Genomic DNA, 116,783 nt, shown 5'->3' with positions numbered 1-116,783 from the left:
ATATGAAAAAAGAACAACCAGCAATGAAGTATTTAAGGGGAACTCTTTTACGTTAATTTGTTTCCTGGAATAAGGTTTTAATGAGATGGTTTCCATGTAGCGTTTTAGAGCAGTGTTGTAAATCACGTGTCAGGCAGGGCTCAGTGCAGTGCTGAATCCCTGCTGGGATCAACCTAATTGACAACGTCCTATTGATGTATGCTTTTAATGTGTTATTAAATATACCACCATACTATGCTTACACACAAAAAACATTCACTAAATTACAATTACTGACATTCAACGCTTTAGAGGACTTTCACGTTAATCTATAGAACCTACTGCAGTATTTATAAGACAAGCTCTAGTAACTTACTGACAGTGCCGAATAGCTGTAACCTATTATTAACAATAATGTGCAGTTCCTTCTTCAAATAATGAGTAGATATTAGAATATTAAAACCGGTCAGCTTAAAGCACCTTGAAGAGGATCCATCTGAATCTGAGCAATTGGAAGCCGCAGGTCCACATGTTAGAGTTAGAATTTATTTTTCAGAAAGGCATGCGTTTGTTTGTTTTCAAAGTGGTATAGATCCCTATGGGAAGTTTTCTGAAGGATCTAATTTAAAAACTTCCAGGAGTGTGTGTGCGTGTGTGTGTTTATACAAATCTGTATGGGGAAAAAACACCTTTTGATAAACTGAAATGGGAGACCTTGTCAAAAAGTGCCTTCATTACTTTAAAAAGAAAACAAGAAGCAGCAAGTTTATGACATTCACCCTGAATTTAAAAATCCGTCACTACGACACATATACGCTGTAAGTTTGAGATACAGACAGACTTCATATCTCCTCAGATTTCCATCTGCTAAAGTTTCCAGAATGATAAATCACATTTGTATCAGGACTAAAAAACATTTAAAAGAAAAAGGTTTTCCATACTGTATGGACATTGGTAGACCAGCCTCCTCTATATCTTAAAAATAAGCAGCATCTCCAAACGTTGATTCTGTGTTTACCACCAAACCAGACTGCTGAAAATCATGGCTTTATATTTCAGCACAAATGAAAACACACTTTTTTATTTCTTTCCCCAAATATGTAACTTCAATGTTTCCTTTGATCTTTAAAAACAACTCCTAATTTCATCACAAAGAACATTTAGTATGTGAGATAAACAGTAAGACAAAATGTATGTTGTGTTGTCTTATAAATACAGCAGTTGTATAGTAACATTATAGAGCAATAGCCTTTATCAATGTGTCTAATGATAATTCACACCATAAACAAGTGAAGGTCATTAAAATGAAACATTAACATAGCCCAGATATAAAATGCTGAGTCCCGCTCAGGGATGGATCACCAGTAAATGTCCCATACTGTAGCTCCAAACTTTTTGGTCCAAAAAGTTACCTGCACTGAAGCAATGTGGTATCTTTTAGCAGTCTGTCAGCAAGATTTTCCAAGATCATGTGACCTGCTCCTAGCAAAACTGGCAAGATAATTAGCAAACTAATTAGTTTGAACTTTCCAGATGTACTGTAAGGTCTTAAAAACAAAAGGCTGGTATTTTCTCATCAACAATAACGAGAAAGAGTAGCATAATCAGGTTTTATTAACTTTGCACACTGTGCTTCGAAAGTCTATATAGTTAAGTGTTTATATTTATAAAATCACCAGTTATAATAACACATATGGTCCCCATATTCTGCCTGATTAGCTTTTTTTAAACTTTAGCGGCACAGAAGGTCTAATGAAATGTGTTGGCTTTTGGTATCACTCTCCACAATAACAGCCAGCTATCTTATTAAACCTGGGGCGTAAATCGTCTGTCTGTATATTAACAACATCAACTGCTAACGGTTCCAAACATCTGGATCCAAGCTTGCAGACAAGGAGGGCTTAATGGTGTGCTTGCTTTGGGTTCAGTTCAGAGTCAGTTCTGCACAGAAATACAGCACAGGAGAGCCCATACCCTTCAGCCCATTTAGATATCATCCGAAGAGTATGCACACGAACAGAAAAATCACAATACAAAAGCATGCAAGTGTCTGGGAAGAGTGAGCGCATGAACCGAAAAATCACAATACAAAAGCATGCACGTGTCTGGGAAGAGTGAGCGCATGAACCGAAAAATCACAATACAAAAGTATGCAAGTGTCTGTGAAGAGTGAGCGCATGAGCCGAAAAATCACAATACAAAAGCATGCAAGTGTCTGTGAAGAGTGAGCGCATGAGCCGAAAAATCACAACAATACAAAAGCATGCAAGTGTCTGGGAAGAGTGAGAGCATGAACAGAAAAATCACAACAATACAAAAGCATGCAAGTGTCTAGTTCTATTTTCCTTGGAAGTTTCAAGTCCTTCAAAGACACTGCATTAATGAAGTGCCGCAGAATCAAGGTGGTTTCATGGAGTCCCTTGTTAAAATGCACAGCAGTAAATGTTACTAATGTTAACTGAGGAAGATGCTTGCTTATAGATTATATTCTCAACAACAGAAAGTAGATATCACCACATGTATTGGTTGTGCAATTTGATTACATTTCATGAAAGCAACTTCATTCCCAGTGGGTTTGTAAAGACATAAAATTGCATAATGATAAAACTGATCGCTACAATAAAGTGAAAGACGATACAGTCTACAAACTGGTTTTGTTCATAGGGTATGGCTAGCTTCAGTCATTTTTAAATCCTTCTGTGATCTATGTGCATCATAGCAGCTCAGAAACGTTGCAGGAAGCTCCTGGTGAGATGGTTCATGCTTTGCTGTTGAATGGGCAGTCGCTCTTCATTTAGTTAACTGACCCACCTCGAGCCCCTTCAACAGCCTAGCTCTGTGTAACTGATGTTTCATAACTGAACTGCCACAAGGGGAACAGTATACAAATATTTACCGGAATTGAGGCTAATAGTAGACAACTGCTGCCCCAGTTTTGAAAAAGTGACAAACAGTAGTCGATTATTGCATAACAAGGCCACTTTTTCAAACCAAGGGGAACAGTTTTCCACTATACTGCAGTCCGTACTGTTTTTTTTGAGCCTGTGCTGTCACAGGGCAATTGTAAATGAGACAGCTTCTGTAAATGAGACACAATGTCTCAGCGGGCCGTTATGTTAAAAAAAGGCATATTTCCCTTCCTCTTTTCTAAAGAAGGAAAGTTGTTTTTAGTTTGGGTGTTAACACCACACACTCATAAAGTCAACGCACCTGCAGATGGAACCAGACCTGGGGTTTCTTGCACAGAAATTCTCACTTTAATATCATACACCTTGAAGTGCATAGCTCTGTAAACACACAAACCTCAGAGCGCAACTGCTCCTTAATAATGTCAGGGAGGAAAGCGCACCATGTTTTACTTATTCCTTGAGAAGCCTGGCCACAGTATGCTATTAAGACTAATGGGAGCCCAGACGGGCAGCCCATGATGGCAGAGGATGAAAGAGGGATTTCATTTTTCAGCCTAGCATTTATTTGTAACAGCAACCACTTCTAGCGCTGATGGTGCGCAGCAGCAACAGCAGCTACTGATTGAAGACTGCAGCATTTCATAGCAGTGTGGTCTCCTGCTCTGAGAGCAGTCAGAGGATTTTTAGGTTGTGAGAACATTCTTGGACAGGGATGAAATAAGACTAATTTAATACTTTCAAATATGCAGAGACCTAACTCAGAACTGGCCCAATATGCTCCTCAGCCCATTGGAGCTGTGTAAGGGGACAGCACAACTGATCAGACAGCCTGTTTCCATGGCAACGGGAGAAAAAACAACAGTCCGCGAGAAACTGTCAACAACAAAACAAATGGTGTGACATGTACAATAAAACTACCCTGATGTAACTTAAGTGTGTTCCAAAAGCACCTTTTTTAAACTCCCTCTTGTGTCAGAGTGAGAGGGAATGAGTAGAATTCATCTAAAGTGAAAATGTGAAAACCTTCAGAGATGCGTCAGTTAATAAAACTTAAATTACCATTAGTTATTCTATTTTGTCGGTTAAGTTTGTACATCAAAATTTATACAAAGCAGACCACATTTAACAGCACATACAATCGCTCCACTCACAGATTGCACTTGCACAGTGCTCATTATTTTAGACAGCAGCACCTCCAGTTACGTTACTGATTTCAGAACACCTGATTTAGACGCAGAATAGACTCAGTTGTCCAAAGCACTACAATTTGTTCATGTATAATTGTTTGAAACTACAGAGATCTCTCAGAGGTATTGTAACTCTGGCACACAAAACAATAGAATCAAGAGGCCAGGTGTGCCACAAATTACAATACCAAAAGAGCACACAGCTTTGCCAACTTCTTTTTCAGCATAACATTAAATCGCAAGAAAAATACTATCTAATTAAAGAATAAGAACACCCAGGGGCATTGTGTAAGAGGATTGCCATTTCCTAAAGAATTGTGTAATTATGAAGTGAAGTGCACCTTAACATCTGTAACATTAGTCAACCAATGTGGCAGTGAAATGGTTCATTTGCCCTGGACAAAAGTACTTTTTTCACTTCAAAGAATGCATGTTATATAGTTAGGTGGTTGCCAAATGACCTGGATGCATTACCATGAGTTATTCCAGTGGAACTTCAGAATGCAATGATCACACACACACACACACACACACACACACACACACACACAGTGCCACGCAATGCAACTGGAGAACTCGAATGCCACGCACAAGTTCCTAAATGTTGGATACAATGAGCGTTTCTAAATAAAAATTTACAACAACAATGTGAGCGGACACACCAGCACCCTACAGCAGCACACACAGCAATACAGGGCTCTGTAATTCTGCATTAGCACCAATTCCTAAAGCATTTGAGACTGGTCAGCAAGCTTAACAAGCAGTTAACAATGTCAGAACACAGGATCCATAACAGGATTCATAATTCAATTAGTACGATGAAATGGGGCTTAGGGGGGACAGAATCCAGTGGAAAATGAGCCATGGAGAATGACAACCATTACATTGGCTGGGATTGCCACTCTGATTTCGGTTATTTAGCAACGTTTACTGGTCAAGGACGTTTTGAAATGAAGTAAACAACGTCAATGTAATACTCCACATTTCTTTAAATCGTTAGAGTGCCTGTATTTAAATCTGCGGCTAATCACAGCATTGGTTTTCTTTATATGCTGCTTCTGGAGTTTATCCGAAGTCCTAATTGTTCCCAGCGGGCGGCGCACAATTGGTCAAGTGCTGTCCGGCCAGGGTGTCCTCGGTTCACCGTGCACCAACGACCCCTGGCTATTTCAAATTGGGAGAAAAATTGGGGAAAAAACAATTGCCGATTACTTAAAAAAAAAAAAAAAAAAAAACCAATATATTTAGAAAAACATTTCTTGGTCTATTTTTTATTTTTTTTGTAATATAAAGTGATGGAGACTCGATATACAGAAAATACAGAAGTGATACATCTGCTTACTCCAGACTGACCTAATAAGTACTTCTAAGCTGCAGGATTTCACATAACAATATAATTGATCATGCAGTTGGTTTAAATCTCCATACAGTTCTTGCAAACTTCTTTGCCTTAACAATTAGCAATGTTTTTATCAGCAACATTTTACAGGAAACATCTGTAAGCGGGTGTTTCACGCATGGGCTTATTAACAACCACTTTACACTTTTTATATTTCACAGCCAAAAACATTACTGCTGAACTACAACATACAAGGTCAGAGGAAATCAATAACTATGAGGAGCTGTTTTTTGTGAAACGGTGAAAAGTCAATATCCTTGCTTTGAAAAGCGCCAAGGTTATTTATGTGTTAAAGCAAGATCTTTAATAGTACAGGATTCTTTTACAGGGACTCTTTCTTAAAAACAAAAGAGAATTTTAACAAAGGGCATTTCTGTGTTCATAACCATGGCAATTAAATAATTAAGGCAGCTTTTGGACAGAACTACTATAAATTGAGCAAGGCTGCCTCATATCCTCTTTTGATTGCCTGATAATTAGAAGCCTGTAAAAACCACAGAGTGGATTCAGCAAGACAAGTCAGAAACTGGCACACCAATACACACAGTCCCATAAACCCAGCAGGGAACGGAAACTTGCTTTTCCTTTTTCTCAAACATTTTCATTAGCGGCACTAGACCATTAAGCGAATGCTAATCAGCAGGCCAGTATTGACTGTGTCATTAGCAGCTTCTCAGGAGGGGGACGTGACTCATACTTCTTCAGCTTTTATTCTGCCTGATGAAATGGGCATCACCCAGCTGCACTGCCCCTCTGTCTTCCTTTTAACAGATTACCACACTGTCCAATCAGTTAAATGGTAACAAGACACACTCAATTAAAATAAATAAATACAACGAAACATAAATAAATAAAATTGAATTTTTTAGCTGTGTTGGTCCTTTAGAATGCTCGAATCCTAGAACGTTTTTTTATATAATTATCCAGGTCCCTGAGATCTTTTGTTCAAGTCCTAACATTTGTTCTAGTTCTATAATTGTGAAAATGTTGAAGATGTCGTGAAAATGAAAGCTGTCTGCTGACACTACTACTGACGTCGCCACCCAAGGGCTGTGATTAAGCTCTGCTGGAGGCTGCAAAGGAAATGTGTGAACCAAACCATCCTGATGAGCGGAAGTTGTACTGTGCTTGAACGTGTGTTCAAGTTTAACTCTTTCATCAGCACCACTCAAATCCATGTCATTCTCCTGGGTCTGCTCTGAGTGGGAGTGCCTGTGTCTAAACAACACTGCTACAAACAAACAAGGAACCTGCAGGACAGCTGTGCTGGAGACAGGTTTGCTTATAAATCACTCCTTTAAGTTTGCTCAGTTATGCAACTAAAACCATTGTTTGTGGGCTAAATTCTGGGCATGCTAACCTATGAGGCCTTCGATTTGTTAAACAGGGAAAATGAAAATCCAAGGAATCACACAAACTACGCATTCGAAAAGCATTACGAACGACTCTATTTCCCAGGTTATCATAGTGAAGCGTACATTTCAGGATTACTTGGTAGCTAGTTCAGGACACACCGAAGGGTTCGGGATTAATATTTCCCAGTTCACTAATAAATCCACTGCCTGTTTTAAAGTAACAATGCCTCAAAGTAATTGCTCATCAATGTGAAAGTGCTCTGTGTCATCGCATTGCAGCTTCTTATTCTTTATTAATATCTACTCGCTATCATATAGGCAGGGCTAGCACACCACAGGAAGAAATATTTAGTACAAACTGAAGGATGCATCACTCACAGGTATGTGAAAAACAACACACTATTTCTGAATGGACCTTATGAAAGCTATTCTTACTTTGTGTCTACATGTTTCCAGAATGCCTTGCACACTGTATGAACACCGGATCAGACTGGTAACTGGGGGGGCTAGTCTTTGTGTCTGCACATTTCCAGAATGCTGTGTATACTGTTTGAACACTGAATCAGACAGGTAACTGGGAGGGCGATCAGGAAACACAGGACGTGTAAAGTCTTACGACACATTGACAAAACTTGTTGCTTAGTGTTTGAACAACGACATAAGAACAGGTAACTGGGGGGGGGGGGGGGGGGGGGGGCTAGAGAGTGACGTCGCATGCATCTTTATTGTATATTTTACATATTTACAGTCCATACCCACATCGGCTGTTCATCATAAAGCAAGCATTTTATATTCTGCCTACTAATTTTACCCAAATCAAAATGTAAAAAAACCTTTCGCTTCCTTCCATGCAGCGAGTGTATGAACACTATTTTAAAACATCCTCTGTTATCTCCTGTGACCCAAAGGAAGCACGAATGGGGGCACTAAACAATATTTGTTTATTTATATCACAGACTGTTTGGTAGCTAGACTGATTTACAGGAAGGCTAAGTATGAAGCAAGGGCCTGCACAATGCATTTGCCAGCCTCTATTTATAAATGAATAGGCTGGCTGATGCAGCTGGATAAGAAGTGTTGACTGATAGAATAAAGGAAAGCTTTGTTATCCTTCAACAACTTAAAAACGCACAATTGTAGGTTCTAAGTGAAAACCAAGCCAAGTATAACGCTTGTGAAATGTGTGGCTGCTTTACTAAATGATCTGCAGCCAGGTAAAAGGGAGACGCAGGGAACTAAAAAGATGCTTTTCATCAGTCTGCTTTAAACGGTCTGCTTTACACATGCAGAGTTTCATACAAACCTGATTCCTACTTATTTTCAAGGAAATTCTTTAAACAGAAGTAGGTCACATCTACTATCTACTGAGCACAGCGCAGATAATGTTGTTCTCAGCGCAAGGCAATGGCTGCAGCTACCAGTGTGCTTCCATAACAGTGTATTTATACAACACTGAACCAAAGTCGGTTCTACCCCTATTTTTAGAAAGTTCACTACAGAAGATGGGACTGACTGTGGATGGAAATGCTTAATTTTAGGATACTGCGACTCACTTTGTGTGACTACAAATGAAAAATAAAACCATACCTGTAAAATAGCAAGTGCGCCACAGCGGTAACAAAGGAACAAAACCTTTGCAGCAAATTCAATTGTTAACACATACGACAACATCAAACCATGGAGAAATCGATAAACATGGCTAAGCATTGACCTGAACACACAAATGCAATACTAATATAGGATAGTCAATGTGGTATAGGTTTTCTGACCTTTTCATAATATGCTGTGTAAAACATGGAATTTCCTATTACCACAAGTACTGGTAATGTAAATGTTGGATGTTCACAATAACCAACACAAATAGCTGTTGTTTTCAAGCTGTTTAAAAGGTAGGATTTCAGCATGCCAGACCATGGCTCTTATAAGGTCACGTGAGACTGCCATCTAGGTCCAATTCCAGGTACTGCAATTTATCCTTTTACAATAATTGTTTGCTGCTTACAAGTGAGAACGAGGAGGGACTGCAAGAATATTATTCATAGTGATCAGAAATTCCCATACAAGACTGTGGTGTGGGCCAAACTGCGATAATGGATTGGAAGAGTTCCTCGCTAGACACAGCTGTTGTGTATGTGGAATGGGGTGTTCCACCATCTTCTCCAACTGGGACAAACAGAATGATAACTTACATAACGAAGTGTGAAATACAAGTCAAAGGAGAATTGTGCTAAGATTTTAGAAGCACAGAGAAGGGCTTAGCTACCCATAGGAAGAAATGGGATGATCTTTGATGACTGTTAAAAGAATGATGAGAGAGCACAAATGGAAGATCAATAAAAGTAACAGCACTGCATTAGCTGCTAAAGGGAGGTCATAGTGAAGGGAAACAAAACAAGGGCACCGATATGAGAGATCATGCTCCCTGACAAGTTTAGAAATTCATTTAAAATGTAGGTCACCAAGACAGATGCTCACTGTGGACTGATTGGAACACATCTCTGTGCATGTTTCATCAAATTGGGAAAGAGATACCTGTGGTTTACCCTTGAATCGCCTGAGCTATGGCAGGTCCTAGATTTGGATACAACAGAGAAGTTGTGCCGAGAAATTTCCCTACCAAATTGCAGAACAGCATTTCTTCCTGTCGCTGGAGCTATGCATCCCCACAGGGGGTAATAAAAGCCAAGGCTTTCCACAATCTGCTTCAATAAGCCCTGTGATCCTGATGGACAGCTTCCTACCACTGTTGCTTACAGATAAGGTGTAACTTATCTGGCGTCTGGAGACCTTTCCCCTGCCCTCTAGCTGTCTTCATAGATAGAAGATATTTGCTCCTTTCACTTCTGATCTTGACCTGCTAATTAGCCCTACAGGAGGCTGTGTGGTCCAGTGGTTAAAGAAACAGGCTTGTAACTAGGAGGTCCCCTGTTCAAATCCCAGCTCAGCCACTGACTCATTGTGTGACCCTGAGCAAGTGATGCATAGTTCACACACCTAGTCTTGTATCTTGTAAAGCGCTTTGTGATGGTGGTCCACTATGAAAGGTGCTATAAAAAGATTATTATTATAATTCAAATCTGCTGGTAATTGCACCTAATTGTTGTTCCTGTTTGACCTCTAACCTGTATTAACGTCTAAGATCAAGCCCTTGTCCATTTTAAGATTCTAGTTTCTAGTCTCCTGAAACCAAGTTCCAAGCCACAAAGGGTTTTGTGTTCCCTCAGATTAAGAACTCCCTTTAAATCACATCCCAGTGTGCGCTGGATTGGAATTGGATATTGTGCGCTTGCTAAAGCATGCTTGCAACTGTCAGTCTGTCAGCTGAGTTTTCTGTAGTTGAGGAGGAGTGTGCTGGCAAAAATACAACCAAAACTGAAACTTTAACACCAGAGGGGATTCTAGAGGAAGAATTCTCAGCTATGTCACCTTAGCGACCAGGACACTCTGCCTGAAACAGACACCAAAGACTTAAGCGTGCGTGCTGCACTTGTAACACTGCTGGTATGGAGCAGCATCCGGATATAAAGCCGAACTGGAATTTTTTAGAAAATGCTAACAAGGTTTGCCGTCCATACTTGCAAATAAAGATAGTCCAAATGCATATCACAGAGTTCTTCGCTGGAAACAATTTCTTACTATCTACTTACTACAATCTACTTACTTTTTATTACATTCATATATATTAATACATATTTTTTATTAGTGTATTGAGTGTCTTAATAAAGATTTTGAACCGCATACACGCTTGTTTGTTTTGATCACTGTACTGGTGATTGGGGGACATTTTGAATGTTAGGTTATTGTGTGGGAATTTATACCGTCCATCGCTTACTGCAGGTGATTCATATTAACACAAATGCACCCGTACTAAGAGGTGCCAACTGTACTTCTCCACTTGGATAGATTATTCAATCTAAATCTGTTTCCTAGCTGATTGTTCTTTGTTTAAGAATATGTGGACAGTCGCTTCCTTCTCTGGCTTGGTTTCAAAGCCATATCAACACCCCCCCCCCCCCCCCCCCCCCCCCCCCCCCCCCAAAGCGTTTTTTTTGACGACTTGAACTGAAGACTTGACACAGACCCATTACCAGTTTGCAATGGTAAAAGACGTGCAGTCAGAACTGCAGCGGGATATAAACGAGAAAGAAACACAAACAGCAAACAGACTAACAGCTTTTATATTGACATTCAGTTAAATAGTGCTTCAGATTTAGTGTAAAACTAGAATTCTTTTTTTGTTTATTTATGTATTTTTTAACCAAAATGTGCTTTATTTAATTTTAACAAAATGTGGAGGAGGTACCAAATATCCCGAAATATGTTAATTAGAAATAATCAATTACACAATTAAAACTCATTTGTGTTTCCAAATTAAAAGAAGGATGCAACAAAGGTATGGAGGCACAGGGTTTAGGTCCCAGTGGATAGCCCCTAACTGAATTGGGATATAGGGTTATTTTAATGTAGCCTCAAGACACTGTGAAAATACCAGGGCTCTAGTACAGTGGTTTTTGTCTCAGCCAGGACCATTTGTTTTAAAACACGAATTGCTTTCAGGTGCATATCACAGCACTAAAAGTACAGGCAGCCTCCAAGACATTTAAGTGTGTGTAGCATCAATGATAGTCCAGAGAGTTCAAAGGGGAAAGAGATAACTGGTTCCTCCAGAGGACTGGTGCACTGAGATGATTGCATGATTAAATTACCAGGCCCACAGGGTAACAATATTCTTTAAAGAAGCTGAAACATCAAAAAGTATATATAGTATTCAAAGTGCTGAAGAGAACTGCTGTGAAAATGACTCGTGGAATTTCCTTTTCTCAGACACATCATCAGTCCCAAGACACATAAAAGGGCCGTTGACCAAGGCAGGCTGAGAATAAGGTTTTACCAGCCACGACATAAAACAGGATTAGATGTTTTCATATCACGAATGCACACTAAAGAATCTGCCAGTGATGTCAGGAGACAAGCATGTTACAGCAACTTACACAGAATGCAGGGAAGTGTGCACTTTGATATGATCCAGGCAATAACAATACACGGGCAAGAGATAAATCAGATACCTAACGTCCTTGAAGACATGAATCTGATTACTATATCCAGAAAACAACACACTCAAACTGTGGCAACGGTCCCAAGGCTCTTATTGTATGCATAGCCTCACATCAATGCTAATCACCAATGGAGCTCGCAGCAGGCAGTTCCTGTAATGACTGTTACAGTGACCAGGAAGAAGGGTTAGAGAGCAGCCTTTACACTGCAAGGCAAGCAATTCCTCTAGAATGCGAGCCAGTCATTAAAGTATTCCTCTAGAACGCGAGTCAGTCATTAAAGTATTCCTCTAGAACGCGAGCCAGTCATTAAAGTATTCCTCTAGAACGCGAGTCAGTCATTAAAGTATTCCTCTAGAACGCGAGTCAGTCGTTAAAGTATTCCTCTAGAATGTGAGTCAGTCATTAAAGTATTCCTCTAGAATGTGAGCCAGTCATTAAAGTATTCCTCTAGAACGCAAGTCAGTCGTTAAAGTATTCCTCTAGAATGTGAGTCAGTCATTAAAGTATTCCTCTAGAAAGCAAGCCAGTCATTAAAGTATTCCTCTATAATGTGAGTCAGTCATTAAAGTATTCCTCTAGAATGCGAGTCAGTCATTAAAGTATTCCTCTAGAACGCAAGTCAGTCATTAAAGTATTCCTCTAGAACGCGAGTCAGTCATTAAAGTATTCCTCTAGAATGCAAGCCAGTCATTAAAGTATTCCTCTAGAACGCGAGTCAGTCATTAAAGTATTCCTCTAGAACGCAAGTCAGTCATTAAAGTATTCCTCTAGAAGGCGAGTCAGTCATTAAAGTATTCCTCTAGAATGCGAGTCAGTCATTAAGGTATTCCTCTAGAACGCGATTCAGTCATTAAAGTATTCCTCTAGAAGGCGAGTCAGACATTAAAGTAAAGTATTCCTCTAGAACGCAAGCCAGTCATTAAAGTATTCCTCTAGAACGCGAGTCAGTCATTAAAGTATTCCTCTAGAACGCAAGTCAGTCATTAAAGTATTCCTCTAGAAGGCGAGTCAGTCATTAAAGTATTCCTCTAGAACGCGAGTCAGTCATTAAAGTATTCCTCTAGAACGCGAGTCAGACATTAAATAATACCTCTAGAAGGCGAGTCAGTCATTAAAGTATCTTGGGCTCCTGACAATAATAAAGACAATATGGTACAAGCTGTAAAAATAACAGCTATAAGGATCTATCGTGGTACACTCACTTATGTCTAATGAAAGTTTAAACATTGCCCAGACATCAAATGTTTAGAATTGTGTCTAAATCTTTCAACATTGTGAAGCACAGATGTTGGCTTCAGTGTTTATACAGCTGTAATTATAGAGTGTATGGGTATTACTTGAATATTCACTGCTTCATAGTTTATGCCATATAACATTAGAGGTGCACACCTGAAAGTTTTATATACATTAATATTGTATATCAGACTGGTTAACAACATTGCAGATATGTAAAATGTTGAAACATGATTAATCTTAAAGTTTAAACTGCTAGGAAATCAAATGCCCCCAGTCTACTGTAAAGCTTGGATTCTTACAGTATTATTGCTAATGCAAAGGAAGGCAAGAGGAGAAAAGAGAACAGCTGAGAATCACCTGATGGTCTTCCACACGTCAAACCCGTCCAGGGGTTTAGTCACGTTGGTGGAGCCCCAGGCCAGCCCCACCAGGGTGGGCAGCCAGTTCGATGTGGATGAGCTCCCTGCTGGCCACGCCGCTCTGCCGTATTAAAGGGCTGGCGACGAAGCCCACCCCTCGCACTCCTCCTTCCCACAGGGACCACTTCCTGCCCTGCAGCGGTCAGTTCTTCCCTCCAGACAGCGTCTGCCCTCCATTATCTGTCAGGGAAGAGGTAACCTGGCTTTTTAAAATGCATCCTTCAGTGCAATCAGCCAATGTTATACTCTGTGCAGTAGTTAAATGGTTAAACCCGAACTGGACATTGTGTATACAGGCTGACCAGAGCCAGAACATTTAGATCATTAAAACAGGGCCAATGTAATGAACACATCCAATAGTGCACAGGACTAAACGAAGTATACCAGTAAACAAGAGTTCTAATAAAACAAGTGATTGTGTTAGTGAGGGTTTACAACAGAAACTACATTCAGTGCTTCCCAGCATACCGCTGATTTTATCATGCTTTGTCATCTTATATCCTGCTGGCTTGCATTTCTCTATAAAAAGACGATTTTTGCCAAGTGTACTAATTTGTCTTAGAGAGTAGAGCACCTCAGAATGAACTGGGTGAAGTAGTTCTGGCCATTTATTTATTTTTGGTTCTGGAATGTGATCAGTGCTTCAGATTAACACAGTTACAGCCATGATCAGTATGTATAATTAGCAATAGTGAGACCACATATATAATAAACATGAAAAAGTTGTGACCTTATCAGGACATGGACATATTTTAGGGGAGAAATGACAGGAGGTGAACAATAACTGTGAGGTGAAACTGCAGAGTGTGCAAGAAGACTCTGTGGTGAAACTGCAGTGTACTGGGAGACTACATGTCATGAGATATGTTATGTCATGCGATATGTCATGTCAAGCCATGATGTGTATTCTGGACACCAGATCCACTTACATCCACACTGACCACAATCTCAGTCCTGTGGGAGGAAAACAGCAATGAGGCAGCACCGTATTATTGCTGTTATGCACGGTTACATTCTTTTAGGACGTCTTTCTACATTTAGGAACGTCCAGATGCCTATTAACTCCTTAAAGAGCAACTTGGTTTGGGGATGAAGTATCGGAGTTCTCTAACTCATTTATTTTGAATAATGTTTAGATTCACTTTTTTTATCTCCCTGTTTCAATCCCCTCATTCTGGTGACTTTACTACAAGCCACAGGTAAAAATAAACAGCTTCCAGAAGCATGCGCTGTTTCTAAAAACCAAGCAGCAATGGCTGAGGTGCTGCATAACCAATGGGCACGGAACCAATTCCAAACTAAAGGTCACAGCTTCACTAATGCAGCTCTAGTATCAGCTTAAAACACTCGGATTCCTGTCATGAACAATCAGCTTTAAACATTGATGTTTTATCGGTAGTGGTGTTAGTGACAGTCTTACAGTGCAGTATAGTGGCATTCCACTGTGTTGGAAGTCAGCGAAAATGGGTAGCATCCAGTCTAGGGTGAGATTGACCACTGGCTTGTGATCTATACAAAGCACAACTTTTTGCATGCAACTTATACATTCAAGCAATTCTTTAATAGTCAATAGCATCTTTAAGAGACTTCTGCTTAGGTCAGTTAACCAAATATAATGATAGGGATGCCACTGTAATATTACTACGTGATACTAGTACTTAAGATGTATCGCATTTTAAATGTCTCCCTCAAATATGACTCAGATATGAGCAGTGAACAGATCTGAATTGTGTGCTGCTTTCAGCAGCGTGGTATTTCCTACATTACTGTCAGCATGGATAACACTGCTCACTGTACTTTATTGAACTCTGCTTAAAAGAGGCTCTCCTTGAGTAATACTGGCATTAAATAAACACTGGGGAGGTGCTCCCCATCCTGTCCTCCTCCCTTAGGATTAAAGATTGTTTTTTTAATGCAGATAGATCGTGGTGTGGACTAACAGTGTAGTATCTGTGCTAGTGTTAGATTTTCTTGGGTGGTCTTACAGTTGTTTTGCTATGAAAGACCTCACACATGGGAGGATCAGCACAGAATACAAGATGACAGAACACACTGCTTCAAGTCAAGATACCTCCTAGGAAATCAAGGCATGCCATCTTAGTTAGTTATTACAACCTCTTCCATTCTCAAACAGTACATTTGAGCTGTATGAAAGCCCCCAACCTGAAAATAATAAGCAAATGTCAGTTTACATTTGTGTTCCACATCTTTGGCTTAAAGTGAAAAAGGTTTTATTGGTATAATTACTGTATACAAGAAACCCATTATATATTTGTTGTGATCAAGTGCAAATGCTTGTTGGAAAGCTCACTCACAAGGCATAGATGTAGATTCTAGTTCTGAAATAAATGACTTATGGTATCAAAGCGTCAAGAAAGGATAAGAGCCTCTCAGCTGTTCATGTTTCTAATCAGTCCTTTTTATTTCATTAAATACTTGGAGCACATCTAGTTACTCTGTGGGTTCCAGGTCATAGACCTCTATTGAAATACTTTGTACTGAATGTAAAATGTCTTTTCAGCCAATCAGAGAGTACACAATCAAAATATAGGCAGTCTCATGCACCCACCTACGGCCAATCATATTTGTGCTATCATGTCACTTTCAGACATAGCGGAGGATGTAGCTCAACACACAGGGCACAGTTATTATGAATTTTAATATAATGCTGCCAATAGATACATTTGAGTCTCAGGCCTGACCTGCTTGTGTTGTTGGCAGGGCTATTAGTCTAGGTTCAATAGAGGATGGTAAAATCTTGTCTGCACCTTGTAGCAAAGCCATTTCAACCCTGGCATGCACTAAATATTGCTTTATATGAGCAAAAAATTGAATCCTCATATGAGATCATGAAATGCATTTGCGTCTTCCATATGTCCCCATATAAAAGAATAGGAGAGCGTTTTTTTTTCTTTTTTTTTAAATCAGGTTGCCATAGGAGGATCTTATGATGGCTACAGATATCCGTTACATGATATTTGTTACGCCATATCATTTATGTGATATCCATTTGGATAGACGATAAACTAACCCGTCCTGCTTTCAATCACCGTTTTATCAGCCGCTGGCAGCAAAATTAAACCAATCTGCTCAGTATATGCTTGATTTTTGAAATGTTGAGGCATTGGCTGATCACTCCTGAACTAACAGTGAACGTGTGCAGATGCATGTGTGCGATTTGACAGGCTGAAAGTGTGAAAGACTCCTTTCACTCAAGCAATGGCTATGAATGGAGGTGTTCCAACAGAAAATGACATAAGAAAACATCTGTAACAGCTGATATGAAAGAGCAAGCTGTCACTGGAGCAGATGGCACAGGCACACCAGGTATCCCTGGGGTCCTAAAGATCTACAACAAAGAATCCTTTTCACTGGCATTCGAAACCACAAAGGTCTGGTCAGGTAAGAAGCGAGGACTGGGTTAACAAAGAAGACAGATCTCATGTTATTGTTGAATTCCTCTGTCAGTCAGAACGCAGACAAAGCATCCCTGGGTTTGTAAGGGGGCTGAAATTCCGGATCATGAAATAAAAGGGGTGTGTGTAAAACAGCTGTATCTTTACAGTGTCCAGAGGTAAAACAATGTGGCACTGAATGGGTCGGCTGAACACCACTCGTGACGGAATCATAGAATACAGCTGTGTATCATTTAAATGTGTTGTCTGTGTCATTGATATGACCACAGGTTCACCCTTGAAGGTACACAAGGAACTGAGCAGTTGTTCAAACAGTTTCTTCTAAAAATATCTTTGAGAGTAACTTTAGATTAAGATTTGAACTTCTTTAGTCATTTCAGCTGGAGAGTGAAATTGTCCACACCCCTTCAACATTGCCTTTCCTGTCATTAACCAATAAGCTGCTTTCCCATAATGACTGACATGGTTTGCAGCCAGTGAGCTAGTGACACACTGCTGAAAGTAAGGTATGCAAGCTGTATTATGGTACCAGGTGTTATTTATAAATGTGAATGTTCAAAACCACACATGAGATCTGCAGAGTGTACGATAGGTAAAGGAGCGGTTTACTGGACAGCACCGATAATGTAACTTCACTAAGAAAATCAAAGAACACATCAGGACAATAACTCACAAGGTACTGTCTCTACCGCATGAACTTAAAAAGCTCAATATATCAGCCATGTGAGGCCAGCACTCGATGTCACAGTGTGGCAAAGTGGTGAATACGTGCAGGTGAGTGCAGTGCAGAGCAGATTAATCACACAGACGAATGATTCACAGGTGCAAGGGTGTTTATTAATGATTATAATGTCCAGAGCCTTATGGCAAAACCTGCAAACAATAACAACGATGGAAGTGGTACAGCGGCTTGTATCACTCCTGTTTGTAAAATCCCACAGGTCTGACTCACAACTAAAAGTCTTGTCTTTTCTCACCCACACAAAACACAAACACAGACACAGTTCCTACAGTGTGTGAATTAAGTGCTCGTGGTGCAAAGACAGTTCCAAAGTGAAAAGTGAGTGTTGATGTCCGGGTTTAATGCTGGCCTGCGGCTACAGCTCCAGATCGTGCGAGTACTCTTGAAGACAAACAAAACAAACAAACAGTGTTACAAGACAGACGAACACTCATGGTTTACTCACAAATGATGGGCTCCTTCTAGGTCATTGCTAACCATCTACAAAGGAGCAGATCACTGAAGCTACACCCCTCTATTTATACCCTCGGCCATGACCCCTAGGTTAACGAGCGCATCCGCTCCTCCAATCCTTGGATGCCACGCCATCTACCATCTGGGTCAGTGACCTTGGGTGCCGTAGCTCCGCCCCCTTCCTAAATGGCCGACTTCCACCTATCCTTCTTTCTAGTGCCCTCCCAGGTCGGGAAGGAGATCTAACACCAAGCGTCATTCGATCTCTGTCACACACAGTCACCAACACATTTAGGATGCTAGGCCATGTTTTCAAAGTGCCTCCTCTGGTCTTTAATTAAATCCTAGTTTTTGAAAGGAGAAAAAATAAATCATGTACATATTATACCATGAGAAACAAACACCTTCGGAATGCTTAAGAGAACTTAAATCAATCTTTATTTTATGTAGCGCCTTTTACAGTGGATCACCATCTAGTTTTCAAAAATGTAACTGGTGTTTCACCTCATTCATAAAATAGTGAATTACAGACCGGGGGAAATGCTTTGAAAATACGGCCCATAAAGTCCTTATCATTAGGCTGAAGTTTCCCAAGAAAGCAGCAGCTGTATATCTAGCAGTAATACAGCAATCCTGTTATCATTGCACCATCTGTTTCTTTCACACATTGTTCCAAAGCGATGCCATGCTCGTCTTCCCCAGGAGATCCCTCCCGGCACAGCAGTGCCAGACATGCATTTCAATTCTCAAGCATTAAACACAATCTCCAAAGCAAGACCGACAGCAAGGAAAACATGGTAATGGACCGGCGATCACTTAAACAGTTACTCTTTCTCACAAAAGATTTTAGCTTCAGCAGTCACAGGCCAATCCATGGGCTTCAATACCTTTCAGCATGTTGCTTTACACTCCTGTGAACTATAGAACATGCTTTTAAATCCTGGTGGGAGATTTAAAGCAATACCAGTCGGCACAAACGGTGCTGAACAGCTTTCTTTTCATGTTGTGTCTCTTTTTTCTGCTGCATCTTTTCATTTCTCACATCATAGTGATTCTTGGTTGCTGAAACCACCTCCTGCTGCTACAAATTTCTTTTAAGATATCAGTCTAGACTACTGTTGTCAGAGCACAGAACTAAAAACTAATGGATTTCGACTGAGTCCCAGCTCAACCACTGTGCAATCCTTATAGGGGAATGTGGCATGACAGTTGAGAGAGGCTTGGCTTATATAGTTCTATCACCAAATATTTTAGGAACTATATTGTCATTCCCGCTTAGGCGAAAGTTGCATTAGAATGCTGTATATAGTAAACATTATAAGGTGCTATGTTATCAAAATTGAAATAAAATAAATTGTTCATAGATGGCTGAATTAAAAAACATCATTGATCTGATTCAATCTTTATGTGTTTGGGTGCTGTGTAGCCCAACCGACTAGAATATTATGGTTCTTCGTATTTTTTATGGCCCTTTTGTTCTTGGACACGAATTGCAGTTTTCAGGAGGATGGAGAAGTCTTCCGGGCAGGCTCAGCATGCAAACAGGGATTCAGACTGCCCCAGTCCTGCTCCACTGCAGTGCTGAAAATCAATTGGAAATCAAATCGGAATTGAGGGGTGAAATTAAAGCAAGGATACAGATGTAGTGTTGAATCATTGGCATTGCTGGGCATCAATAGAGACATAGTGAGTATGTCTAAAGGTTAAAAGACCTCAGATCAGGGTATTTAAATACTCACTCAGACTGCTACTGTAGGTCTCGCACTTTTTGCATTTTCAGTGTCTGTACACAGCAGCTGACTTGTTTCAACTAAGAAAATATGTAGCTCCTCGATTCTTCTAAAGTAAATTTAAAAGGTTCATATCAAAAACAAAGATCTGCATCCAGGGTTATTTATTGCTTGTTATTTCATACAATAATAAAAAGTGATATGTAACTGATAGAAATTGCTTTTATATGAAATCTCCACCGGTACCCTGAACACACTACATATGGTATGAAAGATAGCATTCCTGTGTTCCACGTTGAACTGTAAATTCACCACTAGAGGGCATCAGTATGAAGAAACAGTCCTTTGCTGTGGGTAGCCCTTGGCTCTATGAGACCTCTTGTGGGGGAAAAAGTGTTTTTTCTTTACTAAAAATGATTACTTGAACATATTTATAAAGGCAACATTATTATTATTATTATTATTATTATTATTATTATTATTATTATTATTATTATTATAGTGTGTGGCAGGGCGAATCCCTGCCTGGAAGGAATGTGTTGAGGGTTGGCAGTGATAGGGTTCATTTCTGTCCCTGCCAGAAAAATATGTTGTGTGGCTGTGTTTGCAGAGGCACAGGTGTAATTATTTATTCTAATTGATTTATTTAATTTAATTTGTGTTACCTGCCTGGGATTAACAGGCAGGTATTTAAACAGGACAAAAACCTAACAGCACTGGCACTGGCTGCAGTGTTTCTGCTGGTTATGCTTTAAGATATGTTTATGTGCTTCCTATACAGTACTGTACAGTACTATACGAGCAGTAAACCTGGAACCAGCAGATTCTGGTGAAAAAATAAACATGTATTTATTTAAACTTAACCTTTAGCTGATCCTTACTTTCACAAAGACGGGCTGGTCAAGGGTAGCAGGGTGAGGGAATTCATAAATAACATGAAATGGTTCATTACAAACAAGAGCCAATCCAAAATGCACACCTGCTTGGTGAGGTTATATGCTATGATAATTGCTTCGATATGCTTAATGTTTTATTGTGCCATTTAAATTTTATGGGTCAATTTCTTTTGCCTTTGAGATACACTAATGGATTTAGGACGTTTCATAAAAAACAATATTCATTTTAAAACTCTATGACAGCTTGCCATGCATTTGGAGTTGGTTATGCACAGTTTGATGTGAGGAATTGGCCTTCGCACTGGAAACTGTTTCTGAATGCGCAAGACATAATTCTTCTCTTTGCTTTGACAAAACTCATAAATGTGCCTCCCCCTCTGGTTGTGTGTGTCCCAAGTGCCAGTTCCTTCCCTTGCTATGATTCACAAAGACAACCGCTGTGCTGGTAACAACCCCTCTCTTGTGAAAGAAAATGTTACTGCTGTAATGAGAAGGCTTACACACAGCTTCTGAGACAAAGCCACTGTAACCCTTTCATGTATGAAATATTGAAAATAACTGACAAAACTGTAGTTTTGGGACACAAGCATATTCTTCTTTACATTTTTTTATTGCATTGCTTGATATGGGGAAAAAAATGTCATCCTCATATGAGGCATCTTCCACATGTCTGACAGACAGATGTCAGCTGCAGCAATGACACTGCACCCCTTTGGGTTTCACCACTGCGTTCATAACACTGCAGCAGGAAACAGTTAAACTGAACTACAACACCAACTTGTGTAGCAAGACTAGGTTTCATAAACCAAAAGGGTGCAGGTCCTCCGCAACAGGTAGGTCACTTTTAATACCGAGTCCATTGGGTTGAATTAAAGAAGGGGAGGCCCAAGCGTCTCTCCAGCGACCCTCTGAGGGTCATATTAACCTCCCTCGGTACTGGGCAAAGCCTGCATGTGGTGGAAATGCAGAGCGATTGGCGCCGATGAAGGCCTCACGCTGGTGTGACTGCAGTATGTGTGGTCTACTTTCAAAACCGCATTACACATCACTGCACAAACCCTAAGCAACATGCTGAACTGCGCTTGGAAGATCCGGGATTATTGTGCTTCAAGACAATTGAGTTTGAAGGTACAGCTGCACCCCCTACAGATTGGAAGACCTTTTCACATGCTAAACAGACAGCTCTGCCTCTGTTTAGCTGTGACACTCTCTCCAGACACAAAGCAGATTAAGTTGCCAGCATCCTGTGAACATATCCCTGCTATTACCACAAACACACACAAACACACACACACACACACACACACACACACGCGCATACGCACACACGCAGTACTGAGTACGTAGATTTAAGCAATTGTTTTATAACGTGATTGCACAGCCTTCTCTTGGAAACCTACTTTTGATATTCAAATCTTACAGCATTGTTTTTCTTTTTTACTGTACAGATACATGAGGCACCCAGCTGTCCTGTGGGCTACATTGTCTTACTCTTTCAATTACTGTTTCAACAATATTGTAATGAATAGGCACTCAAATCAGTTACTAGTTATTAACAGTAGTCAACATTGCATATTGGCCAGGTTGACAACTACTTTTATACTGCATTGACTCCAGTATGAATACACTAATGGGACTGGAGAAGTGCTATGTTTGGTCATGCAACAGCTGAATGAGGGAATGTTAAGCGTTTCATGTTTCAGTGGTGTTTGTCCAGTGTCCCAACAGTAAAACATAATGCAAAAAACAACCTAGAGGAAACTGACACAGCACCTGTTGGGAATCCTGTCACATACTGTATAACACTTGTGCAACTGTGTTATCTGAATGAGCAGCCGTTCCATGCTTCCCCTCACAGCCCCTCAGCTCACCCAATGCATGACTACAAAGCATCTGGGGAAGTCTCATTTGTGCTTTTTAAGATCTGCGTAAACATCTACAGTATATATATTGTGCAGTGCCTGTACAGAAGACCAGCACAGTGTTGTCCCAGAGCCCACTGGTGTGCAGAGCCTCAGTGATGTTGCCCACAGCCTGGTCCATCGCAGGCACCATGCCAGCGTAGTGCCTCCTGTTCTCATCCTGGATGAAGCGGTAAGGCTCCAGGTAGCACTCGGGCTCCTGCAGGGGAGCATGGACAGCCTGCATTGCCATGTACAGGAACAGAGGCTGCACATGGACAAGCCACAGTAAGGAAGGGCCTGAGTTCTTATTCATTTCATTTTGGTAAAACATTAGTAACTGGTAAATCTCATAAAGGCATATCTCATTAATGAGAGGCAATAGCACAGGGGTGGCCAGCTTCCTTAGGGTCTTTAACTGCAATGTGCACCAGAATCAAACTGCAAGGCTTCTTTTGGGTGCTAAACTAATAAAATGTCATCAATCCAATCAGGGAGCACAAATCAAATGTACACTGTCTTACAATGTAGTGTATGGGAATCGAGTTTAACTACCACTAAACACTTTTCCATTTAATAACGTTTCAATGCAACTTAGAAATGGAAACTACTAAACGTGTCCAGACATTATTAAACTGATTTGTTGTTAATTGCCTACTTTCAGTACATTCTGTGTTGCTCACTGCTGCAAATGGGAATCACTGTTTCAATTGCACAATATCACATACTTTACTGTCGTTAGCTACATGTACGTGTTAACATGGAAGCCCCCAGCTTAGTGCAGATTTACCTTGTGAGGGTCGTGCTTGGCCACGAGTTCTGTGGCTCTCTCAGTGAAGACGTGTGTTGAGTACATGCGTGTAAATCCCGTGGCCACTTCCTCTCCGTCTCTGAGGTCTAAAGCACAGCGGGTCACATTGAGGGCAGCGATGAACACGCAGAGACAGCGAGAGAAGTAATCCTCACCTCCGGTTAGATAACCTGCAACCGGAGACCAAGAGCTGTCAACAGCCGAGCGAGGAACAGGCTCCTTGAGAGATGCTCTGCTGATAAAGCCTGGCTCTTTCAGCCAACACCACGCTGGCCTGCAAACCAGGAGATCCCACTTTCACTCTCAGTCGCTCTATTAGGGACGGTGGCTGCTTAGTGACACTACTTCCCAGCTATAGTGTGAGGATTAGAAAAAGCTGCATGAGTTTTTATGAATAAAACAGTTTGAAAATCATAAAACTGCTCTACTGTTTAAAAAAACAGCAGTCGACAACAAGTTCATCAACATTTGATTCATTTAAAAATAAAACCTTTTTTAAAAGCTCATGAGGTAAAGCTTTGTGAGGCAATGCCCTTACTACCAAAGTAGGTGTTGAACCCTCTGCGGATGGGAAGGCAGTGATTCTTGTACTCCACCATGTGTGTGGAGTAGCCAGCCCCCTTGAGCAGCTTCTCGTCCAGGGGAACGCAGTATGGCTGACAGGGCCTGATGATCTGGTGCTGCATGCCTGTGTGGATCTGTCAGTAAAGTGTAGGCAAGTCAGCAGGCGGCAGGAACGGTGTTTACTGACCAATCAGGTTGCGAGATCTCTTAAACCACAGTTTCATCAACATTCCAGTACATTTCTTCCAGTGCACAGACGTCATCCCGTGCATAGAGCGTAAGGCACAACAAACAAGCTTAAAAACAGAACCACTCCAATACAGTGCTGCTTTTTATCATTTTATTTTTGTTTTTTTGATTATATATATATATATATATATATATATATATATATATATATATATATATATATATATATATATATATATATATATAAGTTGTAGGACTACATGAATGAAATATGTGTGTACTTCATGTCAAAACAGTGTACAAAAAAAGTTAATATTAAATACAGCATTGTAGCGATCCTTGCAATTATGTTTTGTACTGTTTGCGTACTGTAATTACACTGTATTGTGTACCCCTTTCGCTCTGTAGTAAATGTAACCTGCAGGTGTGGTGCTGTCTGTGTCTCCCCTGTAATTGGCTGTGGTATGTCTGTGCCCATTGGTCCAGGTGAGCGGCTGAGGACCAATGGGATGTGGCTAAATCTCAAGTACCCGATTAACATAAAGGGGCGGGATTGTGTTATAAAAGGGCGCTGTGGCACCAGTCGTGTGTTGCAGTGCTGTGCTGTGCTCTAGAAAGCGGTCACAGCAGTAGTTTGTGAGTGGGTGCTAGAGATAGCATCTCGAAATGAAAGATTTTGAACTAATTTCAGTGTTGTCTCCCGTCTTCCCTGTCTGCCTGTGCAGAACGCTACAGTATGTAGAAAAGTGTTTATTAGCCATATGTTGTTCATCATGTACTGCTGTATACATATTTTGGCGGGTTAGTACATTGGTGTTCGCATTTGTGTTTCCTGCCTGTCCCATATAAAGACTAGATGAGAGCTGTTTTTATCCATCCCTACATGGGGTTGCAATGCATGTAGGGGTTAAGTTTTTTTTGCCAGGTATAATTATTTTTATTTATTTATTTAATAAATAAATAAAATTTATTTTTCTCTGTGGTCTGGATTTGAACCACGGAGAAAGGGGAATCCCCCCCACCCACCACCCATACAATGTCGCTATTTGGCCAGTAGGTGTCACTCATTACACAGGGTTGCAATTGACCACCCTCTGTTCATTACATCATTTTCCCTTTTATCTTATCAGAGTGGCTTTTACTGGAATACTTTTAGGGAAAACGGAAGTGTATTAATCATCAAGGTGTTGGGTCACCACATGATTGGACTGGACAACCAGCGTTAATTATTTATGTATGTATTTATTTATGGATTTGTAAAAAATACCTCCTGAATATTAATACGCAGCGTGATCTGTTTGCTGTGCATTTTTAATGACCTTACTTCGTGTTTTTGTGCAAAGTAACTGCATCGCAGTACACTGCTTAGCAAAGAGTAAACTTAAGGACGCCGAGCCTGCATCTAATCACGTGACTGCAGCTACGCTGTCAGCACTAACGATTGTACCGTACGCTCAATGAAACGCAGCCCTTCCGAGACGTACATTTAAGTTAACAAAGGGATAACACAACATCAGTTCACAATATAGTTAGAGTTTTATTTACCTGCGTTTATTCAGCTTTGCATTCAGTTTTATGTTTGCAATGTTAGATCTATGCAGCACCGGAGGATGAACCTTTAACTAACACTATTACCGCAGACAGGTAGCGTAGTTTGATTCTTACCTGGTGTATCTGCATGTCAAGAGTTGGCATCGGGACGGTGTACACAGTGGCTGCACGTAGTAGTTGTCAAAACGGACAACTTGAGCGGACAGTTTGTCCAGATTCGGAGTTTTAATTTCCGATCCGTGAAAACCCACATCATTCCACCCGTAGTCGCCTGCCAGAATGAAAACCACGTGAGGCGGCTTTGGTGTACCTTATTTTGATATGACAAGCAAACAGCAGTACAGTAAATGAAGCGCTAGCACCGTGAGTTTTGTTTCTCTGGCAGATTGCATACTGCTTTTGAGATGTGCTCTTCTTGAACTAAAACTGAACAAGGAAATCACTGCGTCCTCCACTGCTTCACTCATAAAGACACAGGCGTTCACAAACACTACCTGAGTGTGCGCGTAAAAAATACTAACCTAGTAGCACTGTCCAGAAGCACTGTGCATTCCTATGGGCTGTGAGCACCGCAGTATAATATTTTTTGCAACTTGTAAATGACTGCTGTGATGGGAGCAGGAGGCTTCTAGAAAGACATCGGCAAACAGCTGTAAAGGCACAAAGGAGCTCATACAAAACTCGAAAGTAAATTAGGTCTGCCGTCTGATCAAGCTGAATGCAAAAAGGCTAAACTACAGTATGGTAACAAATAATGTAAAAATCTAATAAGATTGAATTATTTGCTACAGCTGGGTCAGTGCAGAAGCTCTGAGAGTCTGTGTGTGTGTACATATATGTTTCTTATTTGTTTTTATATTTACGTTTAATAGTTGGTGGTTTGCAGGACGACCTTGAATATTGGTCATCATGACCATTTGAATCAGTTTCCATGGTGACCAAGAGCATCTTTTCCCACTGCAATAAACACAATCAAGAAAACAAAGGGCAGCTGATGGCAAAATAAGGCAGTACATTTTTAAAATTAGGTAATGTAGGTAATGCTCTGTCGGTTGAAATAAAACACAATCCAAGTATATGGAATAGTGGGGAAACTCAAGTTTAAAAGAAAAGTCATTGTTAATCAGAACCAGTTTCATATGCTATGTGTTTAAATAGGTTTTACAGATTAAGGTACATTAATAAATGTCTCAGTTGTGTGAGTATGTGACATGCATTCAGCAGATGTATTTTAATGCAATCATTTTTTGTTCAGAACTGAAAAATTACTGACTGCAATTTGAGAATTTATAGGAAACTGAAATGAGGTGCAACAGCAGCAGCTTCGAGCAAAAAGTTGGATCTGAAATAGTCCTCTCCAGCACATCACTGACCCATACCCAATTATCTTACCAGTCAGGAGCTGAGAGAGGAAACTAGTGCTGCTTCACTACCTCATCACAAGGTAACATGGGTTAAGAGCTTCTAGTGTAGAAGCTGTTGTACTGGTTAGCTCTTCTAGGGTAGAAGCTGTTGTACTGGTTAGCTCTTCTAGGGTTAGAAGCTGTTGTACTGGTTAGCTGTTGTACTGGTTAGCTCTTCTAGGGTAGAAGCTGTTGTACTTCTAGTGTAGAAGCTGTTGTACTGGTTAGCTGTTCTAGTGTAGAAGCTGTTGTACTGGTTAGAGCTAGTGTAGAAGCTGTTGTACTGGTTAGCTGTTCTAGTGTAGAAGCTGTTGTACTGGTTAGAGCTAGTGTAGAAGCTGTTGTACTGGTTAGCTGTTCTAGTGTAGAAGCTGTTGTACTGGTTAGAGCTAGTGTAGAAGCTGTTGTACTGGTTAGCTAGTGTAGAAGCTGTTGTACTGGTTAGAGCTAGTGTAGAAGCTGTTGTACTGGTTAGAGCTAGTGTAGAAGCTGTTGTACTGGTTAGCTGTTCTAGTGTAGAAGCTGTTGTACTGGTTAGAGTGTAGAAGCTAGGTGTAGAGAGCTGTTGTACTGGTTAGAGAAGCTGTTGTACTGGTTAGTAGAGTGTAGCTGTTGTACTGGTTAGAGCTAGTGTAGAAGCTGTTGTACTGGTTAGCGGTTCTAGTGTAGAAGCTGTTGTACTGGTTAGAGCTAGTGTAGAAGCTGTTGTACTGGTTAGCGCTAGTGTAGAAGCTGTTGTACTGGTTAGAGCTAGTGTAGAAGCTGTTGTACTGGTTAGAGCTAGTGTAGAAGCTGTTGTACTGGTTAGCTGTTCTAGTGTAGAAGCTGTTGTACTGGTTAGCTGTTCTAGTGTAGAAGCTGTTGTACTGGTTAGAGCTAGTGTAGAAGCTGTTGTACACTTCACTGATATGAGTTCCATTCCCTTTGAGGAGACTCGCTGCAACAAAGCACTCTTTCAGAATTAGCACTTCGTTCAAGTCCTGTACAAAACGGAAGACTGCAGAAATGTCTCCTTGAAGATATGACTTTGCATCACTTAGTTTAAATGCCAAATACATTTTCAATTCATCCAAACCTTTACACATTGAACACTAAATTCTGTACAGCTTTCTGCCTTCATGGTGAAACACACACAAACACACACGTTCATTTTGTAAATGAGACTGAACTGTGCATGGTCTATTACCGTAACTTCGCTTATCTTTCCAGCAATCATCTGTCCTGGAACCCTTTTTTGTTCCTCTACAAAAATGCTACTTTCTAGATCAGTAGCTAATTTCAAGGAAAGCCTAACTTACAACAGATAGGGTCCACTTTTTAATACTGATTTAAAAATGCAAAGCATCTTCAAATTATACAGTTAATTACATTCATGTGTGCTTGTTTCATTATGCAAAACAATTGATCTTAATTAGTTTCCTTCTCTCAGTGAAGGTCTGTATTTACAGTTCAAATCCTAACAATTGAAGGTGCATATCCAGCTTCTGACTGCCCTTCCCAGACTCTCATCACTAGCTATGCAGTGGCACTACAGACAAGAAGCCAAGCTAACACAAGGGCCACTGCAATGCTAGCTTTTTATTACTATGATATTGAAATAAAAAAACTATTGTTACCAATCCCCGTCTTACAGTGAGATTTTACTCATTGTGAAAATATTATTTTTCCATCTTTCCAATCCTGTGGACTCCCAGTGTGTAATATCATTCCTTCTTTTTGTTTAAAAGATGCTTCCTTTAAAAACCGCTCCCAGTTTCCAGTGTTGTGGAAACACATTGTTCCTTGTTGTTTTCCCCTGATAGACTCGTTCAGGCTGGAGACACACTAGTCTTCCCTCTCACTTGGTGGCCTTGCTCTTTTTCTGCAGGCGGGTTCTTGTGGGCTCTGTGAGTATCAGTGGCTCTTCTGTAATAGTTGCTTCATAGTTTTTGCCCAGAAGCTCAACCTCTAGCTTCTGGCCTATTGTATTGAGCTCTGTGGGGACGTAGGCAAAGGCCACACTCTGCTGACTGGAGTAGCTGTAGGCTCCAGAAGTCGTGTTACCAACAACCTGAAACGAGATGGACACTAAAGTTCAAATACTGGAAGATATGTAATAGAACACTGGAAGTGCAGCCCTGATGCAGCCTGTTTTGAAATACTTGAATGAGACATGATCTTCTGAATGTTTTATACAGTAAACACAGCAATCCTATGTATACATTACATACTGAGAAATATATACAGTACTGTGCAAAAGTTTTAGGCAGGTGTGAACAAATGCTGTAAAGTAAGAATGCTTTCAAAAATAGACATGTTAATAGATTATATTTCTCAATTAATTAAATGCAAAGTGAGTGAACAGAAGAAAAATCTAAAGCAAATCCATATTTGGTGTGACCACCCTTTGCCTTCAAAACAGCATCAATTCTTCTAGGTACACTTGCACAAAGTCGGGGATTTTGTAGGCATATAGTCAGGTGTATGATTAAACAATTATACCAAACAGGTGCTAATGATCCTCAATTCAATATGTAGGTTGAAACACAAAATCATTAGCTGAACAGAAACAGCTGTGTAGGAGGAATAAAACTGGGTGAGGAACAGCCAAACTGAGCTAACAAGGTGAGGTTGCTGAAGACAGTTTACTGTCAAAAGTCATGGCAAGACTGAGCACAGCAACAAGACACAAGGTAGTTATACTGCATCAGCAAGGTCTCTCCCAGGCAGATATTCAAGGCAGACAGGGGTTTCCAGATGTGCTGTCCAAGCTCTTTTGAAGAAGCACAAAGAAACGGGCAACGTTGAGGACCGTAGACGCAGTGGTCGATCAAGGAAACTTACTGCAGCAGATGACAGACACATCATGCTTACTTCCCTTTGCAATCGGAAGATGTCCAGCAATGCCATCAGCTCAGAATTGGCAGAAAACAGTGGGAACACCAGGGCTCGCAAAATTTTGGTAATGGTATTTGCCCTTCAGGCAGTCCATTGTCGACATTTGGTTGTCCAAAAAATGTCAAGTTGCCCATAATTAACCTATGGACTGTGATTTGTATAAAGTACACTGTTCTCAATATAGGAACAGTACCTCAGGGTATCTCACACACGTACATGGAAACATGTACATGGATTAAGGAGTGGTTAACGTGTAGAAAACAGAAAGTACTGATCAGAGGAGAAACCTCAAAATGGAGTGAAGTAACTAGTGGAGTACCACAGGGATCAGTATTAGATCCTCTGCTACTCCTAATCTACATTAATGACTTGGATTCTGGTATAGTAAAAGCAAGCAAATTTGCAGACAACACAAAAATAGGAGGAGTGGCAAACACTCTTGCAACAGCAAAGGTCATTCAAAATGATCTAGACAAGATTCAGAACTGGGCAGACACATGGCAAATGACATTTAATAGAGAAAAGTGTAAGGTACTGCATCCAGGCAATAAAAATGCCCATTATAAATATCATATGGGAGATACTTAAATTGAAGGAGGAATCTATGAAAAAAAGATCTAGCAGTTTATGTTGACTCAGAAATGTCTTCATCTAGACAATGTGGGGAAGCTATAAAATGTCTTCATCTAGACAATGTGGGGAAGCTATAAAAAAGAGAAACAAGATGCTGAGACATACATTGTGAAAAGGGTTGAATTTAAATCAAGGGAAATAATGTTAAAACTTTACGATGCATTAGTAAGACTTCACTTGAATATTGTGTTCAGTTCTGGTCACCTCACTACAAAAAGGATATTGCTGCTCTAGAAAGAGTGCAAAGAAGAGCGACCAGAATTATTCCAGGTTTATAAGGCATGTCATATGCAGACAGTCTAAAAGAACTGAATCCATTCAGTCTTGAACAAAGAAGACTACACATCAATCTTATTGAAGCATTCAAAATTCTAAAAGGTATTGACAATGTCGACCCAAGGGAATTTTTCGACCTGAAAAAAGAAACAATGACCAGGGGTCACAAATGGAGATTAGACAAAGGGGCATTCAGAACAGAAAATAGGAGGCACTTTTTTACACAGAGAATTGTGAGGGTCTGGAATCAACTCCCCAGTAATGTTGTTGAAGCTGACACCCTGGGATTCTTCAAGAAGCTGCTTGATGAGATTCTGGGATCAATAAGCTACTAACAACCAAATGAGCAAGATAGGCCGAATGGTCTCCTCTCGTTTGTAAACTTTCTTTTGTTCATATACTCTTTCAACATCAAAATTCCATACTTTTTCTAGATTTCCATTTGTTTTTACCAGACTTGTGTTTTAGTCAGTTTCTACTAGTTTTTTGATAGTTATCAACTTAGGCGGGCAGCCAAAGAGCATTATAGCTTTTTGATCCAGAGCAGAAGTTGCTCCTGGTTTTCTAGAAGTATTTGTCAGAATCTGGAGGTGCATATCTAGCAAGAGACAATGCAGGTATGCAAAAGAGGAGTAAGACACAATCTAAGAAATGTCCAATATTTGAGAACTATGTTGCACTATTTACAAAAAGAATATACAAAGTTGTATACTGCAAGTATACAGTACTTGTGCCAAAATAGAACAGAATAATAGTACCAATGGTATACTAAAACCAGACAATTTTGGCACAAGTGTACTTAAGTATACTATATGCAGTGTGTTACTTTTTTGTAATGGATGATATTGGACTCTGATCCAAACTTTTTTATACCTTCTGTTAAATTTTGAACACTACGGGTGGTGAAAATATTATTAAAATGTGCAAGTGTCGTTTATTAAGCATGTAAGTCAAATACTAAATACAGGAAGCACTGTTAACTTTGCAGCTGTGCTGAGCTACAGCGTTCTCAAGGATGACCTTTTAAACCCAACCACTGATGTCACAGTGCCCCTAATTCAGTTAAAAAACAACCCTGACCTTGCCATCGTGCCACACGGTTTCGTTCCCCTCTGGATCAACGTCATCGGTTTGCATGGTGAGATAGGCCAGCTTGCGAGACAACCCCTTTGCCTTGATATCCAGCAACGCCTGCTTCCCAATGAAATCTGCAGGCTGAGAAGAGGAACCCGCTATGAGCACGAGAGACTGCACTGTGGACCAGCAGCCTTCACACTGCCACCCGAATGTGAACACATTTAACCAACATTTAATGCACGCTGCCAAGGGGAATGACATTGAAATTCAAATAGTGTTCAAAAGGGAAACACAATCAATCAAAAATAACTATGGAAATGTTTTTTAAAATAGAACGGTAACCTGAGAGTCTACATCAGATCTGTGTGGATTAAAGTATTGAAAACACCAAGGTCTTTGCCCATTTCAAACAAAAACACTTCATGAAACATTACCCAAGCGGTGACCCAATTAAAAACAGCCTCCCCTATGTTAACAGCATAAAGAGATTAGCTGCAGCTTGTGAATGTTCTCTGGGAAAAAGCAATACTGCATACCAGATACAAGGCATAAGAGTCTTATCATTTATTCATTATTTTTAATTTTTTTACCTACAATTAAAACAAGAACCAAAACACTTAGTAAAAAAATAAAAGTAGCATAACTTGCATGATGTAAATATCCTGCGTCTCCCAATGTTCTTATAATAATTATTTATCATTAGTGCAACAACAATTCATGGGGAGGTTCACACTTGAATTGGAGGGAAGCCCATTACATTTTCAAGCACAGCACTAGGACATGCTTTATTGAGTGATCAGAGCAATTCCAATATGGTTTAAAGACAGATTGGTGCATAACAAAACAAGAAACAAAACAAACTATGGCAATGTTAAATAGCGAAAATGGACAGGTTTTGAATGGAGAAACGTACTGCAATCGATTTGGACTATTGTAAATTGAATACACAGCTGTCTCAGTTTATCAAGTAGGGATGGGGAAAGTGGTTTGGGGAAAGAACGTGCACAGCAGTTGGTTACGCTCCTCCACTCCCAAACCACACCCAATCTGAATATTCTGCCCTTCACTGCACTTCCTGCCACTGCCCGCTGTTCTTAACACTGATTGATTTTGGGAAATCGGTACAGGGAAGTCTGAGGGAAGTTAAGAGTCTGTTTCAGTACTACGCTGCAGTGAAGTTAGTTTGATCGATTTGCCCACAATGCTGCGAAGGGTATAAATATACTTTATTTAAAACCTTGTTCTTCATTCCCTTAAAGATTTTACTTACTTTGAAACTGCTATTGACAGACCTGGCCCCTGTGCTATACTGATATGGACTGTATCACACTCCCCTCACGCACTGTCAAATCAATTGCCAGTGTGCACCCACGGTATACACACATGTATTCAGGGGAATTTCAAGTGAAGTGGTTAAAATTAAAAGGTTTTTTGAACCACTGTTTCCCTGAACTGCTCATTTTTAAGAATGCGACAACCAGAAGTTATTCTCAAAGTGTTTAGCTGACTCAAAACCATCAGCAAATAATATATTAAATAGTGTTGTGTTTTTTAACAGAAACATATAACTTTATGCCTAAATCGTTTCTATATGGGCAGCTTAGTTTTGAAATGTTGGGAAAAAGATCCTACAGTGCCATCTGGTAGCATAAAATAGGAACAGCACAAAAAAATAAAGACTAAAAACCAAAAAAAAGATTAACAGAACCTGTTGAGTCAAGCAAAAGTAGTAATTAAACTATCACTAAAGTAAACATCTTATCAGAAAGACAGTAGTCTGCTTTTGAAAATGTCACACTGTCTCTGCCCTAAATCACAACCTAGCATCACAAGTCTTTGATCAGAATCTTGGCGATGTGTCTTTTCCCAACATGCACCTGGATGTTTACAAAAGTTGGTCTATTCCTCACTGCCCTGAATTCTGCTGGAAGGGAGTCTTGTGGTTTCACAGTTTTTAAACTAATACAGCCAAGGTTATGGGATTATCTGCCATGGCTCTTACTTTATGTACAGGAAACTTTTCAATAGACCAAAGATTTCTTCAGGAGGGCATTTACTTAGCAGACAACTTCTAACCCAAGCCTCCCAATCCACTGTGGTACCTTGTTTAACTTGATGAAGTAGTCTAAGCCAGCCTCCAGTGGGTTTGTGTCACAGTTCATCTGTAAAAACAAACAAACACAAAAATATTCAGAGAGCCACCAGCATCAACGTCACTACCAGACTATAATCAGCCACATTCTCAAAGCGGATTACTCCAAAATTGTGCATTGATATGAAAAAGCAATTCTAATACAAACAATAAAACAACTTAAAATTAAATGAATGAAACATCTGAGCTGTTTATTTGTAAAATAGTGAAATGTTTGGGAAAGCAGATGTGGGTATTCCTGACCTCCGCTCCCCATGCTCTGAAACCCTTCTCCATCCGCAGCGAGTTCATGGCATACGCTCCGAAGCTGTCAATCCCCTCCTCCTGCCCCGCCTCCATGACGGCTTGGAAAAGCGAGGCGGTGTGTTGCCGTTTGTGGTACAGCTCCCAGCCAAGTTCCCCTGACACACAAACCACACCACACCAAAGCATTAGAATGGGACATAAACGCACAGTGATGGTTCAAAGCTGCCAGTAAACCAACACTGTGCCTAAATCGCACGATGTGATTTAAAAGAGGTTCAAAGTATATATGTGCCAGGTATCGCAACCGGTACCTGTGTATGATATCCTGATTGCAGTCAGAGGAATGTCGGCGAGTGTGACCGATCGGCAGTGCAGGAATCTGAAGGAGGAGTTGCTCAGATCCTCATCTGTCAGCTTCTGGAGGACCTTGCGAGCGTTCGGCCCGGCCACGCCCAGCACTCCCATGTCATCAGTCACGTTAGTGATCTCCACACTGTACCTGCCTTCCACAGCCTCCTGCTCAATCCACCTGGGTCACACACAAAATCACACTGCATGGGCTCCTGTAATTACTGTGCAATATACACTGCAGGCACTAGGTGGCAACATGTGCCATTGCTCAGAGCTGCTTTTTGTGATGACGCCGGTATTGACATTTTTATTTTATTTTTTATTTACCTGGTGGAAGTTGTTTTATGTTTCTTCTAAAAAAAAAACACTTAATCATTATTTTAGTTATTCAGAGTAACATTCCATACCCCTTTAAAATACATTTTATGTCATTTAAAGAAACTGGGGCTATATGCCTCCTGTGTGTATTAACAGCTCAGACTGAATGTCACTAACAAGCAGGCCATCCAGTTTCTAAAAATCCCTACATGTTTGCAATTACACCACTGTATACAGTCATTGTTACTGCATGCTGCTGCATGCACACCTCACTGAAACAGCTGTATGAAACGCAATGCAGAATATACAGCAGGAACAAGGGTACATTTACCTTAGGTCATGGAGCTCTGACCCTGAGCCCGTGACCAGCATGAACTCCCCCGGAGAGAGCTGGGTCACAGTGACCTCCGCGTACACACGGCCTCTGGGGGTCAGCATGTGGCTGATGTTTGTTACACCTACCTGCAATGGAAACACAATCTGCTATGCTAAAGAGTAGAGTGCTCTTACCCGTGCTAACTACCACCTGAGGAATGCTGAGAATATTCTGTGCATGTCACCCAATAGCAATTCCATCCGGTTTATGGGTCATTCACCCACACAGACCAATACGTTCAGCCACACAGAAAAATACATCCAGATACACAGACTGATCCAAGTCTAATGTACTATGGCTGTATTAAGTGCTGTCTAATGCTTGGTTTCTTTGCATTATAATCTAGTGGTAAAATGCCTACGATGAATAGCGTGTACCTTTGGAATAACATTGGCAAAGAGGCGTTCCAGCAGCTTTGTGGAGTCCTTTCCTCTGATGATGAATTTCCCGAAAGGCGTCAGATCCATCACTCCCACCTTCTCCATCACCAACTTGCACTCCCGTCCGACTGGCTCAAACCAGTTTGTACGCCGGAAGCTGGGTCTACCCGTGAGGGAAGACAAATCACAATAATTCCACTTCATACTATTTAACTGTGATGGGTCGTTTGTGAGACAGCAAACTGGTTCATTCCAACCATGCAAGTAATAAACAATCTGCAAGAGTGGCCAGCATTGCTGTGTCCTCATGCACATACCACCTCCAAAAAGATACTCTATAAGTATGGGTTTGCCTTATTTGGACTATTTCTGCTCCTGAATACTGCAAGAACAAGCTGCTAGGCTTGTGATAAAGATCCAGACGGACCACAAATAAAACAGTCTCTAGATCCTTCTCATACTTTGGTCCCTTTAAGTGGACCAAGTCACCTCTGGTCTAACTAAGGAGACTGCTTCTCTAAAGAAATCAGGGGATGTAGGATAAAATAAACACTCTAACTGATGAGTAACAGCTCATGTTTGGTCTCAGCATGTGCTCATGTAACAGGGTATGTAAAACAGAACTTTCTCTCATGATCCGATACGTGATAACTTTTCTAACACACTGGAGAATGGCCGGACCTATACTCATGGCTTTGCTATTCATGTGTTCTTAGGCAATTGTCACACAATCTCCGTTTATCATTCTTCCTCCTGAACAAAGGATTCCTCTGCCATTCAGCCTTACATCCTTACAGAGATTCATGGCTCAAAAGTGTTTGAAATATTTGGAACACAATCCTGAACAGGAAGGCACCGGACTAGATTTTCAAAACTGGACGACGCTTGCATAGTTGCTGAAATGCACCTCCACTGTGAAATTAGAGTCATTTTCACAAGCTGAATGAGCCACTTAAATGCCTGAAATAAATACTGGCTGCTCATACTGCTGATTTTGCCAGAACGTTATTTTGTTTTTGTTTTTTAGAAGAAATATGTGCTCCATTTTGCAGTTAGTGAGGTCAGAGTGTGCTATTTAGTATGCTGTCTAGGTAGAGATGCCAAAAACACCCAGTGCTTTGGAGACAGAACACAACAATGTACAACATTTATATTTATGCAATGGGGCACTGGGAACTGCATACTTTATCAAAATGGTCTTTAAAAATGGTCCTTAAAGTTTTGTGAATAGGGCCCTATAATTCTAATCCCAGAATATAGTTTCTTAAAACAGGGACCCACCACCTTTCACAGTATCTCTTTGAGATAAACAAGAAGCATTAAAATGAAGTCAGTCAGGGTCAGTGCAAGTACACTTCATAAAAGGACAGAAAGGTGAAAGACACATGGTCTTTGCTGCACGCTACTACTGTTCTCAATAAAGAGCTAAAGTGAAGACGCATGGAACTGGTACAACCAGCAGCATGAAGTCAGACAGCTTGTCACGGACTTCCCGGGTGGTGATGTCAGACCAGGAAGTGTAGAACACAGAGTGGTATTTGAGTTTAATAACAAAATAAATGATTTAAAACAGAACAAAAACACTGATCCAAAACAAAACGGCACGATGGCCAAAACAGACAGACAAGGAACACACAAGTATCGAGCTAGTATAATTCCAGCTCGAATAGCAATTGCAAGTTATTATTTATATATTTTCTCTCTACCTCCTGACCCTCGTTCCGCCTCTGAACACACCAACCCCGTGTGCGTGAAAACAGACTCTTATGCAGCTGTACTGGGACTCGCTTGCTAATCAATCATTCCTTGAATCCCAGCACAGACTGCATGTGAACTAATTGTGCGCCACATAAAGAGCGTGGCCTGTCTTTCAGTACCTATGCCGATTTGTCTATAAAGCAATCCATCACAACCTATTGGAATATTGATATAAGTTGCGTGAGTGGCTCTTTTCTGATCGGCTATTGGAACACAATTCCTTTGAGAAACAAAAAACACTTACTTGTAACCGACATCATCTCCAGGTTTATAAAACCAGTGGGGCTGCTCCCACCCAGCATGGAATCCCATGGACGCTTTGGACTTCAGAGTTTCATAAATCCCACTCACTCTCTCTGTTGGTCTGCCTGCAAACCGCTCCTCTTTAGGAAACCCAACTAGTGAAAAGAAAGATATTTAACAGGTCGTCAATTCTGTCAGCAATTACTGCTTTAAACTGTACAGCGAGGGCGCAACCCAGTACCAAGATCAAAAATGACCCCCACAATGAAGACTGAAACTCATGTGCCAATCTGCTGTATTTGTGTTTACTGTGAGTCATGCCAGAAAGGAATACTATAAGCCAATGTAGGGGTGCCAATGCTACCACGACGCTGTATTGTTCCTTTTACAGTATGTGTAGCACAGTTCTCAGTTGGGGCTACAGAGTGGATGCAATGATTAGCTCACCGATGTTGTTAAACCCATAGGATTCTCTGGCTTTGGCAGCAGTGAATGCTGTTGAGGTCCATTTTCCATAGCGATTAGGATCAATCTCTATGAGGTCATAGGAAGGTTCTCCATTCATGATCCAGTCACTCAGGAACTTCCCCACACCGCCCGCATGGATGATACCATACCTAAAATCACAGACCGAAGTCACTCTCCACCAAGGGTTCCACTGGGAGTGTAAGAGTTTCAGTGGACGAAAGAGCATGTTTTACAATACAGTATTATTCAATTACAATTGGAATGACATGTCAAAGCCCTTACAACAAACAAATGAAACAAACTTTGGCTAAACCAGGCAAGGCAAACCTATATGACGTCTAGCAGAAGCTCTGAAAAAGAGCGGACAATGAAAGAACATTCTGAAGTGATGTACAGAAGAACTAACCTGTCGCAATGCTCAGCTATCTTGCATACAGGGCTCGCTGTGGACAGTATAGCTATTCTGAAAGGTGGGCTTTGTTTTGTATCTGCTGTGAGTTTATAGCTTCAGTTACTGTAGTTCTATCAGGTTAGTGTTGTCAAAGAGCATGGCTAGCTGTGAACAGTGTAGCTAGGCCCTGTGAAATACAGCAGCAATCATCACACACCAACACATCTACTGTAGGGTAACAACCAATCTACTTGGACTCAGATGGGCAAAGGCGATCACTGAAGCTTATATAGTAATAGGCTGTCAGCAGTGGTTATGTTTATTCTGATCTGTTAACTGTTCAGAGTCAACTAGTTAACTAGTCAGAGGAATGGTTGTTCATTTGATCTTAACGCTGTAGTAAGAACTTGTCTACAAAAGACGCACAAACTGTGTTTCCTACAGTGCTTTGTATACCTTTCACTCTGAAGTCTGTCCTACTTATTGAAGATGATAAGAGAGATCTATGTTAATCCCAATAATCCAATAGATGTGCAATCAAATAAAACCGAATAAAATAAATCTTCTTACTTCTTGTTTGTTTTTTCAAAGTACCCATTGCTTACGGGCTGCACTGACCGAGTCACAACAGTATTTCAATACTTTTCTTTGGGTAACTGGAGAAGCAATTGATTCCTTTTTCTAAAGACACCACTTACCCAAAGCCTATAGCCACCCAGTAATTCCTAACCCCTTGGTGTGGCCCCACCATGGGAAGCAGGTCAGGGGTGTAGGTAATTGGGCCTGACACCACATTTATGATGTCAGCATTCTTCAGCACAGGGACCATCTCCATAGCAGCTTCTACATGTTCCATGATTCTGTCCAAATCAGACTCAAACAGCTCCTTCCCAAAGCCTGCAAGAGCAACCAGCACACTGTCAGTCTGTACAGCCGGCTCTCGGGTGCACCAGTACTGTGCTGTGCACCTCTGCATTCATACTGATCTATTAACCCCTAAGGTACACAAGGAATTGACTGGCTTGATTAAATGGTTTGTTCTTAAAATGAATTTGAGAGTGAATCAACTATCACAAGGAGGAAACTGACAACTTGGATGACCAGATCCAATCTGTCGGTACATTTTAAACTCTGTTTCGTGCACCTCATTGCAAAAATTAAGGCAGTTTTCATCATTTTTATTTGTGGGACACATACGTCCATTGTATGTACCTTAAAGGGTTAATCCTATTTTTAGCCAGAATTTGGTCAAGAAGTGGCCATAAATGATAAAATGAAAAACAAACAACTTGAAAGTGTCCATGAAACAATTCTACTCCTTAGTCCAGTGACATGTGTGGAGGATATTTTTGTGAATATCAGAATCTGAGTCTTACTTTTCCACTTTTCCATGTTACTGATAGTAATATACTGATTTGATATTTACAGCTGTGGCAGGGGAGGAATGTCACAGACATAATAGCTACATTTAGTTTTTAAATTCTCTTCTGAATAAGGGATTGTTTCAACATTACCTACAAGTAATGTTGTTTACACAAAGGTAGAAACTTTGTTCTGTTCTTTCTTGTTACTTCTATGATGCACAAATCACACAAGCAATCATTAGCAGTTTATATGCATACCTGGCGGGACTCCGTCTGTTACCCAGGATTCCTGCAGCTTCATTTTCTCCTGCCTCTCGTAAGGTCCAAAGAGCAGGCCGTCTCGCTCCTGCCGCAGGTAGTACGACCCGTCCAGGTCCCGAATCACCGGCAGCTCTGTCTTCAGAGCCTTCACTTCGGGGACGGACGCTGTGACGACGTACTGGTGATGTACGGGAATGACAGGATGCTGAAACCCAACCAGCTTGCCCACTTCACGAGCCCAAAACCCTAAAGACAGAAAGCAATGAGACATCAACAAAGACTTCCAAAACCCTAACACAGAGAAACAGGGAGCAATACGAAATCAACGAGGACTTCCAAAATCCTAACAACACACGAGAGAGAGAGAGAGAGAGCAACGAGACATCAACAAGGACTTCCAGATTTAAAGTGAGTCTGACCTCACAGAAATAGTGAAACATATACCACTGGGACACCATTATAAACCTGCTAAAGCCCTTGAAGAACTATCAGGAAGCCACAGCACTGCTAGTATGGTCATTTGGTCCTTCAGAGGTCAGTGATTTAGAACAATACATATTCATTCCCAACAATAGAATGTCAAAAATATGAGCTTAATACCTGTTATTACTGTGGTATAATTCTACCAATGACTCATCCCATAGTTATAACTCCTGCTGTTTGCTTTTAAAACACTGGTAAAAACCTGTAGAGACCAGTTCTGAAACGGTGACCATTTGTCACAGCTGTTGGGCCATGTTGCTATTTCTGCCGAGCTGGATATGAAGTTTGCTCCATATCGATTTACGCTTTTCACCACTCTTGCCAACACATGATGACACCAGGTTGTAGACTTGTAATGAAACACAGTTTTGAGTCTTTCTCCTCCGTTGACAATATCTGAATTCCAGATCAGCTTGGGATTGAGTGAGCACAGGACCATGACCATGCACTAGCTGCTGAAAGTGTTTGAGCCCATGTTTAAAGAGGATCCCTGCTCTGGGTCTGTACTGCCAATTTTGAACATTGCAAGGGTTTCTGGTACATCTAGTGGTACACCCCCCATTCTTTACCATCGTCTCACTCTACTCACTTGCCCGTCCCAAGAAGAATCACTGCAGCCAAGAATGGGGGTCTGGACCATATTGTATGCAATTCATTAGTCCTCTTAATATTTGTTTCATTGGAAGACTCCATGCATTACAAAAACAACATTGCCATTGACACCAAGGACTGCAAGATGCAAGAAACTCATTTGGATCTTGAGGCTGGATGGATCCAGCATTGAGAATGTGAAGGTTCCCAGGCTGGGGTAGGGTTAATTTCTAAATGATTATTATTATTATTAAGATTGTTAGCACTATAAATACCCTCTTCACTTACCTCCTCAGTTGCGTTTCGATTTCATCGTACCCCACCACCTCCCCTTCTCCACCTTTCTTAAAAACTATTTCTATGTTTTATCAATGGTTGTCTCCACCTCGTCCATTTGGCCAGGCAGCGAGCCCTCAAATCAAATTAGGTTTGATGCCAAATGAAAGTGTCTATACAACACAATTCTCTCTAAAACTGCATACTCCACATTCTCCACAATAAATAGTAGTACTAAAACATTTTGTGATTGGTGTTTGTCCCGAACTACTGAAACATATACAGTGCCCTCCATAAGTATTGGGACAGTGAAGTCAAAATTGCTATTTGTGCTGTACACTCAAGCAATATGAAAATATGATTAAAAGTACAGAATGTCACCTTTCACTTCTGGCTGTTTCAGCACACATATGTTTTACCAACTAAGACAGAGTTCCACCCCCCCATTTTATGTGAGCATAAGTATTGGGACATTTGGCTCACAGGTGTTTCAAATTGATCAGGTGTTATTGCATTGATTGTTCACACATAAGAGCTGTGAATGTGTAGTCTCAGTTCTATCCTTTGCTTTTGCCTTTGGAGTCTGCTTTTGATGCCAGTAGGCATAATCCAACATGAAGGCTAGGGAGCCGTCTATGAAAGAAAAGCAAGCGATTTGAATGCTAAAAGAAAAGAGGAACTCAATTAGAACCATAGCACAAAAGTTGGGCGTAGCCAAATCAACAGTTTGGAATGTCCTGAAAATGAAAGAAACCACTGGTGCCTTGAGCAATCAGCAACGACCAGGTCAGCCAAGGAAAACAACAGCAGTTGATGACAGAACATTGACCAGAGCTGTGAAAAAAAAACCCTCAAACAAGTGTCAGTGAAATCACCAACAATGGAACAGAATGCTGGAGTGAAAGTGTCACAGTCTACTGTTTGCAGAAGACTTCGGCAGCAGAATTACAAAGGCTACACTGCAAGATGCAAACCTCTGATCAGCACCAAAAACAGAAAGGCCGAATTAAAATTTGCTAAAAAGTATAGAGATGAGCCAGTACAGTTTTGCAACAGAGTTTTATGGACAGATGAGATGAAGATTAACCTTTATCAAAGTGACGGGACGGCAAAAGTGTGGAGAAAAAAAGGGACTGCAGATGATTCAAAGAATATCACCTCATCTGTGAAGCTTGGCGGAGGTAGTGTCATGGCATGGGCATGCATGGCTACCTCTGGAACAGGCTCACTCATCTTATTGATGATGTAACGAACGATGGCAGCAGCAGAATGACTTCAGAAGTGTACGAAGCATCTTGGCTACCAGCGTACAAGGAAATGCCACCAGACTCATTGGCCAGTGCTTCACAATGCAACAGGACAATGACCCAAAACATACTGCCAACGCAACCAAGGAGTTTATACTTCTTATATTTGCTTTAAGTTGAATTGTCCCAATACTTATGCTCACATAAAATGGGGGGCTGGAACTCTAAAAGTGATGTTATTCTTAGTTGGTAAAACATGTATGTATTGAAAACAGCCAGAAATAAAAGGTGACATTCTGTACGTTTGCCTCATATTCTTTTACTCATATTTTCATATTGCTTGAGTGTACAGCAAAAATAGCAATTTTGACTTCACTGTCCCAATGCTTATGGAGGGCACTGCATAAAGATTAGCCTGGTTAAAGCAAGGAGAATATGTGTTTTGAACATCACGTTGGAAGGAAACTAAATGATTTACGGGTGTGAAGGAGCACAAACAACAAGGATTGAATTACATGAAATTTTACGTTTCCTATTATTGATTCCAATAATCAAAAGTTACACACATATCGCTTTATCATTATCATTAGACACAGTAATGTAGCACCTAGTTAATAACAGAAATTAAGCAGTGATCAATGACCTAATCCTCTGGAAGAAGCATGGGCACGGGATGGGCAGTCGTCAGGAGAGGTCTCTGGCAAGCGACCAGACCACTCTTACTTGCACCAGGTCAGTTGTGTTCATTTTATAGCCCCTTTCCCAGGCAATAAAACATTATCTCCCTGATAGCAGCATAAACTGCCCACTTAGCAGCAACACAGCTGCATTTCAGTCATAGTTCTGCCCTTATATTCTTTTCATGAACTCTTTCTTTACAACGTGCCAGTCACTTTAGTGCTTTCCTGATAACGCACTGGTGAGGACGAGGGCACAGCTGGAAACAGCTGTTCTTCTGAGACTGCAGCGTGCAACTTGAACCTGGGAAGGGTTGTGAACACGTTGACATCGAGCAGCCAAGACAGAAATAAAATGCATGAGCAGCCTAACTTAGCATTCCCTCTCCCCAACAGATTTATTCTACAGCTCCCCTTATATGGGCTGCACTCCTTTCATTCATATATAACTTTGGCAGTGTCCACTTATCAGTGCTTACACTTATTTTAGCTGTAGACAATATCTCCATTCATTTAAACTTAAATCCCTTTGAGCTAGCAAAAAGAAAAAAAAGTACTAACACTGCTTTCTCAGAGCCAATGAACAGCTTTTTGCACACTGCTAGTGTACAAATCCACTGACTGCCAAATTCAGTATCAGAAACCTGCTGCTGGAACTGTATCCAGGGACTACTAAAAAGTATATCACCTGCAGTCCTATATTAGCTCATATGGAGCACTACTAGCAGTAGACACTTCCACGTTACAAAATAGAATGCCGAAATGTTTCTGGAGTAGCCCTCTGTTGCAAATAATTCTCGTACTCAAAACAGCACCGATTACACTGGGCACAATGTTTTATTATTTTTACCAGGAAGTATCCCGTTATCTATTGCACAGTCCCTAAAACGCAAAGCAGCACAGTCTTTCTGCTTACTCTCCACTCCCACCCTGCGAAGATGACAGCTGCAGCCTTGCTTTCTTCTGAACCCAGTGCCTGCTGAGCCAGTGAAATAGCAAGCAAGTTCCTCTGGGTCATCTTACACCAGAGAAACAAGCAGCTCTTCTTGGGAGAACCCGCTGTGTAATGTGAACTGTGTATCTGAACTGTCTGGAGCACACAGCAGTGCATATGGGTTGGATTTTGTCAATCACTGGCTACATAAATGTTGCTGGTGTTTTAAGTTGTTATTGCAAACGTAGCTTTAACCACAGCAATGTCCCTGTATCATATAAATGGCAATAAGCGATCAAACAACTAGTCCAGTCAGGGATCTACTGTTTGAACTTGGTCACTGTGATGTTGCCCCTAAACTTGCCTCTCTTTGGTAAATATAGATAGTTCACTGATCCCTGAATGTTTTCAGTGAAGGAGGATGGGGTGGGATCAGACCTATAGCTAAAGAGGGTGCACATATCATGGCCAGTGCTTTAGTCAATATGACAGCTGAAATATATTGTTTGCTATCAGAAAAAAAAAGCTCCTAGGAAGTCCTTTTTTTCTTTAAGAAACTGGTTTGTTGCTCCTATATACTGAGAATATGGGATCATAGCTCCTGTTACTTTGTTTACGAGGCACCTTCACGTTTCAAGGTCTGCTCTGTGTCATTGAAAAATCCCTCAATGCAGCACATTTTGAAATCTTGTTACCTGGTGCGTCTTCAAGTGAGATGTCATTTTTACGTGAATGAACCTCAAATGGGCTCTTCATGAATCTGTCTGGGAATTCTAGCAAAAACTGGTTCAGGAAAGAAACTGTGGAGAAGGGCAATGCCCTCCTGAAACCTCCCATTCCAAAATCTACTGAGACTTTTACACATCATCACCAATCATGGAAATACGTTAGTATCACAGAACAGGTGCCGGCACCACAACACAACAGGAGCTCACCATGATCCACAACAACAGGAACCTTTCCTAACACTCACTGAAACCGGAAAGTACTGTTTAGCCCTCTGATTGGGTGTGACTCATCAATGCATCCAATCACAATGCAAGGAGCTTCCATCACCAGACCCATTAATCTTAGAGCGTATGTCACTGTTTAACAATGGAAACTCATCTGTGATAAAAAAAAAAAAGATAATAGAAATGTCTCAATAGACTCTATAGAAAGCAGCACAACCATTAACTCAATGTTTAATTTGTCAAGCAAACCAAGGACTATGTGACCTAGAAGGTTCTTGGGAGTTGTGTTGTTGAGGGATTGGATGATCAGGAGACACAGAAATGTACACTCTTGTACAGTAATCTGCCTGCAGAAGCACACGTTCACTGTGAGCAGGGAGGCGGGATTGAAACCATGGCCCCAGGTTGGCTGAAATGGATATTGTGGCAGACCAGGATTGGCTCCCGTTAGAATTAGGTCAAAAATTGATTTTCAACACAAAAACAGTGAGCTACTTGTATCTCTGTGTACTGATGAGTAACTAAGTACGTGACAAAAACTCCTTCACTTTAATGTTTTACAAAGCAGTACAAGGCTTATTTATTGCCAAACCATTTCACTCCTGCATGTTTTGTTAAAGTGAAATACATCAATAAAGTAAACAGCAAGTGAAGTAAATCATAGTGAAAGCACAGTAAAGCACCAGCAAGCAAGGATAATGTCAGACAAGTATGGAAAGAAAACTTTGGTACCATGGTAAAACAACACTAATATGCATATGCAAATTCCACTGTATTTAATGTATTATTTCATGTATTATGCACTTTCCACTGTATTTAATGTATTATGCTTTTTTTTTTTTTACTGTATATCATGTATTATGCATTTCTCTGTATTTAAAGTATTATGGATTTTCTTGTTGTTACAGTATCTTTTAAAGCTCTTTGTGATGGTGGTCCACTATTGGATAAGTCTCCACCCCCCTGAGTTAATACTTGGTGGAAGTCTGTGGGGATCTGTAAGTCTGTGGGGATATGTCTCTACCAACTTTGCACACCTAGATTTGGTAATATTTGACCATTGTTCTTTACAAAATTGTTCAAGCTCTGTCAAGTTCCTTGGGGAGCGTTGATGGACAGCAATCTTCAAGTAATGCCACAAATTTTCGACTGGATTTAGGTCAGGGTTCTGACTGGGCCACTCAAGGACATTTACCTTTTTGTTCCTTAGCCACTCCAGTGTAGCTTTGGCTGTGTGCTTGGTGAAAGGTGAACTTCCGTCCTAGTTTCAGCTTTCTTGCAGAGGGCAGCAGGTTTTCCTCAAGGACTTTTTTCTGTACTTTGCTCCATTCATTTTCCCTTCTATCCTGACAAGTGCCCCAGTCCCTGTCGATGAGAAACATCCCCATAACATGATGCTGCCACCACCATGCTTCACAGTAGGGGTGGTGTTTTTTGGGTAATGCGCTGTGTTGGGTTTGCGCCAAACATAACGCTTTGCATTTAGGCCAAAAAGTTCAATTTTAGTTTCATCAGACCACAAACTTTTTGCCACATGGCTACAGAATCTCCTGAGTGTTTTTTTGCGTACTTTAAATGGGATTCAAGGTGGGCTTTCTTGAGTAAAATTCAGGCCAGATTTGTGGAGTGCTTGGGATATTGTTGTCACATGCACACTTTGACCAGTCTTGGCCATAAAAGCTTGTAGCTCTTGCAAAGTTGCCATTGGCTTCTTGGTAGCCTCTCTGATCAGTCTCCTTCTTGCTCGGTCATCCAGTTTCAAGGGACGGCCTGATCTAGGCAGGGTCTTGGTGGTGCCATATACCTTCCACTTTAATAATTGTCTTGACTGTGCTCCAAGGGATATTCAAGGCCTTTGATATTTTCTTACATCCATCCTCTGATCTGTGCCTTTCAACAACTTTGTCCCAGAGTTCTTTTGAAAGCGCCTTGGTGCTCACGGTTGAGTCTTTGCTTTGAAATGCACTACCCAGCAGAAGGAACCTACAGGAACTGCTTAATTTATCCTGAAATCATTTGAATCTCTACAATTTAACACAGGTGGAGGTCACTTAACTTGGTGTGTGATTTTGAAGGCGATTGATTACACATGAGCTAATTTAGGATTGCTGTTACAAGGGGTGTGGACACTTATCCAACCAAGCTATTTCAGTTTTTATTTTTAATTAATTTTCTACAAATTTCTAGAATATTTTTTCACTTGAAAGTTGTGGGGCAGTATGTGTAGATAAAAAAAAAAAAAAAAGTATGCATTTTAATTCCAGGCTATAAGGCAACAAAAGGTGAAAATACTGAAAGGGGGTGTAGACCTTCTATAGGCACTGTATATGGTATGCCCCTCCAGCTCAAGAGTATGAAGCATAAAAAAGAAGGGGCTGGATTCTCAAAGCTATTTATTCCAAATCATCATTAGTACAATTCCTTCCGAAAGGGAAACCCACTAATTACAATTTTAAAACCTAATTAAAACAACAACAACAACAACACAGGATTGCTTACTCGATCCAAAATGAAACGTCCCTATTGTGTAATTCTGCTTAGTAACTTTGTGTTGTGTGTCTTTTTTCCTTTCTGAAAAAACATTGCACTTATGACATTATGTCAACAAACTAAAAGTCCCTGGGACAGTCAGCAACAAAGTCCACTAAACTGGTACAGACCAAAATTCACCTACAAAGAAGTGACACTGTTCAAAGTACAACGTTCTCATCGTGCAAGGGTCAGTCAGATGACATCTGCAAAGCAGGAACAGATGGCTGAGAGAACTAAGCACCCGCTCCACACTGCACCCATCCAAGAACAGGTGGAATCCAGGGTGAAGCATCTACTATCTCACATTACAACCAATCAAATTATTACTCATTTGCAATAGGTTCTCTACTGACAAACACGCTGAACAAAACATGTACTGCATCTGGGATGTTTATGCAAGTACACTCACTAAACAGAACCTTCAGAGATGAGTAATAATTGCACAAAACGCATGAAACACTAACCTGTAGCATTAACAATGCGGTTGGCTCTTATTGTCCCTTGTGGGGTTTCTACATCCCACTTCCCCTCAGCTGTGGGTGCGAGTCCAGTCACTGGGGCAGGGAAGTAGAGCTTGGCCCCATACTGCCTAGCTCCAGCTGCTAGCGCCATAGTCAGAGAGTAGGGATCAATGTGGCCATCTCCTGGGTTATAGAGCCCTGCCAGGACCTGTGCAATGCAGAGCGGTATTTTACATTTCAAATATATCTTCACTGCCTTAGCCTACCTGATTGCATCTCAGGTAATGCTAAAGCTTACCTTGTCCATGTTAAGCAGAGGGAAGAGTTCTTGTACTTTCTCAGGGCTAATCAGAGACTGGGGATTGGGGTGCCAGTGAGCGCGGCTCATCTGGTATTTCAGCTCATCCACTCTCTCTGGGGTGGAAGCAATGCGGATACTACCCGGCTGGTGAAACCCAACTGCCTGGAGAGATTCAAATGAGAAATGAATGACCAGGCAGCTAGGACAGCGAAACAAGCAGAGTCTTCATATTTACTAACAACATTAACAAATGTCTTTATTTTGATTTTTAAAAAAAAGTTAGGACAAGGAACGTCTAGTTTCATTGTAGTACTTTAATCAGATTTTAAAAGAATGCTTTTAGTAAACAAAAAAAATAATCAGCTTGAACATGCTGAGAAAGAATTCAAAATGAATCTACTTTGAATAAAAAACACAAAAATTAAAAAAGAAGAGTATGGTTATAAATGCAAAAACAGGACAATATTTATTTATGACATAACGTTTCCGGCCCAAGTGTCAACAGTAGAAGGTACAGCTGTGACAGAAACAAGCTGGTGTTTCAGAAACATTATTATTACCTGTCCTGTTTCTTCCTCCAGCTTCTCATACAGTTTAATGCTGTAGTAGTGAATTTTCTTCAGGTTAATCCCTGGGTGATAATATGCAGTTAAACCAGCCTGAGCAACAGAGACAATTGGATTTAATACATAATTACAGCATTAGAAAGAAGACACGCTATGACAATTTGTGAAATGTCCACCTATGTCCTCTTATCACAGAACTGACTCATTAATAGGTACACTAAGGTCACAATACAATACATATTACAATACAAAACTATGGCCCTGATGTGCTACTTTGTATAATGTGTAAAAAGACCAAATGATCAGTATTTAAAAGTGAAATGAGATTGGGGACCATGTATTCATAAGCCAACTATAAATCACAGTGGGTGCTTTAAGTAACTCAGCAGCCCGGAGTGGAAATTTCTCGGCACACTCAGATCACCGATAAAATCTGCTCTGTGGCTCTGAGCTGCTCAGAGGGAGTGGAACTAAGCATGCTGTCAAGTGGGTTCATTTACTGTGCGGCTCTGAGCAGCTCAGTTACATAAACACTCACGTACTTATCATTCAAAAATCATTATGGTACAGTACAAGAATCAAGATAGGAGAGTACAAGAACCATGATGGTACCGTGCAAGAGCCATGATGGTACCGTGCAAGAGCCATGATGGAAGAGTACAAGAACCATGATGCTAGAGTACAAGAACCATGATGGTGGAGTACAACCACCATGGTGGTCATACACACAGTATACAGGTATTACGATACAATATACCATTGTTACACCCCAACTTGTTAATGTGCCGCCATCTTTTTAATTGTAGTCCTTACAGCATATAGACAAGCCAGCTCCATACAAATTGTAATAATACTACTACAAGAGGGACTACTAAAATTAAAAGTTTAGGTATTTCTTAGTTTAGAAATATGATATTATTATTATTATTATTATTATTATTATTATTATTATTGAGTATTGCTACATATGTTACTAAATATGTTACTGCATACAGTATCCCATTGTATACACCATTGATAAACAGAAAACAAAAAGTAAATTCCATACAGCATGCCAGGTGGATCCAGCCGTGAGCTGGGACTTCTCCAGTAGCACCACATCCTTCATGCCAGCCTTGGCCAGGTGATAGGCTAGACTCACGCCCACACATCCTCCCCCAATGATCAGAGTCTCAGCAGAGTCCTTCCACCGCTTCTCAAGGGGGGTAGAGCCATTGGGATCACTGGTGACACAAATACTTTCCATTGGAAAAGGATCTAGACTATTTGCCCGGAGTGGGTAAACCCAGCCTTGTTTGACAGTAAAAAAGTTGTAACAATTCTAATTAAATTCTAAATTTTGTTTATGTACTAAACAAAATAACTGTTCAAGTTAACAGAGTCCTAAGGGAAATACAAAACTCAACTGATATCCAATTATGTTATGTTTCATGCAAATGAAGGGAGCCACATGGTGTTCAGAAACAGCCATGAGGGTGAAAGTTCAATTAGAACTGGGAAGAATTTGAAAATGTATCATTTTATGCTGCAATTTGTTAAAATTAAATATTCTCCACATTTTGAGGGTTATTCACATTGAATTGACACTGTTTTTACATTTGAGCTCTTCTGTTATGTATACATTACAACAGTGTATATTTTATTGAACTATACAGATATGTTCATCTCTTTTGAGTATGATAAAGTTTGATTGTGCGGACAGCATTCCCCCCAGGGTACTGCTGCACTGGCCATGTTATAGATTAAGTGTCCTCTCTGCTCATTTTTAATATAAAAATCATTACAGTAGGTACCCCTTGAGACACGCAGTTCATATAATATTGTGATGCCTGCTGCAACAATCTGTAGAAACATAAAACCATAGATATTCTGCATAAAAATATATAATTTCAAAACGTGGTCCTGTAGGCTTGTTGATTTTCCAATTTTACAGTGACAATACTGAACTTTGAAGGCTCAGTAAAGACAAACTATCAGGAGCAAGGATATCACAATTTGGGATTTATAGTTATCTAATAGGCGCAACAAATCTGGCAGGTTTGACCAAATTCAAATGATTCTGTCTTTAAGAAATTTAACTGCATGTAGTGTTCCATGGCTAAAATACAGCAAGTGTAGTAAAGTATAGTGGAACTATTTGATAACACATGGAATAAATCATGATAAAGTACAATAAATGCGCATTAAAACAGGAAAAAATTATAAACTAAGTCTATCCTTGTACAATTTTTTTATAAAGCATACATTAAGAAAATCTGGCTTCTGGATCAAACATTCATCGTCCATTTATTCATGGGTACATATTCAGTAATCGCTATAAACTATCAACATTTCACCTTGCATTTTTGCAATTTACGTAATCATTCTCTTAACGACCTGTACCTGGGAGTAACGCTGAAATATCTACCATTGGTGTAGACTTTAACATGTATTTGAAACCTAGCGTAACTGTATTATTGCTGGGAAACACTCACCCTTGCCCGGCTGCATATCTGGCGGGTGCTGTGCTGCTTAGTGACCGCTGGAGAACTCGGAACAGACTTGGGTACAAATACACATTTCTTCGTAGTTGGGAGCTAACTACACTTAAAACTCGTGACATGGTTAAAAGCCTAACAATTCACCAAACGATTCCACATACACTTATAGCCATGCTGAACTGTGAACTTCGACTGAAAACATTCACGAATAGTTTACAGAACCCACCCACCAAGTTCAGAAATAACCAATCACTGCCACGTTTGATTAATTAGTGAAGACACCAAGATCCAACGATAACGGATTTAAACAAATTAAACGTTTTTTTTGTTTTTTGTTTTTTTTCAATCATTGGGTTTAAGTAAAGTTGAATATAATAATAATAAATAATAATAATAATAATAATAATAATAATAATAATAATAATAATACATCATTTATAATAGAAATAAAGATCCCTATTAAAACAGCTTAGTTATTTAAAGAATATTTAACAAAATATGAAATGCCATTTTGTATATTTGTTTTTAAAGTCAACAATGTTTTTGTAAACAGGTTTAAACACATCAGTGAAGTTTTCTATATATTAGAAATAGTTTTCCGTGCACTTCTTGTATCCAGATGTTAATTACCAATCACACAGAAGTCTTCTGGTGACATCAGACCCGCCCACCATGCCCCTTGCAATATATAGAAGAGAAGCGGTTTGTTTTACAGTACAGCTAAATTAGGGCTTTGGGGTTGCAGCTGTCGAAGTGCTTCCAATTAACGCTTATCTTGGGAAGACATGGCACCTAAAAAGGTAAGTACAGTTTTAATGTTATGATTAGCATTGTCGCTGTCAGTTATGTGTCTAATTAACCAGTACCACGTACACATAGGTGATAATTCTACATTACAGGTCTACCGTGTAATAAAACCGTCAACCCCTAACATTAGCACCCGTCAAAGATCGTAAACTGAGCGGCTTTTGATTTGAGTGAATAAGGCAAAGTGGGGAGATAGTTTGCTAATGCTAAAGCTAATTTGTGGCTCATTTTTCAGGTGTAATACACATGTAATGTAATTAAACTATAAATTAATTGTATGTATTTGTATTTGGTACCAGTAACTTTTTAATGCAGTGTACATAAGGTACAAGGTTTACAGTAAACTACTCTACCAAAAATACTTTGCAAAGGGTTAAATAGTTATTCTTGTGCGTTTTTTATAGTTTCAGTGTAAATTGAAAAAAGCCCTTGAAATATGGCAACTGAAGAAAGTGCTAAGATGGTTCTTACTGTGAGGAAGTACCCAGACATGTTTGAACTGTGTAACGCTGTAACCTGCTGTAGCTGCACAGGGTGATTATTATGGTCTGTTTAATTTACAGTACTGCATCACAGTTGCTGCTTCCAGAGCGGTGCTAGGATTTCTTTGCAAGGATAGCAGTTGGAACTCTCTTTCAGTTTACACAATGGGATGCTGACCTTCTTCCATAACTGTGTATTCCAGGGGATTCTTGCACGTCTGGATGCAGGGGAAGTTGTTATTGGAGACGGGGGGTTTGTGTTTGCTCTGGAAAAGAGAGGTTATGTGAAAGCAGGGCCGTGGACCCCCGAGGCCGCAGTGGAGCACCCTGAAGCTAGTAAGACATCATGTTAATGTAATCTAGCGCAATATGAAATATTTTACACGTACTGATGGCTTGTAAAATGATACTCATTTTTGGTTTGCCTCTTGCTTTGCAGTCCGCCAGCTGCACCGAGAGTTCCTTAGATCTGGATCTGATGTGATGCAGACTTTCACATTCTATGCCAGTGATGATAAGCTGGAGAACAGGGGCAATTATGTGGCACAGAAGTTTTCGGTGAGAACTGTCACATTGCTGCTGTAGGTTTAGCTCAATAACCAGAGGCTGGTTATGTGTGCAGAACCAGTAATCTGGATGATTGCAAATACTTTACTGTGAATTTACTTTTTGCAGCAGGAGCATATTTTTTGTCAATTGAGGGGACAACACCATTAAACCACAATGATCAGTCTAAAAAAAAACAAAAAACATTCTGGATGAGGGTAGAAAAATAATTGTATGTATCGGTCACTGTCTGATCTGCAAATACATGCTGCAGTATATGTTCATTATCCATGGTAATGGAAAGTATGTGCTTACTGTAGCGTAATTGCATGTTTGCTGTATCTGGAGCATCTGAGCAGTGAAAGGTTATATCTTGTGAAGCAATATGTACATTTGATGGACAGTGCAGTCCATGTATTCATGGATGTAGGTTTCTCTTTTGAAACCTGTATTGTGGTGTTTTTGCTTTTTTTTTTTTTTTTTTTTTTTGCTCCCTTGGAAACTATTACAAAAAAGATGTCAGTAAAAACTACTTTAATTTCTTCCCAGGGCCAAAAAGTGAACGAGGCTGCTTGCGACATTGCCAGGGAGGTGGCTGATGAAGGAGATGCACTGGTGGCTGGAGGTGTGAGCCAGACCCCCTCTTACCTGAGCTGCAAGAGCGAGGCAGATGTGAAGGCCATTTTCAAGAAGCAACTGGACGTCTTTGTGAAAAAGAATGTGGACTTCATGATTGCTGAGGTGAGCCGGCACTCTAAAAGCATATCCCTCAATTCAGATAGTCTTGGAAGTGAAAGTTGAATTAACATGCTGTTTTTATAGGAGAAGCCTTTGTAAAATATTAATTGTTACCATAGTTAAAATGTAAGAGGACGCTAATTAATGGTCTGAATGTATAAAGATGCCAGACTGACATACTGAAGCACTTCTTGCAGCCTACTCTGCAGTACCAGATTGCCATCTGCAGAAAGGACCTGTATATTGAGAGTGATGATGTGGTGCTAAGCTGTACATTGTAGAGCACAAATGGCAGAATAACACACTTCAAAATGATATTCAGTTGTGATGTTGGAATACCATCATACTCACACCTACAGTACTATTTATAATGTCATATTTTAACCATAAAACAATGCTTAATTTGCTGTGTGTTTGTTTCATTGTTTAGTATTTTGAGCATGTAGAGGAGGCTGAGTGGGCAGTTCATGTTCTGAAGGGCAGTGGGAAGCCAGTTGCAGCCACTCTGTGCATTGGACCTACTGGAGACCTGAATGGAGTGTCTCCAGGGGACTGTGCCGTCAAGCTGGTCAAAGCTGGTAGGGTATACTGTTGGCCCACTCTTTGTGTATTTTGGCAGTGCTTTTTTGTTTTTCATAAGTTGCTACAATGGATTATTGCATTTCCATAAGACATAAAAATCGTGTTTTCATTTATTAAAACTTTGTCTTATGCAAAAAAAATGTTTTTTTATAAAAAAATAAAAATAATAATTTATATATACTATTGTTCTGCAAAATATCCTACAGTAAGTAAATATAATTTGACTGCTATAATATGTTGTCAGATCTTTGGTACATTATAATAATTTTTCATATGACAGATAAAATGAATAGGAGGAAGGAACATAACAGATTTTTGCACTGAACAAAATTCACCAACAGTTTTGTGACAAAGCTGGGTAGAAACAGACCTGGCTTAACGGTGCCTTGTTATTTTAGGGTAGTGGGTAGAGTGCTTGTGTGTGAGATACAGGGTAGCATTTGTGCCCAGTTACAGCCATAACTATAAACAGGGTGAATAAGTACAGTAGTGGGCTTTCCACACAGTGACCCTGAACTTGAACTGTGCCATGAACTTCAGACAGAATTCATCTTTTGTTCCTCCAGGGGCTCATATAGTTGGAATCAACTGCCATTTTGATCCGATGACCTGCTTGGAGACCATGAAGCTCATGAAGGCAGGCTTGGAAGCAGCGAAACTGAAAGCCCATCTAATGGTCCAGCCCCTTGCTTACCACACCCCTGACTGCAATCACCAGGGCTTCATTGACCTGCCAGAATTCCCCTTTGGTAAGAGACCTTGATAGGTGATGTCACAAAGGCTTTAATATCCATATTCCTATCCCTAACCTTAGCTTGACATCACTGTGACATTTTCACTGCTCAATATACAGATTCACTTTATTTCCTCTGGAAGGGCCGCTGTCCAGTACAAAACATAACAGACAGCATTCAGAGGCTACTTTAAGAAAATATATTGAAACTCTTTCTAAAGTAACAGCACATGGAGTTCCGAAAGCTCACAAAAAATAGCTCTTACAGGACGCTCTACGATTGCAATAAAGTGGTTGGAACAAATTATGGTGATTAGTGTGGGTTTTATTTAGTCAGTTTATGTACATCTCGAAAGGATTTAAATTCTAAAGATTACAGTGTTATAAACTATGGGGGTTCTATGTAGAACTTGCAATGTAGTTTAAATAAGCATAAGATATTAACTGAATGTTTGATCTTTGTGTGAGTAGGATTGGAACCAAGAGTCCTCACTAGATGGGACATGCACAAGTACGCCAGGGAGGCCTACAGTCTAGGAATCCGCTACATCGGTGGCTGCTGTGGGTTCGAGCCCTACCACATCAGAGCCGTCGCAGAGGAGTTGGCACCAGAGAGGGGCTTCCTCCCCAAGGCCTCAGAGAAACACGGCAGCTGGGGCAGCGGCCTGGAAATGCACACCAAGCCCTGGGTCAGAGCCAGGTATGGCACGAGGGCTCTTCTGTTAATGTACTGCATAGATCTTTACGTGTGAAGTTGCATTCAGAGAATACCAACTCAATCCACCTCTCCTTTCCTTTCCAAGGGCTCGCCGGGATTACTGGGAGAAACTGGCCCCTGCTTCTGGCCGGCCGTTTTGCTCTTCCATGTCTCATCCAGACAGCTGGGGGGTGACCAAAGGACATGCAGATCTGGTGCAACAGAAAGAAGCAACATCTGAGCAGCAGCTGAAGGACCTGTTCCAGAAGCAGAAGGAAAACACCAGCCGCTGAGCGTCGTAATGCAGAGGGGTGGGCTGTACAGCAGCCGCTGAGCATCGTAACGCAGAGGGGTGGGCTGTACAGCAGCCGCTGAGTGTCGTAATGCAGAGGGGTGGGCTTTCCAGGGATTAGGGGTTTGGCAGGGGAATGACGCCAAACCACCCCCCGCCCCCCATCCCCATTCCCATTTCAGCGTTCCGATATTAAGCATTGACTGCTGACTGATTTTATGTTTTTAATTGTTGGACCATTCAATTGAACCCAAATGTAATACATTTGGTTACATTAAAGAATCTCAATTGTCGTGTTCTTTATTTAATTGCAATATTAGTTGTGGTTGAGGAGGTTTACTGAGCGCTTGTGGTTTGCAAGAAGTGGACAAGAACTTCAAATAGATGTAATTTAAGCACCTAATTTTATTAAACAAAAAAAACCCAAACAAAATCTGAAACTTTTTTGCAGTTTGAAACGCATTAATATATACCTGTCTAGTCTAGGCTCCTCCCCTGGCAACACCATCCCCAGGAAAATCATATATCTATGTGTGTGTGTGTGTGTGTGTGTGTGTGTGTGTGTGTGTGTGTGTGTGTGTGTGTATATATATATTTATATATATATAAATATATAAATATTTATGTGATATACATTGTAAAACATGTATATTTAGTATGTATAGTCATACCATTGGGGAACGTAACTTGTAAATTTGTATTTGTAAGCGTGGACAATCTAATTATGAAACCTTTAAACTTTGATTTACTTTGCTGGTTTACTAAGAGTGTTTTCTTTTGCTGAACCCACACAGACCAACACCACCAGTATTTTATTTTCACATGAAATGAAATCACGAGTCCATTATATTCAAATGTTCAGTGTCCTATTTTGTGGCAGTAATGTTTTTACTTAGTGAGGGAGGAGGGTATCGACCCCGTCACAGTGGTATTTGTTATAATGGATGTTGATGTGTGACTTATATCATCATCCGTTCGGAGGTGAAACTATGAAATACAAAGTCAAGTAGACCAGTGTTGTAGCTAAGTGCTCGTGTATGCTGTGGGCTTTTTGGTGCAGAGCCCAAAAACAAAGTCTGTTAAGATTTCAATCAGTTTCATTCTTTATCCCAGTAACATGAACAGAAACCTCACCCTCACTTTAAACTGATACCACAAGAGTGTCTAGGAAACTTATTCACATATTATTTACAGAATGACAAATACATTTGTCACTTCATTTTAGGTCCTCACGGTATTGATGTTAAACTTATTGTTACATCTAAGTGTGTTGATGCAGATGTTTGGAAGCACAGATCACTCTTCTGTTTTGTCTAATCATTTTTTAATCAATAGGTGACATTTCCTGCTAATAGGATTGGATACCTGCAATGAAGCAGTGATTCCAAATAATTTACATTCTGGCCCTACTTCTATCCTTAAACGGAAGCTATTTATAGAAAGGCCTGGTCTAATCACACAGCTAAACTCTGGAGTTATTGAAAGTAATTGAAGAAGTTAATGGATTCAATAAACTTTCATGTTCATTGAACTATTCTGGACAGTTAGAAAGAGCATTCATTAAGTAACACCCTGCGTCCCCTATAGCAATGTTAAAGATGAATCACTGGCCGCATGGCCAGCTTGACTATGCTAGGGAAATGACACAGAAAGCAGTGAAACCAGGCAGGTAATAACAGCAGGTAAGAGGCTGACTATGGTGCAGTTTGGCCCTGCACTGCATAATAAAGGACAGAACCGCATATCTTGTCAAACTTGTAAAGTAACATGACTTTTCAGCAGCCCCGCACTCCAGAATCTTCATTAAAAGGAAATGAACTGTGCTCCCTTGTGGTGAACAACATGAACTACCATGCTCAGTGGTTAACTGTTTTTGCCATACTGTGCTGGTCATGTTGCTGATGTTTGAGGAAGGCACTATATGAAAAGAATGTTTTAATGTATTTGTTGCAGCCATTAAACTTATAGTTTTTACATATCATGTGGATGTTTAAAAAATCCACAGGGACCATTGGTTAGTGTATTTGTGACATCTAATATAGTCTTAAGAATCATAGCATACAGTCTATCAACATCTTACCAGTACTGTGAATGGATCGTGTTTTTTATATTTACATAGCTGCAATGGTGTAAATAGACATGACTTGGCAATCCTCATTGTCGTACAGAACAAGTATAAACTATTGGCATCTGTGTCTGTGGTTAAGAATACCCAGGAGTAGGGCAGCTTGTTCATTTTTGTGGTATTGATTAAAGGCACTAGCACATGCCTACGAATCACTTTATTGGGTTATTGAACAAATTCAGTACCACATCACTGGACAACACCAAAACCCAGGCAATATAACTATAATTGGACAGGCTGTGGTCAGTCCCATTAAGAAAGTGGTCATTTTATAAGAGTAACCATTATTATGGATTTTTTAATTTTTTTTTATATTGACAGTCCATCATCCGTGACTCACGGTGACTGCATGTTAAAAGGAGAAAGTGGCCTCGACCATCTGCACGAGTGTTATTTTCTCTTGTTCTGCTCAACCTTTCACCCATTGTTTACATTACAATTTATTCTGATGTTTTTCCAGTGTTGTAGACTCATGGTTATGTGAGTGGTTGTCCAGAGAAAGGTAGCTATTAATCATGATAAAGACCCTGAAGGAATCATTTGACTGGTAAGAGTTACAGTAATTTTCCAATCAGTGGATAAATCTGTGCTGATTTCAAATCAGAATTACCCACCTTGGCTCAAGCAAGAGGATCCCAGGAATTGTGTTTACCATTTTGACTAGCTGCAACAGACTTGCTGTCTTGGATCTTTCATGCTTGGGAAAATGGCACCAACTGTGTTGAAACAAGTTGGTACAATACATAGTTAATTGTGTGCTTGCATGCCTGTGACTAATTTCACCAGTTATTACTGCGCTTTGACCAATTATTATAAAACAACACAAGTGTTTGTTGTAAACCTGTTGGGCTTTCATATGTAAACCGTGTGTACCAGTAAAACCAGTAAACATGTGTTTCAATTCACTGGCTGCAGTTCATATATAATTTTTTTGGAATATATTTTAAATACATCATATCAAAGTGGCTAATACATATGTCAGATATTCAAGATGAAGTTTTCATAGTGGAAAGTTTGTGTTTTCTATGTGAACTACAACTTTAAATCGACATTAAAACCTTCAGATCCGCGATAGTCATTGTGCAACCCGCAAAATAAAACCTACATGTAAGATTAGACTTAAGGTCAATCTTGACTGATTCCCAGCCTCAGTGTTCTGAATAAGCATATGAATGTAGAAAGTGGATTAAACTGTTTGGGTGATGTAAAAAACTGAAGTTTGTCAACAAATGATTGTATGCACGTTCAGTTAATTGATGGGTTCTTAATTCAAGATAATCAAATAATATTATTTTTAATTAACTGATTTTTTTTTTTGTCTTTTATTAATTCGAAATGTAATTAATTACTTGTTGTCCAAAATTCTTCCCCCGACTCATCCAATAGTCTGGAGCTGCATTCCAGTTGATGAAACTCAGGACCTATGCAACGTGTTTGCTTTCACCTGGAATTGTCTCTTTTTTTGCATTCAGCTCTTGTTTTGAATTTTCTAACAAAATTCATTTTTGCAAATGAAATATGAACGCATGATTGCTAGTGTTTGGCATTGTTCTGTATTAAGAGTCGAAAATGTTGACTAGAATCCAAAAGGGGGTTTCATGTCATAAGTCATGGCACTTGAAACATGAGTAGGACAAAAAATTGAAAACACCTCCAGTGTGTAGCACACACTTTTTAAAGTAACTATTGACTGATTTGTTTAAGGTGTATCTAACACACATACAAAACCAATGCACCTCTTTTGGGACAGGAAAACAAAATGTGATGGAGGCTGTGGTTGAGTGGCTTGCGGGCAAGACAGACAACAGAGGCAAAAAGCACAAACACAGGAACAAAATAACAGTTTAAACAAAAAAAAAAACCTTACACACTAAACTCTTCAAAATAAACAAAACAGTACCCAAGCCTCACTATCAGGGTACCTTACTCTGTTCCACTCTTTTTTCTCTGCTCCAAGCACTCACCTACACAACCATCAAACTGTCATTCATTTGTTCCTTTGATAGGGTGTGGCCAGGGGTAGATTGACAATTAATCATTCAATTTCCTTCTGGCCACATTCCACACTTTTCCAACCATACCTCAACCACTCAATTAAACAATTAAACACAATTTCCATCACCAGACAACCACACACATGTGCACCCATGCTCGGCACACACCCTCCATCTGCTTTACCATAAGGGCTGATAGAATGTACTCAGTTGGAAGGTATTATTTCTGTATTAGAGAACAAATACTGATGTTTCATCTGGAAGAGTTTACTTCATTTCAATGGCCAGACTGTAGCTGTAGAACCCTTAAACTCCTTGCTTGTACTATGCAAGGCAACACTTCCTGTTTCAGACGCACTCAACGCACAATGTCTAGCTTCTCTTTAGTACATTAATGGGGTTCACAAGAAGTAGTATTAAACCAGAGAGCAGTTTAAGCTCTCTTCAAAAATGCTCAGTGAAGTTATAGATCGAGAACTGTTTTTGACAAAGAAGAAACGTTTTTCAGTAATAAATATACATTACTGTATGAATTCCAGGGTATCATGGAGTGTTGTTATTGGAGGGGGCGGGGGTGTTTGCTCTAGAAAAGAGAGGTTATTTGAAAGCAGGGCCATGGACCCCGAGCCCACAGTTTGTAAATTGTGAGTGAGGGCATAATTGAAAATAAAGAACAAGGGCAGGGGTGGGGTCAATCCACATGAGAGAGCAAAGACAAGACAAAGGTAATATGTTTGATTGAACAGAAAGAAACAAGACTGTGATCAGCTGTTTCATGAATCTGTTATTGACCTCTTATGTCAATGTTATATGTTATATGTTATTAACTACCAATTTAAATGACAATTAATTCCCAGGGTTAGGTGGAAGTCGGCCATCTAGAAAAGGGGCGGAGCTACGGTACACTAAATCATCAACCGGAAGGGAAGCGATGTGGCAGCCGTGGATTGGAGGAGCGGTTGAAATCGTTAACCAAGGCCCTGTAGCGAGGTGATCTGTTCCTATGCTATGGTTAATGCTGAACCGGAAGGAGAACCGTATTGTCTATTATGAGTGTTTTGTTTGTTTTGTATTTTACTTATTTGTTGTTTAGACTTATAACACGATCCGGAGCTGTCGCTACAGACACAAAACTCGGACAACATTGCACTTGTGTTACGTTTAATTGTATTTGCACCACGAGCACTACAACACTCACTGTGGACTGGTGACCGTGTTTGTATATTGTGTGTGTACTAGTTCAAGATCTGGAGGGCAGTGGGAAGCCAGTTGCAGCCACTCTGTGCATTGGACCTACTGAAGACCTGAATGGAGTGTCTCCAGGGGACTGTGCCGTTAAGCTGGTCAAAGCTTGTAAGCGTCAACACACAAACTGGAGATCATGCCTTGAATCACACTAGAAGTGTTGATTCTGTGGTTGTAGATCAAAGTGGGAAATGAACACATCCAGAATAAAATAGGGTGTCTAAAAAACGTCACACATTTTCATACATTATCTGCCCACAGCCTCGGAGAAGCACGGCAGCTGGGGCATGGCCTGGAAATGCACACCAAGACCTGGTTCAGAGCCAGGATTGGGCACAAGGGCTCTTCAATAAATTCAGATCTTGGTTTCAATTTTCCACATCTCACTGTCACAACTATTGAACGGTTCTAAAAGAAATGAGATTGTGTGCATTCTGTAGTCAGCCTATCAAAAGATAAAAGCACTTGCTGTGCGCCTCTTTCCTGGACTGCCAATATTAGTACATAGTGGAATGAAAGATGTTAAACCGAAGCTGAACACATATGAATAACAGATTCTGCACTGAGCCCAAGTCTGATTGCATGGAAACTGCCTCAGGGTCTGGTAGAAATTCAGCTCCTCTTCATGTAACCTCATTGCTGCACTCGTTCTGGTTCTGCAGTTGGGTATTAATATCAGCTAAACACTAGATTTATTTTTCTTTCCTTTTTTTTCTCACTGAAACTAGTGGGAGAAATTGCCACCTGTTACTGGCCGGCCTTATTTCTCCTTCAATGGCTCAGATTCAGACAGACCACTAAAGATGACAGCATTACTCAAGATCTGACGCAACATAAAAAGGCAACAACAGCTTGAACAACTCCTGCTTCCATTTCTGTTGTTATATATAAAGCACTCTGAAAGTCTGATTTCAATTTCTTATAGCTAAAATAACTTTAATTACTTAATTTTGTTACTGTGCTGAGGTTTGTCAAAGCAAATCTGTTTACCTGTTAATACCTGTCAAAATTCTATACCAACAGAAATATTTTATGCAACTGATCTGATCTGATCATCCTTGAATCAATAAATGATTTTATCTGGTAGTGTACTGTCTGTCTAGAATGTGCTGAATACCTGGAGTAACAAAGACAATGATTGCAAAGACATTATTACATTCTTGAAACCTGCTGGATACACAAGCCCTGTTTAGTGCATGGTTATAAATGAAGGGTAACTTGAAATACTTCCGCAATAAGACATTCCTTAATATTTTCAAAAGCAAGTAAATGGTGCCGCCTTGTGGTGATCAACATTCACTACCATACAAATTCATTTTATTTCTTGTAACTGGCTCTGTTACCCCTTGGAATTTTAGAAATGGATAGTGGGTAACACTGTATAACCTGTACTATTATTATCAACCCCACTGGGGATGCATAACCCTGGCAGAGAGGCTATAGCTGAAGTAGGGATAGGTATGTCCCAATGTCTAAGCGTACATGTTTCACACTAGAGTTTTGCACATCCAGTAACTAGAGACATGCTTTCCCAGTTGTGGTGACACTTAGCAGAGCTTGCCATACTCGCCTGGTGTTCTCTCTGCCTCGCTTCTCCCACGCTACTCCACTGCTCCACTCACTCCACTGGCTCCTGATCACTGCTTGCATCCAGTTCAAGACTCTTGTACTTGCCTACCGATGCCTTGCCCAGGCTGCACCCAGCAGACCCTCATCTCTCCCTACACCCCGAACCGACATCTCCACTCTGCCTGCAATAGAAGACTGCCTGTACCTCTACACTCCACTGCCTCCAGAGCCCGCTCCCGCTCCATCTCCACCCTCGCCCAGCAGTGGTGGAATGACTTTCCTATGGATGTCAGGACTGCCCAGTCCCTGACCACCTTCCGACGCCTCCTCAATACACACCTCTTCAGACAACACCTGGAAAACTCAACTCTTCCCTTCTGGATAATACAGCACTCTGCCTTTAATGCTCTTTAACTTGCACTTATCTGCAATTTAATTTACTGTATTTAATCCTGCATTGAACCCAATCTGTAGTATCTTGTATTTCGCTTGCTCTCGTATCTAACCCTGATGTAACTATCAACACTGTTATCTGCTCTTGAACTGTATTGTGTTTTATATTTGCTCTTATTAGGACTGAAGTCATTGTATTTTGTATCGTGCTCTTAATTGTACTGTGATTCTTGATATGTATTTTTTGTATACAACTGTAAATCGCCCTGGGTAAGTACGTCTGCTAAGAAATAATAATAATAATAATAATAATAATAATAATAATAATAATAATAATAATAATAATAATAATAATTATTGTTATTATTATCTTGGGGTGTATGGATGCTGTCTGTCTGTCTCTGTGACAAGGCAAAGGACCCTGACCCTTTAGATTCCCCATGTAAATGGTGCTCCTTTCTCTTACACAGAATTGTGCCAGTTTCAGTTTTTCCTGTTTTCTGCAGGCTTCTGTGGCTTAACTGACAAATAAATCCCCTAAGTTCCACATGCAAACATCCCAGTGTGAGAAGGTTAAATGTGCCATGCTACACTGAACAAAAATATAAATGCAACATGCAACAATTTCAAAGATTTTACTGAGTTACAGTTTATATAAGGAAATCCATTTCATTAGGCCCTAATCTATGTATCCAGCTCTGTGTTTACAGGATGCTGGAGACACCCGCCCAAGGCTTCTAAGAAATTAAAGAGAAAAATACCCCTAGAGTCTGCGAGAGCAGGGGCGGAAGATGACTCAACGTTGGACAACACGGTTAACGACATAGGAACAGAAACGGATATGAGTATGGAGAGTACTTCACAAAAGAATAGTTCAAGATCTGCAGTTAGCAAAGACATGGAACTCCAGGTTTGTGTCTGCGGCTGGAGCAAGGCGACAACGGTCAGGGGTTTGAAGATTCATCAAGGGAGAATGAAATGCTTGAGGGAGAAAGGACAAGGGCCTCGCATTGATCAGTACTTCTTACGAAGTCAGTCAAATCAGTCGAATGAAATCCAGCGACAGGAAGCAAACCACAGTTCGCAGGATATCAGCACCCCTGTCATAGACGTGAGGAGGACTTGCATGGACACAGTTAGTGATGAACCTAATGATCCTTGTGAACCCGATCAGACAAACCAGCATTAGAGAGAAAAGAACCTCAACGGGCACAAGCCTGGAGTTAAATGGCCAAGAGCTTGTGAAAAAACTGCGTGGGACACAGTAAATACAGATCTCTGCTTTGCATTGGAAAGGTTAAGTGGAACAGTTGAAAAGAAGCTGGATAAATTTGGGGACATCATCTACGCATATGGAAGTGAGAGGTTTGGAGTTGAAAAAAGGAAGGAAAAGTACAAACTATTCCTGGAAAGTCTAGACGGCAGCAGGAGATTGAACGCTTAGTTAGAGAAAGGAGACAGCTGAGGAAGCAATGGAGAAGAGCAGAACAAAGTCAGAAGGAGGGACTCAATCTCTTACAAAGGGTCATAAAAGATAAGCTTGCAGCATTGTGCAGAGCTGAGCACCTACGGAAACGCTACAAAAAGAAGGAGCGTGCGAGAGCTAACTTTTATAAAGACCCATTCAAATTTGTAAAGAAGTTATTCACCAGTGAGAAGAATGGCACACTAAAAGCATCTAAGTTTGAGCTGGAGAGATATTTGGAGGAAACACATACAGATTCAAAAAGGCAGGAGCCTATGTCAATTTAGTGAAATTTAGTGAAAGCCTACTTTGGAGATTTGCAATTTAGTTTTTCAACTTCAGAATTCAGCACTACATGGCAATGCCTAGAGGTTGGAATAATGGTGGGATGCACCATTTTTCCACTGGCTTTTACCATGGCAATGGAAATAATCATTAGGGCATCAAATGGGTAGTAGAAGGAGAGCGCTTGGCTTCTGGAATGCGACTACCACCAATTCGAGCATACATGGATGACATGACAACCATGACTACAACAGTAGCCTGCACTAATCGATTATTGGGCAAATTAACCAATAACATTGAATGGGCACGAATGCAATTCAAGCCCACTAAATCAAGACGCATCTCTATAATTAAAGGAAAGTAGTAGATAAAACATTCTTCATTAATGGTGAGACAATACCAACAGTCTCTGAGAAGCCAGTGAAGAGTCTTGGGAGATGGTACGACGGGGATCTAAAGGACACAGTTCATGTGGGAGAAGTTAGACAACAAGCAGTGGAAGGGTTGAAGAGCATAGACAGCTGCGCTCTACCAGGCAAACTAAAACTCTGGTGCTTTCAGTGTGGTCTACTAACGAGGTTGCTGTGGCCACTGACTGTGTACCAGGTTTCTTTGACAACAGTAGAGAAGCGGGAAGCTTTAATCAGTTCATACATCAGGAAATGGTTGGGAGTTCCACGCTGCCTCAGCAGAGTGGGATTTTATGGTAAAGGAATACTGCAGCTACCAGTCTCCGCTCTAACCGTGGAATTTAAGTGTGCCAAGGTCAGACTGGAAATAACATTAGTAGAGTCACGCAACAAATGCGTAAGGGAGGCAGCAACTGTGTTGAAAACTGGAAGAAAGTGGGCGGCAAAGAAAGCTGTGGAAGATGCAAAGGCTGCCCTTCGAATTGGTGATATCATGGGGCAAGTTCAGCATGGAAGAGGGGGTCTTGGTCTCAGTTCAGCTCCTCCTACATGGCACAAGGCAGCCCCAGCTCAAAGGAGGAAGCTGGTAGTCAATGAGGTGCAATAAGCAGGAGGAGAGGATGAGGTGTATAAAGGCCATTTCCCAGGCCAAGCAGGGAGAATGGATGAGATGGGAGAGTGTGGAACAATGCAAGATTGGCTGGCAAGACCTATGGTCAATGGAACACAGCAGGATCAGTTTCCTCATCAGGTCAACATATGATGTTCTCCCATCACCACAGAACCTAAATCTCTGGGTAGGAGAGGATCCCTCATGTCCTTTCTGCAACATTAAGGCACATTTTGACAGGACGTAAGGTGGCTCTTAGGCAAGGTCGATTTACTTGGCACCATGACCAGGTGCTGCGATGTTTGGCCTTAGCAATGGAAGACAAGCGTAACCTGACCAATAAGTTGCCACCTGTTCCATCAAAACATTACACACAAAAGACAACATTCCTCCGCCCAGGACAGCAACCACCAAGAAAAGGTGTTAAAACCAATCCTCGCTCATGACAACTGGAAGCTGCTAGAGACTGAAAAATGCTGGCAGATGTTGGTCAACGGCTTATTTTTCCACCTGAGATTGCCACCACTAACCTTCGACCAGATATTGTCTTGTGGTCTGGATCAGCACGCCTTGTTCACCTGGTAGAGTTAACAGTGCCATGGGAGGATGCTGTAGATGAGGCGTACGAGAGGAAGAAACTGCGGTATGCTCAACTAGCCACTGAAGCGGAACAGCGAGGATGGAGAGTCCGGGTTTACCCAGTGGAAGTGGGTTGTCTAGGATTTGTGGTACACTCTACAACCCGGTTTCTCAGAGACGTCGGATTCAGTGGCCAAGAGTTGCGTCGCACAGTGAAGAACTTATCTGAAGCAGCAGAGAGGAGCAGCAACTGGCTGTGGTTGAGACGGAAAGATTCTGGCTGGGGATCTCAAGCACAATAGAAAGAAAGAAACGCTGATGTACAGGTAAGTAAGCTGGGCTGAGTTGAGTGGGGGATGGAGGGGGGTGATGCTGGGACGCCAGAATCACCGTCAAGCCCTCTTGAGGTGTTGTGGGCTAGTCGACGAAACACTGAGGATGGAAGGTGCCCACTTGAAGTCCCCAGAGATGTACCCTACTTAGCTCAATCCAGATGGTTGTCATGCTGATGCGCTGGGGAGGCCGCACTGTGGTTGATCCCCGGAGCCAGCATCGCAGCCGTTGTGTGTGCTGATGCGCCAGGGAGGCAAATAAGCTGATCCCTGGAGCTAGCATTACAATTCAGCCATTAACACCAGACAGAAGGATATCTACATCATTATATGGAAGGAAATGCAAATGGATGGAGACACATATGGATCACATTAGTTTACTGTAAAGCTACGTCTTAGTTGGTGCTTATCTTGGCGAGACCGAGTTCAGATCAGGATGAAGTTTTAACATCTACTCTCGTGTAATGGAAATCATGGATTTCACATGACTGGAAATACAGATATGCATCTGTTGGTCACAGATACCTTAAAAAAAAGGTAGGGGCGTGGATCAGAAAACCAGTCAGTATCTGGTGTGACAACCATTTGCCTCGTGCAGTGCGACACATCTCCTTCGCATAGATTTGATCAGGCTGTTGACTGTGACCTGTGGAATGTTGTCCCACTCCTCTTCAATGGCTGTGCGGAGTTGCTGGATATTGGTGGGAACTGGAACACGCTGTCGTACACGTCGATCCAGAGCATCCCAAACATGCTCAATGGGTGGCATGTCTAGTGAGTATTCAGGCTATGGAAAAACTGGGACATTTTCAGCTTCCAGGAATTGTGTACAGATCCTTGCGACATGGGGCTGTGTATTATCATGCTGAAACATGAGGTGATGGCGGCGGATGAATGGCACGACAATGGTCCACAGGATCTTGTCACAGTATCTCTGTGCATTCAAATTGCCATCAATAAAATGCAAATGTGTTCGTTGTCTGTAGGTTATGCCTGCCTATACCACAACTCCACCGCTACCATGGGGCACTCTGTTCACAACGTTGACATCAGCAAACCGTTCGCCCACATGATGCCATACACGCTGTCTTCCATCTACCTGGTATAATTGAAACCATGTTTCGTCCATGAAAAGCATACTTCTCCAGAGTGCCAGTGGCCATTGAAGGTGAGCATTTGCCCACTGAAGTCTGTTACGACGCCAAACTGCAGTCAGGTCATGACTCTGGTGAGGACGACGAGCATGCAGATGAGCTTCCCTGAGACGGTTTCTGACAGTTTGTGCAGAACTTCTTCGGTTGATGCAAACCCACAGTTTCATCAGCTGTCTGAGTGGCTGGTCTCAGACGATCCCGCAGGTGAAGAAGCTGGATGTGGAGGTCTTGGGCTGGCGTGGTTACACGTGGTCTGCGGTTGTGAGGCCGGTTGGACGTACTGCCAAATTCTCTAAAACGACGTTGGAGGCGGCTTATGGTAGAGTAATGAACATTCAATTCTCTGGCAACAGCTCTGGTGGACATTCCTGCAGTCAGCATGCCAATTGCATGCTCCCTCAAAACTTGAGACATCTGTGGCTTTATGTTGTGTGACAAAACTGCACATTTTAGAGCGGCCTTTTATTGTCCCCAGCACAAGGTGCACCTGTGTAATGAACATGCTGTTTAATCATGCCACACCTGTCAGGTGGATGGATTATCTTGGCAAAGGAGAAATGCTCACTAACAGGGATGTAAACAAATTTGTGCACAAAATTTGAGAGAAATAATCTTTTTGTGTGTGTGGAAAATTTCCGGGATCTTTTATTTCAGCTCAAGAAACATGGGACCCACACTTTACATGTTGCGTTTATATTTTTGTTCAGTGCAAATTACCATGTAGCGGTCCTTTAAGGGACTTAATTGGTTAATTGCTAAACTAGCATGGTTGGAATGCTAGTTTTTAATCTATAAAAGCCATGTGCTAGAGCACAATGGAGAGATCTGAAGAGCCTAAACAGGAAAGCACTGTCTGACCCCTTCAAAGGGCATACTGTGTGCTGGTTTGCTTATTGGGCTATATCGTGTTCCCTTTGGTTTTCACTGAAGAGATCAAGGACTACAGCACAGCAGTCTAGCCATTACTTGTTATTGTTTTAGTGTGTGTTCTCCTTGCCTGATCACAGCAATGCAAGGACAACAGCACCTAGAAAAGTTGTATTTTTTATTTTTTATTTTTGTAAATACTGTTTGTGACTTCTCTTAACCACACTTTAATGATTATTATTTTATTATTATTATTATTATTATTATTATTATATATATAATAATAATAATAATAATAATAATAATAATAATAATAATAATAATAATAATAATAATAATAATAATAATAATTGTATTTTTAGTGCCTTTGCTGCTTCTTTGTTTGGTTTAGGACTGGCCTGGGCAGCTGCCTTACCAACAAAAAACCTGTCCCTGGTTCACTGAACATGTAGATGGTTTCTGAACTCTTGCTATTATTAGTATGGCCTGCAAAGAGCTCACATAGTATATCTAGAAAAGCGCTTCCTCAAGTGTGATCATTTGCTTTGACCATTCAAGTTATTGTGAGAATCTGGGGGTACATGGAGCCACCTGTCTATATGACAAACTCGTGCACTATTGATGTACAGCAGGTCATGAATGACGCTCTACTTTTTTTCTTCATTAAAGAATGGGATTATGCATGGACGTCTTCATGCCTCCGTCACACTATTCACTTTGCACCAATCTTCACCAAACTTGTATCATACGCCCCTAGCACATAAATGTTTCTGATGGAATTTGATAAATATTTTGTATTCGGGTAATGTGCGATTATGAGGAGCTGGTTCATTTTCCTGATGGTTCTAATTTAGTGTTTACAGCTGTGATGGGAGATCAATGTTACTGGTATGCTTGCTGTGATTATTCCTCATGAGGTTTTCATCATAATAGAACATATGAACATACGAAAGTTTACAAACGAGAGGAGGTCATTCGGACCATCTTGCTCGTTTGGTTGTTAGTAGCTTATTGATGCCAGAATTTCATCAAGCAGCTTCTTAAAGGATCCCAGGTTGTCAACATCACTGGGGAGTTGGTTCCAGATTCCCACGATTCTCTGTGTAAAAAAGTGCCTCCTATTTTCTGTTCTGAATGCCCCTTTATCTAATCTCCACTTGTGATCCCTGGTCCCTGTTTCTTTTTTCAGGTAGAAAAAGTCCCTTGGCTCAATATTGTCAATACTTTAGTGAATAGAAAATCCTTACAAATTGACTCGCAGTTTTACTGCAGTAGTACAGCATTCAAATCAATTGCACTGCAGAATCACTAGCTCTATACTGCATTGACAGCTTCTAAATGGCACGCACTTGTACTGCAGCAGCTCCGTTATACACAGCAGTGTTGAAGTCAGGAAGAACTGAAGGGATGCCAGAGGAGCTGTTATCTTGTAATTTGCCGTTTCATTTCTGATGCTTTTGTGAAAATATGCAAAGAATGCCAGGAGATACTAAAAATTAAAGTAGATTTGTACCTAGCCCTTGGCACTCTTCCAGATCTTGTTATAGAAAGAAGTTCATTCATAAGAACTGTATCACAGGATAAAGGGTTGAGCTGAGTCACATATCTAAGACCAGCCTCAGATACATAATTAATGAGATGTTTTTTTTGCACTCTCATTTAAAGACGGAGAGCTAAAGAAACAGAAAGGAGCACGTGCCAAAAGTTCTTTATTTATGTGCTAGGCTTTTGTTTTATTTTTTAATATAAACTAAAACGTTGGTCTTGCAAAAGAAAATGGATTTAAAATATTATAGAATATATAAACACTGATAAAGACTTAGTGTCAAAAAGTTTGTCTACGTTTATGAATGCATTTCTTTAAATTACTAAAGCCTTTGATAAAAAAAATTAAAAAACCAACAAAAAATGTGTAAGCACATGCATCAGTGGATTTCCACTGGGATACAAAGATATAAAGGTCACTAGGTTTATTCCAAGTTATGGAAAGTCTGGTGGCTGTTGGGGACTTATTGTATGTAATGAAAACCAGTTCTGGTGGATTCAGCTTTTTTCCTAATCTTCAAGCATCCAAATCGCAGCATTCAAGAATGTGAATCAATATGGCCCCCTATAAAACAGCCTTACTTTCGTTCAAAATATCAGTTATTGGCATGAGTGTGCAAATGTGTGCTAGATTCCTCAAACAGATTTCTAAGAACATTATCATATTGATCCCTGTGTAACTGACAGTTAACATTATTGTCAGTAATGTCCATAACCAAAACGAGAACTACACTATTTCACTGTAACACTGCATAACAGATGTGCTATAATGTTTAAGACAGATGTTTGTGTGACCCGTGATCTGACTTTCATCAGGTGCTAATTTGCACACGGATGCAAGTATCTTCCTTTATGTGACAGGGACGCTGGAACTAGGGGTGCTGGGGGTGTTATAGCACCCCCTGGATTGAAGTGCTGTGCACCTGCTTCCATCATACACAGGGGTTACCATTTTGTTCAATGGCTTTCAGCACCCCCACTGGTTCCAGCGCCACTGTGCTACGAACTCCTTTTTGAAAATAGTGAGGGAAAACATATTGGTACATGCTGTGCAATTTACTCATTTAAAATGAGTTTGTTCCAGAACTTTTGGGACCTGTTTGAAGTTCCTATATGCATTGCATTACTAGTGATTTTATTAATTACAGAGGGATACCTAAAGCTCTCCAGCATGCAGAAATGTGGTTTTAAAAAAGCTGCAGTGCCCCTGTAATCAGTAAAATCATATTTTAATCTTCATTGGCACATAACAGGCTTTATTAGCTGTTCAGTTTGTTTGCATTCCTAAAGGTCGTGATACTTCCGGGACACAAGTTCCCTGCCCATGTGTACCCTGATACACTGAGGATACAAGGCATTGTTACACCGTCAGTTTAATTGCTGCTGCTGCTCCGACAAAGCACAACCCTACATGGTATATAAAGTGCACTTTTACAAACTCTGCAGCACCGTTGCGTGTAAACAACGGCTCTGCCTGTTCCATTCCCGGGCACTACAGTACTTACAAAACCAGCGTGTACCTCATATGGCAACGCGGTGTATCTCACGACACGTGACACATGCAAAAGCTGCGCACGCTATTGTTTTCTTCTCCACCGTAGCATAGCATGGCATGGCAACAGAATGCGGTTACTGAATTGCGTCATCCCGTTCGCTGCGTGCCCCACGTGTAGATGTTTACGCAACGTCCGCAGTCGGATGAAAACATTGTTATGGAGCGAAGTGGAGCAGAGTAGACGAGAGCCGGAAAGCTGGTGGAACAAAAGAGGACGATTATGGGTCAACGGTAGTCTGACAAGGACACGTTGCGAAGAGGGGAGTTTGGGCCGAGCTTTGGCCGGGCACAGTACATTTTAAGGAAAAGACTGCGAGTGTGAAAAACAGATTTTTGACAGGCAGCAGCGGCTCGCTTAAGCTGCTTGCTGTGTTTGCTTGTAAACAGATCCCGACACGTGACCATGTGACCCGTCCGCTTTGTCTGAAGGGGTTTAAATGAGAACAAAAGGGACCTTCTTTGAGGTCGGGGATCAGGTAGGAGCGCAGGTGAGGCGACATGGCAGAAAATGAGTTATTTTTAAATAGCAAGGTCTATTGTTTTGTAAGAGCAGCTAAGATGGCTGGTTTTCCAGTGTATATATGATAGCGACTGTGGCGGTTCGTTGTGTGTTTTTATTTTATTTATTATAGTATTATTAACTTACTGTTATTGTTTCTTTTTTTTCGATCGGATGCTATTTTTTTGTAAGTAAACGATGTCATTCACAATGGAAGACACTTTGGAGTCGGGTTGGGTGGCCGTGAGACCGAATGTTTTTGAAGAGAAAGAAAAACACAAATTCGTGTTTATTGTGGCTTGGAATGAAGTGGAAGGGAAGTTTGCAATCACGTGTCATAACAGAACAGTGCAGAGACAAAGGAGCGCAGGCAGGGATCCTGCTGCAGCAGCCGGAGTGCGGGTCGAGGACCCAGCCTCCTCTACTGCGGCAGTGAAAAGAACAGGGGACGACAAACACAAGAGTGTCCGAAGCACAGAAAAAGTACGTGGCAGGAAAGCGGGCGCAGGGGATGGTATCGATCGAGGAGAAGATGGGCACAGGGAAGTCAAGAGGGGAAGCAGTACCAAAACCCCGGTTCAAGGAAAGGCAACAGTTGCATCTAGCCAGATTAAAACCGTTCAAGCTTCTAGTGGCAGTAAAGTCAGGGGCAAGAGTCCAGCAAGACTGTTGGACATTGAAATATTAGACCCCAGTGTTATTAAAGATGGATCTGGGACCGCAGAGGGCGAAACGGCAGAGTCGGAGGAGCTGGAAAGCGGCGTCACAGAAGACTGCAGCTGGGCTGGGCTTTTCTCTTTCTCGGACCTGAGGGCGATTCACCAACAGTTGTGCTCCGTCAATTCGGACCTGGAGCCCTGCTTGCCGCTCTTCCCTGAAGAGCCCTCCGGTGTGTGGACGGTGTTGTTCGCCCCTCCCGAGGCGACCCCGAAAGAGACGGAGACCCTCTGCTACCAGCTCCAGGTCTACCTGGGACACGCGCTCGACACCTGCGGCTGGAAGATCCTTTCCGAGATACTGTTCGCTGAAAGCGACGACCCCGAAGAATACTATGAGAGCCTGAGCGAACTGAGGCAGAAGGGTTACGAAGAGGTCCTGCAGAGAGCCAAGAAACGGTTGCACGAGGTAGGGGATTATTATAGCTGTGGTATCCATTTTACAAATAAGAATATTCACAATCCCCAAGTGGCCAAGGTGTTAAAAAAACAAAATCAAGTGGTTTGGCAGTGTAGTTATACTGGTGTACTGAGGTGGATTTGGAGAATATGTGCGGAGTAGGGCTAAATTAGCTTACATATTATATATTGTGGTATAGGTGTCAAGTGATATATATATATATATATATATATATAATATATATATATATATGATTATGAGCAACTAAACTGTGAACAATATAAAAATTCACAAGTAAAAGTAAAACGTGTTTTTCTTTATTTGTAATTGTAGCAGGTTCCTGTTGTTCCATGGCTGTCAAATCGTAGTTTTTCTGCAAAGGGTGTCTGTGCAATAATTGAATACGATTGTATTTATTATACAGTAGCAGCTTAAATGGTAGGTTCAGAAAGACTGCAGGTTAACTAAAGGTTGTTTAAAAAAAATAAAAATAAAAATGCATGTACCTGTCAGCCAGTCCTATTAGCAGTGTCTGCTTACACCTGCTCCCTTTGGGTTTAAATGAACAATCCCCCTGTGTTATGCAGTCTGTAACCCTGCTCTCCCTCCGAGCACTATGTACTGGTGCGTAATGGTTCCAATTGTGTTTTATTATTTGATCATCAAGGCCTGTGAATGTGTTTTTTTATTGTTTATTTTAACTATTAATACCAACAACTGGTGAAGATGGTATTAATGAATAGTTTGTTTGTTTAGGAAAATTGTCATGTGTTTTAGAACTCTGCATAAGTTTTCCGAAACGCCCTGTTTTCACATTTAGTTTATATTTTCATTAGCTTAAAAGGGTGAGTGCAAGATAAGGGCAAGTGATTGCAACTTCAACACAATGCTGTATTTCATAATATTGCCATATTTAGTTCTGTCTTGAGAACCACCCTTCCAATTGAGATTAAACTTGTTATGGGCATTCCTTTAATAGCACAAGTTCTTGAGGGGATAATATAGTCATCTGTTCTATTCTTTATAAAAAGAATAATAATAGTGTTCACAATTTATTAGTGTCTCTTATACAGTCTACCCTCACCACAGCAACCTGTAGATCAGCTTAGGAGAACTGAACTATAAGCGCAATTAAACAAATGCAGACGTGCTCAAGCATAATAATGTGTTCCTGCAGTCTGTATATCAATGCAGTGAATAGAGATGGTGGGTTGTTGAATGCACAATTTCCTGTTTCTCACTGCCCTATTCAAGCTGCTATCCCTGCATCTACTGCATCTGAAGGGCAGTTTCTCAGTAATTAGTGTTGTCTGTTCTTCAGTATGGGGTTAGTGTCATGCTAATCTCCAGCCTCTGTGCATCTGGGGGTGAAGTTTTGGTAATGAGGGTAAGCATGGAGTAGCAGTTGGCTAATTAATAGATGTTCTGCTAAAATAAAAGGTGAACGATAAAGACTTGCCAGATCTTGCAAGAATTAAGTTTCCTCTTTGAGGTGATCATGGAAAATAATTCCTGCCCTCTTAACAGTTGCTTTCATGGCAAATCATTTGTTCCTGTAAGCTACGCTAGAAGCCTGAAGAGCCTTCGATGGGTCACAAATTGGTCGATAAAGGAGTATTGTGCTGGATCAGGCTACTTATGGTAGTCACTCACTGCCTAATGTGTTTGTGTGTAACAGCTGAGCACCCATCCACAGTACAAATTAATTTTGTAACGTATCTTGCTGAAAGCCTATACAGTATTGAATTATATATATATATATATATATATATATATATATATATATATATATATAATATGTGTGTGTGTGTGTTTTATTTGGTCTGGCATATCATTTATGGACAAATATAATTAGACTACAGTAAATATCATTTAAGGAACTGATATAACTTGTAGGCTAACCTTTTCCTTGGCCTTGATTTTTGCTTTGCTTTCAAGGCTTTTATTAGCTTCAATAATTTCACAACTGATGCTTTATGGGCGGGTCTCAGTTGCACATGGAAGCTTATTGTGATGCTTCTGCTGAGCTACTCTTGTATATACTGTCCCAGCTGTGGGTCATGGATTTTCACTCAGGGCTCTTGCTTTTCTTGTAATACCAGGGATGAAACTTCACACCCCTTGTTTTACTTAATTTTCTTCAAGAATCAGATCATTCAGATAAGAAATAAAACATGGACCTTCAGTGTGCAATCACTCCTTTATTACATTCATATAAGAAAGAAAACATGCACCTTCAGTGTGCAATCACTCCTTTATTACATTCAGATAAGAAAGAAAACATGAGACTGGAGTGCATCCCTGAGATACCTGTGATAAACCAGCAATCGCTCCCTTTATTGCATTCAAGTGTAGATTGACTTATTAATTTTTACTCACTCTGGTTTTGTTCCTTAAGCATGTCACAAACTGCCACTTGAAAACCCAGGATTATTTGTACAAATGTCATTCAGTTACCCAAAACACCAGCTAATCCAAGCAAAACGGCTGTCAAGTGGGGAATTTGGATAATTGTATGTCAACTGTAGTTATTTACAGAAGTGTAGTTGCAAACCACAAAGAAGACTATAGGTTTAAGAATCAGGGATTAGGGAGTTGTCTCTGCAATAAGGCTACAATTATTTTGGATTGCTTTCACGATTCGTGGCATATGCGCTTTTACTAGGGAAGACCAGTCTAACACAATTGACTGTTAATAAGGAGGAAAGGGGGACTACTATGCAAAACACCAATTATAATGTCTGTTTGCTGCCTGTATAAAACGTGAAGATGTTATTTATAACTTCCTACTACTACTATGTTTTTGGCTCCTTATTTGAACTGTATGTAGGTAGGGGGCAGTTCTAACTACTGTAAATTGTGTACATTGCATATTAACAGTATTTACAACAAACCTATTTTGTTCCCTCTTGTTTGAATTAGTATGCTAACTTCATTGTCTTAATACAAATTGAAGTTCAGCTTCCTGCGGATAAGCTAAGCCCTCAGTAAGAGTCTCGGACAAGGTTACAGCAGCCAGCTTCAACCCGGTTGTAAAGATGTTTTTTCAGTTTGAAGTTGCTTTCGCAATCAGACGATCTTTCGTTTCATCTGTTTAACAAGTCCAGCAAAATAAATAGTTTTATATTCAGCCTATACCCTTGTAAAGTGAACAGCAGAAAGACACACAGGAGAAAAGACCAAACATTTGTGAACTACAGCACTTTCTTTTTCCTCATTCTATTGCTGGCCAGTCTGCCTAACAAGGGAGGCAGGAGCAGATGAGAAAGTGGAAACCAGTGTGAATACAAAACAACTTGTTAACTGTTGGTTTAAAATGTGCATGATATATACCCTTTCACAGCTGGAGAATGAGTAAGGGACATCTACACTACTTTACAGGAATATTTTTTTCACATGCATTATATGCGTTTCAGTATATAAGCTCACTAAATATAGTTATTTATTAGAAACAGATAAAAGGGTAACAATAAAATGTGCTGGCTGCGCATTGTTTCAATTAAAGCTGCACTCACATTTAACTTTACAGTTACACAGTGTTGCTTGCTGCAGTCCACACTTGAATAACCTCCCTGTCTATTGCATTTTGACCACACCCAGGGCTTTCCATCCTTTACTGGCTGGTGTAAGGGCAGGAATCTCACTCTCCCTTCCTGGTCTTCATGATTGCAGAACACTGGGCTCTCTGCATCCTTTTTACATTTTGTTATTTTTTCCCTCCTAGAAGGAAGCTTGTAAAATGCATTGAAGTTATTAGAGTCATGATTACTAATTGGAACCACATTTTTTAAGAAGTACAAAAACACCTGTTCATTTTGCAAAAAAAAAGTTTTGATCAAGTAGAATGTGTAATAATCAAGAATCAGGTTTCCATGAGGATCTTACCCAAGCACTGCACGCTTTATTGCTAATTTAGTTTGGCCTGTTGTTTGTCACTGAATACTGATATAAAATTAAACTGAGTGTTCTAGCAAATGATTCTTTCACGTAGCTAATTATTTCCCCATGCACTAAAAAGAGAAGAGAAATACAGTAGGTTCACATCTGATACTGTTCATTAGGATCAAGTGTCTGGAACTGCAGGCAGTCAGTTAATAGAGGAGGTGGGTTTCTTTTATTTATGGGCAAACCCTTTTTAATACTTGGAGAATAAAAACAATGAAGAAAGCCACTTTCCTTCAGTGTCTGTATTAAACTTGGGATACTGAAAAAAAAATTATATTAACTGGTGGGCTTGTTTATTTTTCATTACATCCAAACCATTGAACTATCTGAATACTTGCTATTAGTGATTTCTTTTTTGTTTTTGCACTTTGCTGCTGAAGTACAAGGACTCCATTGCTGCCAGCACAGTATAGTGTACAAGGGTTAGAAACATGCAGTATGGTAAACTAGAGCCTCTACAATTAAATCTAAAATAATTTCTTCAATTATATACATCAATATAAATACTGGATAATTAATTAAATAACATTTTTGTAACATGCATAGTTAATAACATTTTTTAAGTTTATCAACAAAACTGCACAGAATACCCTGCCTTGCTATTTACAGTATTTCTGCCAAAGACAAGCAGTGGGTGTGCTCTTCTTTTCCTGCATCTGATTTGCTGGACCCATCCTGACTACCTGTGAATCAGTTTTGAAAGTGCTTTTTAGGTACACGCCTTCAGTGTATTCGATGTAAGCAAAAAGTGTGCAGCCTTGGATTTAGAGCAGGGCGACAGGTTTGTATTCCTGACAAACAACATGTAAATAAATTTATAATTTTTTTTAATATATATAAATTTAGTAGTCCTCAATTAATTTTACCCCGTTTTTCTCCCAATTTGAAATATCCAATTGTATTTAGGTTCAGCTCACTGCTACCACCCCTGCGCTGACTCGGGAGCGGCGAAGGTGAACCGTACCACGCACTAAGTTATATTGCAGTTAATTTCTGCACGCATTCAACTGTTGTGCACAAGTTTTCACTTAACAGCAATGATATTAAAATAGTCATGCCTCCGGGCAGGGTGGGTGGTACAGTCGATATTTATTGGAATGATTATATTTTGTGTGTCCAATTAATCGACTGGTATTTGGAGGCTTAGCTGTCAGCCCTATTGTTAACACTTGTTTTGCCAGGAGGTTGTCACTGTGTTTCGCAGCCATACTTAACATTGAGGAACATGCCATGAGTAATTGTTGAATAAAGACTTGCACAAAAGTGTTTTTCACCCTGAGCATTGGTGTCAGACTCATGAGGACTCTCTTTATAACTTTCAGATAGACTCTGATCCTCCTGATGGTTTTAAGTGTGTTGCATCTATGTGTCAAAGGCGTAGTTTCATTCTGTTGAAGTTCTTGGTGTGTCACACAATCTTCTCTGTTTGTGTGTATTCATAGAACAAATTTTGTTTCTGTTTTGTTCTGCACTCTTTTACTGTATTGGTGGGTGGGGCATCCCAAAATATTTTTGTAGGCTATACAGTAGCTTGCATCGTCTGGTAAAGAGTTCACTGCCCGACATTCCCCTCATCCACATTGATGAGTCCTCTGTTAACAATAAAGAGTAACAAGCAGGGTTCTGAAAAATATAGCGTTACACGTCCCCACTTGTTGCTACGACTGTTTAGTATGGCTGCAATACTGAGTCAATTAGACTTTTAGGTGTTTGGGATACTGTCTAAGTATGTGCTACACGGTTGAGTTGAGTTCCAGTACCAGTGTTGACCAGCTGCAGTGACACTGTTTTAACATCTGCCCTTTTTGCATTCCTTTTACTTCTTGCTGACAAACTGTTCCACCAGGAATGCTGTCCTTACATTATCCCCCCTTTGTTTTTGTTCACAAGAAATATTTATAGTTTTATTTGCCTCGGAACCTCTTTTGGTGGATTTTATCTGCAGCAAGTAGATCGTGACGAGCCAAGGTTACTGCAGGCAAGCTCAAGGAAACATTAGCCTGGTTTCTGTCTTCACTTGAATTAATGCTGCCTTGGCCTGGACAGAGCTGCTGGAGCCTCCCACTCTATTAAGGCTGTGCCAGCATTGATCTGCACACCTGTATTTACACTGCAGCATAAACAGTGCACAAAGCACAGAGAGCAAGTGTTGCTTTTTAATTGTTCTTACTGGTATCTGTGTGCAGTTCTACATGATGTGCTTCACTTTCTGATGAAAAAAAAATAGTTCTCATGTTTCCCCGAGAAGTCGGTGGCCTTGCAAGGTGAAACAAGGTCAAGCTCAGAACAAACTCAACCAAAATACCTTGTGGGAAGAAGAGAGACATTCACCAGCCACAGATAAAGCACAACAGTTAACCACAGAAGTGCAGTATAGGTATTGTCAGGTTCTTTACTACTGCTGAATCTCAAATTGCTTTACACGGTACATGCATTTCTCACTACATGTTGCATCCTACTGTGCTCGGGGGTACTTTCTTGTTTATATAAACCACATCAAGTTTTGATACTGTATCAGTATACAGAATATACAGTAGCCTATTTGAATGAAGTGGGGCACTCTACTTGTGTCTGCTGTTGCTTGCTAAATGATTGTATTATAATTTTTTTAAAAAATTTTTTAAGCAGGGGATCACTTCTGTGGTCAGTTATTTTAAAAGACATTAAAAAAAAAAACCCCAAAAAAAACAAACAAAAAAAAAAACACGCTGTGTCATCCTGATTTTGGTACGTGTTCCCATTTTAAAACTATCCAATCAATTATTACAACACACTACAATACAAATGTATTCATATAGCACCCTTCCATCATGCCACAGTGTCCCAGAGCGCTGGACAAAGTTAAAAACGAGACCTCGTGTACAGTACACTGCAGCTACAATCAACTATATGAAAGCACATTAAAAAAAGGATGTTTTCAATTTAGACTTACAAGAATATTAGACAGTCCTCCTTACTTGTGCAAACTGTGAAACAATTGCAGTTCAATTCTGGCAATCATACTAGAACTGGCAATAAAGTTCTCTGTGTCTCGGTTAGGTGAGTAGAGCATAAACACTTTATCTTACAGACAGCCTTGTTTCACTAAAAGTTTTTAATGGGGGAGGTGATCTGCATAGTTATGTGAACAAAAACAAAGTTAGTTTTACAGTATTCTAGAAAAATCAGGAAAGGAAAGGCACATTTTGTCAGTAGCCTTCTTAAGGAATACAGTAACCTAGAAGTAAGCATTATTCGCTAGTGGTAGGGCAGGAAGGACATGCTATTTTTGTTTAGTGCAGACTCCTCTTCACCCAACTTATGTTCAGTGTTTTACAAGTATCACATGTTACCACAGACAACATGTTGCTTTGCAACAGGCTCACAACAATACATTTATTGTGTGTGTACTGTATGTAAGGGATAAAGTAGCAAGCATTTCTGTGTTGCAACGCTGTCTGTTTACTCAGCCTCTGTAATGCCACAGTTAGGTTCATGACAAATGGTTAACATTCTTGGAAAGTTGTTACTGTACAGTAGTGTATTGTTTTCTTGTTTCAGATGCATGTTGAATTATTAAAATGACAACTCAGCCTAGTGTACCTGCTCAAGTTGTGGGATGTTGTATCCTAGCACTATACAATGAAAGGAACAGTAGGCTAACTGTTATAGAAAAGTTTCCACATTTTACAGTAGCGTGAAAGTCAGTCCAATTACAGAAGTATGCCATCATAATTAGAACCAATTGACCCATTTTAATATGATGCTGCTAAGGGTGCAACAATTAATCTATGCATCGATTATTGATCATCTGGCCTTATATTTCCCGAGCTTCGGTTACATATTGGTGAATCGATGCATCAATTAGAACCCAGTTTGAAGTCACCTCTTGCTGGTTTGCATTAAAACCTTGAGTGTGAGAGTGCGTTTCTTCTACTGCTAGTACGGTAGGTTAGTGCGTTGCTAGGATACACCCTTTTTAGGCCTATTTGCGTTATTACATTACAACCAGGTTTGTTGTGTCTGTACTCACTTGTTTGTTGCCTCATTCTGCTGAATGGTTAGTCTATGCAGCTGATGACTGCAATGCACTCAGCATGTTTATATTTTTAATATTTTGCAAGTGTTGTGTATGGAATTGGTGACCGCACATTAATTGTGTACAGTTGTAATATGGGAAACATATTTCAGCTCCCATGCTCAGTGTTAGTGAAGTCCTGATCTGACAGTGTGTAACACAGACAGCTCTTATGACTGACATACTGTTTATTCTTCAGTAAAAACAAGCTTGAATTGCAGTGAGTTCATTTTGCTATTTGATAGCCACAGCAAGCACATTGCCATATATTTTCTTTAGCACAATCTGAGAGCTAAATTTAGTAAATGTTTTTTTTTTTTTTTTTTTTTTTGTAAAAAAGTAAACTGCAGTACACACAGAGTACACTTCCTAACTATAGTTCCAAGTATGACTGTGTGTTCTGCTTTCTCATTTTTTAAATTGTCAGTTTGAGAAATAAACGTTGTTTTCCCTGCAACAGCTGACCCTGCTTTAGTACAAAACTCACGCCACATACTGTTTTACATAATGGTAACGGTGCTCTTAAATTGCTGTGCATGCTTCTTTGGCTGAAGAGGTATTGTCAGCTCATCAAAGAACTGTCTGTGTGTACCAGTTGCAAGCCTGTCGTACCACAGGTTGAAAACCACCGCCTTAGTGATTTTTCACGTCTTTATTACAACTGATCAACATAGACGAGCGAGGGAAATCCATTCTGCAGGTAAGGGATGCATGGTGTACAAAAATCAGGTTTCCTTTATGGGTGGCGCCTTACCAGTCAGCTATTTTTCAGTTTTCTTGCTGCCTATGTTAATGTGTATAGGAAGACTTATATAGTACTGTACAGCGGGGCTGGGGAATATTTCCTTGAATTCTATGTTGTGTTGGGTGCCAAGGTAAACAGTGGCAGCTGTTTTACAGTTGAATTAAGCAGAGTGCTTGGAGAATTGTAAAGCATGAAAGAAATGTCTTTAGTGACACGGAGAAGAAAAAAGCTTTCATTCACATCACATGTATTACAGGTGGTCAGAGTGTACTATTGTAGCATTGATTTAATTGCTAAAATGCAAACAAAAAAACAATATGACAAGATGGATTAAACAATGATTTGCTTTGATCAGTGCCTAGGATTGTTGTCTGAAGTTGAGGCATTGGCAAGTTTTAAATAAACAACTGAAGATCTTGCTGTGTATTTAGGGGTGCAAGTCTGTTTTTAAGATCACTTCTAGCAAAGAAAAATCCTGTTTGTGGCACCAGGGATAGTGGATCCAGTAGCTACATCATCAGAATAGTATACCTGCTTTCATTGCTTCTTTATCGTTGCTCAGCATGAAGCAGTGGTTACTGTAAATGTTCTATACAGTAATTATTTTGTCTTTGTAAATTTTAATACCAGATTAATAATTAAAATGCTTCAACTGCATAAACACAACAGTTCCAATACTGACTCTGTTGTTCTGCTCAATTTTCAGTCCTTTTGTTTTTCCAGATGTACTCTTCATGTCATAACGTTGCACCCTTTGCAAGGTCACATGGAGATTAGCTTGTGGTTTTTCAGGATATTTGGTAGTCCTTATTCCTGGAATACTAGAGAATTATTTTTCCCGTTTTGTAGGTTGTTTTGATACATGATAAAAACTTGAGTACAGATCACTAATTGGCAAGGAAAACTGTGACCCCTTACAGACCCGGGGACGACGTTCTGTTTGTTATTAATTCTGTCCAAGAATAACTAGTGCCAGCAGGAACAAATGCCTTCAAACGGTGACATTATTGTGCTCTCAAGGGTGTGTTTTGTGTGGTTCTCAAGGGTAGCGCCCATCAGGAGGAATCTGCCATCTGTTACTGTGCACCTTGTGAGGGAAATACTTTGCATAGTGTTCTTAGTTCAAGGGTTAGCTATAATGTATGCACATAGAATTAGGAAACGAATCAATGATAGACTGTAGATTTAGATCTTTTTTTTTTTTTCCAGCACTGTGTATTTTCATAGTTAGGCCTAGTATGAATGTTGACTAGAACCATATTGAAAACTTTCCAGTCATGGGAACCAGTGCCTGTGAACAGCTGCTCATGACAAATTCGTCTTTGAAAGTGTGTTTTATGTGCTCCGCCCACTCACCTTTGTTGTTTGATTTGTAATTTCAGCTCCTGGAGAAACACAAGACGACAGAGAGCATGGTTGATCTTTTGGACATCTATGCATCTGAAGACGAGGCCTATAATAGCCTAGTGGAAGCGACCACTGAATTGTACCAGTACCTGCTGCAGCCTTTCAGGGACATGAGAGAGCTGGCTATGCTGAGGAGACAGCAGATAAAGGTAACGCACCACTGGATAGCATTATAGTATCACCAGACCACGTTCCCCTCATGAACAAAGCATGTGTTGCATTCATTTTCAATGCAGTTGAGTATAAACATGTACATTTATACTGACTTTCATCCACTTTTGCGATTTGCCTTAAAGTACAAAAAAAAAAAAAAAAAAAAAAAAAAAAAAAACATTTTTTTGGCAATGACTGCACTCTGCTTCTGCCCAGATTCCCGAATCATAACAAAAGAAACCTGTTGCTTGGAAACCACTTGCGAACTGAAAACAGAGACAACACATTATTTCATATTTGTAATATAGTTTTTTGGTGCTTGCGGATTTTGTGAGTGACAATTTCCCCTTTTAGTAGCTCCTGTGCCTCTCTTATGCGGGCTGCCAATTAGCATAATTGTGTGTTGATTTTATGATTTTTAAACCATCAAACTAATTTCCAAAGAAACTCTACAGGTAATTGTAAGCTGTTTGAAAACACCAGAGCTGCTGTTTTGCATTTTCATAACTTGATCTAGTACAGTCCGTGAGGGTGACTTCTTACAGGGCTTTGTTACTACAGGAGATAGTTAATCAAATGAAGAATGTGGCTTTAAAAAGTCATTGTATGAACTGCTGGGAAGTTATACAGTCCAGTAAATGAGGTTGCAGACTTCCAGCTGTAACTACACTTAACTACCGAGCTATTTACCTTGATGCATTGTTCTTTCATCTTAAATTACCTAGCGCGATTGGTGGGTTTCAGTGGGTTTAATGTTAATTTAAAAGGAAAAAAACATCCTCTGCATACATGATGGGACCTTTTTGATGTTGTGTTTTTTTTTTTTTTTTCTCTAACTAACCCTCCAACTAGCTGAGTCATATTGCTGTACGTCATGATCAGAAGTTTAGAAAGGGATCATCATACAGACATACACACATTCCTCATCCAGTTATTAGGGAAAACATTAGTAGTAGTCATTGCATTGTCTGCACTAGTTTTATCTGGGCATTTCTGAAGCAGAAGTCAAAGTTATTTTAATAATATTTCCAGGCTTTGGAGCTTTGCTATTTGTGTGTTTGCTCCCTTTTTAGGTTCTCTCCTTTGTGTGCATTGGTTCTGTTGTGCTTTTCTCTTTTAGTTTTTTCTTTTGCCACATAATGTAATGAATTGCTCCTCCCTGCAGCTGTTGTGTTAAGAATACCTCTGGAATTGCATGTTTACAGTTTGCATCCAGCCCTTGCCTTTCCATTAAGTGCTCTGAGATGCCAATTCATCACAGTGGCGGCCTATGGGAAAGAATTCCAACCCTGTGGTTTAAACAGGTAGTTAAATATCTGTGTTCTTTGCATTGTTATAGCTATAGCATATGTGCTGAGCTTACGAGACACAATTCTGTCAAGTCGCTCCGAATCCTTCGGGATGGCAAATGGTCGCAGTTAAGAGATGGAGAGTTTTATTTAAATATTGTTTCTTGCCTTCGAGAGTAAACTTAAAATGTAGAATACACAGGGGTTTTGTACAGAGTAAAGTCTGTCCTCATTCTGAGTACTGTTCAGTATGCTGGTGGACTTAGCATGGCTTCAATCTAATAATTGCATGGCTTGCAGTCTGCAGCTTTACCACTTTGGATTTATTTTTAATCTCATTGCATCCTTTTCCCCAAGATCCCATGTTGTGTACAAACCACTTCAGGATATCTAAAAAACTAGAATATATAGTGAAACAAAAAATGAAACCACAACCACGGTTCTGATTTCAAGCTTTCGAACGGTAGGCCTATACCAATAGCTACATTATTGTACAGTATGATGGCATGTAACAGTAATACCCTGTAGCGTTAGATTTGGTCATAATATCAGTCTTTCTGTGCAATTAACAGAAATGGTATATAGAGAGGGGGGGTCCAAAGCCATTCTCTGTGTCTACTTGGTTTCTTGTCACAAACTCCCCCACTCAAAAAGAATGCTTTTAAAAAGAGTTGTAAACTAAAATACTGGACAAGTGGTTTATCTTCACTATCGTTGAACAAAGCCAGACGATTTTGAATGTCTTGATACCCCTGAGAGAGAACAGTAGCCCTCATAAATGCAGCCGACAGTGGGACTAATTGAGAACACTGGACTGTCTCGGAAAGAGAACAGCCAATGGGAAAACACTCCATGTGAACTCAGGCACAGCCCAAAATTCAATGAGGGCTCCCGACATGGACCCCACGGCTCTTGACACACAAACAAATCTCTGAACTTTGACAATCTGAAGACCCAGCCTGCGACCGGCTTGAATAGAGGTACCGTTTTCGGAAGATATAATACTAGATAAGTACTCTAGTGTTTGTCTTTGGTGTGGGAGTCCACAGTGTAAGACGTCTAAAATCCTAAAAGTACTTGTAATCAAATCTCTAACATAGCCCCGATTGATCACTGGAGAAAGAGTTGGATGAACATTTGAAGTCGACAGATTGAAATATATTCAGTCTTGTATTAGCTAGCCGTGCCAGAATCTGCGGTGGAGTATCCCAGATATACCCGGACGAAGAGTGCACATTTTGTGGAGGATTTGCTGTTTCAGTGGAATACCTAAATAGTTAATGACTCTTGTTTTTGCAAATCATTTTTTTATTGCTCTGGTAAGGAGACACAAAAAGTAAAGAAGACAGACCCCAGAACCTGGAATTTCTCTGACAACAGGAGAGCCTTCGAGCGCCTGTTTTGTTGAAGACATGGATCAGCTGAAGAGGTAACAAAAATCGGTTAAGTATTCAACACATAGTGTTTTATCCTCTTTGAACTTTCTGCTGCTTGCGATAAGTTCTTCACAGTGCAACGCAACTCTTGGCCACTGAACCCGGCATCCCTGAGAAACCGGGTTGTAGAGTGTGCCACAAATCCCTGACAACCCACCTGCACTGAGTAAACCTGGACTCTTCATCCTTGCTGATCCGCTTCAGTAGCTAGTTGAGCATACCAAAGTTTCTTCCTCTCATACGCCTCATCCACAGCATCCTCTCATGGCACTGTTAACTTTACCAGGTAAACAAGGTGTGCTGATCCAGATCACAAGACAATGTCTAGTCGAAGGTTAGTGGTGGCAATCTGAGGTGGAAAAATAAGCCGTTGAGCAACATGTGCCAGCATTTTCCAGTCTCTAGCAGCAAATTGATGTGAGTTTTACAAGGGTTATTGTTCTGCGTTTAAAGCTAGAATCCAGATTTAGCTGTCTTGATAATAGATAATTCTTGATAGGTTGTCTGGATGCAAAGAGTGTCCATCTGAGAAGTGAGAAGTGCATTCTGAACTAAAATATACAGTGGTCTGCAGAAGTATTCACACTTTGTTGGCACCCGAGCGTACTCCACAACACTTTCAAATTACACTTTACATGTAGAATCTACACAAATTACTTCACATTGATAAAGTTAAAAAAAGTATATAGAATATAAACAAGTAAGAGGTGCAGAAAAAAAAAAAAAATATTAATCTCAGTTGCATAAGTATTCAACCCCTTTGCTACTACAGCCATAAATCAGCTCAGGTGCAAATGATTTGTTTGAAATGGTTTCAGCCTGTGTGAACTCAAAGTGGTTTAACTTGAAGATAATTTCCCTCAAGTACATAAAGACTTTCAAGCTGCAACTCACATAGTGATCCAACAAAGCAACCATGAATACCAAGGAGCTTTCAAAATAAGTCAGGGATAAAGTGGTACAGAGGCACAGAGCAGAAGGGTATAAGAAAATTTCACAGGCACTGATTATCCCTCTCGGCACAGTGAAGTCCCTTATTAAAAAGTGGAAGATGCATTATATCACCCAGACACTACCCAGATCAGGTCGCCCTCCCAAACTGAGCAAACTGGGGAGGAAATTCACATTTCAGCAGGACAATGACCCGAAGCACAAAGCCAAAGCCACACTGGAGTGGCTGAACAAGAAGAGAATTAGTGTTCTTGAGAGGCCCAGTCCAAGTCCTGACTTGAATCCAATCGAAACTCTATGGAAAGACCTGAAGATTGCAGTCCATTGATGATTCCCAACAAATTTATCAGAACTGGAGCAATTTTCCCGTAAAGAATGGGCAAAAATGTCACCATCCTACTGTGCAAAGCTAGTAGAGACCTATCCAAAAAGACTCACAGCAGTAATTGCTTCAAAATGTGATTCTACTATGTACTGACTTAAGTTGCTAAATACTTATACAACCAGTACATTTCATTTTGTACATTTTCTGTGCAAGATTTGCTGACATTTAACCTCCTTCTCATATAACAGTGTTCAGTGTAACCACTACAGCTTTGAATAAAAAAAAGTTTGTTTGAAAAACTATGCATAGATTACACCGTGTAACAATTTTTTTTTTTTTTTTTTTTGGTTCCTGGGTAGTAAGTGTTATTTCCTAATTGCTTATGCCTCAAAAGTATAGAAAATGGCTATATTCCCCACAAACTTTGCTTTTGTGACCAGGACAGTGATATTTTGAAATTTACCTATTTTCCAGAACATTCCGGATAGATTCAATGCTGAGTAAACTTGGAGTAACTTCTAGAACTTTCCAGGAATATAAATAGTGGTATAAATACAGGGACCTTAAGCCCACCAGTTCAGTTTAGTTCCAGCTGCCAAAGTGGATACATATCTGCATTTTTCTGAGATGGCATCAAGAGATTGCAATGATGGCATTCCTGATGGGTCTCCAAGACGGTTTTACCAAGTTTCCCTGCTATCTTTGCCTTTGGGACAGCAGGGACACCAAGGCGCACTACCACAGGCGGGACTGGACACAGCGGACCGAGTTCTCTGTGTGGAGGAACAGCGTCAAGTGGGAGCCACTGGTGGACCCCCAGAAGGTGCTGATGCCACCACTGCACATCAAATTGGGCCTTATGAAACAATTTGTCAGAGCTCTAGAAAAGGAGTCGGCAGCCTTCAAGTACCTTCAAGACTTCTTCCCTAAGCTGTCTGAGGCAAAGGTCAAAGCCGGTGTCTTCGTCGGACCACAGATAAAGAAGATCCTGGAGTGCAATGAATTCCCCAAGAAGCTCACTAGTAAGGAGAAAGCACCTTGGATCAGCTTTGTCGCAGTGGTTCGGGGCTTCCTGGGCAATCACAAGGCCGAAAACTATGTGGAGCTGGTTGAGACTCTGGTGAAGAACTACGGCACAATGGGCTGTAGGATGTCCCTCAAAGTCCATATCCTTGATGCTCATCTTGATAAATTCAAGGAGAACATGGGAGCGTACTCGGAGGAGCAAGGCGAGCGCTTCCACCAGGATATACTGGACTTTGAACGCCGCTACCAAGGACAGTATAACGAGAACATGATGGGAGACTACATTTGGGGGCTGATTCATGAAAGTGATTTACAGTATAATCGTAGATCTTGAAAACTACTCACTTCTAAATCTTTTGTAGTCATTTTTGTATTACTTTAGTATAAATACATGTTAATTTGGATTCATATGTTGTTTTTTTCTGACTTTATGTGAACAAAAAGACACAAATTCGCCTGTTTTCTCATTGGAAATAGGTAAATTTCAAAATATCACTGTCCAGGTCACAAAAGCAAAGTTTGTGGGGGATAATAGCCATTTTCTATACTTTTGAGGCATAAGCAATTTGGAAATAACACTTACTACCCAGGAACAAAAATTGTGTTACATAGTGTTATTTGTAATTCAACAAAATGTGACATTATTGGTAGGGGGTGAATACTTCTACAGACCACTGTATATAGGAGACTGATTTTAACAATGCTTTGATTATCAAATATTAACGAAAGTAAATATTTGTGTTACTATCGATACCCCTGTTAAGACTAACCTCCGTCTTAAATAACTGTCAGGAGTGTGGTTGTAACCTGTAAAGGAATCTCCCATAGATTGATTCGGATCTCTAATCAGCTATCGGGAGTGGGGTGTCGTTGTTCATATTTTCTTTTTTGTACTACTTTAGTTATTTTTTCCTTTCTGTATTACTTTAGTTGTTGCACATTTAGTTTTATTTCTTATAAAACTGTTCCTTGCGATTATTGGTGAGTCCTACATGATTTTGAATTCAAGTAAGATATTATAATTACAATTCAAACTAGTCCAAATACAAATCTACCTTGTACACTACAACCCTCTGGGGTAAACCCATGTCAAATTAAAGAGAGACAGGATCAGGTGGATTCTTCTATTCAGGAATAACATAATCACTACCATTGCAAGCTACCTCTATTTGTGTTGTAAACATAGCCACTGATAGCACAAGGCAACAATGGTACATGTACAGTCATTGCATTAATTTGACAACAGTAAAGTGTTCTAGACTTCAGCTCTTTGGGAGTATAGTAAACGACTGCAAGGGCAAGACGAGCAGGCCTCGAGCACTTTGTCTTTCCCATATTTCAACAGTAGTGTATCAAGAATAGAGACTTATTGAAATGCTACTGGCCCAAGTATACTTTGTACACCTTTTGTGCACAACTTTCTGTAATGGATTAGGAAGCTTTATTCTAATAAACACATCTCCTTTGGCATAGTTTAGGCTCCACTGGAAAGGAAGGAAGTGGGTATTCATATGAAAATGAAACAATTCTGTGAGCACTTGATCGGCTGCTGCTGAAAAATATTTTCTATGTAATCCCCTACTGCCCCCTCTGTATTTATATCAGCCAATAGTAACTACAGGCTCTGCAAGGCTTCACCACTGATGAAAGACCTGCTAATAGGACTTTGGATAACACTTCAAAGCATCCTGTAGATTTGATTGCCCTTTTAAAGTAAAGGAAAGGATTTAATTTTCTTTTTTGGTCACTTAAAGCCTCCCAATAGACATTTAAATACCTAAAACAAACATAATTTGTATGTTGAAGTATAACGGTAAAATAATAGTAGTTTTTGTATTTCTATTTTAATATTTGTGTTTATATACTGTAGCATGTGTAACGGGAAGAGTTGGAGTAACGCAGTACTGTAATAATATTACTTTTGTCAATAACAAGGTTCCATTTGTGATGGGAGGAGTAATGTTACAGAAAAAATAAACAAGCTTGTCTCGTTACCGTGTCTCTTGTTTTAAGCCAAAGAAGTACTTTCTGTTCAGTTACTGTAAACGTGAGCTGGTCTCCATTTTATTTTCGGTCAGCACGACACACCGTCAAACCAAAAACAACTTGGCTTACAGCTGTCCTTAAAGATGTCTGCTATTTTCCATGAACACATAGAAACCCTGAACATACAGCTCTCATTGCCTGTGTGCTCACAATCAGGATCGTCTGGCTTGAGTACAGCGCTTAGTAAAGTCACATCAGAGATCCGGACAGGTACATGGACAGCTGCTTCTTCAGTAACCTACTTTTGATGCGATACAACAAGGACAAAAAGTTTAAAATAGTTTGACTGAATGTACGCATTGAAGAATTGTAAATTGCCTGCATACGAAAAATACTACAGTATAATTGGTGCATAGCTGTATAATATGTATCTACAAAATACACACGTGTATCTATTGCATTATGTTAAGTCATTTATGCAAAGTAACTAACGCTCACTATTCTCTTATAAAAAGCCTTTATGTAACTTCAGTTGCTTTTTTGTTTTTTCACTCCTTATGGCTTCTGCACAGTCACATGTATTGAAGTGATTACAGTTGACGGTACATTATTAACAGTTGTTTGTTTGTTTATTATACTACAAACAATTTTAAAACTTGTTTGACACATTTAATGAATGACTTACCAGACTTATACAGTAAACAATAGTCACAAACAACTGTTTCATAGGACAAGAAAAGAGAAATAAATATGAGTAATATAACACGCTAGTAATAAGTAAAGACATTATATTCATTTTTTCTGAAGAAACGAGTAATAAGTAACTTTTTTTCAGTAACGTGCCCAGTACTGGTAACGGGTCTCTTCCTAGTGGCTGATGAGCTATAACAATACTGACCTCCGCATAAGATACATATTTACCTCCCGATTTTTGTGACCCACTTCCGACCCGGACCCGCTACTACAGGACCTGAACCAAACCCGCAACCTGCTGCAGCACTGTCTTCTTACCAGCGTCTCGAGACGACCCGACCCACTTTAATAACCTGCAACCCGACCCAAACCCGCAAGTGTTTGTCCTTTACCTACTGCCTGCGTCAACAGATTGTCACATTCACACACAGCTATCGCGGCCATTCTCCACAGATTGAGTTTATACAATAGGCTATACAATATGGTAGCTTTCTCTAGCGGTCTGGATATATTTTAACATTGTAACATATTAACTATATCTACTCATAAAATACCTGTCTATTGCTTTTGTTCCACCAGTTGAAAGGGAGCTACACCTGTGCTTTCGCAGAGATGTACCAGTTTTGTGGCTGCTGTTCACAAAAACACAATCACAGGTTTTACAAGCAACGAACCCAGTCACATGTTCATTATTTTCATTCGCTGTAATTCCATAAGAATTCCACACTTCTGATTTACCTGTCAAACTATTATCCACACCATGATATAAACTCAATGCTGTGTTTTGTTTCACCTCGTCCACCGGCATTTTTAATAACACCAAGCAGACGTGATAAAAGGATCTTGCGACGTATCAAACAAGGGGCAATACAAACCCCGAGAACACTGCAATCGCCTCCTGCTTTAGTGCAGGAAATACCGGTACATTTACCTTCTAGTAATCTATTTGGGGAAATGGTTACAGACCTGTACGCTGAGAGGACAGAAAATGTTTTTGGTGATTCAAATTCAGACCCGAGCCTGACCCAAAAATTAAATTTTTTTGACCCACACCCGAACCGCAAACCACGAAAAAGTTTACATTCCGACCTGAACCCGACCCGCTTTTGTGGGTCACCCGCGGTACCCGACCTGATGCAGAACTTGACTCTGGACTGCAGAATGAATTCATTTGAATGGTAAGATGTTGTCTTTGAACCATATGGTTTGCGATTGGCGTCCAGCCCTTGTCTACAATTCAATTACACATGCAAGATATTTCTGTTGAATGCAATCTCTAATTGAAAACTACACACCTCGAAAGGAGGGTGTTCCATGTTTGTACCTAGAGCATGCGAGTTAGTGAAGAGAGAGCATGTGTGTGTGTGTGTGTGTGTCCTCCTGCTAAGCAAGCTCCCCTGTAAGACTGGCTGCTTGAAGATGAAAACAGGAATGTATTGTGCTCTCTGTGCAGTTTAGACAGCAGCCATGAAGAAGAGAACTTCAGTGCTAGTTTAGTATATCCTTGATTTATATTGGATTGGAAAATAAGAAAGAGGTGCATTTCTTAGCGTTTAAGGGCTTTGTAATTACTGGCCGCGGCAATGTTTACAAAACCCTTGTAACAGAGTAATTGGATTGTTGTGTTTTACCCAGTTGGTGGGCATAGCAGTGGAAGAAATGTCCTTATGAAGTGATTAAAGCCAGGATGAAAACAAAGTTCAAGCAATGTACTGAATGTTCCTGCTAAAAGCCTACATTAGTCTGTGTGCTGTAAGTGCTGTGAAATGTTTTTAGGAGTTGCGACTGGAATGTAATGTTGAAGTTTTCACATCCGTCAACAGAATGTCTTTTCCTCTGTCTATGTGGAAAGGGCTATAGAAACACTGGGAATATGCCCCAGAGGTACATTTCCCAGTTCTGGCTCAGTGCCATTAACTATTTTACACATTTGGAGTGAGGAGCAGCTGGTCTTGACTGAGAGGGAGAGGTGGTGCTGGAAAGTGGCTTCTTGAATTGAATTTACATTCTATACTGAAAGGGAAAGGAGGAGCTGGAAGGTGGCTTATTGAATTAAATGTGTGGTAAGGAGATCAGCCACCGTAGGCCCCCAATATCAATGTACAGAATTAAGTTGTATGAATGAAGCAACATAATGTGAGGGATACAGGCATTCATACCTTGATGTGTTTTTATGAATGGGGCTGTGAGGACGTGTGTCATGTGGGCCTTGTATTTCATGAAGTGCATTTTCTATCAGTGCTAAATAAATCATGTAGTTTCTCAGATGTATTCATGATTAGATTACTCAGCCACCTCCTCTTTCAGTGGTTTTTGTGCCAGAGTCGTTTGTGTTTGATACATTTCAGCATGCACGGTAGTGCACGTTTGTCGGTATAACATGTCTTTCCTGCTTCCGGATTGGCTGCTGACGTTCCAGTCTCATGGGGTTCAAATAGACCAACCCATGGGCAGGATCAGATTTTCTTATTGGAGACAGTGTGGGACAAATGTACATCTGCATTGAGAACGATGAACCAGTGAGTTAAATGTTGACAGAAGCATTCAGAAGGGCAGATTGTTCACTGTGTGTGTTGGGGGTGGGGGGGGGCGGGGGGTGGGGGGGGGGGGGGGGGGGGGGGGGGGGAGAGAGAGAATAATATTGTAAAGGTTTTTTTTTTTTTTTTTTTTTTTTTAGCTCGTCATAGCACTAAAAGAAAGACTGTGACGTAAGAGTAATTCATTTTTCATTCACAATTCTATTATAATCCAGGATTGTAAACTAGGGTACGGTATGTTCGGCAGTGGAGCATATATAGATAGTTTGATTTAGACCCAACACTATAATTCCCCTGAAGACCTACAAACACAGCATTCGTTTTCTGTAGACAGTGATGTAATAAACTCTAAAAGACTTCAAGTCAAAGATGATGATAATGCCCCGATGAGTTCAGTGAGCAGGATTTGAAGAAGTAGCCATAAACTAACTGTCTGTCCTATAGTATACAGTATACAAAACCCTCAGAGACTGTCTGTGAATGCCAGCTGCAGTGTAGGCTACAGCATGTGATTCTGCAAACACTCATCGAGACAGAGGGAAGTTACTTTTGGCTTAACTCCCAAGTTACTTTTGGCTTAACTCACCAATTTTTTTAAATACCCTTGCAGAACCATCATGCTTTGTTATCTCTGGAATCATTTTCATTTGGTTTGCTCATGGACACCAAATACATTATGTTTGGCTGGGCTGCTACAGAAGATGTTGATAATAATGTATTTGCTTTGGTACACCACCAACAAAAAATATATATTAAAATAGTGCTACTGAATTGCCGTTTTCCAGTGTCTTTGTTATACTATACATATGGTTTGCAATGTTTTTCATTTGCTTTACCATGCTTTTACTGTGCTGTATTACACTTGCTTTTACTGTAGGACTATAGGACACTTTTACTATGGGGCTAATCTAAAAAAGTAGCTGTAAAAAAATGAAACTGATAAAGAAATTTGTATGAACACCTGTAGGCCTAATAATATAGTGCATTGGAGACACAGGGGGAATTCAATTTGAACATATTTTACCATTAAGTTACTTTGTAATTTTATCTGGGAAATTGTATCTGTCATCTACCTGTTTACATTTTTTCTTTAGCTATATTATTATGATTATATTACATAAATACAGCTTCTGCTCTTTCTTTCATTTGTTACTTAATCTGTTAAGCATATGGAAAATGTTATTATACTCCAGGCTAAACAGTAAGAAGCATCACAAATATTGTACAGTTCTGAAATTCATTTCCATATTTATTTTGTGTATAGTGTTGTGAAGGGCTCTGCTCATACACTTGCTGTATCAGTTGTTTTGTGTATAGTGTTGTGAAGGGCTCTGCTCATACACTTGCTGTATCAGTTGTTTTGTATATAGTGTGGTGTGAAGGGCTCTGCTCATACACTTGCTGTATCAGTTGTTTTGTGTATAGTGTTGTGAAGGGCTCTGCTCATACACTTGCTGTATCAGTTGTTTTGTATATAAGAACATAAGAACATAAGAAAGTTTACAAACGAGAGGAGGCCATTCGGCCCATCTTGCTCGTTTGGTTGTTAGTAGCTTATTGATCCCAAAATCTCATCAAGCAGCTTCTTGAAGGATCCCAGGGTGTCAGCTTCAACAACATTACTGGGGAGTTGATTCCAGACCCTCACAATTCTCTGTGTAAAAAAGTGTCTCCTATTTTCTGTTCTGAATGCCCCTTTTTCTAAACTCCATTTGTGACCCCTGGTCCTTGTTTCTTTTTTCAGGCTGAAAAAGTCCCTTGGGTCGACACTGTCAATACCTTTTAGAATTTTGAATGCTTGAATTAGGTCGCCACGTAGTCTTCTTTGTTCAAGACTGAACAGATTCAATTCTTTTAGCCTGTCTGCATATGACATGCCTTTTAAGCCCGGAATAATTCTGGTCGCTCTTCTTTGCACTCTTTCTAGAGCAGCAATATCTTTTTTATAGCGAGGTGACCAGAACTGCACACAATATTCAAGATGAGGTCTTACTAGTGCATTGTACAGTTTTAACATTACTTCCCTTGATTTAAATTCAACACTTTTCACAATGTATCCGAGCATCTTGTTAGCCTTTTTTATAGCTTCCCCACATTGTCTAGATGAAGACATTTCTGAGTCAACAAAAACTCCTAGGTCTTTTTCATAGATTCCTCCTTCAATTTAAGTATCTCCCATATGATATTTATAATGTACATTTTTATTTCCTGCGTGCAGTACCTTACACTTTTCTCTATTAAATGTCATTTGCCATGTGTCTGCCCAGTTCTGAATCTTGTCTAGATCATTTTGAATGACCTTTGCTGCTGCAACAGTGTTTGCCACTCCTCCTACTTTTGTGTCGTCTGCAAATTTAACAAGTTTGCTTACTATACCAGAATCTAAATCATTAATGTAGATTAGGAATAGCAGAGGACCTAATACTGATCCCTGTGGTACACCGCTGGTTACCACACTCCATTCTGAGGTTTTTCCTCTAATCAGTACTTTCTGTTTTCTACATGTTAACCACTCCCTAATCCATGTACATGCGTTTCCTTGAATCCCAACTGCGTTCAGTTTGAGAATTAATCTTTTGTGCGGGACTTTGTCAAAAGCTTTCTGGAAATCTAAATAAACCATGTCATATGCTTTGCAATTATCCATTATCGATGTTGCATCCTCAAAAAAATCAAGCAAGTTAGTTAGGCACGATCTCCCTTTCCTAAAACCATGTTGACTGTCTCCCAGTACCCTGTTACCATAAAGGTAATTTTCCATTTTGGATCTTATTATAGTTTCCATAAGTTTGCATATAATAGAAGTCAGGCTTACTGGTCTGTAGTTACCTGGTTCAGTTTTGTTTCCCTTTTTGTGGATCGGTATTACGTTTGCAATTTTCCAGTCTGTCGGTACCACCCCTGTGTCAAGAGACTGCTGCATGATCTTGGTTAGCGGTTTGTAAATAACTTCTTTCATTTCTTTGAGTACTACTGGGAGGATCTCATCCGGCCCAGGGGATTTGTTTATTTTAAGAGCTCCTAGTCCCTTTAACACTTCTGCCTCAGTTATGCTAAAGTTATTTAAAACTGGATAGGAACTGGATGACATGTGGGGCATGTTGTCAGTATCTTCCTTTGTAAAAACTTGTGAAAAGTAATCATTTAACATATTTGCTATTTTTTTTTCTTCCTCTACGATTTTGCCATTTGTATCTCTTAAACATTTAATCTCCTCTTTGAATGTTCTCTTGCTGTTGTAATATTGGAAAAACATTTTGGAATTGGTTTTAGCTCCCTTAGCAATGTTCATTTCTATTTCTCTCTTGGCCTTTCTAACTTCCTTTTTGACTTGCGTTTGCAGTTCTGTGTACTCTTTCTGCGTACTTTCTTTTTGGTCCTTTTTTAATGCTCTGTAAAGTGCCTTTTTTTGCTGAATATTTTTTTTAATTGATCTATTAAACCATTTTGGCAATTTAGTTTTACATTTAGATTTGTCTACTTTAGGGATATAATTGTTTTGCGCCTCTAGTACTACATTTTTGAAGAACAACCATCCTTCTTCTGTGGGTGTTTTCTCTATTTTACTCCAATCTACTTCTGTTAGTCTCTGTTTCATACCTTCATAGTTTGCTTTTCTAAAATTGTAAACCTTAGCTTTAGTCTTTACTTTTGGGGTTTTAAAAAACACTTCAAATGAGACCATGTTGTGGTCTGAGTTTGCCAGTGGTTCTCTGACCTCTGTTTTAGTTATTCTATCTTCGTTATTTGAAAAGACTAAATCAAGGCATGCCTCCCCTCTAGTGGGTGCCTTCACAAATTGTGTTAGGAAGCAGTCATTTGTCATTTCCACCATTTCTATTTCATCCTTCGCGCTACCCACCGGGTTTTCCCATTTTATTTGGGGGAAGTTGAAATCCCCCATTAGTATGGCTTCTCCTTTGCTACACACATTTCTAATGTCATTGTATAACAGATTATTTTGCTCACCGTCTGAATCTGGCGGTCTATAGCATGCTCCTATTATTATGCCTTTTGAATTTTTGTCTGTTATTCTGACCCATATTGATTCGGTTTTATTTTCTTTGTCCAGGTTTAACACCTGGGCTTCAAGACTGTTTCTTATGTATAGCGCTACCCCTCCTCCTCTTCTGTCCTGCCTGTCTTTCCTATACAGTGTATACCCACAAATATTATATTCGTCCCCATCACTCTCAGATAACCACGTTTCTGTAACACCTATCACATCATAGTTACCTGTTAGTGCAGTAGCTTCAAGTTCTAGAATTTTGTTTCTGATACTTCTAGCATTTAGATAAATACATTTAATGGTTGTCTTACCTGAGTTGTTGTTCTTGTTTTGATGCGGTCTCCCTTCTGTTTTTTTTGTTGATTTCTCCCCCCTTCCTTTCTAGTTTAAATGCTTCCGAACCTGCTCGAGGATCTTTTCTCCGAGTAGACTAGTTCCCTTGTTATTTAAATGCAGTCCATCCCGTCTATACAGATAGTCCTCGTTGTAGAATGTGGTCCAATGATCAAGATAGGTGAAGCCTTCCCGTGTGCACCACGTCTTCAGCCATTCGTTTTGATTAATTATTTCCAGCTGTCCATATGGTCCTTTGCAAGGTGCGGGTAGTATACCAGAAAATACCACAGTTTTGGTTTTCTCTTTTAATTTCCTTCCTAGCTCTCTGAATTTGTTTTGCAGGGATTTTGGTCTGTCTCTTCCAATGTTGTTTGTACCGATGTGGACGACTACTACCGGGTCGTCTCCTGTTCGTTCTAGGAGCCTGTCCACGTTCTCAGTGATGTGCTTGACCGAGGCTCCCGGAAGGCAGCACACTGTTGTAGTAAGGGGGTCCAAACTGCGAATTGAACTTGCTGTGTTTCTCAATATGGAGTCCCCAACAATCATGACCTCCCTTCTTTTTGCTGTCTGGTCACCACTGTCAATAGGGTCCTGGATGTTGTTCCTTTCATTCTCTTGTTGTTGGTTCTGCTCATCAAAATTCTGAAGTGACTCAAATCTGTTGGTTGTTTTGATTTCTGGTGGTTGTGTTTGACGAAGTTTCTTTTTTTGCCTGCTTCTGCCTACCTGAACCCAGCTGTTCTGACCTTCTATCTCCCTGGTGGCTTTCAGTCTGTTAGGGGTGATGCAGACTTCCATGAATTGTGGGTGTGCCAGTTCCTCAAGATCCTGTTGCTGTCTCACTTCTTCCAGCTCCATTTCTAGCATACTTACTAGTTTATGCAAATCCTGGATCGCGCGGCACTTTACGCACACTTGGTTTAGCTCCGCTAGGTTTTCTCGGATTTCCCACATCAAGCAGGTGTCACAGATTACTGGCTTGAAGACCATGTTGAGGTTTTTTTTTTTTGAAGTTTAGTTTCTTCTGCAGCTGACAACCTGCTTTCAAACTGCTTCGAAACTGCTCTGTACTTTTCCACGCCTGTACTTCTCCCACTCGCTGTCGCTTCCACTCGCTGTCGCTGGGAAGACTGCCTCGTTTAACTGCGTTGTTCTGCTGTGCTGTTGGCTCCTCCCCTCGCCCGTGTCTCAAAACGGCGCTGAATTTGAATCAGCTGCTCCGAGTTTCAGCTTGTTTGTTATCAGAAAAACACACGCGGCTGTTTGACTTTGAGCTGCTGCTGTGTTTCCCCAATGTCCTCTGTTTTCTGATTAAAGCAATTCAAGATGCAATTTCTCCTTTCTGCTTCGAAACTGCTCTGTACTTTTCCACGCCTGTACTTCTCCCACTCGCTGTTGAGCTGCTGCTGTGTTTCCCCAATGTCCTCTGTTTTCTGATTAAAGCAATTCAAGATGCAATTTCTCCTTTCTGCTTCGAAACTGCTCTGTACTTTTCCACGCCTGTACTTCTCCCACTCGCTGTCGCTTCCACTATAGTGTGGTGTGAAGGGCTCTGCTCATACACTTGCTGTATCAGTTGTTTTGTGTATAGTGTGGTGTGAAGGGCTGTGCTCTGCTGTAGCAGTTGTTTCTGCAGCAATGATGAGTACCTTCCTGTGGCAATGTCCCCCACCCCTGTGTGTATTTGTGTGTTATATGTTGCATGTGGTGTGTTAATGTTGGTGTATAGGTACTGGTGCACGGAGTATAAATGGGTCTGTGTAACACAAGTGTTTTAAAATGTATATTTGAATTTTGGCACAAGGATTGCACAGTACTTCACGTGCAGGTAAAATGTAATAATATGTGAGCAAGGGAAATTGCACTTAATTCATGTGCAGTTGTACCGAGACTCCAATTGAATGATTGATTAGCAATTAAGTCTCGGTACAGCTGCACAAAAGCATCTTGTTTTCACTCACTCTAGGTTGTGTGTTCGGTGAGTGGAGAACGGGTGAGAGAGAGGAGAAATTATAAATATAAAAAGATCAATTGCTACGAGTGCTGGAAGCACCAGCACTGTACTTGTGTGTAGCGTTCGTCCACACTGTTTGTTAGTGTCTGTTCGTTGTGTTCGTCTATTTATTTTGGCCGAAAGTGCCGTGTCCTGTTTTGGTGTCAGCGTTTTTGTACAAACCTTTTATTGTCTGTCTGTTTAATTAAATGTGCTCAGCTGTGTTGGTAACAGTCCTGGCACAGTGTATTGCAACAGTAGTCAGTTCCCTTCACCACTGACTGCCTCTGATAGTGTGGTATCCTGAAAGGACTGCCAGTAGCACTGGGTACTGTTATTAATGTTTCTGATTTAAACACCTCCGAAACCCACAAAATGAGACTGATGTTTATCTTATGGAACACCTGAGACTGACTGACTTATTTATTTATTTGTTTATTGTCTGACCTAAGCTTTGTTTTTAAACCAATGTTGTAATGTAAGGTGGCAGATTTTAAAGTTTTTTTATTTGTTTTTTGTCCCATATTGTCTTGACAGTTAAAATGAATCAGCCTTTTCAAGGTCCTTGAGTGTGACTAGAATGCTTAACCTTTCAGGAAGAGTTCTGCTCTTCGAAGCAAGGTTTTGAGCTCAGAAAGGTAACTTGAAGGTCAGCACTCTGGACTCTCAGAGAGGCTACAGTTCTGAATCTTTGTTTTTGAAAAACTCCTCTGATGTCTTACTTTTTGCTTATAAATACTTTTTTTGTTATCATAATTGTCTTGAAAAAAGCAGCTGCAAGTACTGTATCCTGTTTGTTACCAGTCTTCAATTCACTGGGCTGTGTTTTTTGTGTTGCAGTCCTTTTTTCTTTGTGTTGATTTTAGTTTGTCAGGAAGTGGTTTTATACCACAGCGTAACTCAGCAGTCCTACACTGAGTCAAGCACACATGCTGTTGTACATACTGTATAATGTAGTTGTGATTAAGACCAATATAATCCTAACAACACACTGCGTAATCCAATAATAACCTTGTGTAGCATGGTACACATATCTATCTTCTCTAAGTATTCATTGATGTTTAATGCAGTCTTGATGAATTGTATTAAACATTGTGGTATGTTTGTATTAATCTTTGTTCAACTGGAAACTATTTTTACTAGAACTACTATGCATCAATGCCTTTAAACAAGAACACAGATACAGCATGAAACTCTTCTATCAAAAACAGTTTGCAAAAACAGCATTTATTGAGTATTATAATGTATTTGTTTAGGCTTACTACTGGAGAGACTTGCATGGTTGGTTAATTTATTAGATTGCTCTAGGATTAAGAAGTGTTATTATTCATTTCCAGACAGCAGAATCTAAAAGCCTGACTTCAGGATTGATTCTTGGAAACCAGTTCAGTCCAGTATCCATGCAGATCATGCAAAGTGGAAACAGTTATTGCCATATTGATGCTAAAAACTGATTAATTTTTATTATACTATTTTTTAAATTTTACTAGTCTGTTGCCCTCTTCCAGAATTACAGGTACCTTTCCAATCCTAAGGTGACCCGTTTAGATATTTAGACTTTAAATTATTAAAATGAGTCAGTGTGGTCGGTGGTTAAAGTCCAGGTCTGATAACCAGAAGATCACGGGTTCAAATCCCACCCTGCCACTGACTGACTCACTATGTGACCCTGAACAAGTCACTTAACTTCCTTGTGCACCACCCTACAGATGAGATGTTAAATCAGTGTTCTGTTGTAAGTGACTCTGCATTTAATGCACAGTTCACATCCTACTTCTGTAAAGCGCTTTGTGATGGTGGTTCACTATGGAAGGCGCTATATAAAAATAAAGATGATATTATTATATTATGTAAACTAGTGCTCTTTGTCTGCTAAGGTTTTGAAAATGAAACATCTAACACTGCAAATATTTACATCCACCACTGTTTAAATAAAATATATATATATAAAATTAATACATGTTTATACAGTAGCAGTTTAAAAAAAACTTTACTCCCCACCCTTCGACTGGGGAACACAAAGCATTTGAAAATGATCAAGCTTGGTTCAAGAGGTACAGTAGGGTACCCTTATATGATACTGTGTTCTTCCAGTTCGGTCATGACGTGACGATCATGTTCACCGGCCAAACAAAACCTAACCATGACAGCCGTGTTAAATGTTACGTTTTAAGTCCGCAGCATATGCTTCAGGTTTCTGGACCTGAAGCTCAGAGGTATTTAGTAATTTAGTGTAATTGGTTGCTTTCCGCATTGGCTGCCACCACTTTGGAAAACATTGTATTAACCCTTATTTTTTAGATGTGGGACTTGCAGACAGAAACAAAACGTGCTGGAAAACTAGCAGCGCACGCATTTATATGCAATATCTACCTAGAGAGAAGTGATTTCAGAGTATTTGGGAGTTATCTTGTCAGTGATCTAAATTAGTAAATAAAGAAAATAAGAAGCCAGGAGGAAACAGAAAGCTGCTGATGATCGTTGGGTTGAACTGCTTGATCACAAGTGCATTGTGAGCAAGGTTTATGAGGGACTCACTGGAGGATGGGGAGGCTCAATTTAACGTCTCAGCCAGACTAGAACATAATTCAGTGAGGATAAGAGTCTCAGTTTCACCCTGTGTGTGTTGTGGATTCATTTCCTGGCCTGACGTCATCACCAGTCATTCCGGTCGTAGTTGTACTTTAGAGTTTTGCGTTAAATAAGGTTTTAATATAGTATAATGCAAGGAATGCACGTCATACACAATATAAAACCTAAAACAGCTCAGACTAGAGAATCATACACAGGGTACAATAAAAATAGATCTAGCAAAATACAGTACTGATGATATAGGATGTGTCTTGGTTTGTACGTTCTTGAGCACAGCATTATGAGGATACTGGATATAGAATAACCTGTTACATTGGATATATGGGACTTGCATGCAGTGGAACGTCGCATATCCGACCGTCACATAACAGCCCCGATCAATTAATCGCCTCGCTAACTGAATAAATAAATATTAAAAGAAGGCTACAAGAGTAATGGCATTGGCAGCAAATGCAGCTTCTGCGATGGAAACAGAAAGAAGGCTTTATAGTAATCAGCTTTTTAATGTGTACCCCTTTAAGAGAGGCGGGCTATTTGCGTGTGTCAGTAAGCTGCGCGTAGCACTGACGTTTCAATAAACCAATCGAGTTGTGCACTGTGTTTATATGAAGGAGCGGACGCTTGCAGATATTGGCAGCGTGTTGTAGCTTTTAAATGCATTTGAATTTTAAACAAAGCAAGATTCATAAATGCAGTGCTTACCAGCCGTTTGTTTAAAGTAGCTGAAGCAATATTAAAACAGAGTTACTTATCCGCTGTTGGCAATATCAAGAAGGAGCACAAAGTACCGTGACAGAGATATTAAAAAAGCAGAACCAGGGAGGCAGGGACTTTGCATGGAGGTGGCTTATGGAAAACCGCATAGCAACACTGTGCATTTGTAGCCTAATTATTCTTGTTTATGTTTCCTTACTTTTAAAGCAAAAAAATATCCCCATGTTGTTTAAAGCATTTTGCATGTTGGTTTTGTTCACTAACCTATTTATGGATATGTAAATGCTTTTTCTACTGAAGTTCGCAGATCCGATTTTTTTCACCTATCCGCCTACACTCCAGTCCACAGGGGGTCGGATATGTGAATGTCTGGCTTTTCTCAAACTGCCATCTTTGAACCAAACCTACGAAGGATCATTTGGAGGTGCTTAGCCATTCCTGCATTGTGTTCATAAACAGATCCGTGGTCCAGCATAGCTTTACCGGCTTTGGAAATAATGAAAGAACAAAGGTGAAAGGATCTCTGTTTCACAAGGGTCCTGTATTCCCTGAACAGTACCTGCTGTACCTGATTCACAGCAAGCTGCTCCGAAGCTCTGCAGTACCAAACCTTGCTGATGCTGTGTCTTACATTTACAGATTTCCATGCAGAACGATTACCTCGGTCCAAGAAGGATTGAAAGCTTGAAGAAGGAGGATGCTGACTGGCAAAGAAAAGCGCATATGGCAGTACTGTCCATTCAGGACCTGACTGTCAAGTACTTTGAAATCACAGCCAGGGCACAGAAAGGTAACCAAGACAGCATGCATTTTCATTGTCCTCGCTTTGTTGTTGTGCTTTGTGTCTGTCCTATTGAGAGCATGCATTTTCATTGTCCTCGCATTGTTGTGCTTTGTGTCTGTCCTGTTGAGAGCATGCATTTTCATTGTCCTCTCTTTGTTGTTGTGTTTTGTGTCTGTCCTGTTGAGAGCATGCATTTTCAAAACACAAAAAGAAATGCAATAGAAATAAAGAATAATAATAATATGTCTGTGAAATATTAGGCTACATAACACTGAATTACCACCTCTGATTACCACGCAAACAAACCTGATTGCACAGCAATGCCCTGTGATTGTTTAAACATGGACAGACGTAGAGTTTGGGAGCTAATTAAATTATGTATGAATTTTAGCATGAAGCAATCTGAAATGAACATCCTAAATAATTTTAGGTACGCTGTATAACATTTAGTTTTAAGGTACATTTTTGGCTTTTGTTAACCCTAAAGTTTTGTAAACTCCTACATTTTGCTGTAGATGCCAGTAGAGGTCATGTGTGAGCACCAGATGTCACTGTGGCCTTGTGACGAGAATGTGTTTGATGGCATTGCGATGCTGTGTTTCAGCTTGAATGTGTTTAATGGCATTGTAATGCTGTGTTTCAGCTGTGAATGTGTTTGATGGCATTGCGATGCTGTGTTTCAGCTTGAATGTGTTTGATGATGCTGTGTTTCAGCTGTGATTGTGTTTTTTGGCATTGCGATGCTGTGTTTCAGCTGTGATTGTGATGCTGTGTTTCAGCTGTGAATGTGTTTGATGGCATTGCGTGCTGTGTTTCAGCTGTGAATGTGTTTGATGCTGAGTTTCAGCTGTGAATGTTTTTGATGGCACTGCAGTGCTGTGTTTCAGCTGGGAATGTGTTTGATGATGCTGTGTTTCAGCTTTGAATGTGTTTGATGGCATTGTGATGGTGTGTTTCAGCTGTATCGGACCGGATGCGGGTCGACCAGAAGAAGTTTGGCAAGGCAGCGTGGGCAGCAGCGGTGGAGCGCATGGAGAAGCTGCAGTACGCTGTGTCCAAGGAGACCCTGCAGCTGATGAGGGGTAAAGAGATCTGCCTGGAGCAGAGGAAACATGCACTGAAAGAAGAGGTGAGACATGGGCCAGGACCTCCCCCCGATGCACACTTTTGTTTTTGTTTTTGTTTATGTGTAAGTTTGGTTTTGAGTAAACAAAGTACTGCAACACAGTCAGTGTTCATCCGGTAGGTCAGGATACCAAAACAGGAAAAATCCCAGCTGTGCTCTCATCTTGTCCTTTGTAAAAAAAATAGCTTTTAAATACAAGCTCTTAGTATGCAGGACCAGGGGGTAGTGTTTAAATACAAGCTGTTAGGATGCAGGACCAGGGAGTCATGTTTAAATACAAGCTGTTAGGATCAGGACCAGGGTGTCATGTTTAAATACAAGGTCTTAGGATCAGGACCAGGGGGTTGTGTTTTAAATACAAGCTTTTAGGATGCAGGACCTGGGGGTCACCACGTGATGCCACTACATCAACACAGGGAACTGCACTATCAGCTGCTGTTAGCTTGTTCTGTCTATATAAAGTGCATTCTGGAGGGTGAAATGTACCACTGCAGTTATTGAATTCAAAGTGCTAAAATATTTATTTTACACCACCATTGTAATTCATAGGAGAGGCGAGAACATTTTAAACACAGATTCCAAAGCAATAAGTAAGCTTGCCGCAATGTAATGAAATATACAGCATAAGAAAGTTAAAACAGTATCGTGATGTTAACAATCTGCAAAACAGTATTGCAGTAGAATTAATCCAGTGCAAAAATCAAAAATACATTAACACTCAGACAGGCAAAATTACAGTTTTATTAACATCACAGCAGACCAATGGTCCCTGTGCAGGGAGCTGGGGTCTTGCGTCCCGCAATACTACCTTTCAAAAATCACATCAGAGGAACAACGCAGACATGTAGTATTTTGCACCTCACTTGCTTTTGTTCTGAGTCCTTTTAGCGTGTGCCAATGCTTTTATAATCCAGATGCAGAATCTGCAAGGGGGGGACGAGGCCATGGCTCGCCTGGACCAGTTGGAGTCCAGTTACTATGACATGCAGCTCCAGCTCTATGAGATTCAGGGGGAGATCCTGAAGTGTGAGGAGCTGCTGCTAACCACACAACTAGAGAGCATCAAAAGGCAGATGATAGGTATGGAATGTGCCGACCAAGCAGTGAAGAAATCCTAACTTTCTTATATACTGTATACTGATGCGAATCTACTGTATGCCCGTTATATGCATTCTTCTTTGTAAGACAGTGACATTTGTATAGTTATTATTTGCCCTATAGTCGTTTTTAGAGAGAATTGTCTTGCTCAGAGAGTCTGCAGCCCACAAATACATTACAAAACTAGGCTCCTGAACGTATCTGTATTTCCACACACCTAAATCATGAGTCTGCTCTGCTACCTGTATCACAGCATCTCAACATAGAAGCTCTGTATAATGTTTATTAATATAGTTGTTAATGAAGTACATACAATATGTAAATTCAGAACACATTTGATTCAGGAGAAAAACATGTTGTGTGGCAGCTGGCTTCCATGACTTGTCTCTCTTCTTGTGCCAGAGAGGCAGGATGAGGTGGTGTACTACGACACCTACGAGAGTATAGATGCCATGCAGGACACTGAGCACATGGCAGCGTCCATTCACCCTCAGAAAGAGGATCTGCTCAAACTGCAGCAGAAGGGTCGGCAGCTGGAGGCCAGAAGAGGGCGCATATCTGCCAAGAAAGCCTACCTCAGGAACAAGAAGGTTGCAATATCTGATTTTCATTGATTTACAAAAATACTTTTACTGTATGCAGGTGAGCTGCTTCACACTGGGTTCCCATGAAATTCTGCAGTCATACAAAACTTGGATTATATGCCAAGAGCTTAGTTTAAAACAGATGAACACAGTGTGGTAAAGGGAATTGAAGCCTTTGATCCAAGGTTCCTATGTCCATCCCACAGCGACCGCACTCGATTTCATATGAAACCAGTGTGAACCTTAGAGACAACTTAACAGAGCTTTAAATGAGTCAGTACAGGTATCGGGGCTTTTACTGTAAATCTGAATCCAAACCTACCTCCGGTAGTCTCCATGAAGAATATTGCTTTGGGTTAGTCGGCTCAAAGGGCTCTCCTGGTTTTGACTCGTGTCTCTCCACACGATATTTTCGGGTTTTGCTTCTTTCCTTTTCTCTTTCATACCCTCTTTGCTTTCCCTGCCTACAATTTGTTATGGGTAAAAAAAAAAAATATACAAAAAAACTGTCAGCTTTAGGAAAGGTTGATGTCCATTTATTGAAATGTACAATAGGAGTACAGTATTTACATAAATGAAAATATGTATTTGAAAGAAAAAATGGACTGTAACATAAAGCACATCATTATTTCACCATAGGGTTTTAACCTTGTAAAACAATGGAGATAGCTAACTAAATACACCTGCAAAGCTGACTTTTCAAAGCAGAGATTGAACTGCTTCTACAGTCATATCAGTAATCACAGTAGTGACATTTTGCATTGTTGGCGTTGGTGGCAACAAGCCCTTTTCGTATGAACTGCATGACAATGATTAGCTGAATTAGTGTCATTGATGGGGCTGACGTGTGTTCTTTTCAGCTGTCTTAATGTGAGGAATCGCTTCATTGTTGTAATGCTGCTGGCTTGGCCAGCCTTGAAGAAAAAACTTGTCAGTCACTTAACTGCTTTAGTTTTTTTTTAACAAAACTTAAATGCGAAACATACTGTAAAGTGACATTTCATATCAGTCCTTTGTTATCCTGTCAAAGCTGGTGTTTTTATCTTTCATTTTAAATTTATTTTAAGTCAGTGGGAGCGTGGGCAACTGTCACTTAGGGGAACCACTCTTTTTAAACAATTGTATTGTAGTTTTGAACTTTTTGACGTTTTGAAACTTTTTCCCTGTTAATTTAAGTATATAAACATGACCAAAAATATATTCTCTCTGATATATAATCTATTGTGCTCTGAGGAAGACCTACAGGTCGGAACATGTAAGCTATTGTTGTGGTTTTTAATATGTTTAAATAAAGACTATTGCGTTTTATTGAGAATTCCTTTGCGCTGTGGACTTAATTGAAATGGGAGTTGCTATCTTCAATTATTATTCGATGGGATTTCTCACTGGAGGAGACTTCTAATTACCTGTATCCCAGGACGAGGCACCCCGGATTTTATAAACTGTTCTTGAGTTCTTTTGTAGCGCCGGAATCTGCATTTTTGACACACACGCATATATATATATATATATATATATATATATATATATATATATATATATATATATATATATATATATATCTATATATATATAGCTCTGAAAAAAATTAAGAGACCACTGCAAAATTACACTGTGTAACAAATTTTTTTTATTTTTTTGTTCCTGGGTAGTAAGTGTTATTTCCTAATTGCTTATGCCTCAAAAGTATAGAACATGGCTATTATTCCCCACAAACTTTGCTTTTGTGACCAGGACAGTGATATTTCAAAATATCACTATTTTCAATGGGAAAATGGGCAAATTTGTGTCTTTTCGTTCACATAAAGGCAGAAAAAAACAACATATGAATCCAAATTAACATGTATTTATACTAAAGTAATACAAAGATGACTAGAAAAGATTTAGAAGTGAATACTGTAAATAAAGTATAATTGTAAATCTCGAAAAACTACTCACTTCTCAATCTTTTGTAGTCGTCGGTGATGATCTGGGGGTGCTTCAGCAAGGCTAGAATCGGGCAGCTTTGTCTTTGTGAAGGACGCATGAATCAAGCCAAGTACAAGGTTGTCCTGGAAGAAAACTTCCTGCTGCTGTGACAATGTTCCCCAACTCTGAAGACTGGTTTTTCCAGCAGGACAATGCTCCATGCCACACAGCCAGGTCAATCAAGGTGTGGATGGAGGACCACCAGATCAAGACCCTGTCATGACCAGCCCAATCTCCAGACATGAACCCCATTGAATACCTCTGGGTTGTGATCAAGAGGATGATGGATGGTCACAAGCCATCAATCAAAGACGAGCTGCTTGAATTTTTGCGCCAGGAGTGGCATAAAGTCGCCCAACATCAATGTGAAAGACTGGTGGAGAGCATGCCAAGACGCATGAAAGCTGTGCTTGAAAATCAGGGTTATTTCACCAAATATTGATTTCTGAACTCTTCCTAAGTTAAAACATTAGTATTGTGTTGTTTAAAAATGAATATGAACTTATTTTCTTTGCATTATTCGAGGTCTGACAACATTGCACTGACAAACACATACCTATAAATAGTAAAACCAGAGAAACTGATAATTTTGCATTGGTCTCAATTTTTTCCAGAGCTGTATTTATATGTGTGTGTGTGTGTGTGTGTATATATGGTATATATATATATATATATATATATATATATATATATATATATATATATATATATATATATATATATATATATATATATATGAACTGTATTGCTTTTACATATCGTGTACTATACAGTTTTTTCATATTTCATATGTACTATATACTGTGTGTAAAATTATGTAAGTACAGAGTCAACAACTAAGATGGAATCCTATTATTGGATAGTCATGAAGGTCCTCCAACTAAAAGGATGGAAATCCACCTGCAGCAAATTTTTAGTACCAAGTCCTTCTTTCCCCACAGGAGATCTGTATTGTGAACCACAGAGAGAAGATGTGTCAGCGCCAAGGCAGCCAAGAGGACTACACATCCCATCATGCCATGCAGCTGGTAAATTCTGTCAACATAAATTTATACAGCCATAACCCCTGTGTCCCAATATCTTAAACGCATTCAAGGTAATAAAGAGATTGACGCTAGGTAAATAAAGCAATTCAAATGTACCCTTAATATGTAATAACTCATTGTTTAGGGTCACGTTTCAGATGCCTCTTTAACTTGGTTTAGTAAGCTTTAATTACATGTATTTATTTTTTATTTTTTACTATAACAGGGGCTCCAATATCGAATGAGTGTAGGTCAGCTCGGGCTGTTACTAACACTGGCCACTACATTTTGATAGATATGTGGAGGAATATTGTTCCAATTCTCCTTCAGCGCATTTGACATTTCAGCAAGACTTAGTGGTCAATGCCTAGGTGGCATTTCAAAACGCCCCACAGTGGTTTGATAGAGTTTAAGTTGTCACTCTGGGCCAGCTACTGCACATTTTCAGCATTATTGTCCTTGAACCACTGTCTAACACCTGGAGTCCTGGTGGAAAGAACACCTAGGATCACAAGGCTTGGAGGGTTGCGGCGGTCCTGAGCTCCTCAGCCTAACAGGAGGAAGCTTCACTGAGAGACTGATGTACATAGAATAGGCACCACTAAATCAAGAGGAAAACAGAAAAAACGATTGTAATTTTGACTCCTCAGCAAAAAGAGTGTGGATGAGCTCACCATAGTAAGAGGCTTTCTGACCCTGACGGCGATATATAGCAGTGGCAGTGGGCTTCAGCACTCAGCAGTGAGTACTCATGAATGAAGTCTAGCTCCACTTCCTTAAAGCTAGGAAGATAGAGTTTTCTATCAACTGGGGAACTTTCTCATGGATATCAATTAGTAGGTTCAAACTGTCATACATCCATACAATTCCATTAAGCGTGGCATGCACTAATGAATTGACAATGGGAGATTTCCACAATTATTATATGGTGTCCTAATCCAATCATGTCACAACTGAACTAGCACTTCAGTAGATATATGTAAAGCTGTGCAGGGTTTTCTTTCAGCTTTTCTGCTATTATCTGTGTATTTATCTTGTTATATTTCTACCCACCTACTTCTTTGGGAATGCAGTCAGATTTATTATTTTTAATAAAGTCAACTGATTTGAACTATCATTGGCCTTTGTTATTAGAATTAAATTAAAAGTAAAAATTTGGCAAATGGCACATCTTTATTTTAAACTGTACTTTCATTCCCTTCAGATGTTTGTTTTTTAAACATTGAACCCAACTGTCGATCAAGCAGAATAATACTAATACTAATAATAGCAATAAACTGCTGTGTATATCATACATTCTTACTGGATGTGCAGACATGTTTCTTTGGGCTGCTGGCAGGAATTTCTGACTAGACAAGTTATTTGTACAAAAGGATGAAAATGTCACTTTTAATCAGATAATAGTCATCTTTTTTTTCAGATACAAACCATATGGGAATAAAAAAGTTACATATTTTTGTTTTCAAAACATTTACAGAACTGTTGTTGCGTTCTCACAGCGAGAAGGTCATCTGAAATCCTGCAATGAACTTGGCTCCAGGTGGCATAGCAGCAGTGTATTTTTGAGTGCTTTGAAATTACAAAAAAGCCATGTGTCTTTTCAATACAAAATACTAAATACTTATGCATTAGCATTTGCATTACAAATTACAAAAAATACAAATATAATGAAAATCCTTATTTCAATTACATGTATTTTCAATACATGCCTGCCTGTTGGCACACAAAAATTAGCTATAAAATACAGGACCATTTTCAGACAACGTTAGAATTAATGTAAATGAGGTAAATACAGTAGATTGACTGCCTTGGTAATGCTTTTTAAATGGGACGCAGGGAGTCTTTGCTTGTTCCCAGAAACACACACTTGTATTTGGGCCATACAGCAGCATTTGTCACAGGTGCATTTCTATTTCTTTAGCAGGAGGAGGATGAGAAAAAGAACATTTGGGTCAGTCAGGAACGACAGCGAACACTGGACAGACTCCGCAACTTTAAGCAGGTTGGTACCGGTTGATGGATGTTTTGGTGGTTATGCAGCCTTTCTCATTTCTGTGTGAAACAGGGAAGAATTCTAACTCCAGTGATTGTCACATTTAATTATGGGTGTAGGCCTTATTGTTTGGTATTGTTTTTGTCTCCTTGCAGCGGTACCCAGGTCAGGTCATACTGAAATCAACCAGACTTCGACTGGCAAGGAGGAAAAGTAGCAGCCAATCGGTTCCCTATGCCAGCCCGGATCAGGCTCAGTCCCTCACAACAAGTGTGCAGACCGACGAGACTGCAGAGGAGAGGGAGGCAGGATTGCCCCAAGCCCCCAGCACCACCCAACAAGCAGTGGGGCTAGAGAGTGTTTCATTACCTCCAGCGAGCACCACCTTCCAACCACCCCAGCATGCCTCGCTGCCCCTTTCTCTACCTCTGGAACGAGGTCTCACTCTGCTTACCTGCCCAGCCACAGCTGCTACATCCCCGCCCCCTCCAGGAGGTGGGGGGCCCCCTCCTCCACCCTGTCCCAGCGAAGACCCCCTCTCCGAGAGCGAGGCACAGCCCGGCAGCCCCGTCAGGCAGCCCGGAGAACTCGTGACAGAGACAATGCAAGCCTCCAGCGCACTGCCCTCCGCACAGCTCTTTGACAGCAGCCAGCTGGTGAGTGCCAGGAAGAAGCTCAAGAAGACATCTGCCATGGAAGGATCACAGAAAAGAAGAAGTAAGGCTTTAAACTAATACTCTTTATTATCCTCTGCAGGGGGGTGCACAGCCCTGGGAAAATGGATATAGGGTGATTCTGCATCAAGCTGGCCAATGATCCTCACCTCACTTCAAGTTATCTTCCTGATACTCACTACATCTGCCATGCCCCCCCACACCCTTGCCCTTTATAGGCCATAGTTAAAAGCTAATAATTGGAAGAATCTGATATGATGTGGGAACGATCCACAAATATAGTCGATTTGTTGTGGAATTACCCTATAGTGAAACTGCTCAAAGATACCGTAGATATGTTGCATTTTTAGTTATATTTTTTAGTTGTATTTGTATATAGTTATATCAGCAGTTCTCAAACTTCGCAACAAAAATCGCAGAGGCTGGATTAAACACTACAGAGGTGCTTTCCGCTGATTGGCTGACATGGCGGTTTGCTTTCTAGGTAGCTAATTCAGACAAAGGCAGGTAGGACGAGGGAAAATTGAGTAAGTATCAATAATAATAATACATTAATGTAATTGTTTCTTAAACTAAACTAGTTTTTTTAATTGATTAGGTATTTGCGACCCACAATTTGAGATCCGCTGAGTTATATTTTGATGAAATGTATTATCATCACATGGAAATCCTGATGAGGTGTTGAAATTCTGATCAGGTGTTGAAATCCATTCTATAAAAACAATTGATTTATAAAATCAAATTGCGAGGACTTGGACTTGCTATGAGCAGTGGATCTGGACACAAGCCTGGTGACTGTGTCCCGTTTCTGTACACTTGGTTAAAAGCGAGTGGCATCTCTGGTCTAAGCTTTGGCTTACTCAGTCAGCTCTGTTATATACAGTATATGTGTGTGTGTGTGTGTGTGTAAATGCATATTGTATTCATGCTCTTGTATTGACAGTGAGTTCTCCGATGGATGAGGTACTGGCTTCTCTGAAACGAGGCAGCTTCCACCTACGGAAGATGGAACAGCGTGCCATGCCACCTTCCCCGGAGGAAGATGACAGCAACAACATCCTAGCACAGATCCGTAAGGGCGTCCCGCTGAAGAAGGTTCAGCGCGAGGATCTGCAGGACACCCTGGGGGAGCTGCCCGACTCTGCTGACCCGCTCACCCGCAGCATTCACGAGGCACTGCGCCGCATCAAGGAGGCCTCCCCAGATTCTGACTCTGAGGACGAGGGCCTGCCCTGCGCGGACTGGGACAGCTAGGACACCCCAGCACTGGGCAACTTCAAGCAATCCCGATCCCGAAACCCAATCCCCGCAATGCTAGGTTAGGCTGTTCGCTGAAACTAGGCTTTTCATTTTAGAGATTTTTCATTTTAGAGATTTTATTTTTTTCCATTGGACAGCCCACCTTAAGATGCAATGTCTTGTTCCCATTTGGCTGATGAAAAGGTAATGATAACCTTGCAGTTAACTCCACTTTCCTTGTACTGAATTCTTGTATTCCAGCTTCTCGGAAATGTTTTTGAGTTGCTCTGAAGCACATCGCCTCTTATACTGACAATCTTCAAATCTCCTGTGGAATACCCAGGGGTTGAAAAACTCACAGCTGGGGCTCCCGAGTGGCGCATCTGGTAAAGGCACTCCGCTTGGAGTGCAGGATGTGCCCTATAGCCTGGAGATTGCCGGTTCAAGTCCAGGCTATTCCACTGCCAACCGTGGACAGGAGTTCCCAAGGGGTGGCGCACAATTAGCTGAGCACCGCCCGGGTGGGGAGCGCTTAAGTCGGTCAGGGTGTCCTCAGCTTACTGCACACCAGCGACCCCTGTAGACTGGCCGGATGCCTGCAGGCCTTTCCAAATTGGGGAGAAAAAGTAATTGGCGATTCCAAATCTATAACAAAAAAAGAAAAACTGACAGCTGAGACAGGACACAAGCACAAGGACATCACAGGAGCTAGGTTCACACAGGAACACTGGCTGAGCAAAGAACTAAAGAAACCAAACGCATGCTTAACACGTTCGCGATAAACCTCAGAGGCTGGAGCTTCCTGTAGAGATGCAGGTGTGGTTCATGAAAGTCATTTAGTGAAGTGAAAGAATAGCCTGTGGACTGTATTCAATCTAAATTATTGCTCTATCAATTATAAAGTATAGCTACTGCAGTACTGTAAACTTTTATTTCATTTAATTTGTGGTTCAGGTTTTTCTTGGTGAAAGTGCGGTATGGTCTGGTTTGTATAGTAATGTCTGGTCAATTCCAGTTTGCACCCGTGACTTTTTTCATTTTCACGTTGAGTGTATTAGTTTTGGTTGCCCCGCAGATTAAAGGGAGGTGCATACAGGAGGGAGAGCGTTCCTGTCACAACACTGCTTCTGGGTTGAGATCCATCACAGCTAGGAATTTTATCCTCTCAGGCTTATTGTCCTTTGTGTTCCAGGTAGCAGATAAAAATAACAGACTTTAAATTCTTTTCCATGTCTTTGCCTCATTTCTTTTAATCTTTTAGGACATGTTCGTAGACTTTGGACAGTGTGTGCAGTTTACTTTATTATAAATGTAATAAAGTATCTTCAACACAGATAGATATATCCACAATCGATTAATTTAGAAACCTCTTATACCAGTTGCATATAAAAGCTCTGAGCCTTTTCGTAGCATAGTTAAAGTCAGAGGATAAGTATCTGTTCCTGCTTGCTAAAGCATTTGTACCCAATCCATAAAAATAGCTGTCAGAATTTTCTTTAGGGCATACAGTGTGAGGCTTGCACATTCAAGCCCCATGTGTTCTGTGTGAAGAACCATGAACCACAATTGAGGCCCCTGTGCACTTTTCTCTTTCCTTGTGTATGCA

The 116,783-nt window shown here is 40.3% G+C and overlaps 3 protein-coding genes and 1 pseudogene across 3 annotated transcripts; 2 read left to right on the top strand and 2 right to left on the bottom strand.

Annotated features, from left to right (window-relative positions):
- Positions 1-13,475: 13,475 nt before the first annotated feature.
- Positions 13,476-27,358, bottom strand: LOC121327308 (annotated as a pseudogene).
- A 1,143-nt stretch (positions 27,359-28,501) lies between these two features.
- Positions 28,502-52,069, bottom strand: dmgdh (dimethylglycine dehydrogenase). The gene is made up of 16 exons (XM_041236693.1): positions 51,864-52,069; positions 50,438-50,612; positions 49,384-49,482; positions 48,821-48,985; positions 48,526-48,730; positions 40,366-40,614; positions 39,442-39,640; positions 38,332-38,501; positions 37,886-38,039; positions 35,881-36,046; positions 35,459-35,589; positions 34,770-34,987; positions 34,456-34,613; positions 34,163-34,222; positions 32,064-32,198; positions 28,502-29,247 (listed from the first exon to the last, which is right to left on the bottom strand). The coding sequence occupies exons 1-16, from the start codon at positions 51,989-51,991 to the stop codon at positions 29,035-29,037; spliced, it is 2,625 nt and encodes an 874-aa protein (XP_041092627.1). The 5' UTR covers positions 51,992-52,069; the 3' UTR covers positions 28,502-29,034.
- Positions 52,070-52,564: 495 nt separating this feature from the next.
- On the top strand, positions 52,565-57,038 carry LOC121305143 (betaine--homocysteine S-methyltransferase 1-like). Its single transcript, XM_041236681.1, has 8 exons — positions 52,565-52,669; positions 53,362-53,494; positions 53,598-53,716; positions 54,254-54,445; positions 54,873-55,020; positions 55,591-55,773; positions 56,229-56,457; positions 56,561-57,038. The coding sequence occupies exons 1-8, from the start codon at positions 52,655-52,657 to the stop codon at positions 56,745-56,747; spliced, it is 1,206 nt and encodes a 401-aa protein (XP_041092615.1). The 5' UTR covers positions 52,565-52,654; the 3' UTR covers positions 56,748-57,038.
- A 15,980-nt stretch (positions 57,039-73,018) lies between these two features.
- On the top strand, positions 73,019-115,613 carry jmy (junction mediating and regulatory protein, p53 cofactor). Its single transcript, XM_041236653.1, has 11 exons — positions 73,019-73,362; positions 73,566-74,498; positions 84,619-84,792; positions 105,326-105,476; positions 106,430-106,599; positions 107,511-107,676; positions 108,097-108,284; positions 111,188-111,274; positions 113,193-113,273; positions 113,420-113,981; positions 114,882-115,613. Exons 2-11 carry the CDS (start codon positions 73,572-73,574, stop codon positions 115,190-115,192), a joined length of 2,817 nt encoding a protein of 938 aa, XP_041092587.1. The 5' UTR covers positions 73,019-73,362; positions 73,566-73,571; the 3' UTR covers positions 115,193-115,613.
- The last annotated feature ends 1,170 nt before the right edge of the window (positions 115,614-116,783 follow it).

The sequence above is a fragment of the Polyodon spathula genome, chromosome 2 (assembly GCF_017654505.1).
Source record: "Polyodon spathula isolate WHYD16114869_AA chromosome 2, ASM1765450v1, whole genome shotgun sequence".
NCBI classification, from domain to species: Eukaryota; Metazoa; Chordata; class Actinopteri; order Acipenseriformes; family Polyodontidae; genus Polyodon; species Polyodon spathula.
This window is presented reverse-complemented; position numbering and strand designations above follow the sequence as displayed.

Excerpts from the sequence above, each read along its gene's own strand:
- dmgdh (XM_041236693.1), bottom strand. The coding sequence starts at position 51,991 with ATGTCACGAGTTTTAAGTGTAGTTAGCTCCCAACTACGAAGAAATGTG. Across the intron at positions 48,986-49,383 it reads TGGAGGAAGAAACAGGACAG|GCAGTTGGGTTTCACCAGCC; the intron begins GTAATAATAATG and ends GAATCTCTCCAG. Across the intron at positions 29,248-32,063 it reads CCGTGTGGCACGATGGCAAG|GTTGTTGGTAACACGACTTC; the intron begins GTCAGGGTTGTT and ends ATCTCGTTTCAG.
- LOC121305143 (XM_041236681.1), top strand. Across the intron at positions 55,774-56,228 it reads CCTGCCAGAATTCCCCTTTG|GATTGGAACCAAGAGTCCTC; the intron begins GTAAGAGACCTT and ends TTGTGTGAGTAG. Across the intron at positions 56,458-56,560 it reads AAGCCCTGGGTCAGAGCCAG|GGCTCGCCGGGATTACTGGG; the intron begins GTATGGCACGAG and ends TTCCTTTCCAAG.
- jmy (XM_041236653.1), top strand. The coding sequence starts at position 73,572 with ATGTCATTCACAATGGAAGACACTTTGGAGTCGGGTTGGGTGGCCGTG. Across the intron at positions 107,677-108,096 it reads CATCAAAAGGCAGATGATAG|AGAGGCAGGATGAGGTGGTG; the intron begins GTATGGAATGTG and ends TTCTTGTGCCAG. Across the intron at positions 111,275-113,192 it reads CCCATCATGCCATGCAGCTG|CAGGAGGAGGATGAGAAAAA; the intron begins GTAAATTCTGTC and ends CTATTTCTTTAG.